The sequence below is a fragment of the Mobula birostris genome (assembly GCF_030028105.1).
Source record: "Mobula birostris isolate sMobBir1 chromosome 8 unlocalized genomic scaffold, sMobBir1.hap1 SUPER_8_unloc_1, whole genome shotgun sequence".
NCBI lineage: Eukaryota > Metazoa > Chordata > Chondrichthyes > Myliobatiformes > Myliobatidae > Mobula > Mobula birostris.
The window spans coordinates 453,857-598,035 of NW_027274036.1; the positions used below are offsets into that span (position 1 = coordinate 453,857).

Below are 144,179 nucleotides of genomic sequence, written 5' to 3' on the forward strand. Positions count from 1 at the left end.
CGGGATCCTGAAGGATTGAGTAAAGTTGGTGTTGCTTGGTGGTTTAATGAAGGATTGACCTTATTGAATCTTCGTTCAGAAATAGTGACCTGCATCTGAGATAACCCCTGTAAGATCAGAAGGGTTTTTTGCAGTGTTCATTCGCCAGGAAAAGGTCAGTTCCTTTAAGCCATTTTATTTCCATTGTCATGAATCCTTCGGAGAATCAGCAGTAACGTCACGTCTTCGAAGAAATCCGTTTCCAGAGAAGTCTCTCCTTATTGACTGTGTAAATCACTTGGACTTTCGAATTTATCATTATAGGACTGTGTTCGAATTTACCTCCTTAAAACTGTGTTTGAATTTGCCACTTTGAGAACTGTTCCAGAAGTTGCCGTGTAGCAGTTGACTTCCGGTTAAGTTAGTCGTTTGAATACTTTTTGCTATTGTTGAGCAGAGTTTAATAAATGTTTATGTTTGTTTATAAAACTTGACTCAATTCTATATTCATTGTTGCTGATGACGTAACACAAGGTAGAGGGATGGTGAGGGCCTATGCATTCAAATTCCACACACTTGTTGTAGAGATATGATGGAATGAGAGATTCCTCTTCACTGCTTTTCAGCGTGGACTGAACACGGGGATCTGACACAAGATCGCTGTCCGAGCAGGGCAGTCTGGATGACCTGATTAATCTGGCTATTTGAGTTGAAGACCAGGTAACAGTTAAGTCAAGTTAAGTCAAGTCAAGTCACTTTTTATTGTCATTTCGACCATAACTGCTGGTACAGTACACAGTAAAAATGAGACAACATTTTTCAGGACCATGGTGCTACATGAAATAATACAAAAACTACACTGAACTACGTAAAACAATATGAAAACTACACTGGACTACAGACCTACCCAGGACTGCATAAAGTGCACAAAACAGTGTGGGCATTACAACAAATAATAAACAAGACAATAGACACAGTAGAGGGCAGTAAGTTGGTGTCAGTCCAGGCTCTGGGTATTGAGGAGGCTGATGGCTTGAGTGAAGACACTGTTACATAGTCTGGTCGTGAGAGCCTGAATGCTTCAGTGCCTTTTGTCAGATGGCAGGAGGGAGAAGAGTTTGTATGAGGGGTGCGTGGGGTCCTTCATAATGCTGTTTGCTTTACAGATGCAGCGTCTGGTGTAAATGACTGTAATGGCAGGAAGAGAGACGCTGATGATCTTCTCAGCTGACCTTACTATCCGCTGCAGGGTCTTGCAATCTGAGATGGTGCAATTTCTGAACCAGGCAGTGATGCAGGTGCTCAGGATGCTCTCAGTACAACCTCTGTAGAATGTGGTGCAGATGTGGGGTGGGAGATGGACTTTTCTCAGCCTTTGCAGAAAGTAAGGATGCTGCTGAGCTTTCTTTGCTATGGAGCTGGTGTTGAGGGACCAGGTGAGATTCTCCGCCAGATGAACACCAAGAAATTTGGTGATCTTAACGATCTCTACAGAGGAGTCGTCGATGTTCAGCGGAGAGTGGTCACTCCTTGGCTATCAGGGAAAGTATGTCTCAAGCTTCTTACTCACCATCAGATCACCATCTGTTCTCACCCAGCACCCAGTTCGCAGAGAAGCTTAAACAAGTGGAGCACATGTGCCTATCGCAGGAGGAACGAGATCAGTGCAGGAAAACAGGTTCTTGCCTCTACTGTGTATCATGATCAAGGCCATGGTGTCCCAAGTGTCCAGTAAAAAAGGATTCCCATCGGCAGGGGAGGGGCATCTCTCTGCAATTGGCCTTCCAATTGTGTGATGTTCCCAGCTTGTCTGGGGGCCTCAGATCCATGAACTTAAGGCATCCATCAACTTCTGGTGCAGTTGGAAATCTCATGGATGTCTCTTTGGCTCAAAGATGGGGAGTTCCAATTCAGGAATTGAGGATCAATGTCAAGGCTGTGGATGGTTGACCTCTGGGTACCAGCCATATCCACCTTTCCACCAAACCCCTCTAACTGTGATCAAAACCAGCCATAGGGGACAACTCTCCTATCTGATTGATTCACCTGAACTACCACTGGTGCTTGGTGTCCCCTGGTTATCCCAACACAACCCAAGAATTGATTGCTTCCTTAAAGCCCTCTAAGAGTGAGGACCGACATGCCTGTTTACCTGTCTGGGTCCAGCTCAAGCTCTGGTCCATGAATCCCCTTCTGTGTCAGATCAGGATGTGGACCTGTCTGAGATTCCAGCTGAAGATGCTGATCAAGAATAACCTGTATGACAAGCCAAGGAAGACGGAGTTCCATAAAGATCAGGAGTCATTTCTGGACTACCTACTTTCCCCCTCCAGTGTTCAAATGGACCAGAGTAAAGTTCGGGTGGTAACAGGGTGGCCCAATCATCTACAGTCCAATAGGTGCGGTGATTCATGGGGCTTGCAAACTTTTATCAGTGTTTCATCTGGAATTTCAGCTCTATCAGGACTCCTATAAATGCACTTTCCAGGAAGACCTCTGCTCTACACCATTAGACAAGCGAAGCCGACAAAGTGTTCTTGGAACTAAAGCGACTCTTCACACTGACCCAGTGCTGCAAAACCCAGAGCCAACCCATCCATTCATTGTCAATCGAGATGTATCAGATGTCAACAAAGGAGCTGTACTCTCTCCTGTGCTCTTCTACAGATAGCCGGCTGCACCCCTTTCTTGTCACTGGACTCAGTCTGCTACTCCTTCTGAAGTCAACAACCAATTCCTTCGTCTTGCTGATGTTGGGAGATAGGTTATTGTCTTTGCACCATGCCACCAGGTTCTTAATTTCCTCTCTGTACTCAAACTCATCATTACCCGAGATACGGCCTACAATTGTTGTGTCATCAGCAAACTTATATATTGAGTTTGATGGAAACTTGGCTACACAATCATGGGTGTACAGTGAGTACAGCAGCGGGCTGAGTACACAAGCCTTGTGGGGCACCAGTGCCCAGTGTGATTGTAGAGGAGAGCTTGTCCCCTATTTTTACAGCCTGGGTCCTATCTGTGAGGAAGTTGAAGATCCATCTGCAGATTTGAGTGCTAAGGCCCAGGTTCTGGAGCTTAGGAATCAGTTTATTTGGAATGATGGTATTAAAGGCAGAGCTGTAGTCAATGAAAAGGAGCCTTACGTATGCGTCTTTATTCTCCAGGTGTTCTAAGGAGGAACGTAGGGCCAGAGAGATGGCATCTGCCGTTGACCTGTTGCTCTGGTAAGCGAATTGCAAAGCGTCGAGGTTGACCGGTAGGCTGTGGTTGATGTCTGCCATAACAAATCTCTCGAAGCACTTCATTCCAATTGATGTCAGAGACACAGGTCGATAGTCATTCAGGCAAGCCACCTTGCTCTTCTTCGGCATTGGGATTATCGTTGCCTTTTTAAAACACTAGGGGATCTTAGACTGAAGCAAGGAGCAGTTGAAGATGTCAACAAACACTCCAGCTAGCTCACTTGCACAGACCCGGAGAACCCGTCCTGGGACGCCATCTGGGCCCGTCGCCTTCCTTGGATTTATCTTCAGGAAGGCCCTTCTAACGTCCTCCTCGGTGACAATGAATCTCGATGCCACCAGGTCCGGTTCATCCGGAGGGAGCGGGATGCTCCTCTTCTGTTCGAATCTTGAGTAGAATACGTTAAGTTCGTCAGGAAGAGAAGTGTCACAGTTATTGATATTCCCAGCCTTTTCTTTGCGCCCAGTGATCTCATTTAGACCCTGCCATAGTCTACTGGCATCCCTTTGGTTAGCCTGGGCTTCCAACTTGTCTCGATATTGCCTCTTGACGCCCTTAATGGCTTTCCGGAGTTCACGCCTGGATTCCGTGTAGCGACTGGTATCCCCGGACCTAAAAGCCGCAGCTCTAGCCTTCAAAAAGGACTTGACCTCATAATTTATTCAAGGTTTCCGGTTAGGGAATACCCGGATCGTCTTTCAGACACACAGTCCTCCGTGCTTTTCCAAATAAAGTCCGTGACAGCTGAGGCATACTCTTCGAGGTTAGCTGCCAAGTCCTTGAATACTAACCAGTCTACCGATTCAAAGCAGTCACGGAGGACCTCATCCGTTTCCTCCGTCCAATGCGACACTACTTTTGACACCGTGACCTCCCGCTTCAGTTTCTGTTTGTAAGCCGGGAGGAGTACGGCCTGATGGTCCGATTTTCCAAAGTGAGGTCATGGGACGGAATGGTAGGCATCCTTGACTGCTGTGTAGCAGTGGTCAAGTATATTTGGGCCTCTAGTGGGGCAGGAGACATGTTGGTATAACTTTGGCAGCTACTTTCTGAGGTTGGTCTGGTTAAAGTCCCTGGCTGTAATGAGCAAAGCCTCCGGATACCTGGTCTCAAGTTCACTGATGTTGGCATACAGTATGTTCAGAGCACACTCCACGTCCACCTGGGGGGGAATGTAGACCGCTGTCAGTATGACCGAGGTGAGTTCCCGTGGCAGATAGTAGGGACGACACTTTACCAACAGGTGTTCCAGGTCCAGGCTGCAGGAGCTTGTCAGTGCCACTGTGTCCGAGCACCACCCAGTGTTGATCAGTAGGCAGACACCACCTCCCCTCGTCTTACCCGAATACGCCGTGCAGTCCACCCGATGGATCGAAAATCCCTCCGGTCGGATGACACAGTTGGGGGTGGCAGGGGAGAGCCAGATCTCGGTGAACAATACACAGCAGTTCTGCATCTCCCTGCAGTAGGTGAGTCTCTCTTTAAGATCATCCACCTTGTTCTATACGGCTTGCACATTAGCTAGTAGGACGGTGGGCATAGGGACCCTGAAGCCCCTCAGCTTCAATCTGACCAGCAGCCCAGCTCTTTTCCCATGCTTCCTTGGTAAGTAGTGCATCTTTCTAGGTCTCCATTGATGCAGTGTGTTGTTGTCAGCTCTTTGAGGTTGGTGGACGCGTCCCGCGGGAAAAACGATCAACCAGTCGCGTTGCCTTGCGAGTAATTGCTCGGGCCGAGTAATGGAGGAGGCGCCGCCGCCACTTCCAGCTGCCGGGGGCCCAGGCTGTCGATTGGGTTGGGCCCTGAAGCCGACACTTAATCCCAGATGGCCAGGCTCCTTGCTGAAACAAGTCCGTAAACCGAGTCACGGTTGCAGAGGCCTCCACTCCAGCCGAGCCTCGGGCTCGATTTCCGAGGTTGGCAGTGGAGGCCTCACTTCTGGCAACCAATGGGGCTTTACGGTGGTCGCTCTGGGGAAGAGTCTGGGGCACCTTGAGGTCTCCGCCATCACTTCTGTGTGGTCGTCTGCTCCGGAGAGGTGCTGGTCGGAATGGGACGTGTCTCCAAGCACTCTGGCACGGTAGCAGTCCGCGAGTCTCCAGGAACGTGGTGAGCCTCACTGGTCGGGTCCAGAGACTTGGATGGCTCAGGGACAGGAATGGTTATTCCAAGTACCAGTTTTAGATATTTCAGAAAGGACAGGGAGGGAGGCAAAAGAGGTGGGGGCGTGGCACTGTTGATGAGAGATAGTGTCACGGCTAGAGAAAAGGTGGACACTATGGTGGGATTGTATACAGAGTCTCTGTGGGTGGAGGTTAGGAACAGAAAGGGGTCAATAACATTATTGGGTGTATTTTATAGGCCACCCAATAGTAACAGGGATATCGAGGAGCAGATAGGGAAACAGATCCTGGAACGGTGTAATAATAAGAGAGTTGTCGTGATGGGAGATTTTAATTTCCCAAATATCGATTGGCATCTCCCTAGAGCAAGGAGTTTAGATGGGGGTGAGTTTGTTTGGTGTGTTCAGGAAGGTTTCTTGACACAATATGTAGATAACCCTACAAGAGGAGAGACTATACTTGATTTGGAATTGGGAAATGAACCTGGTCAGGTGTCAGATCTCTCAGTGGGAGAGCATTTTGGAGGTAGTGATCCTAATTCTATCTCCTTTACAATAGCATTGGAGGGAGATAGGAACAGACAAGTTAGAGAAACATTTAATTGGAGTAAGGGGAATTATGAGGCTATCAGGCAAGAAATTGGAAGCTTAAATTGGAATCAGATGTTCTCAGGCAAAAGTATGGAAAAAATGTGGCAAATGTTCAGGGGATATTTGTGTGGACTTCTGCATAGGTACGTTCCAATGAGACAGGGAAGTTATGGTAGGGTACAGGAACTGTGGCGTACAAAGGTTGTAGTAAACCTAGTCAAGGAGAAAAGAAAAGCTTACAAAAGGTTCGGAGAGCTCAGTAATGTTAGAGATCTAGAAGATTATAAGACTAACAGGAAGGAGTTTAAGAAGGAAATTAGTAGAGTCAGAAGGGGCCATGAGAAAGCCTTGGTGGGCAGGATTAAGGAAAGCCCCAAGGCATTCTACAAGTATGTGAAGAGCAAGAGGATAAACCGTGAAAGAATAGGATCTATCAAGTGTGACAGTGGGAAAGTGTGTATGGAACCGGAGGAAATAGCAGAGGTACTTAATGAATACTTTACTTCAGTGTTCACTATAGAAAAGGATCTTGGTGATTGTAGTGATGACTTGCAGCAGACTGAAAAGCTTGAGCATGTAGATATTAAGAAAAAGGATGTGCTGGGGATTTTGGAAAGCATCAAGTTGGATAAGTCGCCGGGACCGGGTGAGATGTACCCTAGGCTACTGTGGGAGGCGAGGGAGGAGACTGCTGAGCCTCTGGTGATGATTTTTACATCATCAATGGGGACAGGAGAGGTTCCAGAGGATTGGATGGTTGAGGATGTTGTTCCTTTATTCAAGAAAGGGAGTAGAGATAGCCCAGGAAATTATAGATCAATGAGTCTTACTTCAGTGGTTGGTAAGTTGATGGAGAAGATCCTGAGAGCAGGATTTATGAACATTTGGAGAGGTATATGATTAGGAACAGTCAGCATGGAGTCGAGTTCCAGTGACGTCATCGTTCAGAATGGCAGCTTAAGTCAACAGCTTCTCCGGAAAAACGCATATTTTTCCCCGTTAATCCATCAAGTATAAGATCTTTCAAAAATATCCGAATTGATAAGGGGGCAAGAATCGGGAAAAAGAAAGGAGATTTAAAAAAAGCATCACTGCGGAGCCTATGGAAGAGAGAGGTAAAACGTGCGGCTCTCCTACACGTGCGCATGGTGGTGAAGCTGATGCTGGGCCTCGTCGACAAATATGATAAGGTTTTTGGAAGAGATAGGGGAGTCCAAAAAGATATCAAACAACAACTCAATGATATAAAGTCAGAGCTCGCCAATGTCAATCAGAAAATAGCAGTGGCAGAGACTCGAATTGAGAAGGTGGAAAATTGTGTGCAAAACGTGGAACAGATACTAAGTAAGACGATAAAAATATTAAATCAACAGGAACGTAAATTACTTGACCAGGAGGGAAGACCACGACAGAAAAATATCAGGATTTATAATTTTCCAGAAGGAGCAGAGGGATTGTCGATGATGGACTTTGTAGGCAAGTTCCTGCGGGAAGTGCTGAAGATTCCCCAGACTATGGACATTGAAATTGAGAGGGTGCTCGTTCGCTCGTCCAGCGGCCTCCTGGAGACAAACAAAGTAAACCACGCTCAATAGTACTTAAATTCCTTCAATTCAAGAGCAAGGCAGAGATTCTACGAAGGGCCTGGGGTAAGAAGAGGGATTTTTGGAACGGGAAGTTAATATGCTTTGATCGTGATTACCCCCCGGCAGTCCTACAGAAACAGAAGGAATATTCTGAAATGAAACGAATATTAAAACGAGAAAATATTAAATTCCAAACCCCGTACCCTGCTAAACTGAGGGTAATTTACCAAGAAGGGATACGACTATACCAGACGATGGAAGAGACGACTACAGACATGAACAACAGAGGACTGTCTATTAGCGTGGTCAAACCAAGGGAAAGTCTGGCTAAGCAGTTATCCAGAACTGCTTGAGAAATAGTAAGAGAACCTAGAAAGCAGGGGATGGGCGCAGGACGAGAGAAGGATATTAGGAAGAGACTGTCAGTTCTCCGAGGGAAGCCCTCACCTCCTCCAGATAGCCATAAGGTTTGGCTAACTTTAAAAGTGCTGATACACTGAACGGAAGCAAAGAAATACATGTTATAATGTGGATTTTATATTACTCAATTTTTTAAAATTCACTTATTCATTCCTTTTTCCCCACCTAAATGAGAATATATAAATGGGAGGAATACACAGGGAAATCATTTCTGTGTAATGGACATAGTTTTTTTTACTTACTTTTATAGGTACTGCAACAGGGGCCCTCAACCCACAGGTAGGAGGGGCTATCCCCCACGGCTAGACTTTTCTTCTAGCCCAACCCAGGGTCATCTAGAGAGCCCAGCCTTGGAACCACACCTTCGTTACCTTTCTTTTTACTATTCACTTTTCTTGGTTCTTATTTGTTCAGGGAGTAGATCGATTAAGTTATATTCTGCAAATTTCAATGATATATTAACAGATAAATACACATGGCTAAGGACAAAGTAAAATTCATTTCTTTTAATGTCAATGGGCTGTTGAATCCAGTCAAGCACAGTAAAATTCTATCAAAAATGAAAAAAGAACAAGCCATGTAGTGTATTTACAGGAAACTCACTTAAGTGATAATGAGCACGGAAAATTAAAGAGAATGGGCTTCATTAATTTGTTTTTCTCCTCATATAAGTCAGGACATAGAAGTGGAGTTGCTATTCTCATCTCAAGTAAGCTAAATTTTGAAAAAGTATTCGAAATGGGAGATAAGGGGGGCAGATATATTCTGGTATGGGGGAATATAGATGGAAATCCAGTTACTTTATTGAATATATATGCACCCCCAAGAAGTGATATCAGTTTCTTCCAGAAAATTACTAATATTATGGTAACGGAAACAGAAGGTCTCTTGATATGGGGGGGGAGACTTAAATTTACAATTACAACCAAAGTTAGACTACTCGAATAGAAAAACTTATGAAACAAAGTCCTTACATAAGAAAGTTAACACTCTTTTTGAAGATGTTGGTCTAACTGCTATATGGAGGAATCTTTTCCCCGATTACACTCATTATTCTGTCCCCTATTCTGTATGTACAAGAATAGACTATTTCATAACATTTGGAAATGACAGAGACAAAATAATCACCTGTGGAATTGGGACAATAGATGTAAGTGACCATGCACCTTTATATTTATCTGTTGACTTTGACCTACAACCAAAGAATACTATTTGGAAACTAAATTCAAGTCTGCTCAGTGATTCCTACTTTAAGGAACAAATTAAAAAAGAAATTGGTCTTTACTTAGAATTCAATGATAATGGAGAGGTCTGACCTCCCATTCTATGGGATACTCTGAAGGCTGTATTAAAAGGGAAAATTATAGCGATACCTTCATATAAGAAAAAAATAAGGGATAGAACATCAGAGGAATTACAAAATAAGCTGAAGGAACTAGAAAAAAAAACACAAACAACAGGAATTCTGCAGATGTTAGAAATTCAAGGAAATTCAAGAAATTCAAAAAAAACACAAATTGAGTTTGGCACAGGATACACTGGAGGAAATTTTTTAAAAATTGGAAATAAGTTAATAGTTTGGCTACACAAGAAATTAGAAAAAAATTAATGTTTCTGAAACAGAGACACTATGAAAGTGGATCTAAATCTATAAAAATACTGGCCTGGAAACTGAAGAAAAAGAGAGCAGAAAATACAATTCATAGAATAAGGGATCCAAGAACAAAAGTGATAAAAAATAAGTTCAGTGAAATTCAAGAAGCTTTTGAAGTGTTTTACAAAACTCTATATTCCAAAGATCCAGGGGGAAGCATAACCCTAATTGACACCTTCCTGAATTCTTTAGAGTTACTCACTTTAAGCAAAGAACAAAATAGAACAATGACTGCTGACATAACTTAAGCTGAACTAATAACTGCAATTAGTAGGCTTAAATTAAGCAAGTCACCAAGATCGGATGGATATATGGCAGAGTGGTACAAAGAGTTTAGAAGTGAGTTAATTCCTGTTTAACTCTCCACACTGAACTAGACCCTAAGAAAGGCGCAAATGCCACCCAGCTGGAAGGAGGCGATAATCTCAGCTACACCGAAAGAAGGCAAGGATAAAATGGAATGTGGGTCATTTAGACCAATATCTGTTCTTAATTTGGATTATAGAATACCTACCTCCATCATGGCCAAACGATTAGAAGAGTTTCTACCCACACTGATACATAATGATCAGACAGGTTTTATACAACGACGCCAAACACAAGACAATATACGAAGGACACAACATTATGGATCACATTTTAAAAAATGAAATTGAAGCAATAGTGATAAGTGTGGACACTGAAAAGGCATTTGATTCGGTTAATTGGAATTTTCTTTACAGAATTTTACATAGATTTGGTCTGCATGACACAATTATTAACAATTATAGGCAATATACGGCAATCCTACTGCCAGGATTAAAATCAGTGGATAGTTATCTAATAGTTTTACCCTAGATAGGGGCACGAGACAGGGTTGTGCATGGTCACCACTACTCTTCGCATTATATCTAGAACCATTAGCTCAATACATCAGACAAAATGAAGATATCAGAGGAATTACTACTAAAGGGACAGAGCATAAATTGGCCTGTTACGCGGATGACATTTTGATCTATCTAGGGCAACCAACATACTCTTTACCTAAATTGATGCAATCCTTTAAACAATATGGCCAATTATCAGGATTCAAGATCAACATAGATAAAACCCAGCTACTTTCATATAACTATAGCCCACCAAGAGAAATTGGAAGTAGATATCCTTGGGCATGGCAAACAGAGTCCGTCAAATATTTGGGCATCATTATGCCAAAAGATTTGTCAAAATTATCAGAATGCAATTATCAGCCTATATACAAAAAAAATTAAGGAAGATATAACGAGATGGAACCTAATTCCTTCTCTAGGTCTCAGTTCAAGGATTGAATCTATTAAAATAAATATACTGCCCAGACTATTATATCTCTTTCAGACCCTACCAATAGAGATTAACCAAAATCAATTCAATGAATGGAACAAGGTGTTATCAAGATATATATGGCAAGGTAAAAGGCCTAGGGTTCGTCTCAAAACTTTGCAATTAGCCAAGGAAAAGGGGGGATGGGGCCTACCTTCTCTTAGAGATTATTATTTTGCAGCACAGTTGAGAGCTGTGATATGCTGGTGCAACCATCGTATGACGCTCAATGGAAAAACATTGAGGAGAGGATATTTTCTATCCCCATACAGGCAATTTTGGCTGATAACAACCTACAAAGTTACATAAATAATATTGACAACCCGTGGGTGAAATGGACTCTTAAAATATGGAAAACTATTTTAAAAGAATATAAACTAGAGAGAGACATTGCAATTCTTAAATAGTGTGCATATGACTCAGATTTTAGGCCAAATAAACTGGATGCTAGATTAAGGACTGCACAGCTAAAGGAATAACAGCTTTCATATCATGAAAGAAGGAACACTGTTCAGTTTTGAAATGCTCGAAGAGAAACACTTATTAGAAAAACAAGACTTTTACCAGTTTTTACAGATGCGACAGTATGTTAATAGGACGGTTAAAAATGTAACTAAGGCAAGTACATGTCTGATAGAGCTATTTAGAAAAGCATATAATTCAGACAATGGTAGTAGAATAATTTCAAGCGTTCATAAGGGTTTGTCAAATCTTAAAACACATTCAACTTCATACATTAAAACAAAATGGGAGAAGGAAGGAGGGATAATAATATCTGAGGAAGACTGGACAATAATATGGAGGTAGCAATGGAAGTGTACCAGTTCACAGAAATGGAGGGAGTTTGGATGGAAAAACTTGATAAGATATTTTATTACACCCTCTCAGAAATCCCATTATAATAGTAACCCCACTGCTTGCTGGAGAAATTGTGGAAATCAAAATGCAAATCGTTATCATATTTTCTGGGAATGCCCCATTATCAAAGACTATTGGAGTAGGATACATAATGCCCTACAAGACATCTTTGAATGTGAAATACCCTTAGAGAGTAAGACCATATATTTTGGGTATATACCTCAAGAACGGTTGAAAAGATATAAATATTTAATGAATATCACACTGAGCACTGGATCCCTACAAGGCTGTGTGCTTAGCCCATTGCTGTTTACACTGCTAACACAGCCAGATTCAAGGAGAACCTGATCATTAAATTTGCAGATGATACCACAGTGGTGGGGCTCATCAGCAAAAATGATGAAACTATGTACAGGGAGGAGGTCAAACACCTAGAGAGCTGGTGCAGGGATAACAACTTGATGCTTAGTGTGACCAAAACCAAGGAGATGATCATCGATTTCGGACGGTCTCAGCCTGAGCACACACCCCTCAGCATCAGTGGCTCCACAGTGGAGAGAGTGGAAAACATCAAGTTCCTTGGGGTGCAGATCTCGGACAATCTCACCTGGTCCAGGAACACCACTGGAATTGTGAAACGGGCCCAGCAGAGATTGCACTTTCTGAGGAAGCTTAAACAAGCATCACTCCCCACTAACATCTTAACTACATTCTACAGAGGCGAGGTTGAGAGTGTGCTGACCTTTAGCATCACAACCTGGTACTCCAGCTGCAGTGCTGTCAACAAAAAAGCCTTGCAGAGGGTGGTTAGGGGAGCAGAGAAGGTTATTGGGGTCTCCCTACCTCCTGTCCAAGACCTCTTTCAGAGTTGATGCCTCCAGAAGATATGGTACATCATTAAAGACCCCTCACACCCTCTCCATGAACTGTTTGTTCTTCTGCAATCAGGCAAATGTTACAGGAGCATCAAAACTAAAACCACAAGGCTACTAAACAGCTTCCTCCCACAGGCAGTCAGACTGCTAAATAGCTGCTCTACCTGACTCTGCTTTGGACACTTTTAACTTGCACTGGACACTTATAACTTGATTTTAACTGACATGTGGCTGTTGTGTTTTACTATTTATTGTTATGTTTATTATTTAGTGTTGCGTTTGTTATGTTATGATTGCACTGCTCCTGAGAAACGCTGTCCCATTCTGCCCTGCAGAGCTGATGTACGGTTAGAATGACAATGAAGTTTTTTGAATCTTGAATCTTGAATCTTGAATCTTGAATGCACTGCTGGTGGCTGGTAAAAAGACCCTTACCAGGAAATGGTTATCTCAGGAGAGCCCAACTTTAAATGTATGGATGGAAATTACAATGGACATTTACAAAATAGAGAAGATAACAGCATCTGTTAATCATAAGTTGGAACAATTTTATTCTTACTGGAAAAAATTATTTAACTACATAACACCTCAACTTTTATTCTCACAAGTCAATGAATATGTTGTAAAAAAAAATCACTCCCTACTCTATACATAGTTTTCTTCCTTCGATTGTTCTTTCTTTCCTTTCTATAGGTATATACCTCAGATAAATATTATGTGGAGATTTGTGACAAATATGATTATATGATATATATGTACAGTATCTGAAATACATCTTATGGAAACGTTTGTTTGATGATGAAATCCAATAAAAAATAAATTACAAAAAAAAAGGAATAGTCGGCATGGCTTTGTCAAGGGCAGGTTGTGCCTTACGAGCCTGACCGAATTTTTTGAGGACATGACTTTGATGAAGGATGAGCAGTAGATGTAGTGTATATGGATTTCAGCAAGGCATTTGATAAGGTACCTCATGCAAGGCTTATTGAGAAAGTAAGGAGGAATGGGATCCAAGGGGACATTGCTTTGTGGACCCAGAATTGGCTTGTCCACAGAAGGCAAAGAGTGGTTGTAGACGGGTCATACTCTGCATGGAGGTTGGTGACCAGTGGTGTGCCTCAGGGATCTGTTCTGGGACCCTTACTCTTTGCGGTTTTTAGAAATGACTTGGATGAGGAAGTGGAGGGATAGGTTAGTAAGTTTGCTGATGACACAAAGGTTGGAACTGTTGTGGATAGTGTGGAGGGCTGTCAAAGGTTACAATGGGACATTGATAGGATGCAAAACTGGGCTGAGAAGTGGCAGATGGAGTTCAACTCAGATAAGTGTGTAGTGGTTCATTTTGCTAGGTCAAATATGATGGCAGAAAATAGTATTAATGTTAAGACTCTTGGCAGTGTGGAGGATCAGAGGGATCTTGGGGTCCGAGTCCATCGGACACTCAAAGCAGCTGCGCAGGTTGGCTCTGTGGTTAAGAAGGCATACGGAGCATTGGCCTTCATCAATCATGGAATTGAATTTAGGAGCCGAGAGGTAATGTTGCAGCTATATAGGAGCCTGGTCAGACCCCACTTGGAGTACTGTGCTCAGTTCTGGTTGCCTCACTACAGGAAGGATGTGGAAGCCATAGGAAGGGTGCAAAGGAGATCTACAAGGATGTTGCCTGGATTGGGGAGCATGCCTTATGAGAATAGGTTGAGCGAACTTGGCCTTTTCTCCTTGGAGCGACGGAGGATGAGAGGTGACCTGATAGAGGTGTATAAGATGATGAGAGGCATTGATCGTGTGGATAGTCAGAGACTTTTTCCAAGGGCTGAAATGGTTGTCACAAGAGGACACAGGTTTAAGGTGCTGCAGAGTAGGTAAAGAGGAGATATTGGGATAGGTTTTTTACTCAGAGAGTGGTAAGTGCGTGGAATGGGCTGCCAGCAACTGTGGTGGAGGCGGATACGATAGGGTCTTTTAAGAGACTCCTGGATAGGTACATGGAGCTTAGAAAAATTGAGGGCTATGGGTAAGCCTAGTAATTTCTATGGTAGGGACATGTTCGGCACAACTTTGTGGGCTGAAGGGCCTGTATTGTGCCGTAGGTTTTCTATGTTTCTAAAACTGCGTGCAATACTCCAAGTGTGGTCTCACGAGTGCCACAGAGCCTCAACATCACGTCCCTGCTCTTATATTCTATACCTCTGGAAATGAATACCAACATTGCATTCACCTTCTTCACCACTGACTCAGCCTGGAGGTTAACCTTGAGGGTATCCTGCACAATGACTCCCAAGTCCCTTTGCATCTCTGTGCTTTGAATTCTCTCTCCATATAAATAATAACCATATAACCATATAACAATTACAGCACGGAAACAGGCCATCTCGGCCCTTCTAGTCCGTGCCGAACTCTTACTCTCACCTAGTCCCACCGACCTGCACTCAGCCCATAACCCTCCATTCCTTTCCTGTCCATATATCTATCCAATTTAACTTTAAACAACAACATCGAACCTGCCTCAACCACTTCTGCTGGAAGCTCATTCCACACAGCCACCACTCTCTGAGTAAAGAAGTTCCCCCTCATGTTACCCCTAAACTTTTGCCCTTTAACTCTCAACTCATGTCCTCTTGTTTGAATCTTCCCCATTCTCAATGGAAAAAGCCTATCCACGTCAACTCTATCTATCCCCCTCATAATTTTAAACACCTCTATCAAGTCCCCCCTCAACCTTCTACACTCCAAAGAATAAAGACCTAACTTGTTCAACCTTTCTGTGTAACTTAGGAGATGAAACCCAGGCAACATTTTAGTAAATCTCCTCTGTACTCTCTCAAGAATAGTCTGCCTGTTTATTTCTTCCACCAAAGTGCATGACCATACACTTTCTAACAGTGTATTTAATTTGCCACTTCCCCTAAACTATCTCAGTCTCTCTGCAGGCTCTCTGTTTCCTCAACACTACCCGCTCCTCCACCGATCTTTGTATCGTCGACAAATTTAGCCACAAGTTCATCAATCCCATAATCCAAATCATTGACATACATTGTAAAAAGCAGCGGTCCCAACACCGACCCCTGTGGAACTCCACTGGTAAACGGCGGCCAGCCAGAATAGGATCCCTTTATTCCCACTCTCTGCTTTCTGCCGATCAACCAATGCTCCACCCATGCTAGTAACTTCCCTGTAATTCCATGGGTTCTTACCTTGCTAAGTAGCCTCCTATGCAGCACCTTGTCAAAGGCCTTCTGAAAATCCACATCCACTGCATCTCCTTTGCCTACCCTGCTTGTAATTTCTTCAAAAATTTGCAGTAGGTTAATCAGGCAGGTTTTTCCTTTAAGTAAATCATGCTGGCTTTGGCCTATCTCGTCATGTGCCTCCAAGTATTCCGTAATCTCGTCCCTAGCTATCGATTCCGACAACTTTCCAACCACAGATGTCAGGCCAACGGGTCTACAGTTTCCGTTCTGCTGCCTCCCACTCTTCTTAAATAGCCGAGTAACATTTGCATTTTTCCATTCATCCTGTACAATGCCAAAATCTATCAATTCTTGAAAGATCATTGTTAGTGCCTCTGCAATCTCTCCAGCTACTTCCTTCAGAACCCAAGGGTCCATTCTGGTACTCTGCTCGTGTCTTCCACGGTGAAGACCGATGTAAAATACTTATTTAGTTCATCAGCCATCTCCTTTCGCCCTGTTGTTAGTTCTCCAGTCTTATTTTCTATATCCACTCTCCTCTCTTTTATTTTTTACGTACTTGAAAAAGCTTTTTCTTTGCACCTTGAAGCTCCTTTTCTCTGTACCAAGCTGCTGCTGCATTTTATCCTCAGTGCACCTCATTGAAGTCCCTCCTCTCAAAGCTTCTGATGTTTGGATTGGTCGCTGGTCAAAGCTCCTTCTACAGATATGGACTGTTAAAACTGAAAACAGATTTACAGAGTAAGGTGGGGTGTTGGCCCTACAGGAGGCTATGAAGATAGAAAGGGATGGTGACCCTGTGTTGGGGAGTTTGCAAAGATGGTAAAGGTTGTTGTATCTGAGGAAGCTGCAAAGATAGGGATGGTTGTAGGACCTGGAGAAAGCAACAGGGACTGGTGATGAAGGCTGAGAGGAAGTGAGAAAGTATTCAGAGGTGAGCAGCTTTGAAAGATGGTTTTAGGCATGGAGGCTTGGAAATGTGGAATCTGTTTCTAATGGAAAGGAATGGATTTTTTGTGTGGTCAGACCAGGAATTAGATGTAGATTTAAGAGATGGGCAGTTGATTTAAAGCTGAGATATTGGTGTGAGTCAGTTCACTGAGTCCTTGCTGAAATACATCCCCACCTCTCCTCACTAAGAATGATCTTGTAGAAGGATTGTCACTGGTAAACACAGTGGGGTGCAAAAGTGTTAAGCATGCATATTTAGTGCTGTAGCAATTTTATGTAGTGCTGCCACCAAAAAAAATGACATATGTGAGTGATGATAAGCCTGATTCTGATGTACGTCTCCATTGAGGACTGAGAGTGGAAAAGCGGAAGGAGAATCATGGTTGGGAAAAGAGGAAGGGAGAGGGGAGGGAGCAGGAAGCACCAGAGAAACATTTTGTAATGATCAATTAGCCAGTTGTTTGGAATCAAGGACTCTTACTTGGTATCTCAAGGCTGGGAATGTCTACACCTGGGCTACTTTTGCCACTGGCACTCCTTCTCGGCACCCTGTCCCAAAGCCCTCCTGTGGTTCTTCGTCCTCATAATTCCCAATATCTTCTGCTTGTGCCAGATTAACAAACTCCCTCTCTGCTCCACAATGACACACACAGTACTGTGCAAACGTCTTGGGCACGCTAGTTGTGCTGACAGCCCTTGCACACTGCTATACATCCAAACTGATGTTCATGGTATATTGAGAAAGTACAACTTCCTAATTATTATCCAGTCCCAGATGTTCTGTCGGTTTTCTGCTCTGAATCTAAAATAGAGAAGAGTTATTCAGAGATTCAAACAGCTGTTTAATGTCTGCAGATTAATTTGACTCTGTGATGAGAGGTTCTGTCCTGTAAAGATAGACCATGGAGCAAACATAGTTTCTCTGGCCCTTTCACCACCTCAGGACATTTTGAAGCCCGATAACTAACAGAAAATTATAAAATCTAGACGCCTTTGTGATTCAGTGACCGGATAACCAATTTGTCCACAGACAGTGGTGTGACAGTGACCCTTGACTAATGTTGGTTACTCGATTACATAGTTAATGCAGAGAACTGGAGAATCAGAATCAGGTTTAATATCACCAGCACATGACATGAAATTTGTTACTTTGTGCTGCAGTACATTGCAATAGATACTAATAACAACTATAAATTATGATAAGTACAGTATATATATATATATATATATATATATATATATATATATATAAATTCATGCAGAAAGAGGGAAAATACTTCAAAGAATGGGGTTTCCCTCCCTCCACTATTGATTCTGCTTCACCCATATGTCTGCCATTTTCCAAACATTCGCACTCACCCCATCTTCCTGCTGCCTTAATAGTGATAGAGTTCCTCTTCTCCTTACCCATGAGCCTTCCCATCCAACATATCATCCTCCACAACTTCTGCCATCTCCAGAGGGATCCTACTACTAAACATAGTTTCACTTCTGCCCCCTCTACATTCTGCAGGGATATTTCATTCTGTGGTCCTTGGAGATGAGGAACCACTTTGCCCGCAAATCTACTGGGATTGGCTATTGTGTCTGGTGCTCCTAATGCAGCCTCCTCTACACTGGTGGGAGCCATCGTAAACTGGGGCATCACTTCATCGAGCTCCTCTTCCCGGAGGCAAAACATTTTATTTCTGATTCCCATTCCTGTTTAACATATCATCTCATGGCCTCCTCTTGTGCCAAGATGAGGCCACCTTCAGGGTGGAGGAGCAACACCTTGGAGGGGCAACATCTTGGTAGCCTCCAAACTGATGGCATGATTATTGTTTTCTCTTTCCAGTAAAAAAAATTCCCTCCATCTCCCCTCTTCCTCTGTTCCCCACTCTGGCCTTTTAGTTTTTCTCACCTGCCTATTGCTTACCCCCGGGTCCCCTTTCCCCTATGGCCTACTCTCCTCTTCTATCAGATTCCTTCTTCTCCAGCTCTAACTTCCCCACCCACCTGACTTCACCTATCACCTTCCAACTAGCGACCTTCCCCTCTCCCTACCTTATTATTCCAGCATCTTACTCCTTGCTTTCCAGTCCCTAAGAAGGGTCTCGGCCCAAAATGTTGACTGTTTATTCATTTCCATAGACACTGCCTGACCTGCGGAGTTCTTCCACCATTTTGTGGGTATTACTGAAGAACTGTACATGGGTTTATTGTCCATTCAGAAATCTGATGGCTGAGGGGATGGAGCAGTTCCTAAAATGTTGGATGTGTGATTTAGACTCCTGTACCACCCCCTTGATGCTCGATGGTGGCAATGAGAAGAGGTCATGTCCTCAGTGATGGAGGTCCTTAATGATGGATGCCTCCTTGAGAGGTATAGCCTTTTGAAGGTATCCTGGATGCTGAGGAGGTTAATGGCCAAGATGAAGTTGGCTGAGTTAACAATTATCGCCAGCTTTTTCCAATCCTATGCAGTGGCCCCTCCACACTCATTAATGATACAACCAGTTAGAATGCTCTTCACAATTTATCCAAAGAAATTTACAAGTGACTTTGGTGACACACCATTTCTCAAACTCCTAATGAAATATAGCCACTGTTGTGAAAACCTTAGCATCAGTATGTTGAACCCAGGATAGATCCTTAGAGAATCGGCATTTGAAACTGCTCCCCCTACCATTTCTAATCCCTCTGTGAGGACTGGTGTTCCATTGTCTGCTTTGGTTTTACTGATGTTGAGTGCAACAGCATTCAACCAGATGATCTATCTTGTCTGTACGCCTCCTTGTCAGCATCTACCAGCAATTGTTGTGCCATTGACAATTTCATAGATAGTGTTTGAGCAGTCTTGAATGTAGAGTGTAGAGTGAGATGAACAGTGGGCTAAGTGCATGCCCTTGAGGTACTCAGTGTTGTTAGCGGGAACATTTCTGATCCTCAAACTGTGATCTCCTGGTAAGGAAGTCAAGGATCCAATTGCAGAGGGAGTTACAGAAATCTAGATTTTGGAGCTTTTTGATTCAAACTGATGGTATGATTGTGTCAAACATTGACTTTAGTCAGAAAAGGGAAAACCATCTTGCTCTTTTAGAGAGTTTGTAAAATAAACTAATAAAAATTGATGTTAGACGTTCAATGGAAAGGACAGATGAGGTTTTAACATTTGTAACATTTGCATGCATTGCAGTACTCCCTCCGTGCTGCCCTTCTCACAACCCTCCCACAGTTCAGGACTTCCTCAGGATGGTTACTGCTCTGAATTTTGGTTAAATCTGATAAGGAACCTCATTCCTTGAACTGAGAATGTGTTTTGTCTGACAATGCAGGAATCTTAAGTGTGTCAGTGATTGGAATCTATAAAAATGCCCCAATCTGAACAAAGAAGTACTTGGACAACAGAAGTGAATTCCTCTTACCAGGTCATGCCCACTGCATTGCTTTGAAAAAGTGGACAATTGTGACCGCAGGGTCCTCTTGCGCTTTGCCCTTGTGCAGCTCACATTTGGGCTAAATTAGAAAAGGAGAATAAACCAAGTATCACTTCTGTGTGATGGTGTCTAAATTAGGAGAACTGCCCCACTGGTAAATCGAGCAACAGTTTGGTAGTGTCATCCTCAGATCCTCCTTCCATACAATATGCCAACCTCCTCCTGCACAATCCCTGGGTAGCTCCTGTTGCTCACAGAGGGCAGATTGTCACATGGAAGAATCAGGCAGATTCCTGAGGTTGAACTTATGCTTTTAGTAGGTTGAGCAAATTCTGTTCATGTCACTCTGAGCAATTTATTCATTTCTGGGAAGAAGATTTCTTTATTAGGTGGGGGTGAGTTGCCATCTTGAACTGATGTAGTCCTTCTGATAAAAATTTTCTCAGTGTATCTGGAATGTAGATCATTGCACAGGATGGGTCCTCCAGCCCATAATGTGTGCTTTTAACCAAGGTCACTATAACCCTTCCCTCCTACATATTCATCCATTTTTCTTTCATCCATGTACCTATCCAGGAATCTCTGAAATGTCCCTAATGTACTCCTGCCAGGGCATTCCATGTACTCAGCATTCTCTGTGTAAACCTTAGACATTTTCTACACCGTCCTCCAATCACCTTAAAACTGTGTGCTCTTGTGTTATCCATTTCCGCCCTGGGAAAAAGTCTCTAGCTGTGAACTCTCTCTGTCTCTTGTCATTTTATGTACCTCTATCAAGTTGCATCTCATCCTTCTTTGTTCCAAAGAGAAAAGTCCTAGCTTGCTCAACCTTTCCTCCTCAGAATGCTCTCCAAACTCTGACAATCTCGTGTCAAGTCTCCTGTGCATCCTCACAAAAGTTTGCGTATTCTTCTTCTTATGACCAGGAGAAATGAACACAATTTACATGAAGCAATTGATAATGACTGTGTGCTTGCATGTTTTTGGGACATGAGAAGAACTAGTGCACCTGGAGAAATCCATGCAGTCACAAAGAGAGCATGCAAACCCCTCGCTGTCAGCACTGAGATCAGCATCAAAATTGGGGGACTGGGGCTGTGTGGCAGCAGCGCTAACTGCTGTGCCATTGTGCTATCCTCTTGGCATTGACTTGATGTCAATAAAATCCATACTCACTTAATTTCTGGATTTTGGTCCATACTGTTACAGTCTGGAGTTGGCTGGTTCTGTCTATACCTCAGCACTAGCCTTCTGACTGTGCCTCCATACTGCTCCTCCCAGGGTCTCATTAACTGAATTCCTGAAATGGGGTCTCATCACCTGCACTGGAAAATTATACCATGTAAAGTTGAGATCCCTAAGCCTAGATTTCAGTAAGAGACAGATTCTAATGATTAACTCAATTATCACACCAACAAAGACTGTATGAAATGATTTACAATTATCTGTGACTTAATGAAGATCTAACTTTTGTTTGTGGGAATAACAGCTTATACCCTCATCACTTATAGATAATTAGGCCACTGCTTGCAACCGTTGGGTGAAAGGAAACAGAAATTAAATAGAGAAGCTTCACTTCTGTAAACTGATGTCTAAACTAGGAGAGCCAAACCACAAATAATTCAGTCAGCAATTTGATGTGGCTATGCTCAAAGAATCACTGTCTTCAGACAAAATGCATATTGCAGATTACCTTCTATTGCAGCAGTGGTGCGACATACTGTTACGCAGGTGAAAAGGTGTAGATTGCTGTCAGGGACAAGGAAACCTCCTTCCAGTTATCAGCTGTGTCCACTGGTTCTCCATGTTGACCACCCGATATTGCAGGCAACGGTCATGCCACATGAACAAGACTATCAGTAAATGTTTCAGCCAACAATAAACAGCAAAAGCAGCATAAAGCAGACAGGCAGTCTAACAACCACTCGATAAGATCAAAACTTTGCAGTCCTGCCCCGTACAGAATGAGCTGCCAGCACAAGTGAGGCATATAAGCTTGATTTCAACGTTTGAGAAGTTTGGATTGGTAAGTGGATATTAAGGAAATGAGTGTAGGTAGTTTGAATGGTTTCAGCATGGACTAGATGGGCTGAAGGGCCTGTTTCTGTGCTGTACTTCTCAATAACTCTGTCTAGTCATGAGTGGTAGTGAACTATTAAACAGCAAGGAAGAAGTCCACAGGAACATTTTCATCATGATAGCTGAGATCAGCATTTCATATGCCTGATGAAATTGATGCATCAGCAGCCATGTTCAGTGACATGTTAAAAAGAGCAGCTTAGATCCCTCCATAGACAAGAGGAGATGACTTAAATGTTGAAACCGGAGGTCCATGAGCTAGTCCTTATCAGGGGATCAGAGGTGGAGAGGATCAGAAATTTAAAGTTCCTCATTGAGGAGGGACATCAAGGCTGCCTTTAGCCAAGTGTGGTATTAAGGAGCCCTAATGAAAACTACAATCAATTGACGTCAATGGGAAATTCCTCAATGGCATATCTTGCACAAAGTAAGGCCATTGTGGATGTCCTTAGGAATGTTATCATTCCCCTGGAAAATCCCTCACTAGACCATAAAACATAGGAGAGGTGTTAGTCTGCTCTGTCATTTGATCATGACATTTATTTTCCCTCTTAACCTTATACTTGTACCATACAACCTTTGACACCCTTACTAATCAAGAACCTGTCAACCTTTGCTTTAAATATACTCAATAACTCGGCTTTCACAGCTATCCATGGGAATTAATTCCACAGATTCACTACCCTCTGTCTATAAAATTTTCTCTTCATCTGTTTCAAGGGATGTCCTTCTATTCTGAGGCTCTACCCTCTGGTACTAGACTCCCACTGGTGGAAACATCCTCTCCATATTCATTCTGTTTAAGCCTTTCAACATTCAGTGGGTTTCAATGAGATCTCCCCTCCACTCTTCAAAACTTCAATGAGTACAGGCCCAGAGCCATCAAGCATTTCTTGAAAGCCATCAAACTTTCATTCTCGGAGTTGTTCTCATAAACCACCTCTAGACTTTCTGCATGCTAGCACATCGTTTCTCAGTTAAGGTTTCTAAAACTGCTCTGATCTGATCTGACCAATGCCTTATAAAACCTTGGCATTACACTCTTGCTTTTATATTCTAGTCCTCCTGAATATTGGATTTGCCTTCCTTACTACTAACTCAACCTGCAATTTAAACATTAGCCAATCCTGCACTAAGGCTCCCAAATCCCTTTGCACCTCATATTTCTGAATTTGCTCCCCATTTAGAAAATAGTCCATCACAGTTCATGACCATACACTTCCCGACATTGTATTCCATCTGCCACTTCTTTGTGTTTTCCCCTAATCTGCCTAAGTGCTTCTGCAGAATCCCTGTTTTCTCAACACTACCTGTCCCTCCACCAATCTTTGTATTTTCCACAAATTTGGTCACAGAATGATCATTTCTGTCATCCGGCAACTTGTGTGTGTGAAAGCAAGAGGGAGTGATGTTGCGGCCCTCTTGTAAGCCTTTTGAACGTGTGAGAGTTTCAGGTAGCTTCCAACATCGTACACTTTACCCTATGTGAGCAGTGTGTGTTGATCAGAATTTTTGGGCAGCTGCGAATCATAGCTTTTTATTTGAAAACTCTTTCTGACCAGCTAGAGAAAGTAATACACAGTTATGCTCCCCTGAGGTTGAAAATAATGTGTCAAGTAACTTCACAAGCCTGTCCACTTTTTGTTTGTGAGAAATGGGTATCTTCTCGATCAGCTGGAGAACTACCTGTTGAAGCACTATAGTCCTGTTAATTGTGCTGATAGGGAAGAAATTTCAATATTGTTGTCTGAGTTGTTCACCAAATGCAGAGCACGTGCAGTCAGATTAGTCTGACCAACTAATTTGTCGCTTTTGTTCATTCTGAGTTTTGCCATGATCAGAGCTACAAAACTTCGAACTGATGTGTTGGATGTGAGACCTCAGATATTTTGGCTCCAGGACATTCTCCAGCAGTTCCTCATGCAGTGTCTGAGGCTGTATTTTACAAAATTTACGAGGCAACTCTAGTTGCTTGTCCCAGATCCATATCCACCAATAGAAAGGACAAGATCACAGAAACATTTAGCGATGGAGTGGCCATTATGTTTCCATATCAGCATGGTGTGCAACTTGGAGGAGCACCCACTGTGTGCAGTGTGTGGAGTTCCCATAAACCTGCTTCCCTAGTCTTTCTTTGTTAGAGGTTTGTTGGTTTGGGATGTGGTCGGAATAACATGGGCAAGGAGCAGAAGTGCAATTTGTAGATATGATTAAGTATTTGACACTTTCAGGGGCAGCATTGAAAGAACAGCCTGAAATCTTCCAAAATTTGTGGCATTGACTTTGCTGTTTGAGAGCCATGCACCCAGGATTTTGGGTAAAGTTGACCTACAAGAGGGATGAAATCTCCCAGTTCATATCACCAACTTTTGCACTGTTTGTAATATCAAAGGGTTAATCTGTCTCTGATCATAAAATAAAAGGAGTTTCACAACTTTTCAACAAATTGTCAGCTCTTGCTTTTAAACGGGCAAAAAAATCTTACGTCAGAAGCCATCTGAACATCTAGTCCATTCGTGACCGGAAAGTGATGGTCGAAAGTGACCTTTCTGCAACTTATTTCCTCCTGACTACAGTAATTGCTTATCCAACAAGGTTGAACCAGCAATACTCCAGTCATTCTATGCCAATATCCAGATGCCCAGAACGTGCAGTAAATTGTCTGTGTATATGTAGATAAATTCATTTGTTTTACACATCCATTAAGTTTGTGTGAGAAACAATAGTTTCTCAGGGTGAGTGTGCAAGATGTTGTGGATCACCAATCACATTCCTGACTGTGTAAATGACGAAAAATCTAGAATCAATTTTGAGATGCTGTCATCACAACCTATGCTTGATTTTTGTTTATTAATTCCTGAGATTCAAGAATCAAGATTGTGTAGTGTCATTTCCAGTACACAAATGTAAAGGGGAACAAAATAATTATTACTCAGCATCCAATGCAGTGCAAAAACCACCAATAAGATAAAGCACATAATAATAAAAGCACAATAAATTTCAATAGGTAAAATAGTTTGTACACATACATTGGTCATAAAGTGATGCTAGGCACAGGAGTGTCTGCACATAAGTTTATTGACAGGAAATGATGAACACAATAAAGTCTGCTGATGCTGGAAATTTGAGGCAACACACAAAATGCTGGAGAAACATAGCTGGTCAGGCAGCATCTATGGAAATAGTCATAGTCATAGTCATAGTCATACTTTATTGATCCCGGGGAAAAATGAATGAGCAATCAACATTTTTGGCCAAAACCCTTCTTCATGACTGGAAAGGAAAGGTTCAAGACTCCAGATTAAAAAGATGGAAGGAGGGAAAGGTAAAAGGCTAGAGACGAAGGAATCTGATTGGAGAGTAGAGTGGATCATTGGAGAAAGGGAAAGAGGAGGGACAGCAGAGGGGGGTGAGAAGAGGACAGAGCAGGGAATAGAAGAAGAAGGGCGGGGTAGGAATTTTTTTTACCAGAAGGAAAAGTTCACACCATCAGTTTGGAGGCTATTCTGCTGAAATAAAAATGTTGCTCCTCCACCCTGATGGCATCATCATGGCACAAAAGGAGGCCATGCACTGACATATTGGACCAAGAATGGGATTGTGAATTAAAATGTTTGAATATTGGGAAGTTCCACTTTTGGTGGATGGAATGGAGGAGCTTGACCCCAATTTACAACAAGTCTGATCAATGTAGAGAGAGTGCATCAAGAGCATTGGACACAATAGATGACCCCAGCAGATTCGCTCACCTGGAAGGACTGTTTGGGGCCCTGAATGGAGGTGAGGAAAAACGTGACAAGAAACTGCTTAAGCAGTAAGATATCTAACGGTTCAGTTGTCTCTGGTGTGAGCTGATAAGCTCTGTTCAACTTGTCCATCGTCAACACCGTCATTCCTAAAGATTTAAAGATTAGCTTTATTCGTCACATGTACATCAAAATGTAAAGTGAAATGTGTCATTTTTGTCAACAATCAATACAGTCCGAGAATGTGCTGGGGCAGCCTACAAGAATCGTGATGCCTCTGATACCAACAAAGCATGCCCATAACTTACTGACCTAAACCCACACATCTTTGGAATGTGGAACAAAACCAGGGCACCTGGAAGAAACTACACAGTCATGGGGAGGACGTACAAACTCCTTACAGGCACCAGTGGGAACTGAACCCTGATCGCTGGCACTATAAATCGATATGTTAACTGTTATGTCACTAGTCAATGTTCATGCCATCAGGTTGGAGGTTACTCAGACGGAATATAAGGTGTTGTTCCTCCAACCTGAGTGTGGCTTCATCTTTACAGTAGAGGAGGCCGTGGATAGACATATCAGAATGGGAATGGGATATGGAATTAAAATGTGTGGCCACTGGGAGATCCTGCTTTCTCTGGCGGACAGAGCGTAGGTGTTCAGCAAAATGATCTCCCAGTCTGTGTCAGGTCTCGCCAATACATAGAAGGCCACATCGGGAGCACCGGACGCAGTATATCATCCCAGCCGACTCACGGATCAAATGTCGCCTCACCTGGAAGGACTGTTTGGGGCCCTGAATGGTGGTAAGGGAGGAAGTGTAAGGGCATGTGCAGCACTTGTTCTGCTTACATGGATAAGCGCCAGGAGGGAGATCAGTGGGGAGGGATGGGGGGGGCGAATGGACAAGGGAGTCGCGTAGGGAGCGATCCCTGCGGAAAGCAGAGAGAGGTGGGGAGGGAAAGATGTGCTTAGTGGTGGGATCCCGTTGGAGGTGGCGGAAGTTACGGAGAATAATATGTTGGACCCGGAGGCTGGTGGGGTGGTAGGTGAGGACCAGGGGAACCCTATTCCTAGTGGGGTGACAGGAGGATGGAGTGAGAGCAGATGTGCGTGAAATGGGGGAGATGCGTTTAAGAGCAGAGTTGATGGTGGAGGAAGGGAAGCCCCTTTCTTTAAAAAAGGAGGACATCTCCCTCGTCCTGAAATGAAAAGCCTCATCCTGAGAGCAGATGTGGTGGAGACGGAGGAATTGCGAGAAGGGGATGGCATTTTTGCAAGAGACAGGGTGAGAAGAGGAATAGTCCAGGTAGCTGTGAGAGTCAGTAATAGTAGACATCAGTAGATAAGCTGTCTCCAGAGACAGAGACAGAAAGATCTAGAAAGGGGAGGGAGGTGTCGGAAATGGACCAGGTAAACTGCTCCCCTTCTGTTATGTCGCTACATCACTCTCTGTACTAGCCAGTCACAACATAACACACTAACTTATTGAAATGTGAATAATGTGCATGTGTGTTTATGGAGGTGAATTGGAGTATCTGTATGCATTTTTGTATTGCTGAGTGTCTGTGCATGTCAATCTGAGCATGTGTCAAGTTGGCACCAGTGAACAATGATTCCTCAGGCAATATCTTCCAGAGAGACAATCTAATTCTTCTTATTCTTTAATCTTTGTTTTTGAAATCATTGTAGCCTGGGACTTACAGTCTGTAATTTGATCAAGTAAGTTAGTGCTCTGCTGTCCCTGAGGAAACTCCAGGAGAAAAATGCAAGCACGAGCTACCATGAGAAGTTGTTCAGAGATGAGACGAGGGGCTGGGATCAACTACGTTCCTTGCTAATTAAAGTTACTAGGAAGATTGAAACATCAAGGCAAATGTGGAGGAGAGGAAGTGGTACTTGGAGTGGCGCTGGCTCAAGTCCATAAGACATAGGAGCAGAATTAGGCCATCTGGCCCATCGAGTCTGCTCTGCCATTCAATCATGGCTGATCCTATTTTTTTCTCCTCCTCAACCCCAGTTCCAGGCCTTCTCCCTGTAACCTTTGATGCCATGTCCAATCAACAACCTATCAATCTCTGCCTTAAATACACCCAATGACCTGGCCTCCACAACTGCATGTGTCAACACATTCCGCAAATTCACCACCCTCTGGCTAAAGACATTTCTCTGCATCTCTGTTTTAAATGGATGTCCCTCTATTCTGAGGCTGTGTCCTCTTGTCCCAGACTCTCCCACCAGGGGAAACATCCTTTCCACATCTACCCTGTCTAGGCCTTTCAATATTCGAAAGGTTTCAATGAGATCCCCCCTCATCCTTCTGTCCTCGGAGATGTTATCAAAATTCTGAGAATTCTGTGATTTATGTAATTCATATTGGCCTCTCTCACTTCTATATTTTTTTGTGCTTTTGCCCATTTTTCCTTGTTGCCGATTGGCGGGCTGGGTCTGTGGGGTTTAATGTTCCGGCTGTTGTTTCTCCACCTGGGTGATGTTACTTTTTGTGTGAGAGAGGGGTTGGGGCTTTGTGAGTTTCTGCTTCTTTTTCCTTTTGTTTGGGGAGGGATTGAATTGATGGCTTTCTTTGAACTATTATAGTTTTCTATATTTTATGGTTGTCTGGAGAAGAAAAATCTCAGAGTTATATTCTGCAAACATACTTTGATAATAAAATGAACCTTTGATGTATAAGACTGCTTGTGATACCCAGGTCAGCACTGAGAACACAGCCTGGAGAAATTGTTTGGCTCTGGGTCTAGCATTTGGGAGCTGTGGACCTCTGCTGTCAGGTAAGACACAAAAACACAGCAAGATCAAACCAGGAGTGGGTCATCAGGCCCCTCAGACCTGCCCCACCATCCAATGGCTGATCTGTGCTGGTATCACTTCCTCTGCTGTGTGACTTATGAGATCTGATTGGCTCTGTTATTATAATATGAAACAGTTAATCCACACTTGTTCTTTCCTTCCTGTCCTTTCTATAAGTGTATACCTCAGTTAAATATTATGTAGAGATTTGAGACAAATATGATTATATGATATATATGTACAGTATCTGAAATACATCTTATGGAAATGTTTGATGATGAAATTCAATAAAAAAAAATAAAAGTGCAACTACTGCTATAAATAAGGACAAATAAACCACACAGCAGAAACCACCCATTTCCACCCCACCCCTCTCTCGGATTGACAAACATAGATCAGCAGTGTTTCTCTGCACCCTCAGCCCAGCACTTAATTCCAGTCACAAAAGAAAGTCGGTTGCCTGTGATCCCGTTCATCACAGCACTTTATTAGTGACAACCAGGTTCTGAAGCGGAGCTAACTAACTTCTGTCTAACAGGATTTAAACAGCAAGCCTGGGGGATATTCCGTAAGTACACAAGGAATGCTTTCATTTTCTGGGAATATCCAAATTCCTAGAATCCTAGAATGTGGAATTTCCTTCCCTGAAGTGACCAACAGGTAGTTTTTACTGAAATGAACTTTTATTAAAAAGAATCCTTAAATGTAAAACTCCCCAGCAGCTATAGTGAGATTCAAACTAGCGTCTCTGGATCAGTGGCCCAGAGCTCTGACTGTTGGTCCAGTAATTACTCACTGGTAGTGCAGGGCAAGGTTTCACAGAGGCATTAGCCTTTAATATGTCCTTTTAGAGAGGAGCCCTGCACTTCTGGTTGCCATACCCAGTGCCAGAACTGAGGAAGCAGAGCATTACTGGGCTAGCGATGTGGAGGGAATAATGTGCTACAGTGTGAGAGGGACAGACATGTGGAGTAGCTGTACAAATAGAGGAACAGTAGTGATTTGCATTATTGCATTTATTATTATTACTGATAATAGCAATAATTATTTTTTCTCTCTTTTTATTTGTAGTTTGTTGCTTTCTTTTTGCACGTTGGTTGTTTGTCCATAGTGTTGTGTGCAGATTTCCATTGATTCTATTGTGTTTCTTGTATTTACTGTGATTGCCAGCAAGAAGACGAATCTCATGGATATACATCGTGACATATATATACTTTGATAATAAATTTACTTTGAACTTTAAATTTGCCTTGAGCTTTGTGGGAGCACCGCATTGGCAGAGAGACATTACTGAGAAGCAATTGCACTGTCAGTGAGACAGAGGTAAGGGAGTAACTACAGAGGGCTGTGCTTTAGGAAGGACCGTGCTGGTCCAAGGGGCCATCCTTGGATAGAATATTGAACCAAGGGCTTAACTGCCTTCCCTGAGAGGGGTGAAACATTCAGGGGATACCCAGCCAAAGAACAGCAGGGAGTTCTATCCTACAACCCACAGTTTTCTTTCACATCTCTTGTAAAATTGCTGCTCTGGATCACTATCCCTCTTCTGTTTATGGGAACTTTTCAGCAGCATTAAGATTATAAGACACAACAGCATTTGGCCTATTGAGTCTCCTCAGTCATTTGATCATGGCTGGTTTATTTTCCTTCTTAACCCCAATCTCCTACCTTTCCCCCATAACTTTTGGTGCCCTGGTTAATCAAGTACCTCCCAGCCTCTGCCTTAAACCACATAAGCTTCTGTTACAGTGGTGACTACACTTCACTGGGTGCAGAGTGTTTTGGGATGTCCAGAAAGTGACATGAAAGATATCTTATGAATGAAATGTGTTTTTGAGCACTGGAACATTGCCTGGACAGCTTGACAGGTAAGGATAGGTGACTGGAAGGAACAATGGCAAGTACGAGTGACCCAGGTGTTGATGAGCTGAGACATTGATGAGCACATGGCAGGGAAGCAGGTATACCGATGTCAGTGTATGAGAAGCTTAGCTTGAGTTAATTAGGACTTTTTTTTGTAATTTATTTTTTATTGAAGTTCATCATCAAACAAACATTTCCATAAGATGTATTTCAGATACTGTACATATATATCATATAATCATATTTGTCACAAATCTCCACATAATATTTATCTGAGGTATACACTTATAGAAAGGAGAGGAAAGAAAGAACAAGCAAAAGGAGAGAACTATGTACAAAGTAGAGAGTGATCTATTTTTTACAACATATTCATTGACTTGTGAAAATAAAATCAGGCCTAAGAGGTGTTATGTAGTTGAACCATTTTTCCCAGTATGAATCAAATTGTTCCAACTTATGATTAACAGATGCTGTTATCTTCTCCATTTTGTAAATGTCCATTGTAACATCCATCCATACATTTAAAGTTGGACTCTCCTGTGATAACCATTTCCTGGTAAGGGTCTTTTTACCAGCCACCAGCAGTATATTCATTAAATATTTATCTCTTTTCAACCATTCTTGAGGTACGTACCCAAAATATATGGTCTTACTTTCCAAGGATATTTCTCATTTAAAAATGTCTTAGAAACCACAAAAACCATAGAAAAACTACAGCACAGAAACAGGCCTTTTGGCCCTTCTTGGTTGTGCCAAACCATTTTCTGCCTAGTCCCACTGACCTATAGAAACCATACATTTCATTGTGTTTCCCACTCCAATAGTCTTTGATAATGGGGCAATCCCAGAAAATATGATAATGGTTTGCATTTTGATTTCCACAATTTCTCCAGCAAACAGGGAGGTTACTATCATAATGGGATTTCTGAAAGGGTGTAATAAAATATCTTATCAAGTTTTTCCGCCTGAACTCCCTCCATTTCTGTGAACTGGTACATTTCCATTGATACCTCCATATTATTGTCCATTCTTCCTCAGATATAATTATCCCTCCTTCCTTCTCCCATTTTCCTTTAATGTATGCAGTCGAATGTGTTTTAAGATTTGATAAACTCTGATACACGCTTGCAATGATTCTACTACCGTTATCTGAGTTAAAAATGCAAACATGAGGATATCTGCAGATGCTGGAATTTCAAGCAACACATAAAAATTGCTGGTGAACGCAGCAGGCCAGGCAGCATCTATGGGAAGAGGTACAGTTGACGTTTCGGGCCGAGACCCTTCGTCAGGACTAACTGAAAAAAGAGATAGTAAGAGATTTGAAAGTGGGAGGGGGAGGGGAGATCCGAAATGATAGGAGAAGACAGGAGGGGGAGGGATGGAGCTAAGAGCTGGAAAGTTGATTGGCAAAAGGGATATGAGAGGATCACGGGAAAGAGAGGGGGAGGGGGGAAGCCCAGAGGATGGGCAAGGAGTATAGTGAGAGGGACAGAAGGAAAAAAAGGAGAGAAAGAAAAAAATATATATTAAATAATTAAATAAATAGATAGATAAATAAATAAATAACAAATGGGGTACGAAGGGGAGGTGGGGCATTAACGGAAGTTAGGGAAGTCAATGTTCATGCCATCAGGTTGGAAGCTACCCGGACGGAATATAAGGTGGTGTTCCTCCAACCTGAGTGAAGCTTCATCTTGACAGTAGAGGAGGCCGTGGATAGACATGTCAGAATGGGAACGGGACGTGGAATTAAAATGTGTGGCCACTGGGAGATCCTGCTTTCCCTGGCGGACAGAGCGTAGGTGTTCAGCGAAATGATCTCCCAGTCAGCGTCGGGTCTCGCCAATATATAGAAGGCTGCATCGGGAGCACCATACACAGTATATCACCCCAGCCGACTCACAGGTGAAGTGTTGCCTCACCTGGAAGGACTGTCTGGGGCCCTGAAGGGAGGGAGTGAGGGAGGAAGTGTAAAGGAAGTGTAAAGGCATGTGTAGCACTTGTTCTGCTTACAAGGATAAGTGCCAGGAGGGAGATCAGTGGGAAGGGATGGGGGGGACGAATGGACAAGGGAGTCAAGTAGGGAGCGATCCCTGTGGAAAGCAGAGGTGGGGGGAGGGAAAAATGTGCTTAGTGGTGGGATCCCTTTGGAGGTGGCAGAAGTTACGGAGAATTATATGTTGGACCTGGAGGCTGGTGGGGTGGTAGGTGAGGCCAAAGGGAACCCTATTCCTAGTGGGGTGACAGGAGGATAGGGTGAGAGCAAATGTGCGTGAAATGGGAGAGATGCGTTTGAGAGCAGAGTTGATGGTGGAGGAAGGGAAGCCCCTTTCTTTAAAAAAGGAGGACATTTCCTTTGTCCTGGAATGAAAAGCCTCATCCTGCAGGTGCTGCAGAGACGGAGGAATTGCGAGAAGGGGGTGCCATTTTTGCAAGAGACAGGGTGAGAAGAGGAATAGTCCAGATAGCTGTGAGAATCCGTAGGCTTATAGCCTCCGGGTCCAACATATAATTCTCCGTAACTTCCGCTACCTCCAACAGGATCCCAGCACTAAGCACATCCTTCCCTCCCCTCACCTCTGGTTTCTGCAGGGATCGCTCCCTACGCGACTCCCTTGTCCATTCGTCCCCCCACCCCTTCCCACCGATCTCCCTCCCGGCACTTATCCTTGTAAGCGGAACAAGTGCTACACAAGCCCTTACACTTCCTCCCTTACCACCATTCAGGGCCCCAGACAGTCCTTCCAGGTGAGGCGACACTTCATCTGTGAGTCAGCTGGGGTGATAGACTGCATCCGGTGCTCCTGATGCGGCCTTCTATATATTGGCGAGACCCGACGCAGGCTGGGAGACCGTTTTGCTGAACACCTACGCTCTGAGCACCAGAGAAAGCAGGATCTCCCAGTGGCCACACATCATAATTCCACATCCCATTCCCATTGTGATATGTCTATCCACGGCCTCCTCTGCTGTAAAGACGTAGCCACACTCAGGTTGGAGGAACAACACCTTATATTCCGTCTGGTTAGCCTCCAACCTGATGACATGAACATTGACTTCTCTAACTTCTGTTAGTGCCCCACCTCTCCTTCATACCCCATCCGTTCTCTCCTTTTTCTCCCTCTGTCCCTCTCACTATACACCTTGCTCATCCTTTGGGCTCCCCCACCCTTTCTTTCCCCCTAGGCCTCCCGTCCCATGATCCTCTCATGTCCCTTTTGCCAATCACCTGTCCAGCTCTTGGCTCCATCCCTCCCCCTCCTGTCTTCTCCTATCATTTTGGATCTCCCCCTCCCCCTCCCACTTTCAAATCTCTTACTAGCTCTCCTTTCAGTTAGTCCTGACAAAGGGTCTCGACCCGAAACGTCAACTGTACCTCTTCCTAGAGATGCTGCCTGGCCTGCTGCGTTCACCAGCAACTTTTATGTGTGTTGTTATCTGAATTATATGCTTTTCTAAATAGCTCTCTCAAAGATGTACTTACCTTGGTTACATTTTTAACCCTCCTATTAACATACTGTCGCATCTGTAGATACTGATTAAAGTCTTGTTTTTCTAATAAGTGTTTCTCTTTAAGCATTTCAAAACTGAACAGTGTTCCTTCTTTCATTATATTGCAAAGAGCTGTTATTCCTTTATCTGTCCAGTCCTTAAATCTAGCATCCAGTTTATTCAGTGTAAAATCCGAGTCATATGCACACCATTTACGTATTGCAATATCTCCCTCTAGTTTATATTCTTTTATAATAGTTTTCCATATTTTAAAGTCTATTTCACCCATGGGTTATCAATAGTATTTATGTACATTTGTAGGTTGTTATCAGCCAAAGTTGCCTGTATAGGGATGGGAAGTATCCTCTCCTCAATGTTTTTCCATTGAGCGTCATACGATGGGTTGCACCAGCATATCACAGCTCTCAACTGTGCTGCAAAATAATAATCTGTAAGAGAAGGTAGGCCCCATCCCCCCTTTTCCTTGGCTAATTGCGAAGTTTTGAGATGAACTCTAGACCTTTTAACTTGCCATATATATATTGATAGCATCTTGTTCCATACATTGAATTGATTTTGGTTAATCTCTATTGGTAGGGTCTGAAAGAAATATAATAGTCTGAGCACTATATTTATTTTAATAGATTCAATCCTTGAACTGAGACTAAAAAAGGAATTAGGTTCCATCTTGATATATCTTCCTTAATTTTTTTTATATATAGGCTGATAATTGCATTCTGATAATTTTGACAAATCTTTTGGCATAATGATGCCCAAATATTTGAAAGACTCTTTTTGCCATGCCCAGGGTTATCTACTTTCAATTTCTCTTGGTGGGCTATAGTTATATGAAAGTAATTGGGTTGTATCTATGTTGATCTTGCATCCTAATAATTGACCATATTGTTCAAAGGATTGCATCAATTTAGGTAAAGAGTATGTTGGTTGCCCTAGATAGATCGAAATGTCATCTGCGTAACAGGCCAATTTATTGTCTGTCCCTTTAACAGTAATTCCCCTGATATTTTCATTTTGTCTGATGTATTGAGCAAATGGTTCCAGATATAATGCAAAGAGTAGCGGTGGCCATGCACAACCCTGTCTTGTGCCCCTTTCTGGGGTAAATATTTGATAAATATCCATTGATTTTAATCCTAGCAGTAGGATTGTCATATAGTGCCTGTATAGTTTTAATAATTGTGTCACGGAAACCAAATCTATGTAAAACTCTGTAAAGAAAATTCCAATTAACGGAATCAAATGTCTTTTCAGCGTCCACACTTATCACTATTGCTTCAAATTTATTTTCCTGTATATGATCCACAATGTGAAGTGTCCTTCGTATATTGTCTTGTGTTTGGTGGTGTTGTATAAAAACCTGTCTGATCATTATGTATCAGTATGGGTAGAAACTCCTCTAACCATTTGGCCATGATGGAGGTAAATATTCTATAATCTATATTAAGAATGGATATTGGTCTAAATGACCCATATTCCATTTTATCCTTGCCATCTTTGGGTATAACTGAGATTACCGCATCCTTCCAGCTGGGTGGCATTTGTGCCTTCTTTAGAGCCCAGTTCAGTGTGGGGAATAAGACAGGAATTAACTCATTTTTAAATTCTTTGTACCACTCTGCCGTATACCCATCTGAACCTCGTGACTTGCTTAATTTAAGCCTACTAATGGGAGCTTTTAGTTCAACTTCAGTTATGTGAACAGTCATCGTTCTATTTTGTTCTTCACTTCAAGTGAACTCTAGAGAATTCAGGAAAGTGTCAATTTGGGTTATGCTTCCCCCTGGAACTTTGGAATATAGAGTTTTGTAAAACACTTCAAAAGCTTCTTGAATTTCACTTAGCTTATTTTTTTTTTATCATTTTTGTTCTTGGATCCCTAATTCTATGACTTGTATTTTCTGCTCTCTTTTTCTTCAGTTTCCAGGCCAGTATTTTCATAGACTTAGATCCACTTTCATAATGTCTCTGTTTCAGAAACATTAAATTTTTCCTGATTTCTTGTGTAGCCAAACTATTAATTTCATTCCTATTTTTTTTATTTTCTCTAATGTATCCTGTGTCAAATTCAGTTTGTGTTTTTTTCCTCGTTCTTTCAGCCTATTTTGTAATTCCTCTCATGTTTTATTCCTTATTTTTCTCTTATATGGAGATATCGGTATAATTTTCCCTCTTAAGTCAACTTTCAGAGTTTCCCATAGAATGGGAGGTGAAACCTCTCCATTATCATTGAATTCTAGGTAAAGACCAATTTCTTTTTTAATTTGTTCCTTAAAGTAGGGATCATTGAGTAGACTTGAATTTAGCTTCCAAATAGTATTCTTTGTTGTAGGTCATAATCAACAGATAGATATATATAGGTGCATGGTCACTTACATCTATCGTCCCAATTCCACAGGTGTTTATTTTGTCTTTATCTTTTCCAAATGTTATGAAATCGTCTATTCTTGTATATACAGAATGGGGGGCAGAATAATGAGTATAATCCCTTCTGTCGGGGAAAGGTCCCTCTATATATCAATTAAACCAACATCCTCAAAAAAGTGTATTAACTCTCTTTCGAAAAGGATTTTGTTTCACAGGTTTTTCTATTGGAAGAGTCTAACTTTGGTTGTAATTGTAAATTTAAGTCTCCCCCACGTATCAGGAGACCTTCTGTTTCCGTTACCATAACATTAGTAATTTTCTGAAAGAAATTAATATCACTTCCTGGGGGTGCATATATATTCAATAGAGTAACTGAATTTCCATCTATATTCCCCCTTACCAGAATTTATCTGCCCTCCTTATCTCCCATTTTGAATATTTTTTCAAAATTTAGCTTGCTTGAGATAAGAATAGCAACTCCTCTCCTATGTCCTGATGAGGAGAAAAGCAAATTAGTGAAGCCCATTCTCTTTAGTTTTCCATGCTCATTATCACGTAAGTGAGTTTCCTGTAAATATACTACATAGGCTTCTTCTTTTTTTCATTTTGGATAGAATTTTACTGTGTTTGGATTTAACCGCCCATTGACATTGAAAGAAATGTATTTTACTTTGTCCTTCGCCATGTGTATTTATCTGTCAATATATCATTGAAATTAGTAGAATAAAACTTAATCAATCTACTCCCTGAACAAATAAGAACCAAGAAACATGGATAATAAAAAAAGGCAACGAAGGTGTGATTCCAAGGCTGAGGTCTCTAGCAGATGACCCTGAGTTGAGCTGGAGGGAATGTCTAGCAGTGGGGGATAGCCCCAACTCCCTGTGAGTTGGGGGCCCCATTACAGTGACCATAAAAGTAAGTGAACAAGTCTATGTCCATTACACAGAAAAGATTTCCCTGTGTATTCCTCCCCTATATATATATTCTCATTTAGGTGGGGAAAAAGGAGTGGATGAATGAATAAAAAAATTGAGTAATATAAAATCCACATTATAATAAGTATTTCTTGAAATAGGTATAGCACCGTCTATTTTTGCCTCCGATTATCTTATCAACACTTTTAGAGTTCGCCAAACCTTAAAACCTTCTGGAAGGGTTGAGGTCTGTCTTTGGAAAACTCACAGTCTCTTCCTGATATTCTCTCGCCCTCCTCCCATCCCCTGCTTCCTCGGTTCTCTTACTATTTCCCAAGCAGATTGGGATAACTGTTCAGCCAGGATTTCCCTCGGTTTGATCACGCTGTGACCAAGTTATCAGAAGATGCCGATAAGAGAGATAAGCGAGAGACAAATGGGGGAAACATTCAAAATGCTAATAAGAGAGAGACGAAAGGGATTAACGAAAAGGAGACACAGTTCTGAGTATTGACAGACCGGTTGCTTTGAACCTGAACTGTTTGAAGTTTGATGGACAGGCAATAACCCAGCAGGGGGATAAAAGGAACAGGTTCGCTAAGGCAAGGGACACACCACGACACCACGAGATAATGAGACCCTGGAAGTGCGGTGTGCCCCCACAAGTTGGCGAGAGTTTTGGAGGTCTGATCGCGGGACCAACCATAGACGCACTGGGTGAGACGGTATGATCGGCAGGAACCTGGTGTGTGTGTCCACCCTTGCCTGGGTGCCGGGTTCACCGCAGAAGAACGATTGTATCCGGAACGGAGGGATCACAGTCAGTGACCTCAGAAGACATTAAAAAGGGCTCGCGCCGAAAGCTAACAGCGAGGAATATCAAAGGTCTGTTGAATCCGATTTGAATATCAGCACTCGCTCTCTCTCTCTCTCTCTCTCCCCCCAACGGCATGACAGCGATTACTGCAAACTGAAACTGAACTGAACTCTGTGTCACTTGAGACTGATCATTTTACCCCTAGACTGTGATAGAGCTTGATTGATCCTATTATCCTAGTTCTGTGTACATGTGTGTTTATTCATTGCTAACCTGTTGCATTTATATCCTTACTATTAGAGTACTGTGTTACTTATTTCTTTAATAAAACTTTCTTAGTTTCAGTAATCCAGACTCCAATTAATTGGTCCACTTCTGCTGGTTTGGCAACCCAGTTACGGGGTACGTAACAACGCTGATGGGCAGACCTCTGCAGGGAGCAGGGTTTTAGATTTTTAGATCATTGGGATCTCTTCTGGGGAAGGTGGGACCTGTACAGATTGGATGGGTTGCACCTGAACTAAAGGGGGAGCGATATCCTTGCAGGTAGGTTTGCTAGCATGGATCGGGAGGGTTTAAACTAACTTGCAAGGGGGATGGGACCCAGAGCGATAGAGCAGTGAAAGAAGTGCATGGAGTAAAGCTAGATGTAACATATAGAGGCTTTAAGGAAAGAGAAGTAGAATAAGCAGAATAAGGTAGAAGGGCTAAAGTGTGTGTACCTCAATGCAAGAAGCATCAGGAACAAAGGTGATGAACTGAGAGCTTGGATACATACATGGAATTACAGTGGCCATTACAGAGACTTGGCTGGCACCAGGGCAGGAATGGATTCTCAATATTCCTGGATTACAGTGCTTTAAAAGGGATAGAGAGGGGGAAAAAGGGGAGGAGGGGTGGCATTACTGGTCAGGGATACTATTACAGCTACAGAAAGGGTGGGTAATGGAGCAGGATCCTCTTTTGAGTCAGTATGGGTGGAAGTCAGGAACAGGAAGGGAGCAGTTACTCTACTGGGAGTATTCTATAGGCCCCCTGGTGGCAGCAGAGATACAGAGGAGCAGATTGGGAGGCAGATTTTGGGAAAGGTGCAAAAATAACAGGGTTGTTATCATGGGTGACTTTAACTTCTCTAATATTGATTGGCACCTGATTAGTTCCAAGGGTCTAGATGGGGCAGAGTTTGTTAAGTGCGTCCAGGACGGATTCTTGACACAGTATGTTGACAGGCCGACTAGGGGGAATGCCATACTAGATCTAGTACTGGGTAATGAACCGGGTCAGGTCACAGATCTCTCAGTGGGTGAGCATCTGGGGGACAGTGACCACTGCTCCCTGGCCTTTAGCATTATCATGGAAAAGGATAGAATCAGAGAGGACAAGAAAATTTTTAATTGGGGAAGGGCAAATTATGAGGCTATAAGGCTAGAACTTGCAGGTGTGAATTGGGATGATGTTTTTGCAGGAAAATGTACTATGGACATGTGGTCAATGTTTAGAGATCTCTTGCAGGATGTTAGGGATAAGTTAGTCCCGGTGAGGAAGATAAAGTATGGTAGGATGAAGGAACCATGGGTGACAAGTGAGGTGGAATATCTAGTCAGGTGGAAGAAGGCAGCATACATGAGGTTTAGGAAGCAAGGATCAGCTGGGTCTATTGAGGAATATAGGGAAGCAAGAAAGGAGCTTAAGAAGGAGCTGAGAAGAGCAAGAAGGGGGCATGAGAAGGTCTTGGCGAGTAGGGGAAAGGAAAACCCCAAGGCATTCTTCAATTATGTGAAGAACAAAAGAATGACAGGAGTGAAGGTAGGATCGATTAGAGATAAAGGTGGGAAGATGTGCCTGGAGGCTGTGGAAGTCAGCGAGGTCCTCAATGAATACTTCTCTTCGGTATTCACCAATGAGAGGGAACTTGATGATGGTGAGGACAATATGAGTGAGGTTGATGTTCTGGAGCATGTTGATATTAAGGGAGAGGAGGTGTTGGAGTTGTTAAAATACATTAGGACAGATAAGTCCCCGGGGCCTGATGGAATATTCCCCAGGCTGCTCCACGAGGTGAGGGAAGAGATACTGAGCCTCTGGCTAGGATCTTTATGTCCTCATTGTCCACGGGAATGGTACCGGAGGATTGGAGGGAGGTGAATGTTGTCCTCTTGTTCAAAAAGGGTAGTCGGGATAGTCCGGGTAATTATAGACCAGTGAGCCTTACGTCTGTGGTGGGAAAGCTGTTGGAAAAGATTCTTAGAGATAGGATCTATGGGCATTTCATTTTAGCTGATCCAATTTTCTTCTCAATCTCCTGCCTTCTTCCCGTATCCCTTCATGCCCTGACCAATCAAGAATTTATCAACCTCTGCCTTAAGTATACATAAAGACTTGGCCTCCACAGCTGTCTGTGGCAAAGAATTCCACAGATTCATTACCACCTGGCTGAAGAAATTCCTCCTCACCTCCGTTCTAAAAGGACACCCCTGTATTCTGAGGTTGTGTTTTCTAGTCTTAGACTGGCTCACCATAAGAACACCATCTCCACATCCTCTCTATCAAGGCCTTTCACTGTTTGATAGGTTTCAATGAGGTCACCCCTCATTCTTCTGAACTTCAGTGAATACAGGCCCAGAGTCATCAAGTGCTTTTCATGTGACAAGCCATTCTATCCTGGAATCATTTTCATGAACTTCCTTTGAACCCTCTCCAGTTTCAGTACATCTTTTCTAAGATAACTGCTCTCAATACTCCAAGTGAGGCCTCACCAGTGCTTTATAAAGTTTCAGCTCTACATCCTTGCTTTTATATTCTAATCTCAAAATAAATGCTAACACTGCATTTGCCTTCCTCGCCGCAGTCTCAACCTGCAAATTAACCTTTAGGGATTCCGGTACAAGGACTCCCAAGTATCTTTATGTCTCAATTTTTTGTATTTTCTCTCTATTTAGAAAATAGTCATCCCTTTTATTTCTTCTACCAAGGTGCATGACCATACACTTCCCAACACTGTTCCATCTGCCACTTCTAAGCCCATTCTCCTAATCCGTCTAAGTCCTTCTCTACTTCTTTGAAAATACCTGTCCCTCTGCCTAACTTCATATTGTTACGTACCCCGTAACTGGGTTGCCAAACCAGCAGAAGTGGACCACTTAGTTGGAGTCTGGATTACTGGAACTAAGAAAGTTTTATTAAAGAAATAAGTAACACGGTACTCTAATAGTAAGGATATAAATGCAACAGGTTAGCAATGATAAAACACACGTACACAGAACTAGGATAATAGGATCAATCAAGCTCTATCGCAGTCTAGGGGTAAAATGATCAGTCTCAAGTGACGCAGAGTTCAGTTCAGTTTAGTTCAGTTCACAGTAATCGCTGTTGTGCCTTTGGGGAGAGACAGAGAGAGAGAGAGAGAGCGAATGATGATATTCAAATCGGATTCAAACAGACCTTTGATATTCCTCGCGGTTAGCTTTCGGGCGAGCCCTTTTTAATGTCTTCTGAGGTCACCGACTGTGACCCCTCCGTTCCGGATACGATCGTTCTTCTGCGGTGAACCCGGCACCCAGGCAAGGGCGGACACACACACCAGGTTCCCGCCGATCATACCTTTCCACCCTGTGCGTCTATGGTCGGTCCTGCGACCAGACCTCCAAAACTTCCACCAACTTGTGGGGGGGGGGGGCACAACGCACTTCCAGGGTCTCGTTATCTCGTGGTGTCGTGGTGTGTCCCTTGCCTTAGCGAACCTGTTCCTTTTATCCCCCTGCTGGGTTATCGTCTGTCCATCAAACTTCAAACAGTTCAGGTTCAAAGCAACCGGTCTGACAAAACTCGGAACTGTGTTTCTTTTTGTTAATCTCTCTCGTCTCTCATTAACATTTGGAATGTTTCTCTCTTTGTCTCTCTTATCAGCATCAATCTTCTGATAACTTGGTCTTTTGTCACACCTCTACCCTTCAAAGGATTTTTACTGGGGTAAAAATTATAGGCATGAATACATTATTAGATACACACAAGTATACATGGTCATCAGCTATTTGGCTAATACAGAGAACTTTGAGTTGTCAACACCTTGACAGACAGTCAGCAACCACATTTTCCGTTCCTTTTATATGTGTTATTTTAATAATCCTCTAAGACCAGGCTCCAATTTAGCAAACTTCATAGTGGCCAAAAACACTAATGAGTTGTGATCAGTGTAACTTCTCAGTGGTTTTCATCCGGAACACAGATAACAAGGGTCGTCCCACACCAACTTAGCATTCTTTGGCAAGGGCTTAGTAAGAGGGTGGGTAATATCCGCAAAGTTTTTCTTTTGCAAAACTTCCAATAGTACCCCACCATCTCCAAGAACCTTCTCAGGGCTCTCTTGTCTGTCAGGGTGGGAACTTCAGAGATAGCCTGCACCTTAGCTTGCATCGGAGCCAGCTGCCCCTGTCCTACCACAAATCCCAGATAAGTGACCTTCGCGTGGCTGAATTCACTTTTTTGCGAGGTTCACTGTCAGGCTGGCTTCAAACAGCCGTTTAACCAGTGCGACACCGTGCTCCTCCCACATGTCACTCCAGACCACTACATCGCCAATATACGCTTCTGCGTTCTTTAGCCCTTTTGTCACTGAATTTATCATCCTATAGGGGTGTTGCTCACTAGGCTGACCTGATGTGACAACACCATGTCCCGGCTCTTTGCATTGCCTCGGGACATCCGTACATACGTGTGCGCGCCGTTTAATTAGCTCTCTTAGCGGGTCGCTTTGTTCGGGGATTAAGGGAGAGACCTTATCAGCAAAGCTGGCCAAAACAATAGACTTCTCCCATCTGGTCGGCACTATACTTATCTTTTCAAAATGGGTTTTCCCCTTCTCAGGTGGCACACTAGCCTCATTAATTTTCGTGATAACACCGACTAGGTTTGTTCACCTATCGTGGCAAGCTGTTAGCATATCAAAAGCCTGTAACTGTGTTAGCTCACGTCTACAATGGTCAATAACATCCTTCCTCCTGTGTGGCCAGTAGAACTCTTTCATGATTCCGCCGACTGTTTTCCTCCCCCCAAAATGTCCACCGAGGGGTATCTTGTGGGCCAGGTTAAGAATCTCATCCCCATAAATTTTTGGCACCACCTCCCATTCCTCATCTGCGGGCACGGTACTTGGTAGCCATTTCTTCCTTAGTACTCCCTCCTCCACACAATAGCCTTTTTAATTCTGCTTCAGAGAGAGCTATCTCCGCCAAAACCATCAGCTCCTCGTCTCGCTCCTGTGCCTGTACAAATTCCTTCCTTGATAATGATAAATCTACCTTAATTTCCGTTTCATTACACTCCTTCTTTTCACTTTCTAACCCCTCCTCGTATAAGGCTGGTAAAAGCATCTCCACTAAATCTATATTAGCTTCGGCAGCCTTTCTGGACACACGCCGAGTCACTGCGCAAATGGGGTAAACCTGTGAGTCCATGGGCGGGGCCCCAATGTTGGCAGGCTGGCTTGTCAATCTTACTGCTGGGTACACCTCTCCGCCGGCGAAGTCATTACCGAGTAAGCCCTCCATGTCTTTCATCGGTAGTTCGGCCCTCACCCCGATCATGACCGGTCCAGAGACCAAATCGCTTTTTAGGTGTATCTGGTGCAAAGGTACTGCTTCAGTCCCTTTTCCAATGCCTTTTATGACCCTGACCGCCCCAGTCTGGGTCTCTGAACTAAAATCTAAAACACTCCTTAAGATCAGTGACTGACAAGCTCCCGTGTCTCTCCAGATCCGTACTGGAACTGGGTTTAACCCCTCCTTCACCGACACCAATCCGTCCGAGGTAAACTTCTCGCGCCCTTCCTGAACTTTATCAGACCTCTTCTCTCCTAGCGGTTTGCTTACCAGCTCAATACAGCCAGTCAGAACCATCGTTTTCCCTTTTCCCATCTCCTTCTTTGGGGCAAAGCACCTGGACGCAAAGTGTCCGACTTTCCCACAATTAAAGCATACGACCCCAGGACACTTCCTACCAAATTGCTCCCTGTCTACCTTATCCTTCTCACTAGTCCCCGGCTTACTTTCTGACTTTTCTGGCAGACTCTCCCCGCCGTCCTGACTACTCTTCTGGTAGCCTTTACTTGAGGTAAACTTCATTTTATTTGTCAACGCGTATTCATCCACTAACTTAGCAGTTGCGGCTAAAGTGTCTGCCTCTTTCTCATCTAGGTAGGGTCTCATACCGTCAGGGACACAACCTTTAAACTGCTCAATCAGGATGAGCTGTAGCAGTCTGTCGTAATCCCCATTGACCCCTTTCGAGGCGCACCAACGCTCACAATATGTCTGCAGCTCACAGGCAAACTCTAAGTACTGCTTCCTCGCATCCCGGAACCTCTGCCGGTATGCCTCCGGGACCAACTCATAAATCCTGAGTATGGCCTCTTTCACCACCTCATACCTCTGGGCATCTTCTGCGGACAAAGCCGAGTAAGCTTGTTGGGCTTTTCCTTTAAGTACACTCTGAAGCAAAACAGCCCACTTATCCCTCGGCCAGTCCTGACTTGCAGCAACTTTTTCAAAATGGAGAAAGTACCGATCAACATCGGTCTCGTCAAACCAGCCTAACCACCTTGGTTCGGCATGGGCCCCTGCGCTAGCGTCATCCTTAACTTCTCCAGCTCGAATTCCCTTTCCTTCTGTTTCTCCAGCTGCCTCTCTCTCTCTTCTCGCTCCAACTGCCTCTCTCTCTCTTGCCGTTCTAACAGTTTCTCTTTGGGCTCGAGTCTCAATTTTTCCATCTGCACCTGTACTGCTTCTCCACCAGGTTTGCCCATAGATACCACCTCCAGCTCCCCTTGGGGAAACACACCTTTAGACACATAATGCTCTTTGATAGCTCTGTGCATCTCCTCTCTCCTCATTCTCGACTTCCCCTTAAAAAGATTCAACCATTTGGCCACAGCTGCCAATTCTGCTTTCCTGGCATCCTCTAATGCCTCCAAGGTCAGCCCCTTTAGAAATTCCTCAATCTCCATTTCTGCTGTTTGCCTTTCCTTTCTTTCGGGAATTTTAACCCAATCAATTTAACCCGTCCCAAAGTTAGCGTTCAAAATCCTGGACGAGAACCCCACTTATGTTACGTACCCCATAACTGGGTTGCCAAACCAGCAGAAATGGACCACTTAGTTAGAGTCTGGATTACTGGAACTAAGAAAGTTTTATTAAAGAAATAAGTAACACAGTACTCTAATAGTAAGGATATAAATGCAACAGGTTAGCAATGATAAAACACACATGTACACAGAACTAGAATAATAGGATCAATCAAGCTCTATCGCAGTCTAGGGGTAAAATGATCAGTCTCAAGTGATGCAGAGTTCAGTTCAGTTTAGTTCAGTTCGCAGTAATTGCTGTTGTGCTGTTGCGGAGAGAGAAAGAGAGAGCGAATGATGATATTCAAATCGGATTCAAACAGACCTTTGATATTCCTCGCAGTTAGCTTTCGGGCGAGCCCTTTGTAATGTCTTCTGAGGTCACCGACTGTGACCCCTCCGTTCCGGATACGATCGTTCTTCTGCGGTGAACCCGGCACCCAGGCAAGGGCGGACACACACACCAGGTTCTCGCCGATCGTACCTTTCCACCCCGTGCGTCTACGGTCGGTCCCGCTACCAGACCTCCAAAACCTCCACCAACTTGTGGGGGGGCACACCGCACTTCCAGGGTCTCGTTATCTCATGGTGTCATGGTGTGTCCCTTGCCTTAGCGAACCTGTTCCTTTTATCCCCCTGCTGGGGTATCGCCTGTCCATCAAACTTCAAACAGTTCAGGTTCAAAGCAACCGGTCTGTCAATACTCAGAACTGTGTCTCTTTTCGTTAATCTCTCTCGTCTCTCACTAACATTTGGAATGTTTATCTCTTTGTCTCTCTCTTATCTCTCTTATCGGCATCAATCTTCTGATAACTTGGCCTTTTGTCACAATATTGTCTGCAAACTTTGCAACAAAACAATCAATTCCATCATCCAAATCACTGACATATAATGTAAAAAGAATCAGTCCCACACAGACCCTGTGGAACACCACTAGTCACTGGCAGCTAGTCAGGGAATAAGGCAAACAATCAGTCTTGCATCAGTTGTAGGGAAATTACTGGAGAAAATTCTTAGGGATAGGGTATACAGTATGAGCATTTGGAAACCCATGACCTAATGAGGGAGAACAGGGAGAGAGAGAGTAATGAGGAGAGAGGCTTTGTGCAGGGCAGGAAAGTGTCTTACCAACTTTCAGTAAGTACATTTAATGTCAGAGAAATATATACAATATCCATCCTGAAATTCTTTTTCTTCGCAAGCATCCACAAAAACAGAGAAGTTCCCCAAAGAATGAATGACAGTTAAATGTTAGTGTTACGTAACCGGCAAAAATGAATATTAATCGAGACAAGCTATATAAAAACAATCAAACATTTATTAAGCACGTATAAACGATAAGGAAAAAAAAACAAAGGAAAACTTTAACTGGAGGTTAACAGGTACACAACCGTTCGCCAACTCCACTCGGCTCTGGTTCTTAAAGCGTTAAATGCGAAAACAGTTCTTTCAGTGATAACTTTGAAAGTCCAACCGTTTTACACATTCAATTGGGAGAGACTTCTCTGGAGAAAGATTTCTTCACAGATGCACCTTTACTGCTGGTTCTGTCCACAGGATTCACGAAGCCAAAAATAAACAGTGTAAATCAACTGACTTTAAATTCCTTTAGAGAGAGAGCCTTTGCATGAACTCATTGCCCGTTTGCAAGAGTTATCTCTATGCAGGTTCTCTCCAATGAAGACTCAATAAGGTTGATTCTTTATTAAACTGCCAAACGATGCCGACTTCTCTTGATCCTTCGATCCTTCACTCTCCCTTCAAAACTGTCGGAATTGAGTAAATTGGCACTTCCAGCCACAAATTCCCAGTCCAATAATACAATATCTTGTAAGAGAACGCACCTTCTGTTTTAAAAATGAAACTGTGTCACAAAAACAAACACGCAACAGAAACGGAGGCACAACACGTTCTACCTGGAAATCTACAAACTCAAAAACCAACTGCGTCACCTGGGTCGACCCTTATATAGTCACGGGGCACATGTCATCACGTGACCTCATCGGCGGGAAAATCACATCAGGTGACCTCCAAAAGACCATTACATCATTCTCACAAAAAGAACAGATCTCCTTGAGCAGGTAACAGTTAGAACCTCAAAGCACCCCCAGCTCCGCCCTCTCATGCATAAGCAGCAGCAAAGCAACAACCCCCCCCCCCCCGCTTGGTTTTGGTGAATGTATCAACGTAAATTTTGCAGATTGTCTGCTGCCTTTCAAAACAGATAGTATGGTGTGACATTCTTTCAACGAATGGTGTGAGTTTCTCAGGCTGTTAAAAGGTTTGGCCAAATGCTTGTCTCCTTCTCAGCCTCAGGGCAGAGAACCACCCTTCACACAGTTGATTAAAGTGATCCACAAAGATTTTGTCCACAAATGGTTTAAAACTCTGTCAACACACATCAAAGTTATTGGTGAAGGCAGCAGGCCAGGCAATCTGACGAAGGGTCTCAGCCCGAAACGTCGACTGTACCTCTTCCTAGGGATGCTGCCTGGCCTGCTGTGTTCACCAGCAACTTTGATGTGTGCTCCTTGAATTTCCAGCATCTGCAGAATTCCTCGTGTTTGCGTTTTTAAAACTCTGCCAAAGCTGCCAGGCAGGAGAAGGAGTCTCACTAACTGTGTTCTCTTTTAGACCCTGAGAGCAGGAAACGGACAGAATACCTGGGATTGAACGATGATTGGAAAGTGGTATTTTCTCCTATCAATTCTGCAAGGTACCAGCAACAGCAGCTCAGCTGATTAACTGTCAATGAGTTGGGATGGAAACTAATTTTGATAGAGGTTAACAGATTAGCACTCCCTTAAATATCCTTATAACACACATTGCTGCCATTCTGATTAGTGCTCCTTTAATTCTCCTTTAGTACTCCCACATTGCAGCCATTCTGATTAGTGCTCCTTCAGTACACACACATTGTTGCCATTCTGATTAGTGCTTCTTTAATGCTCCTTTAGTACTCCCACATTGCAGCCATTCTGATTAGTGCTCCTTCAGTACACACACATTGTTGCCATTCTGATTAGTGCTTCTTTAATGCTCCTTTAGTACTCCCACATTGCAGCCATTCTGATTGTACAGAAATCCAACAGTACTTGGAACCTACAGTTGTCCAGAGGCCACCCAGCAATCTCACGATTTAATCCTAGTCTATCAAGGGGCAATTTACAATGATCTACGAACCGGTATGTCTTTGGACAGTGGGAGGACGTGGTCATGGGGCAAATGTATAAACTTCTTACAGGCAGCAGCACGAATTGAACCCAGCTGGCTTGTACTGTAAAGCATTTTGCTGACCAATACGCTACCATGCTGCCTTATGTGGGATCTCCAGATTTGCAGTGCTGATAGTGGAGTATTGCTGGCATTGTTCTTGTGTCTGTGTAAACTCCTTCAGTATTACCACCATTACTGCATAGTGCTTACCAAGAATTCTGCAGTACTCTGAGTACACACCAACAGCAGTGTAACTCTGTCAACACTGAGGATCTTCTTCAATACTGTCTTGTTGCTTAATATTCATAATCTCTCCTCAGCTGTAGTGTCAGAGGAATGGACAGCCGACATTCAACAAGAAGTTACAGTGCGGAAGGGCCTGTGTGCACACATTCGGTGTCAATACAGCTATCCATCACGTCTGGCAAATGACCAACGGGTGGGAATCTGGTTTAACTCAAATAACCTGTTTTCATGGTCACAGATAGCCTTTCATTCCAAGAATAGCAGTCATATAATGCCAAAGTATCACCATCGGACCTGGCTCTCTGGAAACCTGAATGACAAGAACTGTTCCTTGAATATAAACAATGTTACACAGGAAGATGAAGGTCCTTATCACTTCAGAATTGAATTTAAAGACCTGGATCGCTATAGCTACTCCACCATAACACAACTATGTGTTGATGGTAAGTGTTTTGTCTAATTATATAATGATAGACACTCAGCAGTCAGGGAGAAATGGCCAAACTGTGCTGATTTCCCAGTAACACAATTCACAAATCATTAATGCAGAATGGGATTATCAGTGACTTTGTTGTGCCTCCATCAGTGCTAACACAATCTCCAAATTCACTGTCTATGCTATCATGTTATCTCCTTCACTTCTCTCTGTTATAAACTAAGTTACAGATGGACAACATTTTTACAGCACCCTTTATTTCCTCAGGATGTCTGAGCCTGCTTCCCAGTGTGGGTGGGCTCCATTAATGCCAGTGTGGGAACAGCCTGCTTCCCAGTGTGGCTGGGCTCCATTAATGCCAGTGTGGGAACAGCCTGCTTCCCAGTGTGGGTGGGCTCCATTAATGCTGGTATGGGAACAGCAAACAATATAGTGCAGCAATGCAGAGGGTCAAGCAGCATATGTGGCAGGAAAGGAATTTTTAACATTTCTAGTCAAAACCCTGCAACATTCTGTCCACTTCACAGCTCAATTTCCTGTCTATCACCAAACACAGCAGCCCATCTTGCAATCATCATTTTTGAGGTTAAAATAAAATGTAAGTCCCAGCACATCACACATTACCATCTAGACAAAATGACCTATTTATGCTAATACAGTCACTGGACATTAAGCACAGAAACTGTCCATTTAGTTCACCCTGTGCCGAGTCACGCCTGTCTGGTTCTGAAACACAGCTGTCTGTTCACCTCACAACAATTAACTTATCCAAATCTCCCCTATATGCTGCAATTCAGCCCCCATACACCACTTCTGTTGGCAGCTCTTTTCACACTTACATCACCTTCTGAGGGAAGACATTCTTCTTCAGATTTCTCTTAAATATTTCACCTTTCACCCTGAAGCATTGGCCTCCAGTTGTAGTCTCACCCAACCAAAAAACATGCATGGATACACCCAATCTACATCCCTCATTACTTTGTATACGTCTATATGATCTCCCCTCATTCTCCTGTATTCCAGGGAATAAAGTTCAGGAGGTCCACAAGTCCTGTCGATTTTCTCTGCATTCTTTTAAACTTATTGATATATTTTCTATATTGTTTTTATTGGTTGGCTTATTTTACACAAAACAACATTAATTTTGTAGGTTTATATTACATAATTGGATCTTCCCAGCCTCTTCAAAAAAAGGCAACAATTATATCAGTGCTCAAGACTCTCTGTAATTTACCTATCACCACAGTAGGTCTATGGCAGGAATGATCTCAATGGCTCTTCACGTGGCCTTAGATCACCTGGACAATGCACACACCTCTGTCACAATGCTTTTATGTTGGCTATAGCTTAGCATTCAACACCATAATTCACACAGTTCTGATCGATAAGCTACAGAACCTGGGCTTCTGTCCCTCTCTCTGCAAGTGGATTCTTGACCACAATCTGTGTGTATTGCTAATAATATCTCCTCCTCACTGATGACCAACACTGGCACACCCCAAGGGCCCACTGTTCTTCTCTCTCGATACTCATGACTGTGTGACTCAAATGCCATTGATAAATTTGCTGATGATGCTACCATTATTCCTAGAATCTCAGATGGAGACGCTAGAGCATACAGGAGCAAAATATGCTAGCTAGTTGAGTGGTGTCGTACCAATAACCTTGCAATCAATGTCAGTAAGATGAAAGAGCTGATTGTGAAGGATAAGATGAGGAAACATGAACCAATCCTCATAGAGGGATCAGAGTGGAGGGAGAGAGAGCAACTTCAAGTTCCTGGGTTTCAAGATCTCTGAGGATCTGACCTGGTCCCAACATATTGATGCAGCTATAAAGAAGGCAAGACAGCGGCTATATTTCATTAGGAGTTGAAGAGATTTTGTTTATCACCTAAAACACTCAAATTTCAATAGATATACCATGGAAAGCATTCTGACAGGCCACATCACTGTCTGGTATGGGTGGGTGCTACTGTACAGGACTGAAAGAACCTACAGAAAGTTGTAATATTAGTCAGCTCCATCTTGGGTACTAGCCTCCGTAATCTAAGACGTCTTCAAGGAGCGGTGCCTCAGAAAGGTGGCATCCATTATTAAGGACCCATCCCCCAGGGCATGCCTTCTTATTGTTACTGTCAGGAAGGAGGTGCAGAAGACTGAAGGCATACACTTAGCGATTCAGGAACAGCTTCTTCCCCTCTGCAATCCAATTCCTAAAGGGACATTGAATCCATGAATATATATATATATATATATATATACACACTCTTATTTACCAATTTTTTTCCTATATTATGTATTGCATAGTAATGCTGCTACCGTTAACAAATTTCATGACTCATGCCGGTGACAATAAACCTGATTCTAATTGTTAATTTGCTTCTCCTTTGCCATCTAAAATCATAATAAGTGAGCAGACCCACCCTCCAGCTTTTCCAAGCTTCCTGCAGTTCCTCAACGTCACATAGTCACAGTTCAAACACTGCATAAACCTGAAAGCATGTACACTAGTCTTCAGTTGTTGTCAGACTCTTGAATGATAGGATGGACTGTTGACCTCAGCTACTTTGTTTTGATCCTGCAGTAAGTTTTTTACTTGCACTGCACTTTCTCTATAACTGTTGCTCTTTATTCTGCATTGTTATATTTTTGCCTTGTTTTACCTCAATGCACTGTGTAATGCTCTGTGTATACAAGCTTTTCACGTGACAATAATAAACCAATACTATGCACATTCAACTGCAAGGCCTTTAGATTTGTGTAACACCAGCCCTCTGGTGCACTTACTCTGTCATTTCCTGTCACAATCTGTTTCTCCTTTTCTATGTTTACACATCTGTTTTGTGACTTATTTCTACTTTTTGCTTTAACAATCTTTTCCAACTTTGATCTCACTTCCTCCATAAATCCCACTATTTTGTTTAAAATCCTCGCAGAGAGAGGTGGGTGAGGGGTTTCAGTGCAAATTGTCTCCATTTGTTGTGATAATTGCTAAATGTATATTGCAGAGACTCTGAGCCAGTGCTGCCTGAACAGGGAGCTGTGTCATCTCCCTAGCCTTGTCTGTTGAAGGTGCCCAGGCTGAATGTGAGGGAAACTCAGGAAACTCCCTAGCTCCAGGGCAATAGGACCATACAATTCTGTGAAGATTGAAGGTTGACAAGTCTGTCTGTTCTGAAGCACCTCATCCTTGGGTTTTGACAGCAGAAAGCTGTTGTTTTGGTTTTAATTTTCCACAGTTCACCGACATTGGGAAAGGTTGCATAAGATTGGAATGTTGCAAAGGTTTTTTTTCTCTCAAACAACAAGGAAGACATTGGGAGAGTACACATTAGGGAAAATAGTGGAAGCTATTATTGAAGATATTACAGGCAGAGCATTGGCTAGGTAAGAAGGTAAATAGGATTTTTACTGATTGACAAAATGGAATGCAAGTGTACACAGGGATAGGTAAAGAAAACAAAGATATGGTTGCAAATCTTTCAGAAGACTCCAAAGAAGAAAATTAACCTCTGAAGAGGAGGACACAAAGCATAAAGGTAGAGTATGGGCAAAGTGTGGTGAATAGAGTAAACCATGGAAAACATGAAATAGACACCATTACAGCATAGAAACAAGCCCTTTGGCCCATCGAGTCCATGCTAAACTATTATTCTGCCTATTCCCAAGGGCCTACACATCGCCCTCCATACCCCTCCCATCCATGGATTTATCCATACTTCTCTTAAATGTTCAAATTAAACCCACATCCACTACTTCTGCTGGTAGCTCATTCCTCTGAGTGAAGAAATTTGCCCTCTTCCTCTTAAGTATTTCACCTTTCACCTTTAACATACGATCTCTACGTCTAGTCTCACCCACACTCAGTGAAGAAGGCCTTCCATTTACCCTATCTATACCCTCATAATATAAAAAAAAGGTACGTCGTATCCAGAATTTTTCCAGTTAGCTGACGACTTCCTCCCACACTGCTCTGACGTAGCGGGAAATCACGTACGAGGCAAGTTACAGCAGTGGTTTGTCATTTTCTTTCTGCCAGGTGAGTTTTTAAAAGAGATCACCAGCTCATGAAATGCCTAAGCGTGCAGGGGAGCTGGCTGGATTCGAACTTGGGACCTCCCACCCCGCAGTCCAGCACTGATGCCACTATGCCACCAGCTGGGTCCCTCATAATATATACCTCTACAAATCTCCTCTCATCTTCCTACGTTCCATGGAATTAAGTCTTACCCTATTCAACCTTCTACTACAACTCAGGTCCTCAAGTCCTGGTAACATTAGACATTGAAGCAGAATTACACCACCTGGCCCATTGAGTCTTCTCCGCCATTTAATCATGGCTGATCCTTTGTTCCCCTCCTCAACCCCATTCCGCAGCCTGCTCCCTGTAACTTTTGATGCTGTATCCAATAAGAACCTATCAATGTCTGCATTAAATACACCTAACGACTTGGCTTCCACAGCTGCCTGTGAGAACAAATTCCACAAATTCGCAACCTTTGGCTCAAGTCTGTTTTAGATGGACCCCCCCTATCCTGAAGCTGTGCCCTCTTGTCCTAGACTCCCCGACCATGGGAAACATCCTTGCCACATCTGCTCTGTCTAGGCCTTTCAACATTCAAAAGGTTTCAATGAGATCCCCCCTCATTCTTCTAAATTCCAGCGAGCACAGACCCAAAGCCATCAAGCGTTCTTCGTATGATAACCCTTTCATTCCCGGAATCATCCTTGTGAACCTCCTCTGAACCCTCTCCAATGCCAGCACATCTTTTCTGAGATGAGGAGCCCATCCCTGCTCTTGAATTCAAGACCTCTTGAAATGAACGCTAACATGGCATTTGCCTTCCTCACCACTGACTCAACCTGCAAGTAAACCTTCAGGGTGTTCTGCACAAGCACTCCAAAATCCCTTTGCATCTCAGATTTTTGGATTTTCTGCCTGTCTAAAAAATAGTCTGCACATTTAATTCTAATTCCAAAGTGCATGACCATGCATTTTCCAACATTATATTTCATTTGCCACTTTCTTGCCCATTCTCCAAATCTGTCTAAGTCCTTCTGCAACCTACCTGTTTCCTCAGCACAGCTCCTCCACCAATCTTTGTATCATCTGGAAATGTGGCAACAAAGCCATCTGTCCCCATCACGTAATCATTGCTATACAGCATAAAAAGAAGTGGTCCCAACACTGACCCCTGTGGAAGACCACTTGTCACTGACAGCCAACCTTTTATTTCCACTCGCTGCCTCCTGCTAATCAGCCAATGCTGATAGGACATAGAAACATAGAAAACCTACAGCACATTACAGGCCCTTCGGCCCACAAAGTTGTGCCAAACATGTCCCTACCTTAGAAATTACTAGGCTTACCTATAGTCCTCTATTTTTCTAAGCTCCATGTACCTATCCAAAAGTCTCTTAAAAGACCCTATCATATCCGCCTCCACCACCATTGCTGGCAGCCCATTCCACGCACTCACCACTCTCTAAGTAAAAAACTTACCCCTGACATCCCCTCTGTACCTACTCCCCAGCACCTTAAACCTGTGCCCTCTTGTGGCAACCATTTCAGCCTGGGAAAAAGCCTCTGACTATCCACACAGTCAATGCCTCTCATCTATCAGGTCACCTCTCATCCTCCGTCGCTCCAAGGAGAAAAGGCCGAGTTCACTCAACCTATTCTCATAAGGCATGCTCCCCAGCCCAGGTAATATCCTTGTAAATCTCCTCTGCACTCTCTCTAGAGTTTCCACATCCTTCCTGTAGTGAGGTGAACAGAACTGAGCACAGTTGTCCAAGTGGGGCCTGACCAGGGTCCTATATAGCTGCAACATTACCCCTCAGCTCCTAAACTCAATCCCATGATTGATGAAGGCCAATACACCGTATGCCTTCTTAACCACAGAGCCAATCTGCGCAGCAGCTTTGAGTGTCCTATGGACTCGGACCTCAAGATCCTTCTGATTCTCCACACTGCCAAGAGTCTTACTATTAATACTATATCCTGGCATCATATTTGACTTACCAAAATGAATCACCTCACACTTATCTGGGTTGAACTCCATCTGCCACTTCTCAGCTCAGTTTTGCATCCTATCAATGTCCCGCTGTAATCTCTGATAGCCCTCGTCACTATCCACATGTAACCCTCAGGCTCGCCCGCTCGCATTCGTCTAGGGGTATCAGCTTTCGGCCCCGCCAAACTGTGTATTCACATTTATGTGGATGCTGTGTAATGTACTCCCAATTACAAACCCACAATGCAAAATATCAGACAGTACACCATATGCAATTAAATGATAGACTTTATGAATCTTAATCTGAATATGGGGTTAGTATGAAAATAAACAAAACAAAATAAAAGTCCAAATTAAAGTCACAGTATCAATTGGAGCTCACTCAGTAGACATTCCTCCACCACCAATCTCTGCCGAACGTTGCTGACCCTCGGATCCCAGCCTACGCCATCCGGTGGTCTACCAGCGCTCTCCACACGTGATCTTCCTCTTCCTCTCTCCTTGACAAAAAACTCCATGAAAACCTCAGCTCCCAGACACGCAAGAAAGAATAACATTTCTCCCATTGGATAGCCACTGAATTCCAAAGTCCCATTATCTCTAGTCATAACCCAAACATTTCTGCTACAGAGAAACCACTACCTCAGCAGTTAACATTATAGAGAAGCCATTACATTAGCCTTAGCAGCTAACATTACAGAGAAGCCATTACATTAGTTAACATTACAGAGAAGCCGTTACATACAACACCCCCAACCTTTGTGACATCAACAAATTGACTAACCCATCCCTCCACTTCCTCATCCAGTCATTTATAAAAATCACGAAGAGTGGGGGTTCCAGAACAGATTCCTGAGGCACACTACTGGTCACCGACCTCCATGCAGAATATGACCTGTCTACAACCATTCTTTGCCTTCTGTAAGCAAGCTAATTCTGGATCCACAAAGCAAGGTCCCCTTGGATACCATGCCTCCTTGCTTTCTCAATCAGCCTTGCATGGGGTACCTTGTCAAATGCCTTGCTGAAATCCACATACACTATGTCTATGGCTCTACCTTCATCAATGTGTTTAGTCACATCCTCAAAAAATTCAATCAGGCTCGTAAGGCACGACCTGCCCTTGACAAAGCCATGCTGATTATTCCTAATCATATTATGCCTCTCCAAATGTCATTAAATCCTGCCTCTCAGGATCTTCTCCATCAACTTACCAACCACTGAAGTAAGACTCACTAGTCTATAATTTCCTGGGCTATCTCTACTCCCTTTCTTGAATAAGGGAATGACATCCACAACCCTCCAATCCTCCGGAACCTCTCCCGTTTCCACTGATGATGCAAAGATCATCGCTAGAGGCTCAACAATCTCCTCCCTTGCTTCCTACAGCAGCCTGGGGTACATCTCGTCTGGTCCCAGTGACTTATCCAACTTGATGTCTTCCAAAAGCTCTGGCACATCCTCTTTCTTTCAAGCTCTTTAATCTGCTGTACCCTACGATCACCAAGATCCTCTTCCATAGTGAATACTGAAGCAAAGTATTCATTAAGTACCTCTGCTATCTCCTCCCGTTCCATACACACTTTTCCACTGTCACACTTGATTGGTCCTATTCTCTCACATCTTATTCTCTCACATCTTATTCTCTTGCTCTTCACATACTTGTAGAATGCTTTGTACTTCATCTTCCAGACCTTTGCTCATCTACTTAACCTATCTCTATCTCTCTGTAGACTGTCTGTATCCTCTGCACAATTTGCTCTTCCATTCAATTTTGTGTCATCAGCAAACATTATACTCGGTCCCTCTTGCTGATCGTGAACAGTTGTGGCACACCACTCACCACTGATTGCCAACCAGGGAAACACCCAACTCTCTGCTTTCTATTGGTTAACCGATCCTCTGTCCATGCTAATACATCACCCCGACTCTCTGCACCCTTAGCTTATGTGGCACCTTATCAAATGCCTTCTTGAAATCCAAGTAAATGATGTACATCTGTTCCCCTCTATACATTGTGCTCATTACTTCCTCAAAGAACTCCATTAAGTTTGTTAAACAGGACCTGCCTTTGCTGAATCCATGCTGTGTCTGCCAGATGGATCTATTTCTTTCCAGATGCCTTGCTATTTCTTCTTTATTGATAGCTTCAATCATTTTCCCAACTGCAGATGTTAAACTAACTGACCTATAGTGATCTGCTTTTTGTCTACATCCTGTTTTTGAACAGTGGCGTGACATTTTCCTTCTTTCAATCCGTCAGGATCTGCCCAGAGTCCACAGATTTTTGTTAAATTATCACCAAAGCATCTACAATGACCTCTGCCATTTCTTTCAGTACCCTGGGAAGCATTCCATCAGGACCAGGGGACTTGTCCAGCTTTAGGCCCACAAGTTTTCTCAGCACAACCTCTTTAGTGATAGCTGTTATATTGAGGTCCTCAGCTCTAATCACATTCATAACATCTCTCCTTGGCATGCTAGATGTGTCTTCCACCATGAAGTCCGACACAAAATAGTCATTCAAAGCCTTGGCCATTTCCTCATTACCCAATATCAATTCCCCCTTCTTATCCTCCAAGGACATTCATTTTAGCCATCCTTTTCCACTTTATATAATTATAAAAACTTTTACTAATCATTTTTATATTTTGTGCTAGTTTATTTTCATAATCTATCTTCCCTTTCTTTATTGCTCAGTTGGTGGTACTTTGTTGCTTTTTAAAGTTTTCCCAATCTTCCAGTTTCCCACTACTGTTGGCAACTTTGTACGCATGAGCTTTTAGTTTGTTGCCTTCCTTTATTTCCTTAGTTATCCATGGCTGGCTCTCCCCACCCTTACTGTCCTTGCTTTTAACTGGAATGTACTTTTGCTGACCACCATGAAAATTCTCTTTCAAAGCCTTCCACTGTTCCTCAACCATTCCACCATATAGCCTGTGTTCCTAGTCTACCCATCAAATTCCTCCCTCAGCCCATTGTAGTCTCCCTTGTTTAGGCATAATACACTGGTTTTAGATCAAACTATTGCACCCTCCATTTGTATGAGAAACTCAGTCATACTATGATCACTCTTTCCAAGAGGATCCCTAACTATGAGATTGCTAATTTTACCTGTCTCATTGCACAGGACCAGATCTAAAATAGCACATTCCCTTGCAGGTTCAGTAACATGTTGTTCAAGAAAGCCATCATGGATGCATTCTATGAAGTCCTCCTCAAGACTACCTCGACCAAATTGATTCACCCAATCTATGTGCAAGTTAAAGTCCCCCAAAATAACAATAACTCTTGTTCCATTTTTACATGCCTCAGGTATTTGTTGGTTTATTGTCTGTACCACTGTAATGTTATCATTTGGTGGCCTACAGACAACTCACACAAGTGATTTTTTTTCTCCCATACTATTCATAATCTCTACCCAGACGGATTCAATATTTTGGTCCTTAGACCTGTCTCTGTCACCCTGATCTCAGAGCGCTACCCGACCTCCCTTACCTTCCTGCCTATCCTTCCGTATTACCTGATATCCTTGGATATTTAATTCTCAATCCTCTCCACTCTGTAACCACGTTTCTGTAAAGTCCAGTAAATCATAGCTCTTTGTATTGATTTGTACTGACCTTGTTGTGGATACTACGGGCATTCAGATAAAGTGCCCTTACACTCATTGTGCTTTTAAAATCTTGTATTCTTTGCCTACACTTTTCTACATTTTATCTATGCTTTTCTCTTTTACTTTATCCATACTTCTCCAATCTGTTGAAACCACCCCCTATCCACAGCCCTAGTTATGCAATTTGCCAAGATCCAGGTCCCATGACTGTTCAGGTGGAGCCTGTACCATTGGAACAGTTCCCTCCTTCCCCAATACTGGTGCCAGTTTCCCATTAATTCAAACCCACTTCTCCCACATCAATCCTTGAGCCAGGCATTTAACTCTCTAACCTTCTTGACCCTGTGTCAATTTCTGCGATTCAGGCAGTAATCCAGAGATTCCCACCTCTTTGATTCTGCTCTTTAACTTAGTCCCTAGCTGTTCAAATTCCCTCAGCAGAACCTATTTTCTCACTCTACTGATGTCGTTGATACCCACATGGACCATGGCAACTGGATCTTTCCTCTGCAGGTCAGATTAGATGTCCTGAACCCTGGCGTCAGGCAGGCAACACAGCCTTAGGGTCGCTCTCTCTCTGCGACAGAGAACTCTGTCTATTCCCCTGACTGTACTATCCCAATTACAACTATATTTCTCTTCTTTCCTCCCTCTTGAATGGTTCCCTGAACTATGGTGCCACAGTTAGGTTGCTCATCCTTCCTACAGCCCCCACTGTCATCCACACAGGGAGCAAGAATCTCAGACCTGTTAGACAAGCTCAAGGGCTGAGGGCCCTCCAGTGCTGTCTCTTGGATCCCACTACCTGCCTCACTCACAGTCACACCCTCTTGTCCCTGATCACTGACTGAATTTGAGGCAGCTAATCGGATAGGTGTAACTAACCCTTGAAACAGAGAATCCAGGTAAATCTCCCCTCCCTGATGTGCTGTAGTGTTTGAAGCTTCGAGCCTGAGTTCCTCGAGCAGCCAACACTTGCTGCAGATGTGATCACCAGGAAACACAATGGGGTCCACCAGCTCACACATCATGCAGCTACAGCACATCGCCTGATCCTGCATCTTCCCTACTTTATTTAATTAGTTGTAGTTTGATGACACTTCTATTCAAACGCTACGAAAGCTTTACTGAGTATTCACCTGATCCTCTTCACTGAAGCCTCTTGAGCCAAGGTTGGCAAACTCTGCTTTCTCTGCCGGTAAATTATACTGCGAAGCAACTCTTAGTCTCGCCCTGTTGCGCCTACAACAACTTGGCCATTAGTCTAATTATCAGTTCGTTTCTTTGAAAAACAGTGCAAGTGCATCTATTACTGCTAACGCTAACAAACTACTTTTGCAAAAGCAAGAAAAAATTGTCACCCAAAACAAGGGGAAGGCCAGAAAAAATTTCCAATGTGGCCCCTGTAAGGTGACCAAACACAAGTTACATATGCAGCCACATTTGAAATTTAAAATTAACAAAAGAATGCTACAGGCCAAACCAACCAAACCTCTCTCGCACACTCACTCTCACACTCTCCCAAACAGAGAGTCTGACTGGAGTCTGCTGCACTAGCACCAGCTCAACCCCGATAGCTGAAGTACTGGGGGACTGGAGGATAGCTAATGTTGTTCATATTTGCAAATTTTCACTCTACTCTTTTAATCTTATTGATACATTTCTTATAGATAGGTGACAAGAACTGCACACAATGCTCCAAATTATGACTTACCAATGTCTTATATAACTTCAACATAGCATTCCAACTCCTGTATTGATTGATACAAAGGCCAACATGTCAAAAGCTCTCTTTACGATCCTATCTGCCTGTGATGCCACTTTCAAGGAATGATACACCTGTATTCCCAGATCCCTCTGTTCTACTGCACTCTTTGGTTCCTGACCATGTAAGCCCCACCCTGGTGTCCTCCCAAAGTGCAACACTTCACTCTTGTCTGCATTAAATTCCATCTACCATTTTTCAGCTTGTACAGATCATGCTGCAAGCTTTGATAGCCTTCCTCACAGTCAACTATGCTCCGATATTGGTTTCATCCACAAATTTGCTGATCCAAATCACTGATGTAGATGACAAATAATAATGGACACAGTATCGATCCCCGTGCCGCATGACTAGTTACAGTCCTTCAGTCAGAAAGGCAACCATCTACCACCACTCTCTGGCATCTCCCACGAAGTCAAATTCAATTCACCACCCAATCCTGAATGCCGAGTGACTGAACCTTCTTGACCAATCTCCCATGCAGGACCTTGTCAAAGGCCTTACTAAAGTCCATGAAAACAACATCTAGCACCTTACCTTCATCAACATTCCTGGTACCTTCCTCAAAAAACTCTAAAATATTATTTAGACATGTGCAAAGCCATTTTGACTATCCCTAATTAGTCCCTGTCTATACAAATACTCATATATCCAGTCCCTTAGAACACCTTCCAATAAGTTACCCACTACTGGTGTCAGGCTCACTGGCCTACAATTTCCTGGCTTATTCTTAGAGCCTTTCTTAAGCAACAGAACAACATTAGCTGCCTTCCAATCCTCTGACATTTTCACCCATGGTTAAGGATGTTTTAAATATCTCTGCTAGGGCCCCTACAATTGCTGCACCAGCTTCACATAAAGTCTGGTCAGGTCATGGAGGTTTTTCCACCCAATATATCCATCCTTCAGAGTGGTATTTGCTCAGTACTACCCCTTCAGCTCCGTCCCTCCCATAATGCAATACTTCCTTGGTGCTGTCTGCCCTCATATGCTGAACTTCCATAGAAACCCCTCCCACACTGTGCCACCCCTCAATGCCATCCCTTCTGCAGCATGGCATATGATTTGGCAACCCAGAGTATGGCATCAGGGGTTGGAGACTTGAGCACGTAGATGAAGGACTGGTAAACTGACAGGCCATCCAATACCTAACATCAGTTATTTCTCTCTCGGCTGTAGTGTCAGGACAAAGCAGAGCCAATACTCCAAGAGTTGTGACAGCACAGAGGGGGCTCTGTGCCTTTATTCCATGCCACTACCAATCGGACAAGAAGACCCGAGATGGAATCTGGCTGAAGGATGAGTGCTCGACTCAAACAGTCATCTTCCACTCCAGTGATCCCAATCGTGAGTCACCAGGGTTTCACCATCGGACCCGGCTGTCTGGAGATCTAAAGAATGGTGACTGTTCCCTAATTATTGACAACGTCACAGAGAAGGATGAAGGCACTTATTACTTTAAAATTGAATTCGGAAAAGGGGAGCAGTTTGTCCACCTCTCCATAACACATCTCCGCATTACTGGTGAGTGCATTATATAATTAATTAGTTGTTGATCAGCTGTCAGTGGAAAGTTTTACCAATACAGCTTAGTATAATGCAGTTTTGGACAATCAGTGACTTAGCAATGCCATCCATGTCCTTTCTTGTTCATAATGAGTGCAAAATGATGGGCCACTAGTTGTCCGACAAGGGGCCCGAGCACTTTGTTGAGGTAGTGAAACAGGCTTCTCCATCACTACTCGATGTTGTCCATTGAAAGTCCTCAGAGTGAAAGTAGGATCAGAGAAGTGGAAGAGAAGGAGAAACACGGGAATATTACTTGGGATTCCTAGTTTCCAGTAGATGGCAGGGTGTATAGTGAATAGAGTTGTACCTCAAAACTCCAACAACCCCAGTGGGTAACAACCTCTATGGGCTTTGTTCCTTTGACAGGTTGGGTTTCCCTCTGTTTCCTTCCACCTCTCAAAGATTAATTGCTTGGCTGTGATAATTTGCCCCAGTGTGTAGGCGATTGGGAGAATCTGGAGAAAGACCCCGGTTCCAGTGCAGGGGATGTCAGCCTGGGATATGTGATTAGGATCTGCAGTGGACACCCACTGGTTTAAATATGGAAATTGGTGGGTTTATCAAGCAATGTTAAATGTTGCTACTTTTTTCATCTGTAGCATCAGAGAAATGGAGAGTCCACGTGAAAGAAAGTATCACAGTGCAAAGGGGTATGTGTGCTTGGATTCCCTGTCACTTCAGTTACCCATCGTGCCTTGCAAATGAAACACGGGATGGAATCTGGGTTAAAGGAGGGAATCAGAGCCACCTGCCCGTAGCCTTTCACTCCATGGATCGCAATAAAGAGACACTGAAGTTCAAGCGTCGGACCTGGCTGGCCGGAGACCTGAAAGACGGCAACTGTTCCCTGGTTATAAACAATATCACACAAGAAGATGAAGGTTCTTATACTTTCAGAATTAAATTTAAAAACCAGGATCAATATAGTTATCACTCCATAACACAGCTGAATGTTACTGGTAAGTACATTGTAATATTATTAAACAAAAAATGTATGACAGTCAGTATAATAGTGTCAACCATCCCTATGCCCCCTTAGATGGTGCCTGGCCTGCAATGTTCTTCCAGCAAAGATCTAAGCATATGCAGTCTCTTGTTTAATCATGAACTCTGCTGATTTCCAATTAATACAAGTCACAGCTTAGTATAATGTAGTGTAAGAATATTAGTAACCTGGCATAAACATGGTGTTCTGCTGGAAATCCTGAGCAACACTCAGCAAGTCAAGAAGCATCTGTAGACGTGAATAAACAGTCGGCGTTTTGGCCTGAGAGCCTTCATCAGCACTGAAAAGGAAGGGTCTCATCCTGAAATATGGACAGTTTATTATCTGCAGAGATTCTGCCCGACATGCTAAGCTTGTCCAGCATTCTGTGTGTGTTGCTCAGCTACTTGGCCTTCCAGTTCCCTATCTGATAATTACGATAAATTCCCTCATCCATCAATATTCTCAACTGCAGATTTCTCTCTAATTGTGCTGTCTCATCATTAAAGAAACAGCAGGAATTGCTTTTCTGTAACACCTGTCATGTCCTCACTGTCCCTGCCAATTTGCCCCACACTAGCACGGCAGTGTGGGAGGGGGAGCAGTCAGTCTGCAGACAGCAGCACGCACATCACCAAGGTAAAAGGGCCAGGCACACTGTTTTAAAGGCTTTATTCAAGGATGAATTGTCTCCATGCTGCTGTGAACAGGAGTACACCACAAGATGGGAGAACCTGAGGGAAAACTGCTTCCTCAGAGGGGACATACTAAGACAGCACCATACTGTCAGAGGGGAGATACTGACAGACACCAGACTCTCAGAGGGGAGATACTGAGAGAGCGTCACACTGTCAGAGGGGAGATATTGAGGGACACCACACTCAGAGGGGAGATACAAAGGGAATACAACATATCAGAGGGGAGATACTGAGAGACACCAGACTCTCAGAGGAGAAATACTCAGAGAGCATCACATTGTCAGAGGGGACATACTGAGCTAACATCATGCTGTCAGAGAGGAGATACTGAGGGAATATCAAACTGTTGGAGGGGAGAAACTGAGAGACACCACATTTTGAGAGGGAAGATACTGAGAGCCACCGCACTGTCAGAGGAGAGATACTCAAGGACACCATATGGTCAGGGGGGAAATACTGAGAAAGCATCACACTGTCAGAGGGCAGATACTGAGGGGACTCACACTGTCAGAGAGGATATACAGAGGGACACCACACTGTCAAAGGGGAGACACTGAGAGACACCACACTGTCAGAAGGGAGATACTGAGGGACACCACACTGTCAGAGGGGAGATACTGAGGGAATACAACACTTTGAGAGGGGAGATACTGAGAGAGCACCACATTGTCAGAGGGAAGATACTGAGAGACATCATACATTCAGAGGTGGAGACACTGAGGGAACATCACACTGTCAGAGGGGAGATACTGAGGGAAAACACACTGTCAGAGGGGAGATACTGAGAGACACCACACTGTCAGGGGGGATGGACTGAAAAAACCACACTGTCAGATGGGAGTTATTGAAGGACATCACACTGTCAGAAGGGAGATACAAAGGGAATACAACACTGTCAGAGGGGAGTGTGTGCTCCCCCGGCGTGAAGAGGAGAAGGGAACGTTCCTGCAAGAGGGCAGGGGATGTAGATGCGGGGGAGTCCCAGGAAGGGGTGGGAATCCGGGTAGGGGTTGGTTCTAAACCTGAGTCCCCAGATGTAGCCACCAGTCCTGGGGTAGCTGGTGTGGTTGTGCAAAAAGCTTGTGATAGCCCTGTTTGCACAAATGAGGCAGCCCTGGAGGCCTCCCCCCAGGACCTACAAGTCAGCGCCTCTCTGGAGGCCAGTGTACCGAATAATGTAAGAGGAGACGAGACAAAGCTCTCTCATTCTCAGCACCAGGCTGCTTGTGAATCCCTTGGACCAGAGCTGCCGGGTTCCCCTCTATGCCTGCCCCCTGGGGAGGGCGATATTCTGTGCACGTCGACCCCAGCAATTAATGACTTGCAGGGAGTCCCTGGGGATTGTCCCTCTACTGTCGCAAATGTGGATGAGGCTGATGCGACGGTGGAGCGGGCAAGTAAGAACGAGGTGCCCGCTACGCGGTATGGGTCACAAGCGCAGCCATCTTTTGGAACATGCGGGGAGGCCGATGGGGATTCTGTCTGCAGTGACGGGTTGGAGGGGGACTCTTTCGATAATGAAATAATGGACATCCTCACCCCTCCTGAGAAGTCCCTATTAATACCTGTAGAGGAAATTAAGCATTTTATTCTCACCTCTGAGGGTGCCAAGCACCGGCCTCAACTAGCCTCGCTTCGTTGGCCCAGCATGCCGAGGCTGGTGAGGTCCCTGCGAGTCATCCTCGGACGAAAGGGAAAGGGAAAGAGGAATGCGGTGGCGGGGAACGACAGACGGCAACTAAAATCTTTCCTAGATGACCTAGTAAGGGACATCAGAGGGAGAAGCAGCCTCGCTCCTACGGGGGATGGTGGGTCACAGGGTGTCGCTGGTACCGCTCGAGCCCGGAAGGCAAAAAGTAACCTTGCTTTCTTTCCGGACAGTGTGGTGGAGGGCGCCTCCGCTCTCACCGAAATGGGCACAGCTGCTGAGACCTAGTGTGCTCCCGCCATGAAGCTTACCATAGCTAGTCTCAATGTAAACGGCAGCAGGGGTCCTCTTCGCAGGCATAACAATCTCTCAGTCCTCAGGGATGGGCGGTATACGGTGAGTTTCCTGCAGGAAACCCATACCATCCCTGGGGACGAGTCTGCTTGGCTCCTGGAGTGGCGGGGCGGGGTCTACATGAGCCACCTCAGCTCCATTTCTAGCGGGGTGGGGATCCTGTTGGCCCCGACCTTCCAGCCAGTAATCGAAAGAGTCCAAGACGTTGTGCCTGGCCGTCTGCTCCACCTGGCTGTGCGCCTGAATGGCGTACCATTGCATTTTATCAATGTGTATGCTCCCAGACGCCGTGTGATGCAGACACGCCTATTCTGTCAGCTGTCCACCCTGCTGAGCTCCATCGATCCTGGGGATTGCGTCATCCTCGGGGGAGATTTCAATTGTACCCTCGAGGCTCGGGCCTCCAACGCGACCCAGCATCGGCAAAAAAGTTAAAGGAGCTAGTCGGCTCCTTTGACTTGGTGGACAGCTGGCGGAATCTTCACCCCAACTCTAGCGCCTTCTCGAGAAGGTCCAGAGAGGGGGGTTCCAGGATAGACCGCATTTACATCTCTCGGGCCTACGTCTCCCGCGTGTCGGCGTCCTCCATGCGGCCGGTGTCGTGCTCGGATCATCACTTTGTGTGGATGGAATTTATTCCACTACACCCTCGGGTGGGATCCGGGTATTGGCATTTTAAAAACCGGCTGCTGGAGGACAGCCGATTCCGGGATTCGTTCCAAGCTTTCTGGGTCTCCTGGAAGGAGAGACGGAGAGAGTTCTGCTCCCTACGGCTATGGTGGGATGTGGGCAAAGCCCACATCCGGTTTTTATGTTGGGAGTACACTAGGGGGTCGACAAAGAGGCGGAGCTCTGAGGTTGAGCGGCTTGAGAGAGCGTTGCTTGACCTGGAGTCCCGCCTCGGTCCGACCGCTGGAGATCAGCAGCTGTGGCAGGAATACCAGGAGAAGAAGGACGCACTAAGGAACCTGCAGCTTCAGCAGTCCCGAGGTGCGTACGTGAGGTCACGGATCCAAATGCTGCAGGATTTGGACCGTGGCTCACCCTTCTTCTACTCGTTGGAAAGGTGGCGGGGAGTTCAAAAGCAGCTAGTGGAGCTGCTGGCTGCCGATGGCTCCTCCATCACGGACCCTGATGGAATTAACAACGAGGTCCGTTCATTCTATCGGTCCTTATTCTCGCCTGATCCGTCAAATGCGGAGGCGTGTAATGAGGTCTGGAAGGATTTGCCTAAGGTCAGCCCAGAGGACGCAGTGCGTCTGGATGTCCCCCTGACTCGGGAGGAGCTGTCCACTGCCCTTCGGCAACTCCGGAGGGGCAAGTCCCCTGGTTTGGATGGACTGAGTGTTGAGTTTTATCAGGCTTTTTGGGATGTCCTGGGGGATGATTACAGCCTTGTCCTAGGGGAGAGCCTAGCCACCGGAGAAATGCCCCTCTCATGGCAAAGAGCTGTTGTGGTCCTACTGCCCAAGAAGGGAGACCTCCGCTTGCTAAAGAACTGGCGGCCGGTCTCCCTCTTGTGCGCGGACTACAAGATCCTCGCCCGGGCAATGGCCAACCGTCTGGGTTCGGTAATTGGACAGGTGGTCCATCCTGACCAATCTTACACAGTCCCGGGCCGCTCCATCCAGGACAATGTCCACCTAGTACGGGACCTGATCCACCTACTCCAGGAGACTGGGACCCCGGCAGCGTTTCTTTCTCTTGACCAGGAGAAGGCTTTTGACCGGGTGGACCACAGTTTCCTGGTGGGCACCCTGCAGGCTTTTGGGCTCGGACCACACTTTGTGGCCCGAGTTCGGCTCCTGCACTCTGCCGCAGAGTGCCTAGTTAAGATTAACGGATCATTGACAGGACCTATCCACTTCTGAAGAGGAGTGCGTCAAGGGTGCCCCATGTCCGGTCAACTGTATGCGATCTGTGTCGAGCCATTCCTCAGCCTTCTTCGGCGAAGGCTGACAGGTCTGGTTCTGCGCGAACCGGACATGGGGGTCGTCCTCTCGGCCTACGCCGATGACGTACTCCTCATGATGACAGACTCCTGTGACCTGCGGAGGATGCGCGAGTGCCAAGATGTTTTCTCGGCGGCATCCTCCGCCAGGATCAACTGGGTGAAATGTTCCGGACTCTTAGTAGGCCAGTGGCAGGTGGACTCCCTTCCGGAGGAGATGAGAGCTTTTGAGTGGAGCACCAGACATCTTCTCTATCTGGGAGTCTACCTGAGTCCTTCTGGGGAGATCTGGCTGGCGAACTGGCAGGACCTGGAGACAAAGGTCATGGCCCGGCTAGGGCGCTGGTCAGGCCTTCTCAGGGTGCTTTCCTATCGAGGCAGGGTGGTGGTCATAAACCAGCTGGTGGCCTCCATGTTGTGGTACCGGATGGTCACCTTGCCCCCCCACCGCCCCTTTTGTCGCAAGAATGCAGAGGAAGCTAGTGGACTTCTTCTGGGGAAACAGGAAGCACTGGGTCTCTGCAGCGGTTCTGAGTCTCCCAGAAGGAGAGGGCGGACAGTCGCTGGTGTGTGTACGCACACGACTGGCGGCTCTCCGCCTCAGGACTCTGCAGAGATTCCTGTACGCTGAGAACCCTCCCAGGTGGCACATGTTGGCGACTTTCTTCCTCCGGAGGGGCTGCTGTCTTGCCGAAGATATGCAGCTACCACCGGCGGGCGTCAGCCGTGCTGCTTTGCAGAGGCTGCCCGGCTTCTATCAGGATCTACTGAGAGTCTGGAACATGGTTGCCTCAGGCCGGGAATCCCCTCCTCTGGCAGAGGGCGGGGTCCTGGCCGACCCTTGCCCCGTCTCAACGGATGTCAGTGCGGCTCAGGTATGTGGAACGACTCGGGCTGAGCTGCTCGTCGGGCCCAGGCCCCGCAGCCTTGCCCGAGAGACGAATCCACACAACTTGAGCCGTCTTTCATCGACACCCACAATCCCATTCAGGGATGCAGGCAGGAGGTACCTTTATGGGCTGCTGCTCCACACCCTCCACCTCCTAGCATTTGTCCACCGTCCCGACACGCCATGGCGGTCAGTCTTTCCACCTGGAGGTGAGGGGGGTCCCCAATGGAAGCCCCTTTACAAGGGAGTCCTTCCCATGCACCTTGGGGATCTCGGCTGGAGGGTGCTGCATAAAGCGGTGCCCTGCAATAAGTTCTTTAGTTTGTACACGGATCTCCCAGCCGCGTGTCACTTCTGCGGGCTGGAGGAGACTGTGTACCATATGTACGTGGAGTGTGTGAGGCTGCAGCCCCTTTTCGCGTATTTGCGTGGGCTGCTTCTCGCTTTCTGGTTGCATTTCAGTCCCACCCTATTCATATATGGTCATCCAGTAAGGAGGGGGGCACAGAGGGATGAGGATGTCCTTGTCAACTTGCTCCTGGGGCTGGCGAAAACTGCCATCCGTGGCTCCTGGAAAAGGGTGGCAGGAGGTTCTCCCCGGGCGGACTGCCTGGCTATGTTTAGGGGGTATGTTCGTGCCCGGGTGAATATTGAAAAGGAATACGTACAGTCCACGGCGACCGTCGAGATGTTCCGGGACCGTTGGGCTCCGCGGGGTGTAAATGCCATCATTGATGAGGATGGCAATATATTGGTTTAACATGTATTGTCTGTTTGTGGTGTAGTAAATGTGTTAGTCACTGGTTTTGTAAATATTGTATAGCACCGACATTTGTAATAAAGAATTTTGTAGAAAAAAAAAGAGGGGAGATACTGAGAGACACCAGACTCTCAGAAGGGAAATACTCCGGGAGCATCACACTGTCAGATGGGACATACTGAGCTAACATCACGCTGTCAGAGAGGAGATACTGAGGGAATATCAAATTGTCAGAGGGGAGATACTGAGAGAAAACTTTCTGTTATAGGGGAGATACAGAGACAACAGACTGTCGTAGGGGAGATACTGAGGGACATCACACTGTCAGAGGGGAGATTCTGAGGGAATATCAAACTGACAGAGGGGAGAATCTGAGAGATACCACGCCTTGAGAGGGGAGATACCGAGGGACACCACACTGTCAGAAGGGAGATACTGAAGGACAGTACACTGTCAGAGGGGAAATACTGAGGGAACATCACAGTGTCAGAGGGGAGATACTGAGAGACACCACAGTGTCAGAGGGGAGATAATGAGAAATTGCACTGTCAGTGGGGAGAAACTGAAAGATAACACTCTGCCAGAAGGGAGATACTGAGATACTCCACACTGTCAGACAGGAGATTCTAAGTAACACCACATTGTCAGAGGGAAGATACAGAGAGATAACACTGTCAGAGGGGAGATATTGAGGGACACCATGCTGTCAGAGCAGAGATAAAAAGGGAATACAACACTGTTGGAGGGGAGATACTGAAAGACACTAGACTCTCAGAGGTCAAACACTGAGAGAGCTCACACTGTCAGAGGGGAAATACTGAGAGAGCTCACACTCTCAGAGGAGACAGACTGAGCTAACATCACTCTGTCAGAGAGGAGATACTGAGGGAATATCAAACTGTCAGAGGGGAGAATCTGAGAGATACCAAGCCTTGAGAGGGGAGATACTGAGGGCCACCACACTGTCAGAGGGGAGGTACTGAGGGACACTACACTGTCAGAGGGGAGATACTGAGAGAAACCTCACTGTTAGAGGGGAGATACAGAGACAACAGACTGTCAGAGGGGAGATACTGACGGACTTCACACTGTCAGAGGGAGATATCGGGAGACCACCATACTCTCAGAGGGGAGAAACTGAGAGGGGTTCATACTGTCAACGGGGAGATATTGAGGGATTATCACCCTGTCAGAGCGGAGATACTGAGAGACATCACGCTGTCAGATGGGAGATACTTAAAGAGCATCACACTGTCAGAGGGGAGATACTGAGAGACGCCACACTGTCAGAGAGGAGATATTGAGGGATCATCAGACTGTCAGAGGGGAGACACTGAGAGACACCACACTGTCAGATTGGAGATAATTAAAGAGCATCACACTGTCAACGGGGAGATACTAAGGGACACCACTCTGTCAGAGGGGAGATATTGAAGGAACACCACACTGTTAGAAAGGAGATACTGAGTGATAACACAAGGTCAGACGCAAGATGCTGAGAGACACCATACTGTCAGAGAGGAGGTACTGAGAGACGTCACAATGTCAGGTGGAAGATATTGTGGGACACCACACTGTCAGAGGGGAGATACAATGGGAATACAACACTGTTGGAGGGGAGATACTGAGAGACACGAGACTCTCAGAGGGGAAATACTCAGAGACCATCACACTGTCAGATGGGACATACTGAGCTAACATCACTCTGTCAGAGGGGAGATACTGAGGGATCAAACTGTCAGAGGGGAGATACTGAGAGAAACCACACTGTCAGATGGGAGATATTGAGGGACACCAGACTGTCAGAGGGGAGATACAAAGGGAATACAACACTGTTGGAGGGGAGATACTGAGAGACACCACACTGTCAATGTGGAGATACTAAGGGACACCACACTGTCAGAGGGGTGATACCGAAGGACATCACACTGTCAGAGGGGAGATACTGAGAGAAACCACACTGTCAGATGGGAGATTTTGAGGGACACCAGACTGTCAGAGGGGAGATACAAAGGGAACACTACACCGTTGGAGGGGAGATACTGAGAGACACCAGACTCTCAGAGGGGAAATACTCAGAGAGCATCACACTGTCAGAGGGGACAAACTGAGCTAACATCACTCTGTCAGAGAGGGGATACTGAGGGAATATCAAACTGTCAGAGGGGAGAATCTGTAAGATACCACGCCTTGAGAGGAGAGATACTGAGGGACACCACAGTGTCAGAGGGGAGATACTGAGAGAAACCTCACTGTTAGAGGGGAGATACAGAGACAACAGACTGCCAGAGGGGGGATATTGAGGGAAACCACATTATCAGAGGGGAGATACAAAGGGAATACAACACTGTTAGAGGGGAGATACTGAGAGACATCACACTGTCAGGTGGGAGATATTGAAGAACATCACACTGTCAGAGGGGAGATATTGAGGGACACCAGACTGTTAGAGGGGAGATACATAGGGAATACAACACTGTTGGAGGGGAGATACTGAGAGACACCAGACTCTCAGAGGGGAAATACTGACAGAGCATCACACTGTCAGAGGGGACATACTGAGCTAACATCACGCTGTCAGAGAGGAGATACTGAGGGAATATCAAACTGTCAGAGGGGAAAAACTGAGAGACACCACACTTTGAGAGGGGAGAGACTGAGGGACACCACACTGTCAGAGGGGAGATACTGAGAGACACCACACTGTTAGAGGGGAGATGCAGAGACAACAGACTGTCAGGGGGAGATATTGAGGGAAACTTCATTGTCAGAGGGGAGATACAAAGGGAATACAACACTGTTAGAGGGGAGATACTGAGACACATCACACTGTCAGATGGGAGATATTGAGGGACACCACACTGTCAGAGGAGAGATACAAAGGGAATACAACACTGTCGGAGGGGAGATACTGAGAGACACAAGACTCTCAGATTGGAGATACTGAGAGAGCATCACACTGTCAGAGGGGACATACTGAGCTAACATCACTCTGTCAGAGAGGAGATAGTGAGGGAATTTCAAACTGTTGGAGGGGTGATACTGAGAGACAACACACTTTCAAAGGGGAGATACTGAGAGACATCACACTGTCAGATGGGAGATATTGAGGGACACCACACTGTCAGAGGGGAGATACAAAGGGAATACAACACTGTCGGAGGGGAGATACTGAGAGACACAAGACTCTCAGATTGGAGATACTGAGAGAGCATCACACTGTCAGAGGGGACATACTGAGCTAACATCACTCTGTCCGAGAGGAGATAGTGAGGGAATTTCAAACTGTTGGAGGGGTGATACTGAGAGACAACACACTTTCAAAGGGGAGATACTGAGAGACATCACACTGTCAGAGAGGAGATACCGAGGGAACATCACACTGTCAGAGGGGAGATTCTGAGGGAATACTACACTTTGAGAGGGGAGATACTGAGAGAGCACCACATTGTCAGAGAAAAGATGCTGAGAAACATCATACTGATAAATGAGAGATTCTGAGGGAACATCACACTGTCAGAGGGGAGATACTGAGAGACACCAAACTGTCAGAGGGGATATACTGAGAAATCACACTGTGAATGGGGAGATATTGAGAAATCACACTGTCAGTGTGGAGAAATGGAGCGATAACGCTCTGTCAGAGGGGAGGTCCTGAGGGACACCACACTCTCAGAGGGGAGATAGCAGGGGAGCACCATACTCTCAGAGGTGAGATATTGAGAGAAGTTCACAATGTCAATGGGGAGATACTGAGGGAACATCACACTGCCAGAGGAGAGATACTGAGAGACACCACACTGTCTGAGAGAAGATACTGAGAAAAATCACACTGTCAGAGGGAAGATACTGAGAGACGTCACACTGTCAGAGGGCAGATATCGGGAGACCACCATACTCTCAGATGGGTGATACTGAGATACCACCACATTGTCAGAGGGGAGATATTGAGAGACCACCACACTGTCAGAAGGGAGATACTAAGAGACATCAAACTGTTATGGGGGAGATGGTAATGGACACTCTAATGTGAGAGGGGAAATACTGAGGGACATCACACTGTCAGATGGGAGATACTGTGGGTCACCAGACTGTATGAGGGGAAATACTGAAAATAACCACATGTCAGAGGGGAGATACTGAAAGTAAACCACACTGTCAGAGTGAAGATACTGAGATACCACCACACTGTCAGAGGAGAGATACTGAGAGACATCAAACTGTTATGGGGGAGATAGTGATGGACACCCTAATGTGAGATGGGAAATACTGAGGGACATCGCACTCTCAGATGGGAATTCTGTGGGTCACCATACTGTATGAGGGGAAATACTGAGAATAACCACACTGTTAGAGTGGAGATACTGGGAGACAACAGACTGTCAGAGGTGAGATAATGAGAGACATCACAATGTGATAGGGGAGATACTGAGGGACACCACTCTGTCAGAGGGGAGATACTGAGAGAAGCCACACTGTCCATGGCGGAGATAGTGACAGAATCCCACTGTTGGAGTGGAGGTACAGGGGGACGCCACACTGTCAGAGGGGAGATACTAAGGGACACCACAGGGTCTGAAGGGAGATACTTAGAGACACAACACTGTCAGATGAGAAATACTGAGAGACATCACACTGTGAGAGGGGAGATACTGAGGGACACAACATTATCAGACGGGAGATACTGAAGGACACCGCACTGTCAGCAGGTGAATACTGAGGGACATCACACTGTGAGATGGGAGATACTGTGGGTCACCAGACTGTATGAGGGGAAATACTGAAAGTAAACCACACTGTCAGAGGGGAGATATGGTGAGAGCTCCACACTGTCAGAGGGGAGATACTGAGAGACATCACACTGTCAATGTGGAGATACTAAGGGGCACCACACTGTCAGAGGGGAGATATTGAGGAATCATCACCCTGTCAGAACGGAGATACTGAGAGACACCACACTGTCAGAGCGGAGATATTGAGGGATCATCACTCTGTCAGAGGGGAGATACTGAGAGACATCACATTGTCAATGTGGAGATACTAAAGGACACCACACTGTCAGAGGGGTGATACCGAAGGACATCACATTGTCAGAGGGGAGATACTGAGAGAAACCACACTGTCAGGTGGGAAATATTGAGGGACACCAGACTGTCAGAGGGGAGATACAAAGGGAATACAACACTGTTGGAAGGGAGGTACTGAGAGACACCAGACTCTCAGAGGGGAAATACTGACAGAGCATCACACTGTCAGAGGGGACATACTAAGCTAACATCATGCTGTCAGAGAGGAGATAGTGAGGGAATATCAAACTGTCAGAGGGGAGAAACTGAGAGACACCACACTTTGAGAGGGGAGATACTAAGGGACACCACACTGTCAGAGGGGAGATACTGAGAGACACCACACTGTCAGAGGGGAGATACTGAGGGAATACCACACTTTGAGAGGGGAGCTACTGAGAGACATCACTCTGTCGGAGGAGAGATATCGAGGGAACATCACAGTGCCAGAGGACAGATGCTCAGAGACACCACACTGTCAGAGGGAAGATACTGAGAGACCACCACACTGTCAGAGGGGAGATACTGAGAGACATCAAACTGTTATGGGGGAGATAGTGATGATGTGAGAGGGGAAATACTGAGTAAATACATCGCACTGTCAGATGGGAGATACTGTGGGTCACCAGAGTGTATGAGGGGAAATACTGAGAATAACCATACTGTTAGAGGGGAGATACTGAGAGACAACAGACTGTCAGAGGGGAGATACTGAAAGTACACCACACTGTCAGAGGGGAGATATGGTGAGAGCTCCACACTGTCAGAGAGGAGATACTGAGACAATTCACTCACTCAGAGGTGAGATACTGAGAATTCACTCAGTCAGAGGTGAGATATTGAGAGACATCACAATGTGATAGAGGAGATACTGAAGGACACCACTCTGTCAGATGGGAGATACTGAGAGAGCACCACACTGTCAGAGGGGAGAAACTGAGAGAAGTCATACTGTCATGGGGGAGATAGTGACAGAATCCCACTATTGGAGAGGAGGTACAGGGGGACTCCACACTGTCAGAAGGGAGATACTGAAAGACATCACACTGTCAGAGGGGAGATACTGAGGGAAGATCACACTGTCAGATGGGAGATACTGAGAGACATCACACTGTCCGAGGGGAGATACTGAAGTACACCACACTATCAGTGGGGAGATACTGAGGTAACATCACACTCTCTGAGGGAAGATACTGAGAGAATACTGCTCTCTCAGAGGACAGATTCTGAGGGACATCACACTCTCAGAGGGGAGATACTGAGGGAAACCACATTGTCTGAGAGGAGATACTGAGAGAGAACCAAACTGTAAGAGGGGAGATACTGGGAGGCATCACACTATCAGTGTGGAGGTACTGAGGGAACACTACTCTCTCTGAGGGGAGATTCTGAGAGACATCACACTGTCAAAAGGAAGATTCTGAGGGTACACTGCTCTCTTAGAGGTGAGATTCTGAGGGAACACCACTCTGTTCTAGTGAGGGTTCTTCTAACCCAGTACTCAGGGACCTCAGAGTGAAGGCGTTTGGAGTGAGGGACAAATAGCCAGCCCTTCTTTCCGAATGATCCTTCCTACTACTCGTTACTCTGCTGCTCTGACACCACGATGCATCATTTGGACAGAGTAGCTACCCTTAGACCTGTGTCTCCAGCAGTGCAGCAATGTCTCATTAGTGACATAGGATGTGTCCACCTGAAATTTGGGATGAATCCATAGTGGGGACCTGAGGCTGGGGGTGAGAGTCTGTATGATGTTCCTTGTCTCCTCTGTGCAGTGTCGGAAGAGTGGAGAGCTGACAGTCCACGAGATGTGACGGCGCAGAGGGGTTTGTGTGCCCGGATTCCATGCCACTACAGTTATCCATCGCACGTGGACAATAAACCCTGGGATGGAGTCTGGATGAAAGATGAATGTCTGACTCAAACGGTCACTTTCCACTCTAAGCATCAGAGTCGTGTGTCCCCGAGGTTTCATCGTCGGACCTGGCTGTCCGGAAAAATGAAAGATGGCGACTGTTCCCTGGTTATAGACAATATCATGCAGGAAGATGAAGGTTATTATTACTTCAAAATTGCATCTGAAAATGTGGATCGACATAGCTATCTACCCACAACACAGCTCCATGTTACTGGTGAGTGCCTAGTATAATTTTCCAGCAATTCAGGAAATATGATAAACTGCTGTAACGTCAGTCACACCTTCGTACAGATCATTACAAACCAGGCATGTCAAATATTAAATTGATACACCCCCTATTTTAAATGGTCATTGAAGGGTTAATGAACATTGTGTCCATCCTGCTGTGGATAGTGATTAATTAAACTAGGGCAGAATCCTGAGAGTCATGAACCAGTGCCACCGACCTGTTCATCCAGCAGTATCAAAGGTGCTGAGGGTGAAAGTGCTTTGAGCAGAGGGAGAGAATCTGTCAGGATTGTTCCTCCAGCACAGCAGTCATTTACTACTTGTTGTATTTATCTAAAAGGATCCATTTCTCTGTGTTAGATTTCACAGATAAGCCCTCGATATTCCCCGCTGAAATGGTTGCAGGAAAGCCAGTGAACATAAGCTGCACCTTCAACATCACGTGTGGTGGATCGACACCCAACTTCACCTGGATCACCCCCACAGATGTATTGGCGTTAAACTCGAGCAGTGTAACCGAGTGGGGTGACACTCTGACATATACAGCTGTTCTGACCCTCACCCCAGCGCTCAAACACCACGGGCAAAATCTCACCTGCAGAGTCAAATACCCACTTGTTTCATCAGAGCAGACAGTCACACTAACTGTGCGGTGTAAGTATGGGCAGCATTCAGTGACATCTTAACATAATGCAGCAATTCCTCTGGACCACCTATCTGTTAGTGTAGTTCTTGCTCACCCAGAAAACACATCCCCCCATCAGTATTGCCCCCTCCAACAGTTCAAAGTTTACTAATGCTCTGCACACACTGTTCGGACACTGCCTCAGAGCAGATTCTCTGCTTTGGCAATGCTACCTCGATTCTCGCATGTCCAGCTTTCTCTCCTCTGTGAGTGCAATCCTCCCTCACCACGATCCATCCTACCACGCAGCACTCCCTCAGTGCGACCAGTGCTGCACTCTATTGGCACTGCCATTCTCACTGTGAAGCACTCCCTCAGTGCTACAGGGCTGTACTCTATGGCAGGGGTCTCCAACCTTTTTTGCATTATGGACCGGTTTCATATTGACAATATTCTTGCGGACCGGCCGACCGGAGGCGGGGGTGGGGTGGGTAGGGTTGCCAACGGACAAGAGTATCAGTCAAATACGTTGTTTACCTCATGAAAGACTACAATAACCATGAAGCCTTGCGTGGGCACCAGGGCACATGTGTGTACGTGCCGATTTTTTTCCCCTACAAATCGTTTTTGGCGATTCTGTTGGGTGGGGGGGGTGTTAATCACGACTGGAATATGGGTGATAACTGGCTAATACACTCAATTTTGTTTCTAAAAGGGTTTATCTAACAAATTTAATATTAAACACACAGCGCATATTTCCCTCGTATGAATATAGTGAGAAGTCAATTATCAGGGGAGGACAGGGGAGCTTGAAGTAAGTGTTGAACGAACTTCCAGTAGAAGTGGTAGAGGCAGGTTCGATATTATTATTTAAAGAAAAATTAGACAGGTATATGGATAGGAAAGGAATGGAGGGTTATGGGCTGAGTGCAGGTCAGTGGGACTAGGTGAGGGTAGCGTTCTGCACGGACTAGCAGGGCAGGGATGGCCTGTTTCCATGCTGTAATTGTTATATGGTTATATAGGTCACTTATAAGTCAATAGCATCATGACATTTTAAGTAATGTTTGGAAATTAAACACACAGCACATATTTTCCCCGTATGAACATATAAAATCATTGCAACACACCAATATCGCTGAATCAGTGGGAGCCCTGGGCTTGTTTCCCTACAATGAGACGGTCCTACCGAGGGATGATGGGAGACAGCGATACTCGAACGGAGTTCCTTATGTCCAGTCTATTCCGCAATTTAGTTTTTGTTGCATTCATTGCAGAGATATGTTGGAAATGGAAGCAACGTTTTCAGTGCTTTCGTGGCTATCTCAGGATATTTAGCCTTGACTTTGATCCAGATGCCGGCAGAGATGTTACGTCAAACATACTTTTCAGCCCACCGTCATTTGCAAGCTCAAGGAGTTAATCTCCTTCCCGCGCTGACATGGTTGACGCGCGGGTAATGACCTCACATGCGTAATGACCTCGCGCACGTTCAAGCTCAACAGTGGGCATGTCAGGGAATGAGGAAAGGTGCAGCTGACTCCTATCACCAAATCATATTGTTTCCTTGCGGCCCGGTAGCACATGCTTTGCGGCCCGGTACCAATCCACGGCCCGGTGGTTGGGGACCGCTGCTCTCTGGTACTGCCACTCCCACTGTGCAGTGCTCTCTCACTGTTGTGTTGCACTCCATGGTACTGTCACTCCCAATGTGCAGTGCACCCTCAGTGCTACAGTACTGTACTCTATTGGTACTGCCATTCCCACTGTGCAGCACTCCCTCAGTGCTACAGTGCTGCACTTTATGGTACTATCACTCCCACTGTGCAGTGCTCCCTCAGTATTACAGTGTTGTACTCTATTGGTATTATCAGTCCCACTGTGCAGCATTCCCTCAGTGCTACAGTGTTGTACTCTATTGGTACTGCCACTCCCACCATGCAGCGCTCCCTTTCAGTGCTGCCCCTTCACATCATGTAGCAGTCTCTGGGCACCACTCATCCCACTGCAGCACTTCCTTGGCACTGGCCCTCGCATAGTGCGGAATTCCCTCAACACAGCACATTTGATCCACAAGGATATTGCTACAAGTAATTGTCCTCTCGTTCTTGGCTCCTCCAACAGTGGAGCTCTCATTGCAGGAAATGCTGATCGTCTCACTGGCTGCTGCAGCAGGAGTTGTAGCCCTGATCATCTTGGTGACTCTGACTTGGTTCGTTCTTCAGTCCCGATGTAGAACTAACAGGTGAGTGTTTGAAAAATCTGAAAACAATAAATGTCCCCATTTACTAGATCTCCTGTGTCCAAGACCATCTTTTCTCCTCAATCCCAGCTTCTGAGCAATCACCTGAATATTATTGCTCTGCCATTGGTAGCAATGACTTCAGTCTGTGTTCAGAGATCCGGAATTCCTCTTCTGATAGCCTCTCACTAGCTCCATACAGCACTACCCCACACACTACTAAACATCCCCCCGGAGTATATAGTTGAGCATATCTGTTAAATACTCTGACATTCCACACATCCCCCCGGAGTATATAGTTGAGTATATCTGTTAAATACTCTGACATTCCACACACCTCACACTTTTACAGCATGGCACTATAGACCCCAGGCTCCATCACAAAGAGTGGGAGCCAAGCTCCTGTGATCCCTATAAAACACTGGGACATGGTACCCATGTTCAATATAACACACTGGGGCCAACGGCCTTTGATCCTTATAACACACTGGGGCCTCATTTCAGGGTTTCCTTTAACACACTGTTCGATGATTCCTACAGCACACTGGGACATGGTTCTGTGATCTATATAACACACGGGCAACGTTCCCTTGATCCTAATAACACACTGGGCCCCCACTCCCATGAGCACTAAAACACACTTGGCCCTCGTTCTTACAATGCACTGGGAAGTGTTTCTCATGATCCCTGTAACACAATGGGTGCCACTTCCATAATATACTGGGGCTCTGCCCTTGTGAACCCTGTAACACACTGTGGCCCCACTCCCGTCATCTCTATAACACACTGGGGCCCTGTTCCTGTGATTCCAGTAACACACTGACGCCCCATTCCTGTGATCTCTATAACACACTGGGGCCCTGTTCCTGTAATTCTGCGTAACACACTGAGGCCCCATTCCGAATATCTCTATAACACACTGGGGCCCCATTTACGATATCTCTATAACACACTAGGGCTTCACTTCTGTGATCCCTGTAACACACTGGGGCCCTGTTCCTGTGATTCCAGTAACACACTGGGGCGCCATTTCAAATACCTTTGTAACACACTGGGGAACTGTTCCATTGATCCCTGTAACACACTGGGGCTCCTGTTCCTGTGATTCCTGTAACACACTGGGGCCCTGTTACTGTGATCGTTGCAACACACTGGGGCGCCATTTCAGATATCTCTGTAACACACTGGGGAACCGATACTATGATCCCTGTAACACACTGTGGCCCCATTCCTGTGATCCTTGTAACACACTGGGGCTCCTGTTCCTTTGATCTCTGTAACACACTGGGGCCCCTGTTCCTGTGATTCCTGTAACACACTGTGGCCCCATTCCTGTGATCTCTGTGTTACGTACCCCGTAACAGGGTTGCCAAACCAGCAGAAATGGACCACTTAGTTGGAGTCTGGAACTAAGAAAGTTTTATTAAAGAAATAAGTAACACAGTACTCTAATCGTAAGGATGTAAATGCAACGGGTTAGCAATGATAAAACACACATGTACACAGAACTAGGATAATAGGAATCAATCAAGCTCTATCACAGTCTAGGGGCAAAATGATCAGTCTCAAGTGACATAGAGTTCAGTTCAGTTTAGTACAGTTCTCAGCAATCGCTATTGTGCCATTGGAGAGAGAATATGCAAATAGGATTCAGACAGACCTTTGTTCTTTGCAGTTAGCTTTCGGCGCGAGCCCTTTTAATATCTTCTGAGGTCACCAACTGTGACCCCTCCGTTCCGGATACGATCGTTCTTCTGCGGTGAACCCGGCACCCAGGCAAGGGCGGACACACGCACCAGGTTCCCGCCGATCGTACCCTTTTCACCCCATGCGTCTATGGTCGGTCCCGCGATCAGACCTCCAAAACTCCCACCAACCTGTGGGGGGGCACACCGCACTTCCAGGGTCTCATTATCTCGTGGTGTCGTGATGTGTCCTTGCCTTAGCGAACCTGTTCCTTTTATCCCCCTGCCTGTCCATCAAACTTCGAATAGTTCAGGTTCAAAGCAACCGGTCTGACAATACTCGGAACTGTGTCTCTTTTCGTTAATCTCTCTCGTCTCTCATTAACGTTTGGAATGTTTCTCACTTTGTCTCTCTTATCAGCATCAATCTTCTGATAACTTGGTCTTTTGTCACATCTGTAACACACTGGGGCGCCATTTCAGATATCTCTATAACACACAGGGGTTCTTTTGCCCGCTACTATCATCTGATTTGAATTAATTAAAATGGTTTCCTTCTGATTCTTGTTTAAATAGATTTCAGTTGGCGGATTGATGTTTTTCTTTTATGGAAGCTTGTATGACGTATAGCTCCGGGGTTGTGCTCCCAAAACGTTTTTTTTTCAGGTTTTTTTGTTAGCTGGGTTTTTATGTTTTAGTTAGTAGGGGTTCTTTTTTCCAAAAAATAGTTTTAACACTTTATTTTTTCTTATTATTACTGATATATTGTTTAGCTTTGCTAATCAGTTATTTGGTAATTTAATTCTTCAATAATAATTAATGAAAAAGTTTTAAAAATGAACACACAGGGGCCCTGTTCCTGTGATCCTTGCAACACACTGGGGCGCTATTTCAGATATCTCTGTAGCATACCGGGGAACTGTTACTATGATCCCTGTAACACACTGGGGCCCTGTTCCTATGATCCCTATAACACACTGGGGCTCTGCTTCTGTGACCCTTGCAACACACTGAGGCGCTATTTCAGATATCTCTGTATCACACTGGGGAAACATTCCTATCATCCTTGTAACACACTGGGGCCCCGTTCCTGTGATCCCTGTAACACATTGGGGCTCCAGTTCCTGTGATCCCTATCACACACTGGGGCAGCTGTTCCCGTGATCTCTGTAACACACAGGGGCCTGATTCCCGATATCTCTATAACACACTGTGGCCCCATTTCCGAGAACCCTGTAACACACTGGGGTGCTATTTCTGATATCTCTCTAACACACTGGGTCTCCATTCCTGTGATTACAGTAACACACGTCGGCCTCGATCCTGTGATTCCTGTAACACACTGGGGCCCCATTCCCATGATCTCTATAACACACTGGGGCCCCATTCCTGTGATTACGGTAACACACTGGAGCTGTGTTTCTGTGATTCCTGTAATACACTGGGGCCCCATTCCTGTGATTACAGTAACACACGTCGGCCTCGATCCTGTGATTCCTGTAACACACTGGGGCCCCATTCCCATGATCTCTATAACACACTGGGGCCCCATTCCTGTGATTACAGTAACACACTGGGGCTCCTGTTCCTGTGATTCCTGTAACACACCGGGGCCCCTGTTCCTGTGATTCCTGTAACACTCTCGGACCCCGTTCTTGTGTTCCCTGTAACATACTAGGATGCTATTTCCATTATCTATATAACACACTGGGGCTCTGCTCTTGTGAACCCTGTAACACACTGTGGCCCATTTCCAATATATCTATAACACACTGGGGCACCATTCCTGTAATTCCTGTAACACAGTGGAGGCCCTGTTCCTGTGATCCCTATCACACACTGGAGCCTTTGTTCCTGTGATCCCTGTAACACACTGGGCCCCGTTCCTATGATCACTGTAACACACTGGGGGCACCATTTCCGATACCTCTATAACACACTTGGGCTCCGGTCCTGTCAACCCTGTAATACACCGGGACCCCATTCCTTTGATCCCTGTAAGACACTGGGGCACCATTTCCGATATCTCTGTAACACACTTGGGTCCCTTTTCTGTGATTCTAGTAACACACTGGGGCCTGTTCCCATGATCCCTGTAACACACTGGGACCCGTGTTCCTGTGATTCCCGTAACACACTGGGGTGACTGTGATATCACTATATCACACTGTGATATCTCTATAACACACTGTGGCCGCATTTCCGCTATTTCTAGAATACACTGGGGCTCCGCTCCTGTGATCCCTGTAACGCACTGGGGCCCTATTCCCGTGATCTCTATAACCATTGGGACCCCATTCCCGTGATCTCTATAACATACTGGGGCCCCATTCCTGTGATTACAGTAACACACTGGGGCCCCATTCCAATGATCTCTATAACCACTGGGACGCCATTCCAGTGTCCCTGTAACACACTAGGCCCTGATTCCTGTGTCCCAATAACACACTGGGCCCTGACTCCCATGTCCCAATGACACACTGGGCCCTGATTCCTGTGTGCCTATAGCACACTGGGCTCTGATTCCAATGTGGCTATAACACACTGGGCACTGATTCCCATTATCCATATAACACACTGGAACCTGATTCCTGTGTGCCTATAACACACTGGACCTTGATTCCCATGTTCCCTATACTACACTGGGCCCTGATTCCTGTATCCCTATAACACACTAGGCCCTGATTGCCCGGTCCCTATAACACACTGGGCCCTGATTCCCATGATCCTTCTAAAACACGAGGCCCTGATTCCCGTGTCCCTATAACGCAGTGGGCTCTGATTCCCATCTTCCCTATAACACACTGGGCCCTGATTCCTGTGTCCCAATAAAACACTGGGTCCTGATATTCATGATCCCTATAACCCACTGGGATCTGATTCCCATGTGGCTTTAACACACTGGGCCCTGATTCCTGTGTTCCCTATAACACACTGGTCCCTGATTCCCATGATCCTTCTAAAACATGAGGCCCTGATTCCCTTGTCCCTATAACACACTGGACCCTGATTCCCATGATCCCTATAACACACTAGGCTCTGATTCCCGTGCTCCCTATAACACACTGGGCTCTGATTCCCATGATCCCTATAACACACTAGGCCCTGCTTCCCGTGTCCCTATAACACACTAGGCTCTGATTCCCGTGCTCCCTATAACACACTGGGCTCGGATTCCCATGATCCCTATAACACACTAGGCCCTGATTCCCGTGTCCCTATAACACACTACGCTCCGATTCCCGTGTCCCTATAACACACTGGGCCCTGATACCCGTGTCCCTATAACACACTGGGCTCCGATTCCCATGATCCTTATAACACACTGGGCCCTGATTTCCATGTGCCGTATAACACACTGGGCCCTGATTCCTGTGTGCCTATAACATACTGGACCCCGATTCCCATGATCCCTATAACACACTAGGCCCTGATTCCTGTGTCCCTATAACACACTAGGCCCTGCTTCCCGTGTCCCTATAACACACTAGGCTCTGATTCCCGTGCTCCCTATAACACACTGGGCTCTGATTCTCATGATCCCTATAACACACTAGGCCCTGATTCCCGTGTCCCTATAACACACTGGGCTCCGATTCCCGTGTCCCTATAACACACTGGGCCCTGATACCCGTGTCCCTATAACACACTGGGCTCCGATTCCCATGATCCTTATAATACACTGGGCCCTGATTTCCATGTGCCGTATAACACACTGGGCCCTGATTCCTGTGTGCCTATAACATACTGGACCCCGATTCCCATGTCCCTATAACACACTAGGCCCTGATTCCCCTGTTCCCCATAACACACTAGGCCCTGATTCTCATTATCCCTATAACACACTGGGCCCTGATTCCCGTGTGCCCTGTAACACACTGGACCCTGATTTCCATGTCCCTATAACACGCTGGGCCCTGATTCCCACATGCCTCTAACACATTGGGCCCTAATTCCTATGTCCCTATAACACACTGGGCTCCGATTCCCGTGATCCTTATAACACACTGGGCCCTGATTCCCATGTGCCTATAGCACACTGGCCCTGATTCCTGTGTCCCAATAACACACTGGGCCCTGATTCCCGTGTCCCTATAACACACTGGGCCCTGATTCCCATGATCCCTATAACACACTGGTCACTGATTCCCGTGTCCCTATAACACACTAGGCTCTGATTCCTGTGTCTTATAACACACTGGGCTCTGATTTCCATGATCCCTATAACACACTAGGCCCTGCTTCCCATGTCCCTATAACACACTAGGCTCTGATTCCCGTGCTCCCTATAACACACTGGGCTCTGATTCCCATGATCCCTATAACACACTGGGCTCTGATTTCCATGATCCCTATAACACACTAGGCCCCGATTCCCGTGTCCCTATAACACACTAGCCTCTGATTCCCGTGTCCCTATAACACACTGGGCTCTGATTCCCATGATCCCTATAACACACTAGGCCCTGATTCCCATGTCCCTATAACACACTAGCCTCTGATTCCCGTGTCCCTATAACACACTAGGCTCTGATTCCCGTGTCCCTATAACACACTGGGCTCTGATTTCCATGATCCCTATAACACACTAGGCCCTGATTCCCATGTCCCTATAACACACTACGCTCTGATTCCCGTGTCCCTGTAACACACTGGTCCCTGATTTCCATGATCCCTATAACACATTAGGCCCTGATTCCCGTGTCCCTATAACACACTACGCTCTGATTCCCGTGTCCCTGTAACACACTGGTCCCTGATTCCTGTGTCCCTATAACACACTAGCCTCTGATTCCCGTGTCCCTATAACACACTAGGCTCTGATTCCTGTGTCCCTATAACACACTAGGCCCTGATTCCCGTGTCCCTATAACACACTACGCTCTGATTCCCGTGTTCCTATAACACACCGGGCCCTGATACCCGTGTCCCTATAAAACACTGGGCTCCGATTCCCATGATCCCTATAACACACTAGGCCCTGATTCCTGTGTCCCTATAACACACTAGGCCCTGCTTCCCGTGTCCCTATAACTCACTGGACCCGGATTCCTATGTGCTTATAACACTCTGGGCCCAGTGAAATTGGTGTTGATGTTGAAAAAGGAAGTGTTGGTTATCTTATCTTCGAGAACAACAATCAACTATGAGTTAGTCTGAGCATTGGTAAGTAGACTTTAATCCCTGTAAGTGCTAGATGAACAATTTCTGGGAGTTGTAATGAGGAAAGGACATACGCCTCTGCATATGTAGTTGAACAGATGGACCTTGGTGTACAGGTCCATACTAAACCAAATTAGCAAACTCATGAATGACAGCATCATCGGGGGCAGAGTGGACAGTGAGGAAGGCTATCAAAGCTTGCAGCAGGATCTGAACCAACTGGAAAAATGGGCTGAAAAGTGGCAGATGGAATTTAATACAGACACGTGTGAGGTGTACTTCAGGAGGACCAAATGGGGTAGGACATACACAGAGTTTAGTATTAGAATGGTAGGATATGGAAATATAGATCTATAATTTCCTGAAAGTGGCCTCACAAATAGACAGGGTCATAAAAAGAGTATTAAGCATATTGGCATTCATAAATTAAAGCATTGAGTACAGACATTGAGCTGTTATGGTGGAAGTTGTGTAAAACTCCAAACAGCAGCCCTAGATGAACAATGACACCCACAATCTGCTGAGAGTCAGATCAGAGGCATTAATGTGAAGAAAGTTGCATGATGTCTAGGTACAATCTTTGGAAAGCCATCTCATGGGTAAAGTGGCAATTCCAGACTAAACTTCAATCAATGAATGATACTTGATACCTGGGGCAGAGCTTGAATGCTATCACACCTTGCACGGTGAAATCAAGCAGAGCTTCACTTCCAGATAAGCTCAATGCATTCAGTGTCCCCTTTGACTGTCAGAACATGAAGGAACCTTCAGGAACCGCCCCCCGCATCCCCCCCCCCCCATGAGGTCAACATGAGACCATCCTTCAGAAGGGTGAACCCACAGAAGGTATCCATCAGATTGGCCAGCTGGCCGAGTACTAACATCCTGTTCTTATCAACCGCCTGGAGTGTTCACTGAGATCTTTAACCTCTTTCTTCAGCAGTCTGAGGTATGCAGGCTTCGATTATACCAGTGCCTAAGAAGAAGGTCATAAATTGCCAAAATTATTATCGTCCAGTAGCACTTACATCCACAGTGATTAAGTGTTTTGAGAGGTTGGTGATGAAACATATTAACTCCTGCCTGAGAAGAGACTTGCATTCACTCCCCACTGGCACAACAGGCCCACAGCAGATGCTATTTCATTGGTTCCTCACTTAACTATGGAAAATCTGGAGAGCAAAGATGCCTACATCAGGATGCTCTTGATCGACTACAACTTGGCGTTCAATCCCAACTTGGTATCTTCCCCTCAAAACTAATCAAAAATCTCCAAGCCCTTGGCCTCAATTGTTGGGAAATTGCTGGAAAAAATTCTCAGGGATATGATATATGAGCATTTGGAAACCCATGGCCTAATTAGGGAGAGCAACATGGCTTTGTGCAGGGCAGGTCGTGTCTTACCAACTTGACTGAATTTTTTGACAAGGTGACGAGAGAGCTTTATGAAGTAGGGCAATGGATGTTGTCTACATGAAATTTAGCAAGGCATTTATCAAAGTCCCTCATGGGAGGCTAATCCAGAAGATTAAGATGCGTGTGGTCAGCGGTGAATTGGCTGTTTGGATTCAGAACTGGCTTGCACATAGAACGCAGAGGGTTGAAGTTGAAGGGAATTACTCGAGCTGGAGATCTGTGATTGGTGGTGTTCCGCAGGGATCTGTACTGGGACCTCTGCTGTTTGCGATGTATATAAATGACCTGGATGAAAATGTAGATGGGTGGGTTAGTAAGTTTTCTGATGATACCAAAATTAGTGGAGTTGTGGACAGTGTAAAAGACTTGACAAAGAATACAGCGCGATATAGATCAGTTGCAGAAATGGGTAGAGAAATAACGGATGAAGTTTTACCCAAATAAATGTGAAGTGTTGCACCTTGCTAGTACAATTATAAGGAGCCAGTATACTGTTAAGGGCAAGATCCTTCTCAGTGTTGCTAAGCAGAGAGATCTTGGAATCCAAGCTCATAATTCCTTAAAAGTGGCTACACAGGTCTATATGATGGCTAAGAAGGCTTATGGAATGCTTGCTTTTATTAGTCGAGAAATTGAGTTCAAAAGTCAAGATCATAACGTTATTTGTTGCAACTTTATTTTTTGGTTGTCCGCATTTTCCGACGATGATGTAAACCTATATGGGAGGAGTTATATAGTGAAAAAGCCATTGCACTGGGAAATTCCACTCTGTCGGCCTCAAAAATCATGATCCAATGAGACAAAAAGTCATCTTGACTGGAGATTTCATGAGCTCCAGTGAATAGCCATTACGCCTTCTGTGCCTTGTCATGCCCTTTGCTCTCCATGGAGTGTTGCAGCATCACTTTCTTGGTCATTGGACCTTGTAGCTGATCTCATTCGCCCAGCCTCTGGAATTGCCTTCGCATGCTGGGGTAGCCATATCCCTATCTCACCGGGGGTGGAGGTTCCCAGCTACCCTCAACTGGTTTCGCCCACTTGTCTAAGCAGTGTACCATAATAAATCTCTGCAACATTATAAACATTTTAGCATATTGCAACATTATATAGGCCACATCTGGATTATTGCATATAGTTCTGGCCACCCGACTATTGGAAGGATATTGAGGCTTTGGAGAGGGTGCAGAAGAGTTTTACCAGGATGCTGGCAGCACAAGAAGATAAAATACTGATATAGCATATGGGAAGCTGGTCACAGTTAGCTGGACATAGAATATACAACTTAGAGTAAAACTTTATAAAGCTTTGTTTAGGCACAGCTGGACTATTAACTGCTGATCTGGTTGACCTTCTATAGGAAGGGTATTTTCACCAGAGAGGTTGCAGGGGCAATTCACCATCCTGTTACCTGGGATAAAACATTTTAGTGATGATGGGCAGGCTTTGTTTTCATTGGAGCAGAGAACAATAAGAAATGACCTGATAGAGGTATATAAAATCTTAAGTAATTTCAATCAGGGTGAATTGTGAGTAACATTTCCCTGGGGCAAAGAACATTTTGAAAACTCCTGATTCTGTTAAAGAGGGCTGCATTTACATCCTTTACATTTCCTCATTACCAGATCTTCAAAAGGTTTTTGAAATTGAATGCAGGAGCCTCTCCAAAAGCAATCAGTGACATTTCTGTAAACACAGAACTATGTTTCATCTTTGAACTATTCTTTTCAGACCTGTTGGAAATAGAGGAAAACCAGAGGACAAATCTGAAACGGTGTTGGTGAGAGAGAGGCTGAAGATGGAGGAACATTATTACACGAACTGTGCACAGCCTGAACTGACCCAGGTGACAAATGTTTTCCTGAGTGATGTTTTAGCCATACTTATTCCTTGTTGGCAGAGCATGAAACTCTGTTTCAGATTAGGCAAGCGATTGTACCACCCCCCCTCTCTCTCCCTTATGATTCAGTTTCAGAGACTTCAGGAGGCTACATGTGAGCCTGGCACTTTCTGAAGAGTTGAAAGGAATATCCTATTTCATTACTATTCCTTCACAACCTCATGACAGCATAAAACCCTGCCAAACCCTGCGACAGCTTTCCTGAAGTTTAATCACCATTGCAGGAAACACAGTGCCAGTTTGTGGTCTGTGACAAGCAATGTGACAATGACCCAGGTCACCTGTTGATAGAGCTGTCAGCTGAGGGATTAACTTTGGCCCAAAGACACTGGGAGAATTCACCTTTCTTTCTCTCTAACAGAAACATTGAGAATTTTTCTAGTCCTGGGGTGTGGGGGGAGAGGGGATGGTAGGGATTCAGTGTACTGACCTGCTGAAAGATGGGAACAACCTTGTGTAGCACCCACTTGGTACTGCTGATTGTACCCTTGATCGATCGGGTCACACTCATAGAAACATAGAAAACCTACAGCACAATTTAGGTCCTTCAGTCTACAAAGCTGTGCCGAACATGTACTTACCTGAGAAATTACCTAGGGTTACCCATAGCCCTCTATTTTTCTGAGCTCCATATACCTGCCCAGCAGTCTCTTGAAAGAACCTGTCATATCCGCCTCCACCACCGTCGCCGGCAGCCCAGTGCAGACACTTACCACGCTCTGCGTAAAAAACTTACCCCTGACATCTCCTCTGTACCTACTTCCAAGCACCTTAAAACGGTGTCTTCTCGTGTTAGCCCTTTCAGCCCTGGGAAAAGGCCTCTGACTATCCACACGATCAATGCCTCTCATCTTCTTGTACACCTGTATCAGGTCACCTCTCATACTGTGTCGCGCCAAGGAGAAAAAGCCAAGTTCACTCAACCTGTTCTCATAAGGCATGCTCCCCAATCCAGGCAACGCCTTTGTAAGTCTCCTCTGCACCCTTTCTATGGTTTCTACATCCTTCCTATAATTAAGCAACCAGAACTGAGCACAGTACTCCAAGTGGAGTCTGACCAGGGTCCTCTATAGCTGCAACATTACCTCTCGGCTCCTAAACTCAGTCCCATGATTGATGAAGGCCAATGCACCATATGCTTTCTTAACCACAGTCAACCTGCGCAGCAGCCTTGAGTATCCTATGGACTCGGACCCCAAGGTCCCACTGATCTTCCACACTGCCAAGAGTCTTACCATTAATACTATATTCTGTCATCATATTTGACCTACCAAAATGAACCACCTCACACTTATCTCGGTTTAACTCCATCTGCCACTTCTCAGCCCATTTTTGCATCCAACCTAATGTCCCACTGTAACCTCTGACAGCCCTCCACACTATCTACAATACCTCCAACCTTTGTGTCATCAGCAAAGTTACTAACCCATCCCTCCACTTCTTCATCCAGGTCATTTATAAAAATCACAAAGAGTTGGGGTCCCAGAACAGAATCCTGAGGCACAACCTCCATGCAGAATATGATCGGTATACAACCACTCTTTGCCTTCTATGGGCAAGCCAGTTCTAGATCCACAAAGCAATGTCCCCTGGGATCCCATGCCTCCTTACTTTCTCAATAGGCCTTGCACGGGGTACCTTGTCATATGCCTTGCTGAAATCCATATAAACTACATCTACTGCTCTACTTTCATCAATGTGTTCAGTCACATCCTCAAAAAATTCAATCAGGCTCGTAAGGCACGACCTGCTTTTGACAATTCCTAATCATATTATGCCTAAGGCATGCTGACTATTCCTAATCATATTATGCCACTCAATCACAGAGTCATTAAAAAATTTGCAACACAGGAGGCAGTTATGTAAAGAACAAAAGGATGACAGGAGTGAAGGTAGGACCGATTAGAGATAAAGGTGGGAAGATGTGCCTGGAGGCTGTGGAAGTGAGCGAGGTCCTCAATGAATACTTCTTTTCGGTATTCACCAGTGAGAGGGAACTTGACGACAGTGAGGACAATATGAGTGAGGTTGATGTCCTGAGCATATTGATATTAAGAGAAAGGAGGTGTTGGAGTTGTTAAAATACATTAGGACGGATAAGTCCCTGGGGCCTGACGGAATATTCCGCAGGCTGCTCCACGAGGCAAGGGAAGAGATTGCTGAACCTCTGGCTAAGATCTTTATGTCCTCATTGTCCACAGGTATGGTACCGAAGCACTGGAGGGAGGCAAATATTGTCCCTTTTTTCAAAAAAGCTAGTAGGGATAGTCTGGGTAATTATAGACCAGTGAGTCTTACGTGTGTGGTGGGAAAGCTGTTGGAAAAGATTCTTAGGGATAGGATCTGTGGGCACTTAGAGAATCATGGTCTGATCAGGGACAGTCAGCATGGCTTTGTGAAGGGCAGATCGTGTCTAACAAGCCTGATAGAGTTCTTTGAGGAGGTGACCAGGCATATAGATAAGGGTAGTGCAGTGGATGTGATCTACATGGATTTTAGTCAGGCATTTGACAAGGTTCCACATGACAGGCTTATTCAGAAAGTCAGAAGGTATATGATCCAGGGAAGTTTGGCCAGATGGATTCAGAATTGGCTTGAATGCAGAAGGCAGAGGGTCGCGGTGGAGGGAGTATATTCGGATTGGAGGGCTGTGACTAGTGGTGTCCCACAAGGGTCGGTTCTGGGACCTCTACTTTTCGTGATTTTTATTAAAGACCTGGATGTGGGGGTAGAAGGGTGGGTTGGCAAGCTTGCAGACGACACAAAGGCTGGTGGTGTTGTATATGGTGTAGAGGGTTGTCGAAGATTGTAGAGAGACATTGATAGGATGCAGAAGTGGGCTGAGAAGTGGCAGATGGAGTTCAACTTGGAGAAGTGTGAGGTGGTACACTTTGGAAGGACAAACTCCAAGGAAGAGTACAAAGTAAATGGCAGGATGCTTGTAGTGTGGAGGAGCAGAGGGATCTGGCGGTACATGTCCACAGATCCCTGAAAGTTGCCTCACAGGTAGATAGGGTAGTTAAGAAAGCTTATGGGGTGTTAGCTTTCATAAGTCGAGGGATGGAGTTTAAGAGTCACAAGGTAATGATGCGGCTCTATAAAACTCTGGTTAGACCACACTTGGAGTACTGTGTCCAGTTCTGGTCACCTCACTATAGGAAGGATGTGGAAACATTGGAAAAGGTACAGAAGAGATTTACCAGGATGATGCCTGGTTTAGAGAGTATGGATTATGACCAGAGATTAAGGGAGTTGGGGTTTTACTCTTTGGAGAGAAGGAGGATGAAAGTAGACATGATAGAGGTATACAAGATATTAAGAGGAATAGATAGAGCAGACAGCCTGCGCCTCTTCCCCAGGGCACCACTGCTCAATACAAGAGGACATTGCTTTAAGGTAAGGGGTGGGAAGTTCAAGGGGGATATTAGAGGAAGGTTTTTTTACTCAGAGAGTGGTTGGTGCGTGGAATGCACTGCCTGAGTCAGTGGTGGAGGCAGATACACTCGTGAAATTTAAGAGACTGCTAGATAGGTATATGGAGGAATTTAAGGTTGGGGGTTATATGGGAGGCAGGGTTTAAGGGTCGGCACAACATTGTAGGCCGAAGGGCTTGTACTGTGCTGTACTATTCTATGTTCTAAGTTCTAATTCAGCCTATTGATTTTGTGCTGCTTTCAACTTGGTTCCACTTCCGGCAGCTGTAGCTTCAAAATCAAGTTCTTTGTCAGATGCACAAATCCATGTGTGCACGTGTGCAATGCAAAATGTGCCTGCAGCAGCATCAGGGGCACACTGCATCATTCACAAGCACGCATCCCAATACTGTGTAAATATGTTGAGGGTTTTCAAAGAAATAAAGATTAGTTTTATTTGTCACATGTACATTGAAGCATACAGTGAAATGTGCTGTTTGTTCAATGACCAACACAGTCCAAGAATGTGCAGGGGCAGCCCACAAGTGTTGCCATGCTGCTGGCATCAACATAGCATGCCTATAACTTACTAACCCTAACCCTAACCAAGTCTTTGGAAGATGAGAGGAAAGCAAATCACCTGTGCAGTAATAAGGAGAATGTACAAACTCTTTACAGAGAGCAGACCCTGCTAAGTGATCACTGGGGATGTAATGCTGCCTCCAACCTTCCCCTTTGGTGAATCCCAGACCCCATCTAAACTGTGCCAAAATTGTCTTGGTATAAAGGACGTGATCTTGTGCTGAAAATTCTGGATTAAGACTCAAAACCACAATTAACTGTTTAACAGATCATTGTCTGTCATTGTCAGACTGAAATCACCTTGCCCAGTTTACTAATCAATGATATCATCTGCAGTAGCGTGTTCTGTCAGGAACCCTTATTGTGTTTGGTGGCCTTACAGGGGCTGCAAAGGAATTGTTTTCTGGCCTATCCCTTGTCATGGGCAGCCCTTGCATAAACTGTTCACTAGCACTAGCGGTAATAGAGGCATTTAGCGTGTCTTTCAAAGAAAACACCAACCGATAAATGGCAAAGTTTTGTAGGCTGCCAGAGAGAGCAGCGTTTACAAACTTTGGCTCAAGGCTTTAGTGAAGAAGCACAGGCGAGTAGCCGGTAAAACTTTTGTAGTGGTTGAATAAATAAGTCGTCAAATTACAACTAATTAAATAAAGTAGGGAAGATGCAGGATCAGGCGATGTGCTGTAGCTGCATGATATGAGAGCTGGTGGACCCCATTGTGTTTCCTGGTGATCACATCTGCAGCAAGTGTTGGCTGCTCGAGGAACTCAGGCTCAAAGTTGATGACGCAGTGCTTCAAACACTACAGCACATCAGGGAGGAGAGAGTTACCTGGATTCTCTGTTTCAGGAGGTAGTCAACATCCATTAAATTAGCTGCCTCAAATTCAGTCAGTGGTCAGGGACAAGAGGATGTAACTGTGAGTGAGGTGGGTAGTGGGATCCAAGAGACAGTGCAGGAGGAGCCTCAACCCTTGAGCTTGTCCAACAGGTCTGAGATTTTTGCTTCCTGTGTGGATGGGAGTGGGGGCTGTAGGTAGGATGAGCAACCTAACTGTGGCACCATAGTTCAGGGAGCCATTCAAGAGGGGGGAGAGAAAAGAAATGTAGTGGTAATTAGGAATAGTATAGTCAGGGGAATGAATAGAGTTCTGTGTCACGGAGATAGAACATCCCTAAGGCTGCGTTGCCTTCCTGGTGCCCAGGTTCAGGACATCTTATCTGATTTGCATAGAAATTTACAGTTGGAGGGGAAAGATCCATTTGCCGTGGTCCACGTGGGTACCAACAACATAGGTAGAATGAGGACAAAGGTTCTGCTGAGGGAATATGAGCAGCCAGGGACTAACTTAAAAAGTAGGACCAAAAATATGGAAATCTCTCGATTACTACCTGAGCCACGGGCAAATTGGCATAGTGTCAAGAAGATTAAAGAGTTAAATGTGTGGCTGAAGGATTGGTGTGGGAGAAATGGGTTTGAATTGATGGGAAACTGGTACTGGTATTGGGGAAGGAGGGAATTGTTCCTTTGGGACAGGCTCCACTTGAACCTTGATGGCACCTGGATCCTGGCGATTGTGGATAGGGCTTTATAAATAGCATGGGGGTGGGTTCAAAAGATAGGTGAAGCTTGGATAAAGTAAAAGAGAAAAGCATGGATAAAGATGAAGTAAAAGCAAAAGTGAAAAAAGAGAAAAATAAGGGTGGAGTGCAGAAAAGTCAAGTGCATAACAGACAAAGATTACAAGGTTTCAAAGGCACGATGAGTGTAAGGGCACTTTATCTGAATGCCCATACTATTCGTAAGAAAGTCAGTGAGCTTGTGGCACAAATCAGTACAAAGGGGTGTGACTTAGTGGGCATTACAGAAATGTGGTTGCAGGATGGAGAGGATTAGGAATTAAATATCCAAAGGTATCAGGTAATACGGAAAGATAGGCAGGAAGGTAAGGTAGCACTCTTAATTAAGGATGAGATCAAGGCAATAGTGAGAGATGATATATGATCTAAGAGGCAGAAAGTTGAATCCATCTGAGTAGAGATTAGTAATAGTAAAGATAAAAAAAGTACTGGTGGGAGTTATTTATCGGCCACTGAATAACATTACAGTTATTCAGTGGATTTTCAAAAGGCTTTTGGCTTTTGGGTTTTCAAAAGGCTTTTGACAAGGTCCCACACAGGAGATTGGTGTGCAAGCTTAAAGCACACGGTATTGAGGGTAGGGTATTGATGTGGATAGAGAATTGGTTGGCAGACAGGAGCAAGGAGTGGGAATAAACGGGACCTTTTCAGAATGGCAGGCAGTGACTAGTGGGGTACCGCAAGGCTCAGTGCTGGGCCCCCAGTTGTTTACAATATATATTAATGACTTAGATGAGGGAATTAAATGCAGCATCTCCAAGTTTGCGGATGACATGAAGCTGGGCGGCAGTGAGGAGGATGCTAAGGATGCAGGGTGACTTGGATAGGTTAGGTGAGTGGGCAAATTCATGGTAGATGCAATTTAATGTGGATAAATGTGAGGTTACCCACTTTGGTGGCAAAAACAGGAAAACAGATTACTATCTGAATGGTTGCCGATTAGGAAAAGGGGAGGTGCAACGAGACCTGGGTGTCATTATACACCAGTCATTGAAAGTGGGCATACAGGTACAGCAGGCGGTGAAAAAGGCGAATGGAATGCTGGCATTTATAGCGAGAGGATTTGAGTACAGGAGCAGGGAGGTACTACTGCAGTTGTACAAGGCCTTGGTGAGACCACACCTGGAGTATTGTGTGCAGTTTTGGTCCCCTAATCTGAGGAAAGACATCCTTGCCATAGAGGGAGTACAAATAAGGTTCACCAGATTGAATCCTGGGATGGCAGGACTTTCATATGATGAAAGACTGGATCGACTAGGCTTATACTCATTGGAATTTAGAAGATTGAAGGGGGATCTTATTGAAACCTATAAAATCCTAAAGGGATTGGACAGGCTAGATGCAGGAAGATTGTTCCGGATTTTGGGGAAGTCCAGAACGAGCGGTCACAGTTTGAGGATAAAGGGGAAGCCTTTTAGGACTGAGATTAGGGAAAACTTCTTCACACAGGGAGTGGTGAATCTGTGGAATTCTCTGCCACAGGAAACAGTTGAAGCCAGTTCATTGGCGATATTTAAGAGGGAGTTAGATATGGCCCTTGTGGCTAAAGGGATCAGGGGGTATGGAGGGAAGACAGGTGCAGGGTTCTGAGTTGGATGATCAGCCATGATCATACTGAATGGCGGTGCAGGCTCGAAGGGCCGAATGGCCTACTCCTGCACCTATTTTCTATGTTTCTATGTTTCTATGCACTTTCTCAATCGAAAGAAACCAGTTAGCAGAACCATTTTTCAAAATGATCCAGAGGCGAGCGGGGTAAATTAGTGAAGGTTTACAGTCTTCGTTACATAACTCCGCCGTGACCTTTTTATACTTAAAGCATTCATTTAATACCTCAGGCAAATAATCTTCGGCCAGCCTTATCTTATAATCTTGAAAGTTAATCATACCTAACCGACGAGATTGGCGAATTATAGTAACCCCTGTTTGGAAGTCATGCAAAGCAATTATCACAGGTCGAGGTTTTTGTTGAGAAGAGAGTCTAAACACTGGGGCTTGGTGTGCCCAGTCTATTCTTGGCGGAGTATCCAAAACATCAGAAAACAAACGAGCCCACAGCTTTGCAAAAAATTCTGAAGGTCGATTGCCTTCAACCAACTCAGGAAAACCCAAAATTTGTATATTGTTCCTTCTTGATCTATTCTCCAAGGTGACAATCTTTTGTCTTAAAGATTCAACGTTTTTCAATTGTTTATCTCCGAACTTTTCCAACTCATCTGTCTTAGTAACCAGTCTCGTTAAAGTGTCTTCATGTTCTTGAATCTGAGTAGTATGTTCCTGTAAAGTTTTTTGAATAGTCTGTAGCAGAATCTCCATTCATTTAAGCTCTGTGGTAATTTTTAAACACACATCTGAAAGTTGTTCAGACGTTCTGCTCTGAGGTTTCCGAACTAGCTCCGCGATAGCTTCCATAGTCACAGAAGCATCCTCTTCTTTTTTAGCAGTTTTAGCATGAGGCATCATAATACTCCAAGAGTAAGTTTTCAAAGCAGATTGGATTCAGTAATTTAAAAAGAATGGAGCCATTCGAGAAACACATCTACTCCATGCAATGCCAGTGGGAGGAGAGTCAGTAAAAGTTTTTATAATTATATAAAATGGAAAAAGATGATCAAAGTGAATGTAGGTCCCTTGGAGGACGAGAAGGGGGAATGGATATGATATGGATGCAATGGGAGCAGAGGACGTTGATACAATAGTTATCACTAAAGAGGTAGTGCTGAGCAAACTTGTGTGCCTAAAGATAGACAAGTCCCCTGGTCCTGATGGAATGCATCCCAGGGCATGGATTCAGCAAAGGCAGGTCCTGTTTGACAAATTTACTGGAGTCCTTTGAGGATATAAACAGAGTGAATGGAGGGGAACAGTTATGGTAGGGTACAGGAACAGTGGTGTACAAAGGCTGCAATAAATTTTGTCAAGAATTAAAGAAAAGCTTGCGAAAGGTTCAGAGAGCGAGGTAAAGTTAGAGATCTAGAAGATTATAAGGCAAACAGGAAGGAAATTAGGAGATTAGGAAATTAGGAAATTAGGGGACCCAGAAGGGTCAATGAGAAGGTCTTGGCGGGCAGGATTAAAGAAAACCACAAGGCATTCTACAAGTATGTGAAGAGCAAGAGGATAAGACGTGAAAGAATAGGACCTATCGAGTATGACAGTGGGAAAGTGTGTATGGAACTGAAGGAAATAGCAGAGGTACTTAATGAATACTTTACTTTACTTCAGTATTCACTATGGAAAAGGATCTTGGTGATTGTAGTGATGACTTACAGCGGATTGAAAAGCTTGAGCATGTAGATATTAAGAAAGAGGATGTGCTGGAGCTTTTAGAAAGGATCAAGTTGGATAAGTCGCCAGGACCAGATGAGGTGTACCCTAGGCTACTGTGGGAAGCGAGGGAGGACAATGATCTTTGCATCATCAGTGGGGACGGGAGAGGTTCCGGAGCATTGGAGGGTTGCGGATGCTGTTCCCTTATTCCAGAAAGGGAGTAGTGATAGCCCAGGAAATTATAGGCCAGTGAGTCTTACTTCAGTGGTTGGTAAATTGATAGAGAAGATTCTGAGAGGCAGGATTTATGAACATTTGGAGAGGTAAAATATGATTAGGAATAGTCAGCAATGGCTTTGTCAAGGACAGGTCGTGCCTTATGAGCCTGATTGAATTTCTTGAGGATGTGACTAAACATATTGTTGAAGGAAGAACAGTAGATGTAGTGTATATGGATTTCAGCAAATACCCCATCCAAGGCTTATTGAGAAAGTAAGGAGACATGGGGACATTGCTTTGTGGATCCAGAACTGGCTTGCCCACAGAAGGCAAAGAGTGGTGGTAGTCATAGTCATAGTCATACTTTATTGATCCCGGGGGAAATTGGTTTTCATTACAGTTGCACCATAAATAATAAATAGTAATAGAACCATAAATAGTTAAATAGTAATATGTAAATTATGCCAGTAAATTTTGAAATAAATCCAGGACCAGCTTATCAGCTCAGGGTGTCTGACCCTCCAAGGAAGGAGTTGTAAAGTTTGATGGCCACAGGCAGGAATGACTTCCTATGACGTCTGTGCTGCATCTCGGAGGAATGAGTCTCTGGCTGAATGTACTCCTGTGTCCACCCAGTACATTATGTAGTGGATGGGAGACATTGACCAAGATGGCATGCAACTTAGACAGCATCCTCTTTTCAGACACCACCGTGAGATGGGTCATATTCTGCATGGAGGCCGGTGACCAGTGGTGTGCCTCAGGGATCTGTTCTGGGACCCCTTTTTATAAATGACCTGGATGAGGAAGTGGAGGGATGGGTTTGTAAATTTGCTGATGACACAAAGGTTGGGGGTGTTGTGGATAGTGTGGAGGGCTGTCAGAGGTTGCAGAGGGACATTGATAGGATGCAAAACTGGGCTGAGAAGTGACAGATAGAGTTCAACCCAGATAAGTGTGAAGTGGTTCATTTTAGTAGGTCAAGTATGATGGCAGAACTCTTGGCAGTGTGAAGGATCAGAGAGATCATGGGGTCCAAGTCCATAGGACGCTCAAAGCAGCTGCACAGGTTGACTCTGAGGTTAGAAAGATATACGGTGTATTGGTCTTCATCAATTGTGGAACTGAATTTAGTTGCTGAGAGGTAATTTTGCAGCTATATAGGGCTCTGGTCAGACCCCACTTGGAGTACTGTGCTCAGTTCTGGTCGCCTGACTATAGGAAGGATGTTGAAAGCATAAAAAGGGTGCAGAGGAGATTTACAAGGATGTTGCCTGGATTGGTGAGCATGCCTTATGAAAACAGGTTGAGTGAACTCAGCCTTTTCTCCTTGGAGCGACGGAGGATGAGAGGTGACCTGATAGAGGTGTACAAGATAATGAGAGGCATTGATCATGTGGATAGTCAGAAGCTTTTCCCCAGGGCTGAATTGGCTGCCACAAGAGGGCACAGGTTTAAGGTGCTGGGGAGTAGGTACAGAGGAGATGTCAGGGGTAAGTTTTTTTTATGCAGAGAGTGATGAGTGCATAGAATGGGCTGCCGGCAACAGTGGTGGAGGCAGATACGATAAGGTCTTTTAAGAGACTTTTGGATAGGTACATGGAGCTTAGAAAAATAGAGGGCTATGGGTAACCCTAGTAAATTCTAAGGTAGGGACATGTTCGGCACAACTTTGTTTCTATGTTTCTATAAATGATAAAAGATTGCAGCATGCTGCTGTGCAGAAGGACTTGGCGTGAAGGCTTGTACATGCATCACAAAAGGTTGGTTTGCAGGTGCAGCAGGCTATCAAGAAGGCAAAAGGAATGTTGGCTTTCACTGCTAGAGGGATTGAATTTAAGAGCAGGGAGGTTGTGCTGGAGTACTGCATACAGTTCTGGTATCATGTACTGGCTTTTGAGGTGGTGCAGAAGAGGTTCACCTAGTTGATTCCAGAGATGAGGGGTTAGACTATAAAGAGAGATTGAGTCACCTGTACTCGCTGGAATTAAGAAGAATTAGAGGAGATCTTGTATAAAACATGTCAAATTATGAAAGGGGTAGATAAGATAGAGGTAGGAAAGTTGTCTTCACTGGTATATGAGACTGCAACTAGGGGGCATAGCCTCAAGATTCTGGGGAGTAAATTTAGGATGGAGGTGAGGAGGATCTGCTTTTCCCAAAGAATGGTGACTCTATGGAAGTCTCTGCCGAAGGAAGCAGTGGAGGCTACCTCAGTAACTATATTTAAGACAAGGTTGGATAGGTTTTTGTGTTGTAGGGGATTTAATGGTTATGGAGAAAAGGCAAGTATATTGAGATGAGTCCATGGTCAGATCAGCCATGATCTTATTGAATGGCAGAGCAGGCTCGACGGGCCAGGTGGCCTATTCCTGTTCCTATTTCTTATGTTCTTATGTTATGTTGACTCAAAGAACCCAAGTCCTAGTCTGTCATGGTCCGGTCTGTGAAGTCCACATTCCGGTTCACGATCCAGTTCGTCGACTCAGTGCTCCGGGTCTTCCTGCAATCCCATGTTTTGATTGAGTTAAGCATAGGCACCTGATTCCCATCTTACGGCTTGGAATATAAGTAGCCTTGGGGTTGAGTGTGGGCTTCTGGTTTGTCTTGTCAGTCCCCCTTGGAGCAACCTGCTGATGGAAGGCTAGTGAAACCATTCGTGATCTCTAGGCCTGGTTGGAGGACCACTGCTTCATGGAGCCTTGTTACCACTTGTTGGAGTAGTCTTTGAGGTATGGATTCGGCTGTTTCCCAGGCCAGCTGAGTGGCCGTCAGCCATTCCGAGCTAGGCAGGGATCTGGCTGTTTCCGTAGCCAGTGGAGGTTGCTGGGTGTAACTGCGACTTGGAGCAACCCTGAAGCAGAGATGGAACTGTCTGTCATTCTTTGGTGTTTGTCCCTTCTTGTCCTCACCTCAGTTTGCCATTGCCCTGCCGGGGGGTTCTGTCTTGTCTTGTCCTCGCCTCTATGGGGTAGGTTAGGCCATTTTGCCATTGCCCTGCGGGGGGGACATGTCTTCTCTTGTCTTTGTCTCTGTTGGGTAAGTCCGGCCATTCTGCCGTTACTCAACAGGTGAACCTGTCCTATCTTGATGTGGAGAGGTTGAGTCCTGGTTTGTCTAAGTATAAGTCCCAGCTCTATGTCTATGTACTGTCCTGTCTCATGTTGGTGTCGTGTTAACGATGAGTCCCGGCTTTTCGAAGGACATGTCCCGGCTCTTCGAAGGACATGTCCCGGCTCTATGTTGGTGTTCAGTTTCTCAGCTCCAGCCTCCGAGTTATCAGCCTCCGCATTTCAAGACAAAGATCCCACAGCCAAGCTCCAAGAACCCAAGCCTCGAAGATCCCGCAGCCACGCTCCAAGAACCCAAGCCTCAAAGATCCTGCAGCCAAGCCTCAAGAACCCAAGCCTCAAAGATCCCGCAGCCAAGCTCCAAGAAACCAAGCCTCGAAGATCCTGCTGCCAAGCTCCAAGAACCCAAGCCTGGCGGATCCCACAGCCAAGCTCCAAGAACCCAAGCCTCGAGGATCCCAAGCCAAGCTCCAAGATCACTAGCCTTGAGGGTCCCAAGCCAAGCTCCAAGAACACTAGCCTCGAAGATTCCAAGCCAAGCTCCAAAAGCACAAGCCTCGAAGATCCCAAGCTCCAAGAACACAAGCCTGAAGTCCCCAGCCTCCAAGCTCATGACCTAAGGCCCCAGCCTGCAGCCAAGCTCAAGACCCAAGACCCCAGCCTGCAGCCAAGCTCAAGACCCAAGACCCCAGCCTCAAGCTTCAAGAGCAAAGACCCCAGTCTGTCTCCAAGCTCAGGCCTCTAAACCCAAGCCACGTCCTGTCCTGAAGCCATGTCATGTCAAGGCCTGGTTCTGGGGTCCGAGCCCAAGGCAAGACCCAGGTTCTGGGTCCTTGTAAGTCTCGGGCTTGGAGTCGAAGCCTTGTCTCCTTGTCTATTGTTTCTAGTCCAAGTCCTGCTTTCCCTAGCTGAAGTCTGCATTCTTGTCCCTGCTCCTGGTCTGAATCCTGTCCCGCCCCTACTCTAGTCAAGTCCTGTTCCTTGTACTTCAGTGTCTGTGTCTTGCATTTGGGTCTGTTCCCAATGCCCCATTGTGACATAGTCATGCTAATTGTACCCAACTCCTCTCTTTTGTTGCAGGAGAAGGCAAAGAAAGATCCAGAATACAAACTGAACTGGAATGAGAATGAAGATCACAATGTGTATGAAAACTTCCACTTTGATGAGGATTCGATATATGTGAACATGTAATTGTATCAAGATCAGGAAATGCGCTGGAGAGGAACAATTGAAATCCCACCTCTCCTTCTAAGAATCCACAAGAATTCATTTTCAAAAAATACTTCCAATCACACTGGAAAAGATGCTTTGAAAGATGTTTTGGAGCGATGAAATAATGAACATCATTCTTACTGCTTTTAATTCTTTCCTTCCTTTGCAGTCCTGGTGAAGGGTCCCAGCCCAAAACATCAACTGTTAATTTCTTTCCATAGATAGAAACATAGAAACATAGAAAATAGGTGCAGGAGTAGGCTATTCGGTCCTTCGAGCCTGCACCACCATTTATTATGATCATGGCTGATCATCCAACTCAGAACCCTGCACCAGCCTTCCCTCCATACCCTCTGATTCCCCTAGCCACAAGGGCCTTATCTAACTCCCTCTTAAATATAGCCAATGAACTGGCCTCAACTGTTTCCTGTGGCAGAGAATTCCACAGATTCACCACTCTCTGTGTGAAGAAGTTTTTCCTAATCTCCGTCCTAAAAGGCTTCCCCTTTATCCTCAAACTGTGATCCCTCGTTCTGGACTTCCCCAACATCGGGAACAATCTTCTTGCATCTAGCCTGTCCAATCCCTTTAGGATTTTATACGTTTCAATCAGATCCGCCCTCAATCTTCTAAATTCCAACGAGTACAAGCCCAGTTCATCCAGTCTTTCTTCATATGAAAGTCCTGCCATCCCAGGAATCAATCTGGTGAACCTTCTTTGTACTCCCTCTATGGCAAGGATGTCTTTCCTCAGATTAGGGGACCAAAACTGCACACAATACTCCAGGTGTGGTCTCACCAAGGCCTTGTACAGCTGCAGTAGTACCTCCCTGCCCCGTACTCGAATCCTCTCGCTATAAATGCCAGCATACTATTCGCCTTTTTCACCGCCTGCTGTACCTGCAAGCCCACTTTCAATGACTGGTGTATAATGACACCCAGGTCTTGTTGCACCTCCCCTTTTCCTAATCGGCCACCATTCAGATAATAATCTGTTTTCCTATTTTTGCCACCAAAGTGGATAACTTCACATTTATCCACATTAAATTGCATCTGCCATGAATTTGCCCACTCACCCAACCTATCCAAGTCACCCTGCATCCTCTTAGCATCCTCCTCACAGCTAACACTGCCGCCCAGCTTCGTGTCATCCGCAAACTTGGAGATGCTGCATTTAATTCCCTCATCCAAGTCATTAATATATATTGTAAACAACTGGGGTCCCAGCACTGAGCCTTGTGGTACCCCACTAGTCACTGCCTGTCACTCTGAAAAGGTCCCGTTTATTCCCACTCTTTGCTTCCTGTCTGCTAATCAATTCTCTATCCACATCAATACCTTACCCCCAATACCGTGTGCTTTAAGTTTGCACACTAATCTCCTGTGTGGGACCTTGTCAAAAGCCTTTTGAAAATCCAAATATACCACATCCACTGGTTCTCCCCTATCCACTCTACTAGTTACATCTTCAAAAAATTCTATGAGATTCGTCAGACATGATTTTCCTTTCACAAATCCATGTTGACTTTGTCCGATGATTTCACCGCTTTCCAAATATGCTGTTATCACATCTTTGATAACTGACTCCAGCAGTTTCCCCACCACTGACGTTAGGATAACTGGCCTATAATTCCCCGGTTTCTCTCTCCCTCCTTTTTTAAAAAGTGGGGTTACATTAGCCACCCTCCAATCCTCAGGAACTAGTCCAGAATCTAACGAGTTTTGAAAAATTATCACTAATGCATCCACTATTTCTTGGGCTACTTCCTTAAGCACTCTCGGATGCAGACCATCTGGCCCTGGGGATTTATCTGCCTTTAATCCCTTCAATTTACCCAACACCACTTCCCTACTAACATGTATTTCGCTCAGTTCCTCCATCTCACTGGACCCTCTGTCCCCTACTATTTCTGGAAGATTATTTATGTCCTCCTTGGTGAAGACAGAACCAAAGTAATTATTCAGTTGGTCTGCCATGTCCTTGCTCCCCATAATCAATTCACCTGTTTCTGTCTGTAGGGGACCTACATTTGTCTTTACCAGTCTTTTCCTTTTTACATATCTATAAAAGCTTTTACAGTCAGTTTTTATGTTCCCTGCCAGTTTTCTCTCATAATCTTTTTTCTCCTTCCTAATTAAGCCCTTTGCCCTCCTCTGCTGAACTCTGAATTTCTCCCAGTCCTCAGGTGAGCCACTTTTTCTGGTTAATTTGTATGCTTCTTCTTTGGAATTGATGCTATCCCTAATTTCTCTTGTCAGCCACGGGTGCACTACCTTCCTTGATTTATTCTTTTGCCAAACTGGGATGAACAATTGTTGTAGTTCATCCATGCAATCCTTAAATGCTTGCCATTGCATATCCACCGTCAATCCTTTAAGTGTCATTTGCCAGTCTATCTTAGCTAATTCACGTCTCATACCTTCAAAGTTACCCCTCTTTAAGTTCAGAACCTTTGTTTCTGAATTAACTATGTCACTCTCCATCTTAATGAAGAATTCCACCATATTATGGTCACTCTCACCCAAGGGGCCTTTCACGACAAGATTGCTAATTAACCCTTCCTCATTGCTCAAAACCCAGTCTAGAATAGCCTGCTCGCTAGTTGGTTCCTCGACATGTTGGTTCAAAAAACCATCCCGCATACATTCCAAGAAATCCTCTTCTTCAGCACCTTTACCAATTTGGTTCACCCAATCTACATGTAGATTGAAGTCACCCATTATAACTGCTGTTCCTTTATTGCACACATTTCTAATTTCCTGTTTAATACCATCTCCGACCTCACTACTACTGTTAGGTGGCCTGTACACAACTCCCACCAGCGTTTTCTGCCCCTTAGTGTTACGCAGCTCTACCGATATCGATTCCACATCTTCCCGGCTTATGTCCTTCCTTTCTATTGCGTTAATCTCATCTTTAACCAGCAACGCCACACCACCGCCTTTTCTTTCATGTCTATCCCTCCTGAATATTGAATATCCCTGAACGTTGAGCTCCCATCCTTGGTCACCCTGGAGCCATGTCTCTGTGATCCCAACTATATCATAATCATTAATAACAATCTGCACTTTCAATTCATCCACCTTGTTACAAATGCTCCTTACATTGACACACAAAGCCTTCAGGCGCTCTTTTACAACTCTCTTAGCCCTTATACAATTATGTTGAAAAGTGGCCCTTTTTGATGCTTGCCCTGGATTTGTCGGCCTGCCACTTTTACTTTTCTCCTTACTACTTTTTGCTTCTACCCTCACTTTACACCCCTCTGTCTCTTTGCACTGGTTCCCATCCCCCTGTTGTGAACTAACCTCCTCTCGCCTAGCCTCTTTAATTTGATTCCCACCCCCCAACCATTCTAGTTTAAAGTCACCTCAGTAGCCCTCGCTAATCTCCCTGCCAGGATATTGGTCCCCCTAGGATTCAAGTGTAACCCGTCCTTTTTGTACAGGTCACTTGCCTGCTGACCTGACCTGCTGAGTTCCTCCAACATTTTGTGTGTGTTGTTCTTTAATCCCACAAGAACTGCTTCAGGACAGTCCCTCTCCACTGGTGACATTATCTCCTCTCCAATTATTAATGTTCATCTATGTTCAATCCCTGGTGTGGGAGGGGCTTGAGTTCATTTAATTTTGTAATTCCAGTATGTGAATGTTTAAGATTATGGGTTCCATCAGGGTTGGGGAATAGATAAGTAGATGGTGGTTGGGGAATGACTGTGAAGGGGTGGAGGAGAAGACAATTAGACCTGGACGTTAACATAATTTCCTCACAGTTTGAAAGTCATGTAGTATTCTACTTGTGTTCATGCAACATTCTAATTTTATTTTGTCATTTATAATAAGAAAAATATGAAGTGGGAAACAAGGGAAATGAGAGTTGGGGTTTTTGGAGTTTCTTTGCAGACTGTCCTGAAGCACTGGAGATAGATCTGACAGCATTACTGTTCAAAGATGGGATCTGTTACAGAAATGTTCACATAGGCATTTTCTTTTATACATACGGATGGAGGACTTTGGGGTATCAAAGACAAGCTAATTTCATTAATCCATATGTGCACAGATACAATGAAAAACTTGCTTGCAGTAGTATCACAGGCAAATCACATAATAGACAGTGCCTATAAAAAGTATTCACCACCCCTCCCTCTGGATGTTTTCATGTTTTATTGTTTCACAGCATTGAATCACAGTGGATTTAACTTGGCTTTTTTGACACTGATCAACAGAAAAGGTCTCTTTCATGTCAAAGTGAAAACAGACCTCTACAAAGTGATCTAAATTAATTTCAAATATAAAACACAAAATAATTGATTGCATAAGTATTCACTCCCTTCAAGTCAGTATTTAGTAGATGCACCTTTGACAGCAATTACAGCCTTGAGTCTGTGTAAATAGATCTCCATCAGCTTTGCACATCTGGAAACTGCAATTTTTCCCCATTCTTCTACACAAAACTCCTCAAGCTCTCTCAGGTTGCACAGGGATCATGAGTGAACAGAGCTCTTCAAGTCCAGGAAGAATTTTTCATTTGGATTGAGGTATGGACTCTGATTTGCCCACTTCAGGACATTTTAACTTGTTTTTAAGCCATTCCTGTGTAGCTTTGGCTTTATGCTGTGGGTCATTGTCTTGCTGGAAAACAAATCTTCTCCCAAGTCACAGTTGTCTTGCAAATTGCATCAAGTTTTCCTCCAGGATTTCCCCGTATTTTGCTACATTCATTTTATCCTCTGTCTTCACAAGCCTTCCAGGGCCTGCTGCAGTGAAACATTCCCACAGCATGATGCAGCCACCACCATGCTTCACGGTAGGGATGGTTTGTTTTTGATGATATGCAGTGTTTGGGTAACACCAAACCTAGCTTTTAGTCTGATAGCCAAAAAAACTTAATTTTGGTTCCAGCTGACTTCCGAGTCTCCACAGGTCTTCTTTGGCCAAGGTTTCATGTGAGCTTTTTCCAACAATGGCTTTCTCTTTGCCACTCTCCCATAAGGCTACAACTGGTGAAGCACCCGTGCAATAATTGTTGTATGTGCAGTCTCTCTCATCTCAGCCACTGATGTTTGTAATTCCACCAAAGTTGTCATAGATCTCTTGGTGACCCCCCTCACTCACCCCCTTCTTGCACAGCCACTCAGTTGTTGAGGATGGCCTACTCTAGGCAGATTTACAGCTGTGCCATATTCTTTCCATTTCTTGATTATTAAATAAACTGTACTTCAAGGGATATTCAGTGACTTGGAAATTTTTCTGCATCCATCTCCTGACTTGAGCTTTTCAATATTTTTACTACAATCAATTGAAACACCTTGACTACACATGGCTATCCAAACACGTATCTCAATTCAACTAAATATGTGACAAATTGGATGCAACAGTGATGATTTACTGTGTCTCTGATGGTCTCACACTCTCTCAATACTGTCCCTCTGAGAATCTGACAGTATCTACTGCACATCTGACAGTCTGACTCTCTCAGTATTGTCCCTTTGACAGAAGGACACTCCCCAAGTACTGCCCCACTCACGTTCTGACACTCTCTCGATACTGTCCCTCTGACAGTCTGACACTCTCTTAGTACTGTCCCATTGACACTCTCTCAGTACTGCACTTCTCACAGTTTGACACACTCTCAGTACTGTCCCTTTGAGAGTAGGACACTCTCTCAGTACTGTCCCTCTGATAGCATGACAGCCTCTCAATCCTGTCCCTCTGGCAGTCTGAAACACTCTTATTATGGTCCCTCTGACACTTGCTCAGTACTGCTCCTCTGACAGTCTGACACTCCCTTAGTACTGTCCCTCTGACAATCTGACACTCTCTCAATGCTGTCCCTCTGACAGTCTGATACTGTCTCAGTACTGTCCCTCAGACAGTCTGACACTCTCAATACTGTCCATCTGGCAGTCTGACACTCTCTTAATTCTGTCCTGCTGATGATCTGACACTCTCTCAACTACTGTCCCTCTGACAGTATGACATTCTCTTATTTCTGTCCCTCGGACGGTCTGACACTTTCTCAGTACTGCCCCTCTGACAGTCTGACACTCTCTCAATACTGTCCCTCTGACACTCTCTCAGTACTGTCCCTCTGACAGTCTGACACTGTCTTAGTACTGACCCTCTGACGGTCTAACACTCTCTGAGTACTGCCCCTCTGACAGTCTGACACTCTCTCAATACTCTCTCTCTGACAGACTGACAGTCTCTTAGTTTTGTCCCTCTGATAGTCTGCAACTCTCTCAATACAGTCCCTCTGATAGTCTGACACTGTCACAGTAATGCCCCGCTGACAGTCTGACACTCTCTCAATATTGTCCCTCTGACAGAGTGACACTCTCTTAGTACTGTCTCTGTCAGACTTTCTCAGAACTGTCACTCTGACAGTCTGGCACTCTCTCAGTCTTGCCACTCTCACGGTCTGACCTCCCTCAATACTGCCCCTCTGACAGATTGACACTCTCTTTGTACTGTCCCTCTGACACTTTCTCATTACTGTCCCTCGGACAGTCTGTCACTCTGTCAGTACAGTCCCTCTGACAATCTCACATTCTCTCAGTACGGTCCCTATGATAGTCTGACACTCTCTCAATACTGTCCCTCTGTGACTCTCTCAGTACTGTCCCTCTGACAGTCTGACACTCTCTCAATACTGTTCCTCTGACTCTCTGACACCCTCTTAATACTGTCCCTCAGACAGTCTGACACTCTCTGAGTACAATCCCTATGACAGTCTGACACTCTGTCAGTACTGTCCCTCTGACAGAGTGACACTCTCTTAGTACTGTCCCACTGACAATTTCCCAGTACTGTCCCTCTGACAGTCTGACACTCTCTCAGTACAGTCCCGCTGACTGTCTGACACTCTCTCAGTACTGTCCCTCAGATAGTCTGACACCCTCTCAGTTTTGTCCCTCTGACACTCTCTCAGAACTGTCCCTCTGACAGTCTGACACTCTCTCAGTACTGTACCTCTGACAGTCTGAATCTCTCACCATACTCTCCCTCTGATAGTCTGATAATCTCTCAGTACTGTCCTTCTGACACTCTTTCAGTACTGTGCTCCTGATAGTCTGACACTCTCGCAGTATTGCCCCTTTGAGAGTAGAACCCTCTATTAATACTGTCACTCTGACAGGGTGACACTCTCTCAGTACTGACCCTCTCTGACTTTCTCAGAACTGTCATACTGACAGTCTGACACTCTCTCAGTCCAGCCCCCTCACAGTCTGACGCTCTCTCAATACTGTCCCTCTGACAGTCTGACACTTTTTCAGCATTGTCCCTCTGACAATCTCTCAGTACTGTCCCTGTACAGTATTGACACTCTCAGTACTGTCCATCTGACAGTCTGACACTCTCTCAGTACAGTCACTCTGACAATCTGACATTCTCTGAGTAGGGTCCATCTGATAGAGTGGCACTCTCTCAATTCTGTCCATCTGACACTCTCTCAGTACTGTCCCTCTGACAGTCTGAACCTCTCTCAATACTGTCCCTATGACAGTCTGACACTCTCTCAGTACAATCCCTCCGACAGTCTGACAATCTCTTAGTACTGTCCCTCTAACGCTCTGACACTCTCTCAGTACAATCCCTCTGACAGTCTGACAATCTGTCAATACTGTCCCTTTGACAGAGTGACACTCTATTAGTACGGTCCCTCTGACACTTTCCCAGTACTGTCCTCTGACAGTCTGACACCCTGTCAATACCCTCCCTCTGATAGTCTGACACTCTCTCAATACTGTCCCTATGACAGTATGCCACTATCTTAGTAATGCCCCTCTGACAGTCTGACACTTTCTCAATAATGTCCCTCTGACAGAGTGATGCTCTCTTATTACTGTTTCTCTGACACTTTCCGAGTAGTGTCGCTCTGACAGTCTAAGACACTTTCAATACTGTCCCTCAGATACTCTTTCAGTACTGTCCGTCTGACAGTCTGACACTCTCTCTGTACTGTCCCTCTGACAATCTGAATTTCTCAAGTACTGTCCCTATGACAGTCTGACACTCTTTTCTTTCTTTTCAAATCTTTTTATACACACGAAAAATAACATGATTACATTGAAGTAACAACACTTACAATGTCTCAAAAAAGACATTATCTTAAAGATTGAAAAAAAATTTCATGATAACAAAAAAAACCTTCTAAGCAGAAAAGTGCGAAAAAAAAAATCCATTAGGTGTACAACCCCGGAGTCACGCGTCATACAAAAAGCTTCTAAAAATAAACATCAAACCACCAGCAAGAAAAGAAAATATACTAAAAAATTTACAATTAGATCGTGGAAAAATTATATCAATTAACTCAAATGATAATAACGAGCAGATGAGCCCCATCTTTTCTCAAAATCAAATTAAGGTTCAAAGGTTCGACTTCTATTTTTCTCCAAACTAAGACACAGCATCACTTGAGAGAACCATTGTGACAAAGTGGGAGCTGATGTATCCTTCCACTTCAACAAAATGGCCCTCCTAGCTATCAATGTAACAAATGCAATAACATGTTGGTCAGACACAGAAATACCATGAATATTTTGAGGAATTATTCCAAAAAGCACAGTTAATTTATTAGGTTGTAAATTAATTTTAAGTGCTTTAGAAATTGTTGAAAAAACTAACTTACAGAACTGTTCCAATATAGAACAAGACCAAACCATATGTGTCAGTGTAGCTATCTCAGTTTTACATCTATCACAATGACTATCAACATCAGAAAAGATTTTAGAAAGTCTCTCCTTTGTCAAATGATAACGATGTACAATTTTAAATTGAATCAATGAATGGCTAGCACAAATTGAGGAAGAGTCAACCACCTTTAAAATCTGCATCCAATCCTCCATCATAAAAGTCAAATTAGGTTCCTTTTCCCAATCCTGTTTAATTTTATATAAAGGACGCTTATCCCATTGTAATAATAAATTATAAATTCTTCCAATAGAACACTTAATCAAAGGATTCATACTCATAATAGTATCTAACAGGTCAGCCTCCAATATGTAAGGAAAATTACTTAAATATTTTTGTGAAAAATGTCTAACTTGAAGGTATTGCAGAAAGTGTGAGTATGAAAGAGAATATTTATCAATTAATTGTTCAAAAGACATCAATCTATCTTCTTTAAATAAATCCAAAAAAGAATTAATACCTTCATTTTTCCAAAGTAAAAAAATTGGATCACTCAAAGAAGGCTTAAAAAGTAATTTCGGTAAATTAAACTACAAAGTTTCAATTTTTTAAGATTAAAAAAATTGCGGAACTGGAGCCAAATTTGTAAAGAATACTTAATCACAGGATATAGGTTTAAATTAACAACTTTAACTAATTGCATTGGTAAAGGAGCTCCCAATAACGAGGTTAAATAAAACTGTTTTACAACTTTCAGTTCCAGGTCTACCCTAATTGGCCGATCACTGTTATCAACCCAGTATAAGCAAAAAGACATATATCGCACATTAACAGCCCAATAATACATTCTTAGATTCGGCAAAGCAAGACCTCCATCCTTCTTCAATGTTTGTAAGTGACATTTACTAAGTCTTGGTTTTTTATTATTCCAAATACTAGCAAAGATAAAATAATACAATCGATCCAATCAAAAAACTTCCTAGTCAAAAAAACAGGAATATTCTGAAATAAATAGAAAAATTTCGGTAAAATCATCATTTTAACTGTATGAATACGACCAACAAGTGAAAATGTAAGTGGACTCCATCTACTAAATGAATACTTCATGGAGTCTACTGAGGGAAAAAAATTGGCTTTATAAAGATCCTTAAACTTTTTTAGTAATTATAATACCCAGATATCTAAAAGAGTCTGTAACTTTAAAAGGAGTGTTATCATATACAGAGACAGAATCATTTAAAGGAAACAATTCACTTTTACTAAAATTTATTTTATATCCTGAAAAACCTCCAAGTTGTCATGGTCTGGATTGGGGTCCCTTTAAATTTACCTTGTTTATGTTATGATCGGGACCGTAGATTCCATATTGTCCCGTGTACCTCCACTTTGGTGATTAGAGGCAACTAATGCTCGGCTGAACCGGTGGTTTATAGTCGCCAGCTTTCAGCTGTTCGGTGCGGGAGCGTCTGCAAAGTTATTGTGTGCTGATGTCATCTGGCCGGAGCTAGCCTATTCTCTGCTGAAGCGTGTACCGGTAATTCGCCCTTCCTCACCAGAGCAACCCTGTCCAGTTACCTCGCCGAAGTGAGCTTGCAAAGTTTCCTCACCGAGGTGGGTCGGTCAGTTAACCCGCTGGAGGAAATCAAGAACCGCTGTCCACTGTTCCTTGGCTGAGTCGAGAGCTCGCCACTACCCGGAGGCTCCAAGTCAAGTCCTGGCAGCGGCGGCATTCCAGCACCGAGTCGAGCCCTGGTCCCGGCGGTCTGTGATTCCTGTCCTACCCCACTGTCTGAATCCCTTCTCTGCCCCTCTCTCCTCTAGCCCTCGTCTGCAGCCCCCACCTGCACTTTGGTCTAGTTCCATCACCGGAGCTAGATAGGTACTGTCTGGTGTTCATTCGTGTTGGTCTTGTCCTCGCCTTCGTGGGGCAAGTCAGGCCGTCTTGCCGTTGTCCCGCGGGGGGTCATGTCTTGTCTTGTCCTCGCCTCCATGGGGTAAGTCTGGCCGTCTTGCTGTTGCCCCACGGGGAGTCATGTCTTGTCCTGTCGTCGCCTCTGTGGGGTAAGTCAGGCCATCTTGTCGTTGCCCCATGGAGGGTCATGTCTTGTCTTGACCTCGCCTCCGTGGGGCAAGTCAGGCCGTCTTGCTGTTGCCCCACGGGGAGTCATGTCTTGTCTTGTCCTCGCCTCCATGGGGTAAGTCAGGCCGTCTTGCCGTTGCCCCGTGTGGGGTCATGTTCTGTCTTGTCTGGTCCTAGCCTCCGTGGGGTAAGTCTGGCCGTCTTGCTGTTGCCCCGCGGGGAGTCATGTTTTGTCCCGTCGTCGCCTCTGTGGGGTAAGTCAGGCCATCTTGCTGTTGCCCCGTGGAGGGTCATGTCTTGTCTTGTCCTTGCCTCCATGGGTAAGTCAGGCCGTCTTGCCGTTGCCCTGCGGGGGGTCATGTTCTGTCTTGTCTTGTCCTCACCTCCGTGGGGTAAGTCGGCCATCTTGCCGTTGCCCGCGGGGGGTCATGAGTTCCGGCCCTATGTCCTGTACCCAAGGAGGGGTCCCAGCTCTCTCTTCTGTGTGTGAGTCCCGGCCCTATGTCCTGTACCCAAGGAGGGGTCCCGACTCTGTGTTCTGTGTATGTATCCGTGGTTCCATGTACCTGCTCTCCCGAGACCGAGGCTCTGTGTTCCCATATTCCTCCTCTCCCTACTAGCCCATGTCATGTCCATGCCTGGTTCTGGGGTCTGAGCCCAAGGCAAGACCCAGGTACTCGGTCCTTGCCCAGTCTCAGACTCGGAGTCCATACTCTAGCCTCTTCATGTCTTCTCTAAGTCTGGGAGCTGATTCCGAGTCCAAGCCCAGCCCCTTGGTCCCAGCCTAGTCATAGTCCTCAGTCCTTGTCCAGTTCGGTGGGGAGGATTTGGCCAGCGGGCAAAACAGAACAACACCTTGACTTTCAGGTTGACGAGAGTTTGAAAAAACAGTTTGTGTCTGCTGGGTCCATGTCTGGCGAGAGCATTCTGTCACAATGGCGGGGGCCTTGGGAGCAAGGGTGGACCCAAATGCAAGACATAAATCTTTCCAAAGGAAAACCAACAATATGCAATAATGAACAACTCTCCTTGTCTTCTTTAATTAGTCTCTCAATGAAATATACAAATGACCTTCATAAATCTTCTTTCCAAAATGCGAATAATATACAGATAGCCAAACAGCCTTTCAGATAGATCATTCAACAGCAGCGGGTATAGCCTGAACAAAGTTCAGTGCAGCTTTTGGATCAAAAAAAGTACGAGGAGGAGAATTAGCAGGAAAAACTTTAATTTTGTCGGGTACCTCAAAGGCGGAAAAAGTTTTTTAACATATGCTTGTTTCATTACCAGGGCAAATTTTCATCTTTGTTCCATTATCTCTCTTGGATAATCTTCGTAAAAGCGGAGCTCAGATTCCATAAATCTGAAAACTCACTGTTTTCTTGCCTATCCCATTATTTGATCTTTAATTTTAAAGTGATGAAAGCAAACCAGAACAGATCTTGCTTTACTAGAATTCTTCAATTTCGAGATAAACGCCCTGTGTGCCCTTTATATAGCAGGCGGCTTTGATAGAATGGTAGGAAATAAAGCGTGGAAAAGCTTACCAAAGTAAGCAGTTAAATCACCATCTTTAGCTCTTTCTTGCAGCCCAACAATTCGTATATTCTTTCGTCGAGACCTAGTTTCCAGGTCTATAATCTTACTTTGATATCTTTCAAAAAGGAGTTGTAGCTTCAGACAACTTTTGCTTAGTTATCTTCAATTCCTCTTCATGTGAAAAAACTTGAGTTTCCAGGTCTTAAGTTTTCACAGAAATGACTTCATTTCATTATTATTCTTTTCCAGTTGGTCCTTCATTGATCCATTCTGATCCTTAATTGAATTCAATGTCCGAATGATATCTTCAGCCCACGATGGAATTTCATCCGATCTTTCATTTTGCACATTTCCTTTCCCATCACCTTTATCACTAGATTCAGGTAAATTCCTCCCAATGCTCCCCCTCAAGAATCAGCAAGTAAAAATTTTTAATTCAAAGCTTAAACTAGGGGGAGAGAAAGAAAACTAAGAGCAGCACAAAAATACTGCGACTCCATTTGCAGACATGGGCGGTCCCCCTGACACTCTCTCAGTACCATCACCCAGACAGTCTGACACAGTCTCAGAACTGACCCTCAATACTGTCCCACTGACAGTCTGACACTCTTTTAGCACTGTCCCTCTGACAAACTCTCAGTACTGTCCTCTGACCGTCTGAGACACTCTCAATACTGTCCATCTGACAGTCTGACACTCTCTCAGAACAGTCACTCTGACAATCTGACACTCTCTGAGTACGGTCCCTCTGATAGTCTGACACACTTTCAATAATGTCCCTCTGGCTCTCTCTCAGTACTGTCCCTCTAACAGTCTGAACCACTCTCAATGCTGTCACTCTGACGGTCTGACACTCTCCCAGTACTGTTCCACTGACAGTCTAACACTCTCTCAATACTATCCCTCTGATAGTCTTACAATCTCTTCGTACTATCCCTCTGACACTCTCTCAATACTGTCCCACTGATGGTTAAACACTCTCTTAATACTGCCCATCTGGCAGTCTAACACTCTCTCAGTATTGTCCCTCTGACCCTCTCTCAGTACTGTCACTCTGATAGACTGACACTCTCCCAGTACTGTCACTCTGATAGACTGACACTCTCCCAGTACTGTCCCTCTGACACTCTTTCAGTACTGGTCTCCTGATAGTCTGACACACTCTCAGTACTGTATCTCTGATATTCTGACAATCTCGCAGTATTGCACCTCTGACAGTCTGACACTCTCTCAATACTTTCCCTCTGGCAGAGTGACACTCTCTTAGTACTGTCCCTCCCACACTCTCTCAGAACTGACACTCTGACAGTCGGGCACTCTCTCAGTCCTGCCCCTCTCACAGTTTGATACTCCCTCAATACTCTTCCTCTGACTGAAACTCTCTTAGTACTGTCACTCAGACACTCTGACACTCTGAATACTGTCCCTCTGGATGTCTGACACTCTCTCAGTACAATCCCTCTGGCAGTCTGACACTCTGTAAATACTGTCCCTCTGACAGAGTGACACTCTCTTTGTACAGTCCCTCTGACAATTTCCCAGTAGTCTCCCTCTGACAGTCTGACACTCTCTCAATACTGTCCCTCTGACAGTATGCCGCTACCTTAGTAATACACCTCTGACAGTCTGAAACTCTCTCAGTACAGTCCCTCTGACAATCTGACATTCTCTCAATTTTGTCCCTTTGACACTCTCTCAGTACTATCCCTCTGCCAGTCCGACACTTATTTAGTACTTTTCCTGTGACAGTCTAACGCTCTCTCAGTGCAATCCCTGTGACAGTCTGACAATCTCTTAGTAGTGTCCCTCTGACGCTCTGACCCTCTCTGAGTACATCCCTCTGACAGTCTGAAACTCTGTAAATACTGTCTCTCTGACAGAGTGACACTCTCTTAGTACAGTCCCTCTGACAATTTCCCAGTAGTCTCCCTCTGACAATCTCAAACTCTCTGAGTATGGTGCCTCTGATACTCTGACACATTCTCAATAATGTCCCTCTGACTCTCCCTCAGTACTGTCCCTCTGACAGTCTGACACTGTCTCAGTACTCTTCCGCTGACAATCTGAAATTCTCAACTACAATCTATCAGTACAATCCTTCTGACAGTCTGACAATCTCTTAGTACTCTCCCTCAGACTGTCTGACACTCTCTGAGTGCTGCCCTGCTGACAGTACTGACACTCTCTTAGTACTGACCCTCTGATGGTCTGTCACTCTCCCAATACTTTCTCTCTGTCAGACTGACACCCTCTTAGTTCAGTCCCCCTTACACTTTATCAGTAATGTCTCCCTGACAGTCTGAAACTCTCTCAATACTGTCTCTCTGATAGTCTGACTCTCTCGCAGTAGTGCCCCTCTGACAGTCTGACACTCTCTCAACACTGTCCCTCTGACAGTCTGCCACTATCTAGGTACAGCCCCTCTGACAGTCTGACAATCTCATAGTACTGTTCCTCTCACACTTTCTCAGAACATGTCACTCAGACAGTCTGACACACTCTCAGTCTTGCCTATCTCACAGTCTGAAACACTCTCAATATTGTCCCTCTGACAGGCTGAGACACTCTCAATACTGTCCATCTGACAGTCTGACACTCTCTCAGTACAGTCCCTCTGACAATCTCACACTCTCTCATTACGGTCCCTCCGATAGTCTGACACTCTCTCAATACTGTCCCTCTGTCACTCTCTCAGTACTGTCCCTCTGACAGTCTGACACTCTCTTTGTACTCTCCCTCTGAGAATCTGAAATTCTCCAAGTACTGTTCCTATAACAGTCTAACACTCTCTCAGTGCAATCCCTGTGACAGTCTGTCAATCTATTAGTACTATCCCTCTGATGCTCTGACCGTCTCTGAGTACAATCCCTCTGACAGTCTGACACTCTGTAATTACTGTCCCTCTGACAGAGTAACACTCTCTTACTGCAGTCACTCTGTCAATTTCCCAGTAGTGTCCCTCTGACAGCCTGACACTCTCTCAGTACAGTCACTCTGACAATCTGACACTCTCTGAGTATGGTGCCTCTGATACTCTGACACATTCTCAATAATGTCCCTCTGGCTCTCTCTCAGTACTGTCCCTCTGACAGTCTGACACTCTCTCAGTACAATCCTTATGACAGTGTGACAATCTCTTAGCACTGTCCCTCAGACTGTCTGACACTCTCTGAGTACTGCCCCTCTGACAGTACTGACACTCTCCCAATACTCTCTCTCTGTCAGACTGACACTCTCTTCATTCTCTCCCTCTGACACTTTCTCAGTAATGTCTCTCTGACAGTCTGAAACTCTCTCAATACTGTCCCTCTGATAGTCTGACACTCTCGCAGTAATGCCCCTCTGACAGTCTGATACTCTCTCAACACTGTCCCTCTGACAGTCTGACAATCTCATAGTACTGTTCCTCTCACATTTTCGCAGAACATGTCACTCTGACAGTCTGACACTCTCTCAGTCTTGCCACCCTCACAGTCTGATAATTCCTCAAAACTGTCCCTCTGACAGACTGACATTCTCACAATACTGTCACTCTGACAGCCTGACACTCTTTTAGTACTCTCCCTCTGACAATCTCTCAGTACTCTCCCTCTGACAGTCTGACACTCTCTCAATACTGTCCCTCTGATAGTATGCCACTATCTTAGTAATGCCCTTCTGACACTCATTCAGTACTATGCTCCTGATAGTCTGACACTCTCTCAGTACTGTCCCTTTGATAGTCTGACAGTCTCAGTACTGTCCCTCTGATAGTCTGACACTCTCTCAGTACTGTTACTCTGATCGTCTGACACTCTCGCAGTATTGCCCCTCCGAGAGTCAAACCCTCTCTCAATACTGTCACTCTGACATAGTGACACTCTCTTAGTACTGTCCCTCTCTGATTTCCTCAGAACTGTTATACTGACAGTCTGACATTCTCTTAGTCCTGTCCCTCTCACAGTCTGACACTCTTTTAGCACTGTCCCTCTGACTGTCTGAGACACTCAGAATACTGTCCATCTGACAGTCTGACACTCTCTCAGTTTAGTCCCTCTGACAATCTCACACTCTCTGTTTACAATCCCTCTGATAGTCTGACACTCTCTCAACACTGTCCCTCTGTCACTCTCTCAATACTGTCCCTCATACAGTCTGATACTCTCTCAATACTATTCCCCTGACAGTCTGACACTCTCTTAGTACTGTGCCTCTGAGACTCTGAAATTCTCCAAGTACTGTTCCTAAGACAGTCTGACACTCTCTCAGTGCAATCCCTGTGACAGTCTGACAATCTCTTAGTACTGTCCCTCTGAACGCTCTGACACTCTCTCAGTACAATCTCTCTGACAGTCTGACACTCTGTCAACACTGTCACTCTGACAGAGTAACACTCTCTTAGTACTGACCCTCTCTGGCTTTCTCAGAACTGTCATAGTGGCAGTCTGACACTCTCTCAGTCCAGCCCCTTCACAGTCTGACGCTCTCTCAATACTGTCCTTCTGACAGTCTGACACTCTCTCAGTCCTGCCCCTCTGACAGTCCGATACTCTCTCAATACTGTCCCTCTGGCAGTCTGACACTCTTTTCGTACTATCCCTCTGACAATCTCTCAGTACTGTCCCTGTGCAGTATTGACACTCTCAATACACTCGCTCCAATAGTCTGACACTCTCTCAATGCTGTCCCTCTGACAGTATGCCACTATCTTAGTAATGCCCTTCTGACAGTCTGACACTCTATCAGTACAATCCCTCCGAAATTCTGACAGTCTCTTCCTACAGTCCCTCTGACCATTTTTCAGTACGGCCTCTCTCACAGTCTGAATCTGTCACCATATTGTCCCTCTGATAGTCTGACACTCTCTCAGTACTGTCCCTCTGATAGTCTGACACTCACTCAGTACTGTTACTCTGATAGTCTGACACTCTCGCAGTATTGCCCCTCCGAGAGTCAAACCCTCTCTCAATACTGTCACTCTGACATAGTGACACTCTTTTAGTACTGTCCCTCTCTGATTTCCTCAGAACTGTTATACTGACAGTCTGACATTCTCTTAGTCCTGTCCCTCTCACAGTCCGACACTCTTTTAGCACTGTCCCTCTGACTGTCTGAGACACTCAGAATATGTCCATCTGACAGTCTGACACTCTCTCAGCACAGTCAGTCTGGCAATCTGAGACTCTCTCAATACTATCCCTCTGAGAGTCTGTACCTCTCCCAATGTTGTCCCTCTGACGGTGTGACACTCTCTCAGTGCTGTTCGTCTGACTGTCTGACACTCTCTCAATACTATCCCTCTGACAGTCTTACAATCTCTTAGTACTGACCCTCTGACGCTCTCTGAATACTGTCAAACAGACGGTTAAAAACTCTCTTAATACTGCCTATCTGACAGTCTGACACTCTCTTAGTACTGTCCCTCTGACAGACTCTCAGTACTGTCACTCTGATAATCTGACACTCTCTTAATACTATCCCTCTGAGAGTCTGTACCTCTCCCAACGTTGTCCCTCTGATGGTGAGACACTCTCTCAGTGCTGTTCGACTGACAGTCTGACACTCTTCTCTCAATACAGTCCCTCTGATACTCTTTCACTACTGGCCTCCTGATAGTGTGACACTCTCTCAGTACTGTCCCTCTGACAGTCTGCACAGTACAGTTCCTCTGACAATCTGACACTCTCTTAGTACAATTCGTCTGATAGTCTGACACTCTATCAGTACTATCCCTCTGACACTTCCTCAGTACTATCCCTCTGATAGTCTGACACTCACTCAGTACTGCCCCTCTGATAGTCTGACACATTCGCAGTATTGTCCCTCTTAGAGTCGAAACCTCTCTCAATACTGTCACTCTGATGAAGGGACACTCACTTAGTATTGTCCCTCTCTGAATTTCTCAGAATTGTCATACTGACAGTCTGACATTCTCTCAGTCCTGCCCCTCTCACAGTCTGGCACTCTCTCAACACTGTCCCTCTGCCAGTCTGACACTCTTATAGCACTGACCCTCTGACAATCTCTCAGTACTGTTCCTCTGACTGTCTGAGACACTCTGAATACTGTCCATCTGACAGTCTGACACACAAATCAGTCAATCTGACAATCTGACACTCTCTCAGTACCGTCACTGTGACAGAGTGACAGTCTCTTAGTACTGTCCCTCTGACAGAGTGACAGTCTCTTAGTACTGTCCCTCTGACACTTTCTCAGAGCTGTCTCTCTCAGTCAGAATCTCTCACCATACTGTCCCTCTGATTGTCTGGCAATCTCTCAGACAGTACCTCTGACACTCTTTCAGTACTATGCTCGTGATAGTCTGACACTCTCTCAGTAGTGAGCCTCTGATAGTCTGACACTCTCGCCGTATTGCCCCTTTGAGAGTCGAACCCTCTCTCAATACTGTCACTCTGAAAGAGAGACACTTCCTTAGTAGTGACATTCTCTGACTTTCTCAGAACTGTCATACTGACAGTCTGACATTCTCTCAGTCCTGTCCCTCTCACAGTCTGACACTCTCTCAAAACTGTCCCTCTGGCAGTCTGACAAGCTTTTAGTACTGTCCCTCGAACAATCTCTCAATACTGTCCCTCTGACAGTCTGAGACTCTCTCAATACTGTTCCTCTGACTGTCTGACACTCTCTTAGTACTGTCCCTCTGAGAATCTGAAATTCTCTAAGCACTGTTCCTATGACAGTCGAAAACTCTCTCAGTGCAATCCCCATGACAGTCTGACAATCTCTTAGTACTGTCCCTCTGACGCTCTGGCCCTCTCTGAGTACAATTCCCTCTGACAGTCTGACACTCTGTCAATACTGTCCCTCTGACAGAGTGACACCCTCTTAGTACAGTCCCTCTGACAATTTCCCAGTAGTCTCTCTCTGACAGCCTGACACTCTGTCAGTACAGTCACTCTGACAATCTGACACTCTCTGAGTATGGTGCCTCTGATACTCTGACACATTCTCAATAATGTCCCTCTGACTCTCTCTCAGTACTGTCCCTCTGATGGTCCTGCCCCTCTCACAGTCTATTAATCCCTCAATACTGTCCCTCTGAAAGATTGACAATCTCTTCGTGCTGTTCCTCTGGCCGTCTGACACTCTCAATACAGTCCTTCTAACAGTCTAACACTCTCTCAATACTGTCACTCTGATAGTCTGACACTCTTTTAGTACTCTCCCTCTGACACTCTCTCAGCACAGTCACTCTGGCAATCTCACACTCTCTTAGTACGGTCCCTCTGACAGTCTGACACTCTCTCAATACTGTTTCTCTGATTGTCTGACACCCTTTCAGTACTGTCCCTCTGAGAATCTGAAATACTCCAATTAGTGTCCCTATGACAGTCTGATGCTCTCTCAATTTTGTCCCACTGACACTCTCACAGTACTGTCCCTCTGACAGTCTGACACCCTCTCAGTACTGTCCCTCTGACAGTCTGCAGTTCTCGAAGTACTGTCCCTATGACAGTCTGAAGCTTTCTCACTACAATCCGTCTGACAGTCTGACACTGTCTTAGTACTGTCCCTCTGACGGTTTGACACTCTTTCAGTACTGCCCCTCTGACAGTCTGACACTCTCTCAATACTGTCTCTCTGACAGAGTGACAGTCTCTTAGTACTGTCCCTCTGACACTTTCTCAGTACTGTATCTCTGACAGTCTGACACTCTGAATACAGTCCTTCTTACTGTCTGACTCTCTCTCAATTCTGTCCCTCTTACAGTCTATTAGACCCTCAATACCATCCCTCTGACAGATTGACACTCTCTTCGAGCTGTCTCAGTATTTCCCTTTCAGAGTTGGACACTCTCTCAGTATTGTCTGTCTGACAATCTGACAGTCTCTCACTACTGTCCCTCAGACAGTCTGACATTCTCTTAGTGCTGTCCCTGTTGCACTTTCTCAGTACTGTTCCTCTGACAGTCTGATACTCTCTCAATACGGTCCCTCTGAAACTGTCTCTGTACCGCCCCTCTGATTGACTGACACTCTCCCAATAAAGTCCCTCTGACACTCTCTCAATACTCTCCCTCTGACAAGTCTGACACTCTCTCAATACTGTCTCTCTGACCATCTTCGACTCTCTCAGTACTGTCCCTCTGAGAGTCTGACTCTCTCTCTGTACAGTCCATCTGCTATGCGGACACTCTCTCAAAACTGTCCCTTGACACTCTCCCAGTACTCTCCCTCTAACAGTCTGAGACTCTCTCAATACTGTCCCTCTGACAGTCTGACGCTCTGTCAGTACGGTCCCTCGGACAGTCTGAGACTCTGTCAGTATTGTCCCTCTTACAGTCTGACACTCTCTCAATACAATCCCTCTGACAGTCTGACAATCTCTGAGTACTGTCCCTCTGACAATCTGACAGTCTCTCATGACTATCCCTCTGACAGTCTGGCACTCGATCAACACTGTCCCTCTGACAGAGTGACATTCTCTTAGTACTGTCCCTCTGGACCTTTCTCAGCACTGTCCCTCTGACAGTGACACTCTCTCAGTACTGTCCCTCTGACATATTGACACTCTCTCAGTATGGTCCCTCTGACATTCTGAGACTCTCAGTATTATCACTATTAGAGACTGACACTCTCTCAATACTGTCCCTCTGATAGTTTGACTCTCTAAACACAGTCCCTCTGACAGTCTGACACTCAGATAGTACTGTCCCTCTGACACGCTCACAGTACTGTGCCTCTGTTAGTCGGACACTCTCTCACTACTGTCCCTCTGATAGTCTGACACTCTCCCAATACAGTCCCTCTGACACTCTCTCAGTACTGTCCATCTGACAAGTCTGACACTCCCTCATTACTGTCCCTCTGACCATCTGACACTCTCAGTACTGCCCCTCAGACTGTCTAACACTCTCTCAATACTGTCCCACTGACAGTCTTACAGCGTCTCTCAGTACTGCCCCCTCACAGTCTGACTCTCCCTCTCAATTCTGTCCCTCCGACAGTCTGAAAATCTCTCAATACTGTCCCTCTGACAGGCTGACACTTTCTCAGTACAGTCGCTCTGACAACCTGACACTCTCTCAGTACTGTCCCTCTGGTAGTCTGACACTCACTCAGTACAGTCCTTCTGATTGTCTGTTACTCTCTCTGTACTGTCCCTCTGACAGTCTGACACTCTCTCAGTCGAACCTCTCTGTCAGTCTGACACTCTCTCAATACCTTCCATCTGACAGAGTAACACTGTCTTAGTACTATCCATCTGACACTTACTCAGTACTGTCCCTCTGAATGTCTGACACTTTCCCAATACTGTACCTCTGACAGTCTGACAGTCTCTAAATAGTGACCCTCAGACAGTCTGAAACTCTCTTAGTGCTGTCCCTGTTACACTTTGTCAGTACTATTCCTCTGACAGTCAGGCACTCTCTCAATACTATCCTTCTGAAACTCTCTCTGTACTGTCCCTCTGATTGTCTGACATGCTCTTAGTTCTGTCGCTCCGACAATCTGACACTCTCTTGATACTGTCCCTCTGACAGTCTGACCATCTCTCAGTACTGCCCCTCTGGCAGTCAGATCTCTCTCAATACTGTCCCTCTGACAGAGTGACACACTCGTAGTACTGTCCATCTTACACTTTCACTGTACTGTCCTTCTAACAGTCTGACACTCACTCAGTACTCTCCCTTTGACAGTCTGACACGCTGTCATGACTATCCCCCTGACAGTCTAACACTCTCTTAGTAATATCCCTCAGACAGTCTGACACTCTCTCAATATTGTCCCTCAGATGGTGACACTCTCTTAAAACTATCCCTCTGACCCTCTCTGTACTGTCCCTCTGAATGTCAGAGACACACTCAGTGCTGTAGCTGTCACAGTCTGACACTCTCTCAGTACCGGCACTCTCTCAATACTATCCTTCTGAAACTCTCTCTGTACTGTCTCTTTGATTGTCTGACACTCTCTCAGTTCTGTCCCTCTGACAGTCTGACACTCTCTCAGTACTGCCCCTCTTACAGTCTGACTCTCTCTCAATACTGTCCCTCTGACAGAGTGACACACTCGTAGTACTGTCCCTCTGACACTTTCTCTGTACTGACCATCTGACAGTCTGACACTTTCTTAATACTGTCTCTCTGACTGTCTGAGGCTCTCTCAGTACAGTCCATCTGATAGTCGGACACTCTCTCTACACTGTCCCTCTGACAGTCTGACACTGTCTGAGTACTGTCCCTCAGACAATCTGACACTCTCTCATGACTATCCCTCTGACAGTCTGACACTCTATCAATGCTGTCCCTCTGACAGCGTGACACTCTCTTAGTTCTGCCCCTCTGAACCTTTCACGGTACTGTCCCTCTGACAGTGACAGTCTCTCAGTACTGTTCCTCTGACAGTCTGAGACTCTTTCAGTATTGTCCCTCTTACAGTATGACACTCTCTCAATACTGTCACTTTGACAGTCAGACACTCCATCAATACAGTCCCTCTGATAGTCTGACTCTCTCAACACTATCCCTCTGACAGTCAGACAATCGCATACTACTGTCCCTCTGGCACTCTCTCAGTACTGTCCCTCTGATAGTCTGGCACTCTCTGAATACAGTCCCTCTGTCACACTCACAATACTGTCCCTCTGATAGTCTGATACTCTCCCAATACAGTCCCTCTGACACTCTCTCACTACTGTCCATATGACAGTCAGACACTCTCCCATTACTGTCCCTCTGGCAATCTGATATTCTCTCAGTACTGCCCCTCTGACCGTCTGACACTCTCTCAATTCTGTCCCTCGACAGTCTTAGACTCTCTCAATACAGTCCCTCTGGCAGTCTGACGCTCGTTCAGTACAGTCGCTCTGACAACCTGACACTCTCTCAGTGCTGTCCCTCTGAGAGTCTGACACTCTCTCACTACAGTCCCTCTGAAACACTATCAGTACAGTCCCTCTGATAGTCTGACACTCTCAAATACAGTCCCTTTGACACTCTGTCACTACTATGATAGTCTGACACTCTCCCAATACTCTCCCTCAGACAGGTCTGACACTCTCCCATTACTGTCTCTGTGGCAATCTGACACTCTCTCAGTACTGTCCCTCTGAATGTCAGAGACACTCTCAGTGTTGTAGCTCTGACAGTCTGACACTCTGTACAGTCCATCTGATAGGTGGACAGTCTCTCTATACTGTCCCTCTGATGCTCTGTCAGTACTGTCCCCCTGACAATCTGACACTCACTCAGTACTATCCCTCTGTCAGTCTGACACTCTCTCAATACCTTCCGTCTGACAGAGTGACACTGTCTTAGTACTATCCATCTGACTCTTACTCACTACTGTCCCTCTGACAGTCTGAAACTTTCCCAATACTGTCCCTCTGACAGCCTGACACTATTTTAGTGCTCGCCCTGTTACACTTTGGCAGTACTGTTCCTCTGACAGTCAGGCACTCTCTCAATACCATCCTTCAGAAACTCTCTCTGTACTGTCTCTCTGATTGTCTGACACTCTCTCAGTTCAGTCCCTCTGACAGTCTGACACTCTGTCAGTACTGTCCCTCTGATAAGCTGACACTCTCAGTACTATCGCTCCGACAATGTGACACTCTCTCAATACTGTCCCTCTGACAGAGTGACACACTCGTAGTACTGTCCCTCTGACACTTGCTCTGTACTGTCCTTCTGACAGTCTGACACTCTCTAAATACTGTCCCTCTGACACTCTATCTGTACTGTCCCTCTGACAGTTTGTCAGTAGAGTCTCAGTGCTGTAGCTCTGATGGTCTGACGCTCTCTCAGTACAGTCCATCTGATAGTCGGACACTCTGTCAGTACCGTCCCTCTGACACTCTGACACTCTCTCAGTACTGTTCTCCTGCAGTCTGACACTCTCTCAGTGCTGTCCCTCTGGCAGTCTAACACTCTGTCAGTACCGTCCCTCTGACAATCTGACACTCTCTCAATAGTGTCCCTCTGACAGTCTGAAACTCTCTCAGTCCTGCCCCTCTTACAGTATGACTCCCTTTCAGTACAGTCCCTCTGACAGAGTGACACACTCGTAGTACTGTCCCTCTGACATTTTCTCTGTACTGTCCTTCTGACAGTCTGACACTCTCTCAGTACAGTCCATCTGATAGTCGGACACTCTCTCTACACTGTCCCTCTGACACTCTCTCAGTACTGTCCCTCTGACTCTCTGACAATCTGTCAGTACCGTCCCTCTGACAATCTGACACTCTCTCAGTACATTCCCTCTGACAACTTGTCACTCGCTCAGTTCTGTCCCTCTGATAGTCTGACACTCTGTCAGTACTGTCCTTCTGATATTCTGACTCTCTCTCAGTACTGTTCCTCTGATTGTCCAACATTCTGTCAATTCTGTCCCACTGTCACTCTCTCAGAACTTTCCCTCTGACAGTCTGACACTCTCTGAGTACTGTCCCTCAGACAATCTGACACTCTCTCATGACTATCCCTCTGACAGTCTGACACTCTATCAATGCTGTCGCTCTGACAGCGTGACACTCTCTTAGTACTGTCCCTCTGAATCTGTCAAGGTACTGTCCCTCTGACAGTGACACTCTCTCAGTACGGTCCCTCTGACAGTCTGAGACTCTTTCAGTATTGTCCCTCTTACAATATGACACTCTCTGAATACTGTCACTTTGACAGTCAGACACTCCATCAATACTGTCCCTCTGATAGTCTGACTCTCTCAATACAGTCCCTCTGACACACTCACAATACTGTTCCTCTGATAGTCTGACACTCTCCCAATACAGTCCCTCTGACACTCTCTACTACTGTCCATATGACAGTCTGACACTCTCTCAATACTCTCCCTCCAACAGGTCTGACACTCTCCCATTACTGTCCCTCAGGCAATCTGACACTCTCTCAGTACTGCCCCTCTGACCGTCTGACACTCTCTCAATACTGTCCCTCGGACAGTCTTACACTCTCCCTGTACAGTCCATCTGATAGGCGGACAGTCTCTCTATACTGTCCCTCTGACACTCTGTCGGTACTGTCCCCCTGTCAATCTGACACTCACTCAGTACTGTCCCTCTGACAATCTGTCGCTCTGACTCAGTGCTGTCCCTGCTACAGTTTGTCAGTACTGTTCCTCTGACAATCAGGCACTCTCTCAATACTATCCTTCAGAAACTCTCTCTGTACTGTCCCTCTGATTGTCTGACACTCCCTCAGTTCAGTCCCTCTGATTGTCTGACACTCTGTCAGTACTGTTGCTCTGATAATCTGACACTCTCAGTACTGTCGCTCCGACAATCTGACACTCTCTCAATACAGTCTCTCTGATAGTCTGACCCTCTCTCAATCTGTCCCTCTGACATCTGACAGTCTCCCAGTACTGCCCCTCTTACAGTCCGACACTCTCTCAATACTGTCCTTCTGATAGAGTGACACACTCTATTGTCCCTCTGACACTTTCTCTGTACTGTCCTTCTGACAGTCTGACTCTCTCTAAATACTGTCCCTCTGATACTCTATCTGTGCTGTCCCTCTGACAGTCTGTCAATACAGTCTCAGTGCTGTAGCTCTGACAGTCTGACGCTCTCTCAGTACAGTCCATCTGATAGTCGGTTTAACTTTTCTGTTGCAAAGACTCAAGTTGTTTGTTTTCCTAATTGAACATTACCCCCACAATTGACCTCAGGTGTATAGTAAGCCTCTTAAACAAGAGTCAGTGATAAAGTATCTATATATGGGGGGTGGACACGAGGCTAACATGGAAAGTGCACGTGGACAATGTGCATTGCTTTAATCAGATCTGCCTTTGATTATGGATGAATGCTTATGGGTCAGCCTCACCAGTGGTCTTAAAGCCCTAAGATAAAGTTCAAGCTGAAGCACTAGGATTATGTTGTGGTGCTATTAAATCATCCCCATTTTCAGCATCAGTGGGTGAAGTACCATTACATCTATGCAGGTTGCAGTTAACAATAGTTACAGTGCAACTGTAAGGAAAACCAATTTCCCCCGGGATCAATAAAGTATGACTATGACTAACGAAAGAGGACAAAGTTGGTCATGCAATAATGTCAACACTAGTAGAATGTTTGGAGCACCGTATCTGGAAGGTCTTCAGTTTCAGGTGGTTGCGAAATGAATGGGCACAAAATGTAGTGCAGGTGTACCATTTCCTATCTCACCCCTCCATGGTTTTTCCCTTTGCCTGTGGTTGGTTTAAGCATTCAATAAATGATCAAGATGAAGAATGATTGTATATCAGTGGCACGGGAAGTTCACAATATATGCAAGGCAGATAATATAGTTTCTTGCATATCTACACAGTTGGGTCAAAAGATCCAGTGACAGGTCGTTCAGGTGTTTCTGTGTATGTTCCAAAGTTTCAGGTGAATATTAAAAAAGATTTTCAGACAAAGTATCAGTGTTCACGTCTGTGATAGTTGCTATAATCTTAGCCTTGGAGAGGGTCAAAGAAGTACTCCCTGATTATGTACTTCTGCACTCTAATTCGTTCTTGGTTTAGACATCTATTAAAACAGGTATTTCAGACTGTGAGCCAGACTTTCTTCTGGGGCTTGGACAACATCTGTTGATGCGGTGAAGTCCAGGCTTGTGTATGGATTTCTTATGGGTCCTTGCCCTTATTGGAGTTGAAGGAAAACGATGTGACATACATTCTAGCCAAGCAATCATTTAAATTAAGGATATAAATGCAGTGGTGACTTTGCATAAGAGGGAGGTGAAAGCAAAATTAAAAAGTATTCAGTCACTATGGCTGCAAATTTGGGTTAAGGGAAAGAAAGGACAGCAAAATTTCAGAGGATAGTGGGAACTCAACTGGGAGATGGGTAGAAAAGGAGGGAAGAAGTTATAGTTAAGTATTTACATATTGGATATAGTAGGTTGAACTAGTTCCTTGATCAGAATTAATACGCATGATACTGGCATTTGTAAGAAACAGTGCAGCATATATTGTTCGAACACAGTAACAATAAGATGCAAAGGAAACATCTAATTGCTAAATTGAGAGTTTTGAAACAGACATAGTTCCACATGGAAGATGAAAAGCATTAGATTTCCTGAAAAGCATTTGATGTTTTGACATTATTTGAGTTTTTTGGGGAAGCAATTTAGTGTGTATATTTCCTATCTCTTTGCTCCACACTCCAACTCAGTAAGTGGCAGTAATGCACCTTGTGTTGGTCTGCCAACCGCCATTATATATTAGGAGAACTCTTTGTGGCTTGTAATCATAGCAAAATGTTGTATATTAGTGAGGCAGTACAAAGTTTAAAAAGAGTTTGGGGCCTTGCGGAACTTTGCAGGGACAGCAAACATAAGATCTTTTAGGCATCCTACAATCCCACATGTTAAACAAAGAGAATTCCACTGCATTAATACCACTCTGCCTGCACTTGTTATACCTCTACGTCTGCAAGGTTAAATTTTAGCCTGTGCATGTTCTTACCTAAGCCAGTCAAGCTAGTGCCTGGCCACTCTAACACTGTAGACTCCAACAATGGCCACTCTGATTACACCTCACTTCTTTTTATTGGCCTCTGCCGAGTACCTAAGAGATCATTATGACTGCAGCCTGCCAAAAAGTTCAGAAACGCTATTTCCAAAGTCAGCATTAAGCAGGAATGTTGCCTGACTAAACAGTTGGAGTTCTTGGGGGAAATAACAGACAGGATAGATAAAGGAGAGTCAGTGGAGGTTGCTGACTTGGATTTTTAGCAGGCCTTTGACTGGCAGGAGGCAAAGAGCTGTGAATAAAGTGAGCTTATTCTCTTTGGCTGCTGGTGACTATTAGTGTTCTGCAGCTGTGAGAATTAAAACAGCTTCTTTTTGCATTGTGTATCAATGATTTGGTTGAAGGAACTGATGGCTTTGCATATGATATAAAGATAGATGGAGGGGCAAGTAGTGTTCAGGATGCAGGGAGTCTGTAGAAGGACTTGGAGAGATTAGGAGAATTGGTAAACTGATGGCAGATGTAATAGTGTGGGGAAGTGAATGGTCTTGCACTTTGGTTGAAGGAATAAAGACGCAAACTATTTTCTAAATGGGGAGAAAAATTCAAAATTGAGAGGAGCAACGGGACTTCGGAGTCCTTGTACAGGAGTCCCTAAAGGTGAACTTGCAATTTCAGTCAGTGGTTAGGAAGGCAAATGCAATATTAGCATTCATTTCAAGAGGACGAGAATACAAGAGCAATGATGTATTGCTGAGGCTTTATACGGCACTGGTCAGAGTGGTTTTGAGCCCTTTCTCTAAGAAAAGATGTGCTGGCATTGGAAAAGGTCCAGAGGAGCTTCATGAGAATTATTCCAGGAATAAAAGAGTTAATGTTTGATGTCTCTGGACCTGTAGTCAATGGAATTCAGAAGAATGTGGTGGCGGGAGGGGGGAAGGATCTCATTGAAACCTGTTGAATATTGAAAGACCAAGAAAGAGTGGATGTGAAGAGCGTTTCCCATAATGGTTGACTCAAGGACCAGAGGGCAGAGACTCAGAATAGAGGGACACCCATTTAGGACAGAGATACGGAGGAGCTTCTTTAGCCAGAGGTTGGTGAATCTGTGGAATTAATTTGCATGGATGGCTGTGGAGTCTAAGTCATTGAGTAGACTCAATGAACTGCACAGGTGCGTGACGTCAACAGGACCGCGCGGAGAGTTTAGAAAGGAGACCACCCTATCCAGCGGGCAGCGGAGTGAGTGGGAGCAGAGTGTAGGGTTTTGGCTTCATCGGGCTTCAGTGGTAAACGGGAAGAGGCGAGAGCGAGGCACCAACTCTTTTTTTCTCCCCCCCCAACCCCTTTCGCGAATCGGCCTGGACAGATAGGAACAGCAGGGCTCTCACAGCTAACGGTACGAGTTAACGGTATAAAAAGTTTGTCTGTTTGGCGAGGTAAGTGGGTGAGTAGACTTATTTTTCCTGTTTCATTCCTGTAGAATTAGGTAGCATGCCCGCAGGGTTAATGCTTTGTTCAGGGTGTCAGATGTGGGAATCCTGGGAGACCTCCAGCCTCCCTGATGGCCACATCTGCGCCAGGTGCACCGAGTTGCAGCTCCTCAGAGACCGCGTTAGGGATCTGGAGTTGCAGCTTGATGACCTACTGCTTATCAGGGAAAGTGAAGAGGTGATAGACAGGAGCTACAGGGAGGTAGTCATCCCTAGGCTACAGGGGTCAGAAAACTGGGTCACTGTCAAGAGAGGGAAGGGAAATGCCTGGATAGTGGAGAGCACACCTGTGGCTGTCCCCCTTCGCAACAAATATCTTGTTCTGGATGCTGTTGAGGGGGATGACCTGACAGGGGATGCCCATGGTGACCGGGTCTCTGGCGCTGTTGTGCAGGAGAGAAGGAGGGAGAAGAGAAATGTGGTAGTCGTAGGGGATTCAATAGTCAGGGGAACAGACAGGAGATTCTGTGAGCCTGACAGAGATACCCGCATGGTGTGTTGCCTCCCAGGTGCCAGGGTACAGGATGTCTCGGATCGGGTCCTGAATATTCTAAAGGGGGAGGATGAGCAGCCAGTTGTCTTGGTACATATTGGTACCAATGACATAGATAGGACAAAGGAGGAGGTCCTGAAGAGAGATTTCTAGGAGTTAGGAAGGAAGCTGAGAAGCAGGACCTCCAGGGTAGTAATCTCGGGATTGCTACCTGTGCCACGTGCTAGCGAGGGCAAGAATAGTCGGATCAGGTAGATGAATGTGTGGCTGAGAGACTGGTGTAGGGGGCAGGGCTTCAGGTTCTTGGATCATTGGGATCTCTTCTGGGGGAAGTATGACCTGTTCAAAAAGGACAGGTTACACCTGAACCCGAAGGGGACCAATATCATGGAGGGAAAGTTTAATAGAGCTGTTAGGGAGGGTTTAAACTAATTTGGCAGGGGGATGGGAACCGGAATTATAGAGCGGAGGAAGGGGAAAACAGAAATAAATCTAAGATAGTGAGCAGTAAAGATGTCAGGAAAGACAGGCAGGTGATGGGGCAAATTTGTAGCCATTGAGATGAGTTGCAGTGCAATAAAGTTGCAGTGAAATCAAAGTAAGTATCAAATACGGGTCTTAAGGTGTTGTACTTAAATGCACGCAGCATAAGGAATAAGGTGGATGATCTTATTGTACAGCTACAGATTGGCAGGTATGATATTGTGGCCATCACTGAGACCTGGCTAAAGGATGCATGTCTCTGGGAGCTGAAAGTCCAAGGATACATGGTGTATCGGAAGGATAGGAAGGTAGGCAGGTAGGCAGAGGGGGAGGCGTGGTTTTATTGGTAAGAAATGATATTAAATCATTAGAAAGAGTTGATATAGGATCGGAAAGTGCAGAATCTTTATGGGTTGAGCTAAGAAAGAGCAGGGGTAAAAGGACCCTGATGGCAGTTATTTATAGGCCTCCAAACAGCTGCAGGGATGTGGACTACAAATTACAACTGGAAATAGAAAAGGCCTGTCAGAAGGGCAGTGTTATGATAATTGTGGGGGATTTTAACATGCAAGTAGATTGGGAAAATCAGGTCAGCACTGGATCTCAAGAGAGAGAATTTGTAGAATGTCTGCAAGATGGCTTTTTAGAACAGCTTGTTCTTGAGCCCACTAGGGGATCAGCTGTACTGGATTGGGTAATCGTGTAATGAATCGGAGGTAATTAGAGAGATTGAGGTGAAGGAACCCTTAGGGGACAGTGATCATAACATAACTGAGTTCACTGTGAAATTAGAAAAAGAGAAGCCGAAATCTGATGTGTCGGTATTTCAGTGGAGTAAAGGAAATTACAGTGGCATGAGAGAGGAACTGGCCAAAGTTGACTGGAAAGGGACACCGGCGGGAAAGACAGCAGAGCAGCAGTGGCTGGAGTTTATGCGAGAAATGAGGAATGTGCAAGACAGGTATATTCCAAAAAAGAAGAAATTTTCGAGTGGGAAAAGGATGCAAGAGAAGTCAAAGCCAAAGTTAAAGCAAATGAGAGGGCATACAAGGAAGCAAAAATTAGTGTGAAGATAGAGGATTGGGAAGTTTTTAAAAGCTTACAAAAGGAAACTAAGAAGGTCATTAAGAGGGAAAAGATGAACTATGAAAAGAAGCTAGCAAATAATAACAAAGAATATACTAAAAGCTTTTTCAAGTGCATAAAGAGTAAAAGACAGGTGAGAGTAGATATAGGACCGATAGAAAATAATGCTGGAGAAATTGTAATGGGAGATAAGGAGATGGCAGAGGAACTGAACGAGTATTTTGCATCAGTCTTCACTGAGGAAGACATCAGCAGTATACCGGACACTCAAGGGTGGCAGGGAAGAGAAGTGTGTGCAGTCACAATTACGACAGAGAGAGTACTCAGGAAGGTGAATAGATTAAAGGTAGATAAATCTCCTGGACCAGATGGAATGCACTCTCGTGTTCTGAAGGAAGTAGCTGTGGAGATTGCGGAGGCATTAGCGATGATCTTTCAAAAGTCGATAGATTCTGGCATGGTTCCGGAAGACTGGAAGATTGCAAATGTCACTCCGCTATTTAAGAAGGGGGCAAGGAAGCAAAAAGGAAATTATAGACCTGCTAGCTTGACATCAGTGGTTGGGAAGTTGTTGGAGTCGATTGTCAAGGATGAGATTACAGAGTACCTGGAGGCATATGACAAGATAGGCAGAACTCAGCATGGATTCCTTAAAGGAAAATCCTGCCTGACAAACTTATTACAATTTTTTGAGGAAATTACCAGTAGGCTAGACAAGGGAGATGCAGTGGATGTTGTATATTTGGATTTTCAGAAGGCCTTTGACAAGGTGCCACACATGAGGCTACTTAACAAGATAACAAGATAAGAGCCCATGGAATTACGGGAAAGTTACATACGTGGATAGAGCGTTGGCTGATTGGCAGGAAACAGAGAGTAGGAATAAAGGGATCCTATTCTGGTTGGCTGCCGGTTACCAGTGGTGTTCCACAGGGATCAGTGTTGGGGCCGCTTCTTTTTACATTGAACATCAATGATTTGGATTATGGAATAGATGGCTTTGTGGCTAAGTTTGCTGACGATACGAAGATAGGTGGAGGGGCTGGTCGTGCTGAGGAAATGGAGAGTCTGCAGAGAGACTTGGATAGATTGGAAGAATGGGCAGAGAAGTGGCAAATGAAGTACAATGTTGGAAAGTGTATGGTTATGCACTTTGGCAGAAAAAAATAAACGGGCAGACTATTATTTAAATGGGGAAAGAATTCAAAGTTCTGAGATGCAACGGGACTTGGGAGTCCTCGTACAGGATACCCTTAAAGTTAACCTCCAGGTTGAGTCAGTAGTGAAGAAGGCGAATGCAATGTTGGCATTCATTTCTAGGGGAATAGAGTATAGGAGCAGGGATGTGATGTTGAGGCTCTATAAGGCGCTGGTGAGACCTCACTTGGAGAACTGTGGGCAGTTTTGGTCTCCTTATTTAAGAAAGGATGTGCTGACGTTGGAGAGGGTACAGAGAAGATTTACTAGAATGATTCCGGGAATGAGAAGGTTAACATATGAGGAACGTTTGTCCGCTCTTGGACTGTATTCCTTGGAGTTTAGAAGAATGAAGGGAGACCTCAGAAACATTTCACATGTTAAAAAACATAGACAGAGTGGATGTGGCAAAGTTGTTTCCCATGATGGGGGAGTCTAGTACGAGAGGGCATGACTTAAGGATTAAAGGGCGCCCATTCAAACAGAAATGCGAAGAAATTTTTTTAGTCAGAGGGTGGTGAATCTGTGGAATTTGTTGCCATGGGCAGCAGTGGAGGCCAAGTCATTGGGTGTATTTAAGGCAGAGATTGATAGCTATCTGAGTAGCCAGGGCATCAAACGTTATGGTGAGAAGGCGGGGGAGTGGGACTAAATAGGAGAATGGATCAGCTCATGATAAGATGGCGGAGCAGACTCGATGGGCTGAATGGCCTACTTCTACTCTTTTGTCTTATGGTCTTATGGTCTTATATTTAAAGTTGAGGTTGATGGGTAATTGAATAGTCAAAGCTCATGGGAGAAGGTTGGAAAATGGGTTTGATGGGGGTAATAAATCAGTCCCGATGGAATGATGGACTTAATTTGCCAAATGGACTAATTCTGCTCCTGTGTCCCAGGATCTAAATAAATATTCCTGAGATTAGATACACAGTTAGGTTTATCCACACCATCCCATCTCATACCTCCGGGATCAAACACAGTGTGAATCTCCCTCCATACATCCCAGAGTCAAGTTCTGTGTGTTTCTGTCCCACTGTAGAGACCATGAGACCCTCAAGGAAGAACAGTTCATGTAGGTACTGGATGGTTTCATTCTTTAATACCATGAAGCAAGCTCTATACTGTTGTCAATGTTTGTCGGTGAGTTTTCCACCAAGAATAAATCTTGTGGGAAATGTATGAGGAAGAAATTGACACCCTGCATTTATATACAGTATCCTTCCAATTTCTTTCTTTAATCTTCCCTTGTGATCTTCAAACCTCTGCTGATGAGAACACTGTGCATGGTCCTGGTCCCTGTATCTCTGGGCCAGACCACGTCAGGAGCACAGTCCTGCACAGTACAATTATTTTTGAATTTTGTGATGTTTTTCCGGAGGGATCCCAGCCCACCTGCAGGTGTGACAGTGGGAAGCAGGAGAGAGAGGAATTGTACGGGGTGGTAAACCAGAGAAGCCTTTATTCCCTGTTGGAAAACTCTGATCTTCCTTATTCCAACAACAAACCTGTGAGGGACTTGTGTGCCCCTGGAATATCAGTAACAGGTAATAATAGTTAAATAGTGGGACTGTCAAACATAGATTAAATCCATGTTCCTGCATCCTCTTCCTTGCTCTCTCACACTGGGAGCACTGTGCATGGCTCCTGCCACTCAATCGCTGGGTTACTCACACCGGGAGCACAGTACACAGTTCCGACCACCCAATCCCCGGGTCAGTGACGCTGGGAGCACTGTACACAGTTTCTGCCACCCAATCCCCGGGTCACTGTACACAGTTTCTGCCACCCAATCCCCGGGTCACTGTACACAGTTCCAGCCACACTATTCCTGGGTCACTGTACACAGTTTCTGCCACACAATCCCCGGGTCACTGTACACAGTTCCAGCCACACTATTCCTGGGTCACCGACACTGGGAGCACTCTACACGGTTCCAGCCACACTATTCCTGGGTCACTGTACACAGTTCCAGCCACACTATTCCTGGGTCACTGTACACAGTTCCAGCCACACTATTCCTGGGTCACTGTACACAGTTCCAGCCACACTATTCCTGGGTCACTGTACACGGTTCCAGCCACACTATTCCTGGGTCACCGACACTGGGAGCACTCTACACGGTTTCTGCCACTCTATCCCTGGGTCACTGAACACAGTTCTGCAACCCTATCCTTCCATCACACAGTACATTTGTGGGAAATTAGAAGACTTTTAAAACATCATAGCTTCTCAGATGTTTCTCTGCCTCTCTAGGTTATAGGCCAACATCTCTGGCACCCCTCGTCAGTTCTCAAGTGGGTCCACAGTGCTTGATCCTGCTCCCATTGTGCCAACCATTGTTTTGGGTCAACACCAGACATTAGCTTTGTTGGCAGGTCCACCTTGTGCCAGTGGTGAAGATATCTGTGGTGGGGATGGAGTCCCGGCCTCTGAACGCTGGCAGGCTCAATTGGACCCTAACCACCACAGCCTATGGCCGCGCACAGGGACTTCAGGAGTCAAAGTTCGGGATGTTGAGGAGGTGGTAGGGGTATAGAGAAGGGTATGGAGGAGGTGTGGGTGGAAGAGGAAAATCAGTCCCAGGCTGAGCCTTATGACGAGGATTTGAAGGCCCAATCTGCCTCCATTCCTCCCTGCAGGTCCAGATCTCCCAGGTTTCTGGCAAGGGACTGGGGTCATCCCAGGAGAACAGCATGTGAGAATCAGAGCCTATCTTGCAGGAGTAGAACTTGGCTTTGACCTCTTCCTCAATCTGTCCCAAGGTGAGCAGTGTGGAGCAGGAGGCTTAATGGGCTGGGAGGGAGTCACCACAGAATCCAGAGGCAGGTGCAGGAACTGAGCCAGTTTCCGATGGCACAGGCCTCTCCTTTGCTGATCCAGTTTACTTAATAATGCCTTCATGAAGTAATGGCTCAATAAGGTGACATCCGTCATTCAGTCCGTCACCATCCGGGAGGTGCTGTCCTCTCATCACTACCTTTGGGGAGGAGCTGCAGGATTCACAACCCATAAACACTACCTTGTTATTCATTTTTAGCAGTGTCTGTTACTTTTGTAACTTGTAGTAACTGTTATATCTTGCACTGGACTGCTGCCACTGAACAACAAATTTCACAACATATGTCAATGATAATAAACCTGATTCTAGATCTGATTCAATGCTAACTAAGGGATTTGATAGCACATTCTAAACAATTTTTAAAATGACAAAATATTGTTGCAAAATATTAAAATAGTAACAGAAGGGTAGTCAAGAGGATAATAAAAATGATGATAAAACTTTGCAAAGTGATGGACATTTTGGAATCTGTGGATAATAATCTTTGGTGCTGAGATGAGATAATAGTGGGAAAGGAAGCTCGTTCAAGAATTGTTTTGCAACTGTTTTGAAATTACAATTGGTCTTCCAGTTGATAAATAAGACCTCAAATTAACTCAAAGGAAATTGAAATGCAAGGTCCATTGAGAAGTCTGGACTTATTGTTTAAGTGAAAAATTTGAACTGGATGCAAAACATTTACAGCAATTGTAAAAGTATTTCTGTATCAGGAAGGGTCTGTTCTACACTATATCTCTAAATAAAGTAAATAAAACAGTTAGCAAATGAGCCATTCAGCCCATCACCTGTCAGCACTTTTCTGTATTAATCTCATTTCCACCTCTTGTAACCATTGCCTTCTGTATCTCATGATTCAACTGCTTGTCCAGACACTTTGTAAGTACCATCACCATGAAAGCATCTACTCTGCTGCACCACAGCCTGGTATGCCAACTGCACTGTGCATGACAGCAAGGAACTACAGAGATGGATGAGGCACTGCACATCACAAAAGCCAGTCTTCCGTCATGGACTCCATTTACGCTTCACATTGCTTCGGTAAAGCAGCCAGCATAATTGAAGATCCCACATAACCTGGACATTCCTTCTTCTCCCCTCTCCCATCAGGCTCAAGATACAAACCTGAAAGCAAGTATTAGCACCAGGCTCAAGGACAGCTTCTACCCCACTGCTATAAGACTTTTTGATGTTCCCCTAATATAATATGGACTCTGGATCCCACCATCCACTTCGCCATTGTCTATCTGCACTATACTTTCTCTGTAACTGTAACACTTTATTGCTTTCCCTCAATGCACCGATATGATGACATGATCTGCTTGGATGGTGTACAAAACGAGTGTTTCTCTGTACCTCAGTACACGGACAAAAATAAACCGAATTATTTATGTAAACAGAGTCAGTTTCTCTGCTTCCACCGAACTCTCAGGCAGTTTATTCCCAGGCCTCAGTGCCCTGCTAAGCATTGTGGGCAGAATATAGAAACACAGAAAATCTACAGCACAATACAAGCCCTTCAGCCCACGATGCTGTGCCGAACATGTACTTACTTTAGCAATTACCTAAGGTTACCACATACCTATCCAGGAGTCTCTTCAAAGATCTTATCGTATCCGCCTCCACCACTGTCACTGGCAGCCCATTCCACACACTCACCTTACTTCTGACATCTCCTCTGTACCTCCTTACAAGCACCTTAAAACTGTGCCCTCTCGTGTGAGCCATTCGAGCCCTGGGGAAAAGCCTCTGACTATCCACACAATCAATACCCCTCATTATCTTGTACACCTCAATCAGGTCACCTCTCATCCTCCGCTGCTCCAAGGAGAAAAAGCTGAGTTCACTTAACTTCAGTGGTTTTTTCTTGCTGATGCTACAGTGGGGCTGAATTATTCAGTGATGGTGCTGAGGGATGTACTGTATGGTAATATGTATTTGCAAGGCCAGATGCGTGGCATTCAAAAGTGAGTTTCAAGCATTCTATGCCTACTATAAATGCCTCTGTTGATTCACAAGCAACAGCAATTGAAAGATTTAATACAGAAGTGAACTGTGACAGTATCAACAGCATCGGAGACAACCCGGGCTACACAGAGCATAAACAAACAAACATAAGAGCATCCCACCCACAGCGCACAACATGAATCACATGTCAAATGCGTGCTTTTCAACTGAAAAACACAACACTAACCCACAATGTCCATTGCTATTCGCATTACATAGACAGACAATGCCAAAAGATACACCGTCATTAAAGTCAAATAGGGCAAACAATGAATGCAAGGCTTTACCAGGAGTTGGACAAATCGTACTCTGACCATGCAATACCTCAATTAATTCGGCTACTGAATTCAAAACAAAAATCAACAGAATCACCACTTGGAAGTCTAAGCAAAACCGGTAGGCTTAATAGCAGTAAATGTAATATTTGGGGATTTACAGGAAACATAAGGACTATGGGGTATCCACCACAAAATAATAAAGGCGGGAGGAGGAGATAACAGCGCGCCATGTGTGCGCAGACCTCCGGTGAAAATGATATTGTATCCGTTAAATAGGGGCCGTGGACAATTCTGATTTGATGGAGATAGACGTGAAAGCACAGAGGAACATCTGGAGAAGTTTCTGAAATGCCAGTTCACTGCCATTGTTACTGCACAATCGAGAAATCTTCCAGAGGGAAGGCCCCAAAATCCCCAGCTTTGCCTGCTGCTGGTGACCGAGACTGAGGTCGAATCGTTTGGATAGAGATGATGCTCAGTACTCGGTGTCAGAGGGCTGATCGGAGGCTCGAAGTTTTCGGATGACTCAGAGTTGGACTGTGGTCGGGCATGGCAGGGAGAGTTTTCTTCCTTCTCCCGTCTGCGTGAGATGTGGGACATTTGAGAGACTTTGAACTTTTTACTGTGCCATGGACTGGTCTTCATCAAGTTATGGTATTGTTGCACTGTTGTAACTATATGTTATAATTATGTGGTTTTGTTAGTTTTTTCGGTCTTGGTTTGTCCAGTCTTGATATCACACCGGAGGAAATATTGTATCATTTCTTAATGCATGCTTTACTAAATGACAATAAAAGAGGACTGCGTGTCTTCATAATCTGATAACAATCAGCATTAGTCTTGGACCAAATTTTTAAAAAGATCAACTGCACTCACCATTGATGTTTTCAGAGAAGCACAATCCATCTGTTGTTGTGATTGGTGGCGAAAACATCAATGATTTTCTGGATGTCAAGTGCTTTGGTCCTCCGGCTGTTTATGGCCAACAGGGCCAAGTTGCTTTTCCGAGCATCGCTGCTGCTATTCCTTAGGTAATTTTTGAGGCATCTGAGGCAAGAGACACTCCGTTTCCATGAGGCAGATGTCACAGGTAGGGTCAGTGATATGCAGATTAGTTTGTATAAATCTATAAATGCATTGCAGTAGGGTCTCATTAGAGCTAGAAATTCCACTGTGTCATTCACTGTCTGTCCTTGCTAGAGACTCAGCCACTGCTCTCATATACTCACAATTTTCTTGGACAACCTATGCAAGTCCTTTGTCAAGCATATTTCCCAATCTTGAACCGTCTTGTTTTCTCAATCTGAATTCGGCCCATGTCTCATAGCAAACTTATGAGCTGCACTTACATGGTGGGCTTTGAAAGGTGATGTAGCTTTCCGCCAGTTGCGGTAACCAGTGACAGTGAAGGTAGACTCAGAATGGAACCCATGTCCTCCACACAGGAAATGCCTGCATGCAAAGCAGAACGTAGTATCTTTCGTGATCGAATATTCAAACCAGCCACGAATAAAACTCCTTTGCTGATTGCCAAACTGTTGTGAGCAGCGAAGGGTAATTTTTCAATGCTGGCCGATGAGGCCCTTCCCCAGGCTGCTGGCTAACGTCACTAACAGTATTCCCACTAGCACTAAGAGCAGCTTTATCCATGTTCTCTTCCGAATCCCACTCCATTTCTTGTTCCTCTACTTCGCCCTCGTGCTCCTTCGATGAACTGTTGTCGTCCTCATCCCCACTTACTTCTTTCTGCATGTCACTGTCAATTAAGACAGGCTCAGGCTGAGACACCACTGATTCCTCTGGATGAGGTCATTTTCGCACTAAAATTCGATCCATTTTTCACGCCACCAAAATAATGCACGTGCCAGGCCCACACTCACTTGCAAAAGCACAATGTGTTTGTGTGTGTATGAGGCATCGGTTAGTCTCGCGAGACCATGGATCTGCGCCTGGCTGTATACTATCAATCTCTCGCGTGAGTGAGAGTGAGTGACGTCACCACCTTAAGTGATCTTAGATCAGCTTAACTGATCTGAGGACAACAGCAAGGCATTGACAACGAACGAAGTGTAGAGTGGATCTGACAGAGTTTATAACTTTATTGCTGCGTGGGTGCTATGGTAATGGGGGCGCTGTTTCACTAGATCAACTGGAGAAACAAGTTGTATTCAAAACTATACAGAGAAAGAAAAGCAGCTGCAATTTGTATGTGAAAATTCAGTTAATTTCTTGGTGGTGCTATTATAATTTCTGCCGGGGCTATAACTACCTTAGTGCCGCCCCTGCTTAACTTATTCTCATAAGCATGCTCCCCAATCCAGGCAACATCCTTGTAAATCTCCTCTGCACCCTTTCTATAGTTTCCACATCTTTCCTGTAGTGAAGTGATCAGAAATGAGCACAGTACTCCAAGTGGGGCAAGTGGGGTCTGACCAGGGTCCTATATAGCTGTAATACTACCTCTCAGCTCTTAAACTCAATCCCACGATTGATGAAGGCCAATGCATCGTATGCCTTCTTAACCACAGAGTCAACCTGTGTAGCAACTTTGAGTGTTTTACAGACTCGGCCCCTAAGATCCACACTGCCAAGAGTCTTACCTTTAATACTATATTCTGCCATCATATTTGACCTATCAAAATGAACCACCTCACACTTATCTGGGTTGAACTCCATCTGCCTCTTCTCAGCCCAGTTTTGCATCCTATCAATGTACTGCTGTAACCTCTGAGAGCCCTCCACACTATCCACAAGATCCCCAACCTTTATGTCATGAGCAAATTTACTAACCCATCCCTCCACTTCTTCATCCAGGTCATTTATAAAATTCACGAAGAGAAGGGGTCCCAGAACAGATCCCTGGGGCACAAGGATGTGTGGTGACACTTGGGCTAAAAAGATTTGATTCTTTCAATCTGTCTTCATAGCTCATACCCTGCAGACCTGGAATGAGTGCAGTCTCCCTGCTCTGGATTCTCTCCAGTGATGTCACATCCCTCACAATATGGAGACCAAAATGGTACACAGTATTCAAGGTGGGGCCTCACAAGTGCATTATATAGCTTAAGGAAATTGTCTCTGGACTTGAACTCCACTGAGTGCATCATATAGCCCAACTACTGTATATATTAGCCTTCTTAATCACTTCTGTGCATTGTCCAGATGTTGATGGTGATGAGTCTACAAGGACACCCAAATCCTTCCTCATAACTCAAGACCCCCCCATTGTATATTTATATCTAATGTTTCTACTCCCTGTGTGTAATACTTTACAATGTTGCTATTCTGTCATTCATTGCCACATCCTAGCTCTGTCTCCCTGCTCATCATATGCTCTTATCCCTACCCTACCACTCTCCAGAACCCCAAACAGTGCCCTGT

General features: G+C 45.0%; 1 protein-coding gene across 1 annotated transcript; it reads left to right on the plus strand.

The window, feature by feature from the left end:
* The first annotated feature begins 29,300 nt into the window (after window positions 1-29,300).
* Window positions 29,301-105,656, plus strand: LOC140191991 (uncharacterized). The gene is made up of 10 exons (XM_072249904.1): window positions 29,301-29,434; window positions 48,095-48,176; window positions 48,997-49,365; window positions 61,938-62,282; window positions 62,927-63,286; window positions 76,454-76,810; window positions 77,185-77,478; window positions 79,574-79,694; window positions 89,684-89,798; window positions 103,128-105,656. The coding sequence occupies exons 2-10, from the start codon at window positions 48,137-48,139 to the stop codon at window positions 103,236-103,238; spliced, it is 2,112 nt and encodes a 703-aa protein (XP_072106005.1). The 5' UTR covers window positions 29,301-29,434; window positions 48,095-48,136; the 3' UTR covers window positions 103,239-105,656.
* The last annotated feature ends 38,523 nt before the right edge of the window (window positions 105,657-144,179 follow it).

Bases quoted from the DNA above. Each gene is read 5' to 3' on its own strand.
- LOC140191991 (XM_072249904.1), top strand. From the start codon at position 48,137: ATGATTGGAAAGTGGTATTTTCTCCTATCAATTCTGCAAG. The intron at 77,479-79,573 runs GTAAGTATGGGC...CTCCTCCAACAG, and splicing joins AGTCACACTAACTGTGCGGT to TGGAGCTCTCATTGCAGGAA. The intron at 79,695-89,683 runs GTGAGTGTTTGA...TATTCTTTTCAG, and splicing joins TCCCGATGTAGAACTAACAG to ACCTGTTGGAAATAGAGGAA.